This window comes from Phyllostomus hastatus, unplaced genomic scaffold (assembly GCF_019186645.2).
Source record: "Phyllostomus hastatus isolate PE091 unplaced genomic scaffold, TTU_PhHast_1.1 phas_contig_159, whole genome shotgun sequence".
Taxonomy (NCBI): Eukaryota; Metazoa; Chordata; class Mammalia; order Chiroptera; family Phyllostomidae; genus Phyllostomus; species Phyllostomus hastatus.
The window spans coordinates 2,488,228-2,626,472 of NW_025333640.1; the positions used below are offsets into that span (position 1 = coordinate 2,488,228).

The window sequence follows — 138,245 nt, forward strand, 5'->3', positions numbered from 1 at the left end:
TTGCACAACAATGTGAATGCGCTTAATGCCACTGAATTGTACCTTTAAAATGACTTAAAATGGCCCTGGCTGGTGTAGCTAGGTGGACTGAGCACGGGCTGCAAACCAAAGGGTCTCTAGTTCGATTCCCAGTCAGGGCACATGCCTGGGTTGCAGGCCATGTCCTTAGTACTGAGCGTGCAAGAGCCAACGACACATTGAGATTTCTCTCCCTCTTTCTCCTTCTCTTCTCCTGTCTCTAAAAATGAATAAATAAAAATCTTTTAAAACTTATTTAAAATGGTTAATTTTATGTTACGTATTTTATCACAAAAAATGTTTTAAAAACACCTGCCACAAATGAATGGGATTAATTATGATTTGGTGGGCGTTGTGTGTATGTGCCCATAATTGGCCCAAAAAGACTTCGGTTGACTCTGGGTCTCCCACAACTTGTGGACATTTTCGTGTGCTCCTGTAGTCCTGACCCGACACCCACAAGGACGTGAGAGGGTCGGACCTCTACCCTACTCACCTGCTCGAGCTCTTCGCCCGCCACCGCTGCCTTTTAACCTTGCCTTCACCTGTGGTCCTCCGCCCCGCCCAGGCGCACGCGCACAGGGCGGTGGGAGGCTAGCGAGCTCGCACTTTCCCGGCACCGCCTCGGTAGGTCTCCTCCCCTTTTCCCCTCGGGGAGGCGGCCTCGCGCAAGTACTGCTGAGCCGGGGCGAAGGACGGGGCGGGCCCTGTGTGGCGCCTGGCCTCGGCTCTCGCGAGAAGGCGGTCCGCGATCTCATCGCTCCCGTTCCCCACGGTCCGCCTCCCGGGCTCCGCTGCAGCGTCAGCCTCGGTCGGGCCTCGGCGCCGGCTGCGGCTCGTGGGCCTCAGCCCCAGCGCCGCTTGGTGCCCGTGGGCCCTCGTCTGCAACGCCTCGGCCCTCGCTTCCTCGACGCCGGCCTAGCCCACGGCTTCAGCTCCCGGATCCTGTCGGCGCCGCCCGCTCCCGGCCCGCCCCCTATGGGCCCCGGCTAGAGGCGCCGCTGCCGCCGGCTCGCGGAGCCCCGATGCTGGCCCGGAGGAAGCCGGTGCTGCCGGCGCTCACCATCAACCCCGCCATCGCCGAGGGCCCGTCCCCCACCAGCGAGGGCGCCTCCGAGTGAGTGAGCCAGGGCGGGTGAGGACGGGCGGGGGGGGCGGATCCCCTTTGGTTGTGAGGTGGGGTAGAGAGGGTCCGCGAGAAGAGAGGATGGGGTGGGTGGGAGGGGTGGAGTCCTTGAGTGATGAAGTCCGTGGGGAGGGAGTCTTGGAAGTGAGGTCGCAGTGAGGGGAGGTTCCTGAGGGGAAAAGTGGGGGCGAAGGGCCCTAAATAGTGAAATTTTGGTAAGGGGGTCCCTAGTAGTGAATGGGGGTGAAATGAGGTCCCTGCAGGAAAAAAGATGGGGTGTGGGGCCTCTGAGCAGTGAGAATGGAGTTGCGTGTCCCTGAATAGTGAATTCGGGGTAAGCGGCTGGGAGAAGGTGGGTCAGGCGGTCCCTAGTAGTGAAATCAAAGGCCGGGAGTCCCTGAACGGTGAGGTGGAGGGAGGGGGTCCTTGCTTTCTCAGGGCAGGGTAAGTGAGGTCCCTGGGGGTGAGGAAGTCCATACTAGATGAAGGGAAAGGTTTGCCTGAGAGACGAGGATGTGGGAGGGATCCCTGAGGGGTGGGGTGGGGGAGCTCTTTGAAGGAATTTGGGGGGAAGGAAGCCTGAGAAGATCCTGCTAGTTGGGGGCGGGGGAGAAGCCCCTGAAGCTGGGGAGAGTGGTGAGGAGGCCAGGAGGCCTGGGGAAGCAGGGAGTGAGGAAAATTTGGGGGATAGGGATGTAAAGGGAAATAGGAGGCACAGAGGAAAGAAATGGGGGGCCTGCTGGGATCCCGGACAGCAGATAAGCAGAGATTCTGGATTGAATAATTCAGCAAAGCTTCCAGGGGCTGGAGCAGTGCAAGAGATTTGAGGGTCCGAGGCATTTGAGGGAGACTGGAGGATCTGTGGGGAAAGGGGCGGAGAAAGGAGCATCTCAGGGTGGTGAGGTTACAGGACAACAGAATCTCACTGTGTCAGGGAAAGCGAGGTCATGCCAGGGTGACTGCCTGGCCCCAGAAATCCCTAGAGCCTCCCCAGTCCTGTCCTGCATGGTGGAGCAGAGCAGGACAGTCCCAGAGGCCCCTGGCCGGGGTCCCTCTGCCGTATTTGTGGTGTGACCACCAGGAGAACTGGCTGGGAAGGGTGAATGGTGTGTGTTTAGTGCCTCCCTTGGGACTTGGCCCTTCACAGCCTGGGTAAGGGTTAGGAGGTGAGCCTTGATGTGCGTATTGACGTCTTTCTCTGTCTCCAAGCACGTAACTCAATGTGGGGACATGTTCCTTATGTTCAAAAGTCTGCTCTTCCTCTTACGAGGTAGCTCTTTCTTCATATTCTCTTCTATCTGGTGTGTGATTTCCATCCCTTTAAGAATTTCTGTAGTGGAGGAAGCCAGCCGTTGGGATTCCAGGGTTTTTTATAACCACAGTTGACTTGCCATTAAATTTAAAATGGATTAATCAGCTGACTTCAGAATGCATTTTAGATGTCATAGGGCAGATCTTCCAGAGTCTGGCCTCAAAAGTTGCCTTTCAACCCTCCAGTGAACGGAGCTGTCACATCCATTCATTCTTCGCCTTCCCTCTTCCATCCATCAGTGTCCTCATTCCTTTTTCATCAAGGTCTCAGTTCAGGCATCAGGGAATACCTACTAGGTCCTCGAACTTGGCTCAGGGGGACACTGTGAGGAGCAGGGGCTATGAGCACATGCTGTGCAATCAGGGAGGATACAGGTTTGATTCCAGGCACTGCCACTTCCTTGTACTGTGACCCTCGGGCTAGTTACTTAACCTCTCTGAGCCTATTCCCATATATGTGGTCTGGGTCTACAAGAGATCCACCTCCTAGGAGGATCCTGAGAATTAAACAAGATGGTGTGATGGTATTTACAAAGCTCTGGTACTCACTCAGGAAATGACACCCACCCACCGCCTCTCAGCCACCTCTTTGCAGTACCAGCTCAGGTGACATTGCCCAGTGACAGGTCATCTCGTTCCTGGCCTGTGTGCCCCTTTCCTTGAACCTCTTTAAATTGTAGGCAAGTTACAGTCACGTTAGGATTGGAAAGTTCCTGAGAGAACACCCAGGCTCCCCCTTCAATCTCTTGCTCAGGTCCCCTGTATGAGATCTTCCCTGGGTGGGCAGTCAACCTTAGCTTAGACACCCTCAGGAGTTGGTGGCCGAGGACTGTCCCAGGTGGCCCATTTTCCTGTAGAGACTTTTCTCAGAGCTGTACTCCCTCTCCAGCACAGTAGCCACTAAAATGTGGCTTGTCCAAATTCAAGGCAGCTATAAGTATAACATACATCCTGAATTTCAAAGACCTGATATGAAAAAAAGTAGTAAATATATGTCATTTGTTTATATTTATTGCATATGGAAAATTATTATTATATTTTTGATGGGTTAAATCAAATGTATTAAAATAATTTCACTTGATGTATATTTTTTTAACGTGGCTGTAAATTTTAAATTGCACACATAGCATACATTCTAGCTTTTGGACAGCACTGGATTAGTTCTTATGTTCATTGAGCAGAAGTCTACCTGCTTGTTTCAGGGAGCTGCTTTTTACTCCAGGATTTGGCTCAAACTCAAGACACTAGTGAAAATAGCTGATTGTTGAAATTTCCTTTCAGAATTCCTTGAATCACTCAGTAAAGTGCCCAGTGTACATGTGGGTTTTTAAATAACTAGGCCCAGGAATGCGTGTGTGTGAATGCCTGATGTTTACAGCAGTGCTCAGGGTATAATAAGAGTGTGCTGGTTGCGTATAATGCTCTGGAACTGTCTACACTGTTTAAATCAGGCCCCTCTTTTTCCCCTCTAGAGTCCATGTGTAATTCATGTAAATTACAACTTCTACCTTCTGCCCATTGGTTCTTGCTCTTTGCTCTGAGACCACTGAAAATGAGGTTGCTTTTCCTGAGGGGGGGGGCAAAGGGAGGAAAATTGGGGCAACTGTAATAGCACAAACAATAATATACAATTTTTTAAAAATGAGTTTGCCCTCTTATCCTCATGAAGACAGGTGTCCTGGCCTGGGCCTTCACTTACCTGATGCCCATTCGTTTTTCCCCGGTTCCATGTCTCCTTCCAGTGTGGTCGGGAGCCTTGCATCAGGAAGGAAGGCTCCTCAGTCTGGTACCAGTGCCATTGAACCAGAGCTGGTCCTCCAGGATCTAAGGTTTCCTAACCTTTGCGAGCAGGGAGAGAGGTGGTATCCTCAGTTCTTGGGGAGTCAGCCTTCTCCTCTGGGCAGCTGTGTGCCTGCAGGTGGTCTTTCTTTTCTGCTAGATCATCAGCCCCTCAAGCCCAAGAATCAAGTTTGATTCATCTCTGCATCCTCCTGGCTGCAAACCCAGGGAGGGCTTGGCACTCAGTGATCACATGGTAGCCTCAGCTCAGGTTGAGTCATTTCAATAACTCATACACTCTTCACTAACCCTTGTCCTTGGGGTCTCTGCAGAGCAAACTTGGTGGACCTCCAGAAGAAGCTAGAGGAGCTAGAGCTTGATGAGCAGCAGAAGAAGCGGCTAGAAGCCTTCCTCACCCAGAAGGCCAAGGTTGGGGAGCTCAAGGATGATGACTTCGAAAGGATCTCAGAGCTGGGAGCCGGGAATGGCGGGGTTGTCACCAAGGTCCAGCACAGACCTTCAGGCCTCATCATGGCAAGAAAGGTGAGAGGTGGCCAGTGGCAAAGCAGGCATTCTGTCCCCATGCTCTGTGGGCGGCATGTGGTGGGGGCAGGTCCCCCTAGAAACGGGAGAGCAGTTTGAAAGGTACCAGCCTCTGCCTTCTGACTGGCTCCTGGGCTCAGAAGCCCTCCCATCAGCGGTGGGTTCTCGTTCCGGAAAATGAGCTTGGCTTCCAGTTAGAATGTGGCAATGCCGGCTTGCCCAAGCAGCTCTTCCCTTCCATCACTGACTTCTGTCTTTGGGGACGGCTTAAATTCAGATTCCCAGAAAGTGAGTGGAGTTTTCGGAAAGAAGGGAGGACATTCAAGTCCCCTTAGAACTGGTGTCACCCTGAATTCACAACCAGGAGAAAGGACTGCAGGCCCAGGACAGGGCCTTCGCTGCGATGGTCCCTGGGCAGTGGGGTAACTAAACCACCTGTACGAGTCAGAGTTCTGCAGATAAGCAGGACCACAAGGGTGTGGAGATGGGGTGGGGGGAGGCATTTTAAGGGACTGGCTTGTTTGATCATGGCAAGTGTGAAATGTGCAGGGCAGGTCAGCAGGCTGGAGACCCAGGAAAGAGCTGTTGTTGCAGCTCAAGTCTGAAGGCCACTGGAGGCAGAATGACCTCTGTCTTTGAGCCTTGGACTGATTGGATGAGGCTGCCCACTTATAGGAGAGTCACCTGCTTTTCTTGGATCCTTAGGATTTCCACATTAAAATACATCTAAAAAAAATACCTTCCCAGTGACATCTAGACTTGTGTTTGACCAGACAGCTGGATACTGGGGACACATTAAGTTAACCATCAACCTACTCTTTAGTACAAACCTTGGCTCTGAGAAGTCCCAAGCCTCCCTCATCTGGGTGCCCAATGCAATGTCCCACTAAACATGCGGGAATAACTCCTGGGAGATGTAGGGAGTGAGAAGAGGAGGGTGTGACCTTCTGGGGACATAGACTCCTAAACACATAACTGAGGGAACTTCGTGTTGATAAATTGCTTAGTTCGTACAGTCATGTTCTTTTAGACTTAGAAAGCCACCTCTTCCTGGAAGCCCACTGTCCCATCATTTCCCAATTGTATTCTCAGAAACCTGACCACCCTAGGCCCAGTGGATCAGCACAGGTTCCGCCTTTCCTGGGAATGATGTGCTTGGTTTCCATTGAGATTTAACTCTGTAGCTATTTCTCCTGCCTCTAGAGTACTGCCCTCCCTCCCGAAACCTATTTCTGTCCCCTTAGTGCAGGCAGCCTTTTCAAAACCAGAGCAGCCCCAGAAGTCTCTGGTCTGCCACTGCCTGAAGCACCAGGAATAAAAGGCAGATGTGAGGTTCTGACTGTGGTGGGAAGGGGGGACTTGAGAAGAGTTCTGGTCAGAGTTTATATTAGGGACCCAGGGGTTCTGTTGGCCCAGCTGAGGTGTATCAGGCATCCCAGTGTGCCTTGTATAAATGTGAGCCCAGCAGTCTGTCTACAGCTTTATGACAGCCTGCAAAGTAAGACTTGGGAGTTTAAAATGGAGACAGACGAGTTCTGCAGTTGAGGGAGCAGTGCTGTCCCAATGCCAGCTTCTGGTATGGCCCTTTAGTCTCGGAAGATGTCGCTGTTGGGGGGAGCTGAGTGAAGAGCACATGAGACTGCTGTTTTTGCAATTTTCCTGTGCTGCTTTAATTCTTTCAAAATAAACTTCTTTTTAAGGGTCCAAAAAATGGGGGTCAGGACCTCAGGTTTTGTTCCCAATAGACTTTAACCTCCTCCTCCCAGCACAGGGTCAGAGCAGTGTGGGTTGTTGCAGGCGTTTGGCGAATACATTGAACAAGAAGGCTGTCTCGACGATTGGTGGTTCTGGGCTGTAACTCCCTGTGGCCCACGAGCCCTGGACTGGTCTCTCGGGGTCAGAGGCTCCTTTTAACCCATCTGGAGTGCCAGTCCACTTGGGAGGTCTGTTGCTTTTATTCAGCTGAGGGTACATGGCAAAACTGATGAGACAAAATGGTTTTTTTAGAAACAGTGACCTCAGTCTTTTCTCTGCTATCCTGGTTGGAATTACGAATTTCCCAGGAAGACTGGGATGAATTCCACGCATTATGAGTGTGTAGGATTATCAGATCTCCAAAGGTGGCCTGCCCACAGGTGTGAGGGTGAAGGCTGGGTGGAGCTCCTGGACGCCCATACCACTCCTGCTCTGTGGGCCAGCGTCCCTCCAGTCCCTGCAATTGGCAAAGGATCATCCTAACCAGTAGGGCGGGCTGGGGAAGCAGCAAGACCAGTTCGGTAAGGCCCTAAGAAAACCGGCCTATTTCTACAGTCAGGCTTGTTCATGAATGTTTTCTGTACTCAGCACAGCTCTCCTACTCGTGCGTCCTTCCGAGGGCCCTAGGAACAAAACCTCTGTGTGATGACTTGGGCCAGGGGAGATCTTCAAAGAGTTTCACATGTTTGTTACACATGCATGGCTCCCTTGACGACCCCGCCCTCTACTTAGAGCAGAGGAATGTGCACTTGCTTCTATAATGAAGGTCATGTGACCCACCCAAGGCCACATAATAATACTAGCTACCATCTTTCAAGTGATTGCTCTGTGTCAAAGCCAGCTCTAGAACCTTGACACGTGTTCTCATGTAAATGGAGCAACCAAATAAATAAGTGGAGCAACCGCTTCATTTTACAGGTGAGAAAACTAAAGTTGGGTTGGGTCTTACCTGAATTGGGTTTGAACCTTTGTGGCTGACCCTGACCCTGTGGAAGCTGTCAGGGCTTTGCCTCCAGAATCACTGTCTCTCTTGATGGGGGGCTAGTTTGTACCCCCCATCCCTGATCCTAGCTCAGATCTCCTATCCTGCTGTAGAAACTGCCTTAAACTCCTAGACAAGCTTGGTGTTTGGTTTGAATTCCCAGCACCATTCTGATCCTGGAACGGTGCGGTGAAAGGGCATAGGCTCTGGCCATCTGTGAACTCAGGCCCAATCCTGACCTGACTGCTCACCAGCTGTGTGTCCCTGGGAACGAAATTCAATGTCTCAGAACCTGAACTTGCTCATCAGTGCAGGGAGGGCAGTTACTACCCCCACCCCTCACCCCCGGGGTTATCATCAGGGCAGATTGTAAGCACATGTGCTCAGAAACATGCCCCTATCTTCCCATTCCTACTCCTAGGGGTGGCTCCTGTTCGATCCAGAAGCTTTGCTTTACAAGCCCCACATATGATGGACCCAGTGAAATAGATCACATAGCAACAGCCCCTATGTTCCCTCTTTACCACATCTTTCCCAAAAGCCTCTAACTTCCTGGGGTCTTGTTTCACATTCGCCCAACTCCAGGCTTCCAGGACCTCTGGGATCCCATCCAGTTATGCCTGGTTTCATCCACCCCTTCCTCTTCTCCTTTAAAAGCCTGGTGGATTCTCGCTCCCCTGCTACTGATTCATCTCTGGCTCCTTTCAAGTTCTTGGTCGAGAACGGTTACTGAGCCCCTGAAATGCAGTTTCATTTGAATCAAGGCATGCTATATGTGTGCCAAAAAAACCCACAACTCATTAATATTTTTATGTTGATTGCAGATCATTATTTTTTTGATATGTTGCATTGAGTTAAAAGACTTGAAAACTTCATTTCACCTGTTTCTTTTTACTTTATTAATATGGCAACTAAAGGATTTTAAAATTACATATGTGGCTCATGGTGTATTTCTGTCGGACAGCACAGGTCTCCATCACCCTGCATTGCCCATCCATCAGCCTCCCACCTTCCACGCAAAACATCAAAGCTTCATTTTCAGATCCAGCATCTCATCTTTTCAAAGCATGTGTGCATACACATGTCAGGCATCTCGCAGGTGCAGTCTCACTGAAGGAGAGAGCGTGCTGGAGTTCTCGTGTGATTGCTGCCCTGGGGGTGGCCATGGGGAGTGTGCAGTGTCCCAGGGAGTATAGCCAGGGCTGGGCTCTGCGGACTGGATTGGGTCGAGAAGCAAGTGCCTGAGGGGCCCTGAGAGCTGGAGGGCCCCAGTTAAGAAGTCACTGCCTGGGTGTGGCCGGGCCACCAGATACCCTACTTCTAGGACCTGCCATAGTTCTCAAGGTTGCAAGGGTCATTGGCATGGATCTATGAGCAGGTGCACCTCTCCACACACACCCTGTGCTGCCCCTGCCCCCGAACTCAATACACACCCCTTTATGCCCTCAAACAGCCAACTCTTTGTCCCTCTTTCTGGAGTGCTGGCCCCTGAGTCATCTGAGTCCTGGGCTATCTCTCCATGATTCTGCCATTGGGGCACCTCCACCATAACTGGTCTTGTGTCATCTGCTTCTCCTACTTCCTACTGACATGTCTCTGAACAGGGTCATCTCTGTCATCTGTCTCCTCATCGCTGACCCTTGTAACCAACTCTATGTAAATGTCTGTTGAGTTGATGGCAGTCATTTTCAGATACCTGTGATGGGCTCTGCCTCTCTGATTAAAGGGTATAAATCACCCCTTTTTCTCATCACAATGGCCAATACATCGAGGATTCGAAGAAGCCAGGACCTGGACCCACAGCCTTCACTCTGTTTTGCTGGGCAGTGGATCTTGGCTTGCTTAGGGTTTGCAGTTAAGTGCTACTCTTGGCATTTTGTCCACTGCCTTTTCTGAGTGTCTCCAGATGGTCCTTTGATTTCTCACCTTTTGAGATGTAATGAATTTGGTGACAGTCGTGGCTGGGAGCTTGAACTCAAGTGGAAGGGCAGCTAGGAACCTCGGGAAGTGCCCAGAGTCTCTCTCTGCTTCTGTCTCTAGCCTGGAGGTGGGAAGGGCTCCAGAGAAACCCACCCTTGAATGAGGGGCTGAGCAGAGGTGAAGTAGTCCCCTGCCATTCCATTCCCTGGGCTGGGTCCTAGGAAAGGCTAGCCCTTCAAAAGATTTGGTGGGAAGAAAGCTCCTCGGAACAGAGCTTCCCCTGGACCAGCTGAAAAATGTTTGCTCTGTTGATGGTTTGTTTGTTGTTTGCTTTTAATAGTTTTATTGAGATATAATTCACTTACTAGAACATTTACCCTTTTAGAGTATATAATTCAGTGTTTTTAGTATATTCACAGCATTGCACATCCATCACCAGGACCAATTTTAGAACATTTCTATCACCCCCAGAGAAGCCCCAGCCCCTGGCAACTGTAAATCCACTTCCTGTCCCTGTATCTGCCTGTTCTGGACAATTCATATAAGTGGAATTATGCTCTGTGGTCTTCTGTGTCTGGCTTCTCTCACTGAGCATGTTTTCAGGGTCCATCCACATTGTAGCAAGTGTCCATGCTTCTCCTTTTCAGGGTTGAGTAATATTCCATTGCCTAGATGGACCACATTTCATTTGTTCATTCACCAGTTGGTGGACACTTGTATTGCTTCCATATATTAGCAATTGTGAATCACTGCTATGAACACATACAAGTGTGTGCATGGATGTGTGCTTTCAGTTCTCCTGGGTAGATAGATACCTGTAAGTGGATTGGTGATTGATCTTTAATGCTGTTACGAGCACCTCAAGGGCAGAGAGCCGAAGTGCCCCCTCTCCCTCCCTAGTGCCCCTCAGCAGCCTGCTCCTGAACCTGCTCCTCATTTCCTTGCAGCTGATTCACTTGGAGATCAAGCCGGCCATCCGGAACCAGATCATCCGTGAGCTGCAGGTGCTGCACGAGTGTAACTCCCCGTACATCGTGGGCTTCTACGGGGCCTTCTACAGTGACGGGGAGATTAGCATCTGCATGGAGCACATGGTGAGTGCAACGGGGCACCCTGCACCAGGGCCCAGCCACTGTCCCTAGAGCCACCTGGGCTTACAGCCAGGGAGATACGACAGGATAAAGGGTTCACATAGAATGAGAAGGTGGCCTGTGAAAGGAGGTCTCCTGCCTGTGTTTGACAGGGTCCTGTCCTTAGAGACCACAGTGCACCTCTTTCCAGGGCAGTCCTCCTGGAGCTAGTCAGTGGTGCGTTAACATATAGGTATAGATTTCCTTCGTTTTTAAACACCAGACGCCCTCCTCCCAATTTCCTCCTTCTCTGGGTACAAGGTACAAATCCTTTCCTGTCGGCGTATGGGGAGCTGGCTGGCTCTTTTTTGCCACTGTCCAGTGTTCTGGCACCCGCATATTCCTGTAAGGGAATTTATTAAACTCTTCTATTTGTGGACACTGAAGTCACTGCCCCATTTAGAATGATGGTGCCTCAAATGTTCTTGCACAGAAGCAAATATCCCTGAGGGATAAAGTGGTACCAGTCAAACTGTAGGGCCCAAGGGTGCGTGTGATTGAAATTTTGATCAATGTCTCCAAAGTGCCTTCTAAAGAGAGTATGTGTACAACCATTTAGGAGCTGGGGGTATTTCATTTTGTGTTTAGAGAAGGGAGAGAGACACAGAGGCAGACATTGATTTGTCGTTCCACTTACTTAGGCATTCTTTGGTTGCTTCTTGTATGTGACCTGCCTGGCCATCAAACCCGTGACCGTGGTATATCAGGACAACACTCTAACCAACTGAGATACCCAGCCAGGGCCAAGGAGCTGTTTTAAAGATAAAGCCTGGGTTTGCACCTAGCTCAGATCTGTGGAATTAAAAGCTCTGGGGTGGAGTGTAGGCACCCATCTTTTTTTAAAACCACCAGAGTGAAGTCAGCTGCACCCCCTGGTTAAGAAACTCTGGTCTTGAAGCTCAAAAATGGGTGGGATTGGGTGTAACAAAAGCAGAAGTGGTCAGGGCTGAAGGCCTTGAGGGGAAATGCCTCCGACCCTCTGCAGAGCCCAGTTGATGGGTCCCAGACTGCCTGCTCCCTGGCTGGATGACAGGCTCCAGCCTGGCAGAGCCCTTGCAAAACCAGGATGCAGCATGGCTTTAGGGACCACAGCTTCAGTGACAGCTTCGGTTATGTCTTGCAAATGTGCTACCCGTGACAGTTTTGTAATGAAGGCAGGAAACAAATTTGAGCAAGTGCCTGCACAAATGCATTGTGAGCGGGCTTCATGGGGTAACGGCTGACAGCTGGGAGGGAGTGCCCGCTAGAAGGCACTGCCCATGTGCTTTGCCCGTACCCAGCCTGAGATCCCCACCAGGCCTGCAGGAGCCCCATTCCTCACCTGGGAGAGGGAGATCCTATCTGCCTGCCTGTAGGGCAAAGTCATTGTGTAGACAAGAATCAAGTAGGGGAAAGGACGGAAGTCACTCTGTGGTCTGAGGGGAGCCTCTGTACTGCAGCCCCTCCTCCTTCCTCCCCTCCCTGCTCTCCCTTCTCCCCCTCCTCTCCTCCCTCCTTTTTCCCTCCTCTCCTGTGCTCTTGGCCACCCCTACCTATTCTCCCTGAACATCATGAGAATTTGAGCCCTGGCTGGTGTGGTTCAGTGGACTGAGCACCAGCCTGTGAACTGAAAGGTCGCTGGTTCAATTCCCAGTCTGGGCACATGCCTGGGTTGCAGGCCAGGTCTCTGGTTGGGGGCCCTGTGAGAGGCAACCTATATCTCTCACACACTGATGTTTTCTCCCTCTCTTCCTCCTTTCCCGTCTCTAAAAGTAAACAAATAAAATATTTTTTAAAAAGAGAGAGAGAATTTGAAGGCACCTCCTTCCCTTGCATAAAAGGAGGAGTGGCATAGTCTGGCACCTCTCTGCTCCCCGTTCTGTTCTTGGTGAATGTAAAACATCAATTTCCAGTACTAGGTGTCTGCACCTCAGCAGCACGCAGTCCAAGCTACCAGGAGGCAGAGGGCGAGTACTAGCCATTGTGTTTATTTATCGTGCTCATCCTTTAAAAGTTCCTAGTTGGATTTTTTGGTTCACTTTTGTACCAAGCATACCAGGATAGAACAACTATATAATGCCTCAGTCAAAAGACAAGCTAAGTCGAGGCCTGCGCTCTCCCCTGCTTTCTCCTGATTGGAGTTATGCTGCACGAAACTAGGAGGCCACTGGTTTTCAGGATTGAGATGAGCTTAAAGAGGGGGGCTTGGTGAGGAGTGTAGGAAGAGAGCAAATGACTCCAGATCAATGAAGGGGCTTTGCTGTCACCACTTCTTGTAGTATTTTCACATCAAATAAACCCCTCCAGAGTTGATCCGTATGTGCGTAGGTTTTCCCTGTTGGTGGGACATTTCTTCTTTGTGTGTTCCTGTGCCGCATTGTGGGGCACTCCACATGGCGGTGGAGACAGCACCCTGGGGTCAGGCCTGAGCCCCACTGCCCACCTCTCAGCACGTGGCTCTGGATGGGATTCTCACCCCTTCTTGCCCATCAAGCCAAAGGTGGAGGTAGTGCCTTCCCCTGGCCCTGCTCACACTAGATGTTGAGTAAATATCACCATCATCACTGGGGTCAGTTTTCCATATTTCTCTGTCACTTTCATTTCTCTTTTTTCACCATGGTGACATCCCACCTGATCAGTATCCCACATTGTGGAACTGTTCCCAGGTGGAGGGCAAGGCTCCATGTCTGCACAGGGCCATGTGGGAGTTGGCTCTTATTTATCCTCGGGAAGGTTCCGGCTGCAGCTTTTGAGAAAAGATCCCTCATTGATAATAAAGCCCAGATTCAGCAGAGAACGTTATGCCTCATCTAGCCAGAGTGCATTGGCCTTTGGAGCTTGGGGACAGCAGGGCTAGCAGTTTCCGGGTGGCCTGAGACTGTTATGGGAGAAACTCAGGCATGGACCCAGGGGACAGCAGGTACCTCAGGGCAGAGTAGCTGGGGAGCTGCTTACTGACCACTGAGAGGCTCTAGTCAAATCCACTGAAGAATGTGCCCCCACTTCTGTAAGAATGAAAAATCAAACCCATCGTCAGTAGGGGACGGGGGGGGGGGGGAATGCCACTGGGCTGCTCTGCAGTAGAAACAAAGTCCGCCCATGTGAACCAAATTAGAAAATCCCCAGCGGGGAAAAGATGCATGATATGAACCCACTTGCGTATGTATTTAAAACTCTCTTTCTCTGTGCATATGGATGTGTATGCAAATGTGCAGAAGGATCTGGAACACTGTTAGTCACACTTGGAGGGGGGCAAGTGGAATCACTGGGGGATCAGAGTGTTACTTAGTTACACTTAAACTTTTATAAAAATACATGTTCATGTACTACCTGCTTGATAAAAGTAAGATTTTAAGAACATTTAAAACACATGCACACAAAATGAAACTGTATGGTCACGAATAAAGATAGATTTGGGGTCAAAAAGACCTAGTTGTGACATCTCCTGCACCACATCCTGTGCATGTGACTTGAGTGAATGAGTTACCTTCTTAGGTGTAGACCAGGGAGCCTGGGGACATTGTCACAACTAAGGAGATGCTGGTGGAGGTCCGGGATGCTGTTCGACACTCCACAGAATCCAGGGCAACCCCTACAGATAATGGCCTGGCCCAGGGTTCCCAGTGCCAAGGGGGACACCCTGTAGAGTAAGCAGTAGTGTCCTTCACAGAGATGCTTTGCGTTAACTCCTGAGACCCTGGCCTGACTCCTGGCCCACCATAGCCTCCCTGGAGGTGTCCCCTGCAAGTCCTTACTCAGTGAGTGTCACGCACCTCTGTGAAAATTCGGAATGAAAGGACCTGTGTTAAGGAACAGGGATTACAGTTTAAAAATTTTTTTTAATTCTTTTAAGGTTGATTGATAAAACAAGAAATGAGAAGAATAGAAGGAATTTCCATCTCGCCCTGCAGGTAGAGCGGAGTGGGCTGGGCACCCTGGTCAGAGGAGGCTCACCTTCCTGGGTCCCTCCTCGGCCACACCCACCCTCTACAAATTTGGGTCCCTTACTTGTTGACAGAGTCACACACATTCTTAAGGCTTCAGAGTGCATTGGGTTTTCTGGATCTCTCCATCACGAGCACAGCTGTAGTGCCAGAGAGGGGAGACCTGGGCATCTCAGAGGCTTCTCCTCACCCCCAAGGGAAGCAGATGGTACCCCAAAGAAGTGGCACCTGTGGGGCTCCTAGAGCAGTGCAGTAGAGGGGACGCAGGCTCTGGGGCCACCTGTCCGCCAGTTCAAATTCTGGCCTCGCTTAACCTCTGAGCCTAGGCTCCACTCTCCTCTCTGGAGCGCAGAGGAGAATACGGCAGGCTCTGGCCCGTGGTTGGAATTTGGCCACGTCCACCTAAAGTCCTAGGGGGCCTGGCAGGCGTATCCTCAGAGCCCCACCTCTGAGGAGGCATCCAGCCAGCGCTAGCAACACCCTGAGTTTTGGTCTCCAGATTTGTTGCCAGGCAGCCTTGCACAAGACTGTTATTTCTGTTATTTCCTCATTGTCAGGTGGATTAGGGGCTACGCCCAGGGTGCGGTAGGGAGGATCAACTGGGATGACCTGTGTCAGGTCCTTTACAGGACAATCCCCTGCATGAGGGTGGCAAGTACAGAACAAGACCTAAGGAAAGGGGCAGAGCTATCATCCCCAGGTGTTCTCTGTGCCCCTGAGACAGCAGGTCCCTTCCTAACTAAGTGGGGGGTGTGGCAGGGGAAAGGCCAGTCTGCTTAGCTGCTTTTCTCCTATGGTGGGCACTTGTGGGCATCACCTTTGCTTTTAGTCCCTGTCCCACTGGGGCTGTGACAAGAACCCAGAAGTAAATAGGTCTATCTCATACGCCCTTGAGGTGGTTTCAGTTGCAGGCCTGGTGGCTGGGCCTGCTGCTGTCGTGGCAACCTCAGGATGGCTGAGTCACAAGGAACACGCAGGTACTCTTTCCACTTCTGCACTAGATGTGCCGTCCTGAGGCCAAGGGGTGCCTTTAGTTGTGGTCTGGCCCCTGTTTCCCATGGAGAAAGTCAGGCATCAGCTCTCCGGGCACCAGGGAAATGCTGCGTCTCTATACCTGTCACTTGAGTGTCCCTCTGGGATTCGTCTCTGCAGCAGCCCCACCCGGCCACCTGCTCAAAGCACTTGCTTTCTCTCTCCTGTGCTGCCCCCAGGACGGTGGCTCTCTGGACCAGGTATTGAAAGAAGCCAAGAGAATTCCAGAAGAGATCCTGGGGAAGGTCAGCATTGCGGTGAGTGTGCAGGCACCACTCCCCTGGCCAGCACAGCACTGGGAGTGGGCATACGCTCCTAGCCCCATGCTAGGCTGCTTTATTCTTGTTCCTGCCCTCTCCACGAGGCTGGTGGTATGTGTCACCTCACCTCCTGCAAAGAGAGAGAGTGCTGACGCCAGTCTCCACCAGCTGTGGTACTGAACAGGGGCATCCCTTTGCCCATAAAATAGGAACAATGCTTTCCTGCCCCATATAGGTGCCAGGACCCTGGTGGTGTGGTACCAGGCACCTGGCATCCCCCAGAGCAATATCTTGAGTGTTTCCTCTCTGACTTGGTGACAGGGCCGCCACACCCTTTACCCAGTCAGTCTGGGGAAGGTCCTCAGCACAGCCTTGGCACCACAGCACTCGACAGATGACGCGTATTGGGTGGGTCCAGCTTGTGAGGCAGGGTGGCTAGCCGGACACGCACAGCCTAACTAATAGTGTGTCAGGCCTTGTCTCAGCTTCTGTGGGCCTCAGCCCTCCCTGGAGACGGAGGAGATGGCAGTGGCTGCCACATGGGTGGATGAGTAGGTGGGTGGCCGTGTGAGAATCAGTGAAGTCGGCATCTATACCCACCAGTGCGGGTGGCACTGCCATCACTTTGCTTCTTCTCTTGCTTGTCTGTCTGAAAATGAGTTTCCTGAGCTGGTCCACGCTCTGTTGCCGCTCAGATCTGGCCCATAGGCCTGTCCAAGGAGGCTTCCCCACATGGTGCTTGCCCTGCTGACCTCCTACCCTGTGGCTCCCTGGCAGGTTCTCCGGGGCCTGGCATATCTCCGGGAAAAGCACCAAATTATGCACCGAGGTAAGATGCACAGGAACCCCTCCCGCACCGCTGGAGCCAGTGGGTGGGGCCTGAGCCACACCTCACCCACTGGCTCTGCCCTCAGATGTGAAACCATCTAACATCCTCGTCAACTCCCGAGGAGAGATCAAGCTGTGTGATTTTGGGGTGAGCGGGCAGCTCATCGACTCCATGGCTAACTCCTTCGTGGGAACGCGATCCTACATGTCTGTAAGTCCTCCAAGAGGCATTTTAACACTGCCCGCCATGTCTTTCTCCCTCTCCCATTGACTCTTCCCCATTTTCCAGAAGCTTTTCCAAAAGCCTGTGTGTCTTCATGATATACTTTCTTCTTTCTTTGCTGGATTTCTTCTTTGCAAAATTCTAATTTCCACCGTATTCTCCCTCAGGTTTGTCTCTGGGAATGCCTGCCTGGGTCCTTCCCACTGGTCATAGAAATCCAGTCAAGGAGAGTAGTCAGTTAATTTCTGAGCCGAGAAATTAGCCCTCGGGTATTTTAGGACACATCTGGGTGACTGTTGGAGCAAATTCTGAGAATTTTGTCTTGGAATTTTTTTTAAAAAGACTCTAGTCTTGAAATTTCTGTCTTTCTTGGGCCAGTCATCCTTTTCCAAAAGTGCCAAGGGTTTGTGTGGGGTTTAAAGGGCTGCTTCCAGTCCTGGATGGAAGCTTCTGTCTCCCAAGGTGGGTGGAGGGGGAAACAGAATTGCTCTGGTCTCTGGAGGGGTGGCAGCGGTCAGGATGGGGTTGTGAGGGAGCAGTAGAGAGACACTCAGATGCAACCCCGGCCCAGTGAGCCACCTCAGGTTGCAGTGTTCACCTGTCTCCCTCTGGACCTTTCTTTCCTCTGTCTTACCCGACAGCCGGAGCGGTTGCAAGGCACTCACTACTCGGTGCAGTCGGACATCTGGAGCATGGGCCTGTCCCTGGTAGAGTTGTCCATCGGAAGGTACCCCATCCCCCCGCCGGATACCAAGGAGCTGGAGGCCATATTTGGCCGGCCCATGGTTGATGGGGCAGAAGGAGAGCCTCACAGCATCTCACCGCGCCCAAGACCCCCCGGACGCCCCATCAGTGGTACGGCCTAAGTCTGGCCCTTCCAGTTTGGATGGGCAGTGACCTGTGCAGGGAATGCCATGTTGGAAGATGGCAGCTGCCTCTCCTCTGGCCCCTCTTGGCACCACCTGTCCCCTGGGTCATGCTAACTGTGGTCAGCAGTCCTCAGATGGTCCCGAGGCTTCTAGGGACGTGCTGGAAGCAGCGCCCCTGACCTGTGCCATCCGGGACAGCTGCACCTGTTGTCACCAGCTGGTGGGATCTAGAAACCAACCCCTCAGCCAAGCCACTGGTTGGGTTGGTTTTTTTCAACATTTTATCACAAAAATATCCAAGCATACAGAAAGGCCAAAAGGCCGGTGGATGTCTGTATGCCCACTGCCCAGCCGCTGCCCCGAACGTTCTGCTGTGTTTGGGCCAGGCCTTCCTGGAAGACCCAAAATTGAAGGGAACCTGACTCAGAATTTCCTTGGATGGTTTGTTGGACACACAGGCAGCACAGCAAGGGAAGGGACAGGAGGCTGGGGGGCCACTGGGCTCCCAAACAGTTCTTGGTGGTTACCTAGGAGGCAGTGGGCTAAGGGGTGCAGGCTGATGCTTCCATCACTTTGAAGGAGGGACAAGGGGGTGGGACACAGATAAGGTGGTAACCTGGGAACAGCACTTGACAGGAAGGGAGTCGAGTTCAATGAGAGTCCAAAAGCACATGCAATGGACTGTGCTCAGTTGGTTTCATAACAGTTTTATTGAGATAGAATTCAGTAGCATATGATTCCCTCTTTTCAAGCATATAGTTATATAACTCAGTGGATTTTGATATCTTCATTAGTTATCCAACCATCACCTCTATCTAATTCCAGAACATTCCATCACCCCAAAAGGAAACCCCATTTCTACCCCCACTCCAGCCCTGGCACCCACAAGTCTACTTACTGTCTCTGAGTGTGTTCCAGACGTCTCACATAAGTGGAGTCATGCAGTGTATGAGCCTTTATGTTTGGCTTTTTTCACTGGGCATTGTATTTTCATTCTTTCGTTTTTAAGATTTTACTTATTTATTTTTAGAGAAAGGGGAAGAAAGAGAGGAAGAGACATTGATCAGATGCCTCTTGTCCTGACCAGGAATTGAACCAGCGACCTTTCAGTTTTGCAGACCAATGCTCAATCCACTCAGCCACATTGCCGGGGCGAGTGTCTTGTTTTCAGGGTTCATCCATGTTGTAGCAAGTGTCAGTGCTTTATTCCTTTTAAAAATACATATATATTTTTTAAAGATTTTATTTATTATTTTTAGAGGGGAAGGGAGGGAGAAAGAGAGGGAGATAAACGTCAGTGTGGTTGCCTCTCATGCAGCCCCCACTGGAGACCTGGCCTACAACCCAGGCATGTGCCCTGACTGGGAATCAAACTGGTGACCCATTGGTTCGCAGGCTGGTGTTCAATCCACTGAGCCACACCAGCCAAGACAGTGCTTCCCTCCTTTTCATGGCCAAATAAGATTCCTTTGTATGGATGGACCATGTTTTGTGTCCGTTCACCATTAAGGGACGGACACTGTCAGATGATGATGTTCACAGTATTTTCAGATCCCGACTTTCCCCTTTACTGGGGCCACAGTCAGACTGCCAGGGTGTTTTGATTTCCTCTACAGGAGAATCTTGCCCCCATCGGTGTCCTCAGGCTTTGCCTCTGTGCCTCCCAGTCCAACTCCCTAATGGCCTCCTTGGTGTTCTTCTCCAGCCCCTTCCCAGCTGAGAGAAGTGGGTCACGCTCAGCCTCCTTGGCCTGCCAGCACCTCCTCCAGCCCTTGTGCTCATTTCAGGACAGGACAGAAGGCAAAAGTCCAAATGCCAAACCCAGACCTCGCCAGCTGAGTCTAGGACAGGTCAGCTACCCCCAGCCCACCACTCATCCTGGGGTGTGTCTGAGGCTATTGGCTGTCTACACCTGAAGCTCCATATGAGGCCACACGACTTACAGTCAGCAAGCCACCACCACCGCACCCTGCACCTTTGTGCCGCTGAGCACAAGGTTGTGACGTTGGCACCACCTGGACACAGCGCCATGCCAAATGTCTGACTGCTCAGGCAATGCTCCTGTTCATTTTGGTGCTTTATTTTGTTTTTTAATTCATTAGGAGTGAAGTTACTTTCCTAGAAAGTAAACTTAGTAGCCAGGCCAGGGGAGCCTTCCCCAGTTCAGGCCAGTGTGGGCAGAAGAGTACCTGGCTTATTCCACATGCTCAGACCTTAATGCCCAGCGGAAAGACACTGGCCACTTGCCCATCTCACCCCCATTTCTGTTTCTCCCCTGCGCAGGTCATGGGATGGACAGCCGGCCAGCTATGGCTATCTTCGAACTGCTGGACTATATTGTGAATGAGGTGGGTACTATAAAGCATGTCTTCATGCTGACAGAATGACGCTGTTCCTACGGGAATGCATTCCCAAAAAGAGGAGGACATATAGACTAGATTTTGTTGGGGAAGGGTCCGTGGAGAGAGTCAGAGACCGTTTTCTTTCTTTCTTTCTTTTTTTTTTTTTTTTTTTTAACAAGATTTTATTTATTTTTAGAGAGGGGAAGGGAGGTAGAAACATCAATGTGTGGTTGCCTCTTGTGTGCCCCGAGCTGGGCACCTGGCCTGCAACCCAGGCATGTGCCCAGACTGGGAATCGAATCTGCTACCCTTTGGTTCGTAAGCCAGGACTCAGTCCACTGAGCCACACCAGCCAGAGTGGAGACGTTCTTTTTCAATAGAAGGTTATCAGGTGTAAAAATGCATGGCCTTACTTCTGGCCATACTGCAGAGATCCATCCCTCCCCGAGGGACATGTTTTTGTGTTCATAGAGATGAAGCTCGAATTCCCACTGCAGCCCCCTCCAAGGCCAGTACCAAGGGTTTGGGCCAAGGAGCTGGGCTGCTCCCAGATCGCTGTCACCCAGCATCTCTTTCTCTGAGCCCCTTGGAGTCTGGGTATAAAGAGTCCCACTTCCTTGGGGAAAGTCAGGGTGTCCCCTCCTCTCTGGGAAGGAGGCACAGAACACCTAGAAAGGTGGTGTGAATAGTCCCATTGTACTGACAAGTAAACCAAGGCCTAAAGATGGAAGCAGCCCCCTTAGAGGTCTGCACCTGGGAAGGGGTAGCTCAGGGCCTGACCCTGAAGCCTCCCTCTTGGCGAGGTCTGGTCATCTCCCTCGGGCTGCTGGGCTGACCTGTGTTTTCAGTGGCCCTCTGAGCCAGGGCAGAGAAATAGGGCGGCCAGGCTGCCTGTGGTGGGGGGCTTGGCCTAGGGCTGAGTGTCAAGGCAAGCCTTCAGTGGAGACAGAACAGGGCGGGGTAACTGGCGACACAGCTCTGCCTGTACCTGACAGTGCCATCCAGTGAGCACCTCCCACCCTGAGTGGGACAGCTGGGTCCTGGGACTGAGGAGGAGGCCCTGTGGGTTTCACTCGGATGGTCTCTGCCCACCGCCTCTCGGACAGGGGCCTGACCCTGCCCATGACTGTCCCCACCCTGGGACGTGTGTGGCAGGCCAGGCTCCTTAGGCTTCCCCAGCTTTCAGGCCCAAAACCCTGTAACTAGCTGTCCTCTTGGTTCAGACCCACATCTCATTCAAGACACCCACAGACCATGGCTGGTGCAGCTCACTTAGCTGTAGAGTCATCTTGTAGACCAAATGTCACGGGTTCAATTCCTAGTGAGGGCACATGCCCAAGCTGAGGGTTTGACTCCCTGGTCAGGGGCCTACAGGAAGGCAACCAATAGGTGTTTCTCTTTTACATCAGTGTGTCTCTGTCTCTCTCTCTCTGCCCCCCCCCCACCTCCCCTGCTATCTCTCCATACCTTCCTTTCCCCTTTCTCTAGAAGAATAAAAAATAATTTTCTTGGGTGAGAATTAAAAAAAAAAAAAAGACACCCACAGAGGTGGGCGGCTCAGACAGTGTAAGAGCACTCTCATCTGTAAAATGAGGGGGGCCCTTCTCTCCTTCGCTGTGGAACCAGTGTGACCCCCAAATGAGAGCTTTCCAAAGAAAACCCTGGGAGAGTCCAATCTGGCTGCCAGAGCTGGTATCCTGCCGGGAAGCTGCTGGCAGAGGAGATGGGTGCCCCCTCCACCTCTAGCAGGGTGAAGGGGCAGTGCTGGGAGAGGTGTGTCCTGAGGGTCCCTGAGTGCCATGCTGCCCTCACGCACAGCGCTGGGAAGTCCACTCTGCAACCCTAGGGTCATCGTGGGCATCTGACTCCCGCCTGTCTGTTCTCTCCCACAGCCTCCTCCTAAGCTGCCCAGTGGTGTCTTCACCCAAGACTTCCAGGAGTTTGTGAATAAATGGTGAGGTGCCACAGCCTCCAGTGCAGTCTTGGGTGGGCAGGGCTGGGTGCCAGGCCCTCAAGTTCACCTGCCTCCTGGAATGGGCAGGCCACCAACACTCCCAGCCATCAACCTAGATGTGCCCTTCCTTACCGGCCCCCACCCAGGCCCCTCTTCCAAGCCTACTACTCAGGACTGCTGGGTGGATGGCAGCATCCGGTGGGACACCTGTGGTCACCTGAGAGCCCAGATTCCCTTTCCAAGGCTGCTAAGTCACTGTGTTCAGCTGCCATCCCCACCTCATCCCTCCTCCTGGAGTGAACCGGCATCACGGGCACTTTGGAAGTAAAGCTGTTCTCACCTTCTTCGAGCACACTCCCCTAGACCCTCAAGTCCTGCTGCCCACCAGCTTCTAAACAAGCCTTTCTAGCCAGATTCTGGGAAGTGGTCATCTGTTCTGGGTGATCCCACCCTCTGAAAAGGGCCTTGGGCCAGAGACCAGGAGGGAGGGGCCAGGGTCACCCCACTTACCTTTAGAGCCATCCAGCCTGCCAGGGCTGGCTGCCATCTGGGGACTGCATAACTCGCAGCTGCAAACCTACCAGGGGGTGAAGGTGCTACTGGCCTTTGGTATGACCTCTGGCCAATGCCGTGTGGGCCAGATCCAGTTATCCTTTATCCTTGTGAACATTGTTATATCCATGCAAGGTTTTCTCTGTGTTTGAAGAACTACCATTCACCACAAGCTGCTTTGAGCAGCTGTGTTTAGGCAGTTCTGCTTTTCTGGAGGAAAAAGTTCCATTTTGATGATCGGACTCCCAGGCTTGGGGGTTTTACTGGAAACGGAGCTGTGGCTGCTGCTGGGCCTCTGACTTAGCAGCAGCTGGGGGTTTCCCCACCTTCGTCCCCTTTCCGTCTTGTCCTGGCTTCAGACCCCTGCCCTTCCCTGCCCAAGGCGTCCTGCCCTTACACCACAGGGCAGTGCTGGAGCCCTCGCCCCTGGCGACTAGGCAGCAGAGTGACAGCAAGTCCCATGGCCAAAAAATAACTGCTCTGTCTTGTCTCCCCATGCTCCATCTTGTCCCACCTCATGGAACGCCCAGCCTCATTAAGAACCCAGCCGAGCGAGCAGATCTGAAGATGCTCATGGTGAGTGATGCAGATTTTGGGATCACTGGGGGCGCAGGCTGCCACCCAGGGCTCCCAGGAAAGGAAAACCCTGGCCAGGCCTCCTGACCTAGCTTTTGTCTTGGGGTGCTGGAGGACCCCTGTGAGCTCCTTGTCCACAGTGGGAATGATCCAGAGCGGTCTCTGCCCTCTCAGCCCTTAGGGGAACATAAGGACTTGAGCCATGCCTGGGTGGGATTGTTTCTGGAAAATGATGGGCTCTAAGTCCCCTGGGCCACTGTGGGCTTGTCAAGTCTCCCGCAGGTCAGGGAGGTCATAGAGTTGGTGCCTTCCTTTCATGTCCCATGCCATTCAATGTCCTTGAAAACCAAGGTGGCCACTGAAACTCACCTTCCCCTCTCAAGACCTTTGCACAGGATTCTGCTTCTCCCTAGGGGATGCTTCCTGTCCCTCTTCAGGCTTGCCTGCAGCACCTCCTCTGAGAAGGCCTGGCACCTCGTCTAATCCCACTGTGCTATTAGTTGTGGCGACAGACGATGTCCCGGTTGTAGTCACTGTTTGCCATGGTCAGGATAGGAAGCCTAACCAGGAGCACTGTATGGGAAGGGTGTGCGTGATACAGGAAACCCACGGCCACTCTAAAAGATGCAAACACGAAATAGAGAAACACGTTTATCTTTAAATCCCTGCTAGTGCTTAGTGCTTCTCCCTCCCCAGCTTTCCCATTCGCACTGTGCAGGGCAGCCTTCCAGGTCTTTCTGTGCCTGAGGAAGACTCGTGGCTGTTGGGGGCTAACTTTGCACCACTGCTCCTGTTGCTCTAGAGACCACAGGAGTTCTGTTCCCTTGTTTGGCTTTTCACCCAAACCTGGACCAACCTTCAGGAAGACGAGGGTGGTCTTGCCTGCCCCCAGCTTACATAAGACGCGGGCAGCAGTTGGGGCCCTGGCAAGGTGCCTCAGCTGATTGGAGCATCATCCCATACACCAAAAGGTTATGGGTTTGATTCCCAGTCTGGGCACATAACTAGGTTATAGGTTCTGTATCCAGTCAACTGAATGGGAGGCAACTGATCAGTCTTTCTCTCTTTCTCTCTTTCTCTCTGCCTATCTCTCTAAAAAGTATATCCTCGGGTGAGGATTTTTTATTTATTTTGTAAAGATTTTATTTATGTATTTTTAGACAGGGGAAGAGTGGAAGAAAGAGAGGGAGAGAAACATCGATCAATGTGTGGTTGCGTCTCATGTGTCCCCTAGTGGAGACCTGGCCCACAACCCAGGCATGTGCCCTGACTGGGAATCAAACCAGTGACCGTATGGTTTGCAGGCCGATGTTTAACCCACTGAGCCACACCAGCCAGAGCAGGATTTATTTTATTTATTCATTCATTCATTCATTCATTCATTTTTAGAGGGAATTTTTTTTTAACATTTACTGTGCATTCACAGTGTCTTTTTTTTTTTTTTTTAAGACTTTTTATTTATTTATTTTTAGAGAGGGAAGGGAAGGAGAAAGAGAAACATCAATGTGCGGTTGCTGGGGGCCATGGACTGCAACCCAACATGTGCCGTGACTGGGAATGGAACCTGCGACACTTTGGTTCGCAGCCCGCGCTCAATCCACTGAGCTATGCCAGCCAGGGGGATTTTTAAAAAATAAATTAAAAAATACAGGTAGCAGTCGGGGTCTTGATGTCACATGGGAAGACTAGACCCCTCCATGGACTCCAGGGCCCTGCCCTCCTGCCCTGGGCTGCCCCTCAGGTTCACCCTGGTCAGAGAAGCCTCCATTCACCCTACCCAGCCCAGAACCAGAAAGGTCTAGTGTTCTGCTGTTCCTGCTGGGACCCCCAGCCATGGGTGGCTATCTAAATTAAATTACTTAAAACAAATGGATGCACAAACCTGTCTTTCAGCCTCACCAGCCATATTGAAAGGTCCCAGGAGCCTTTTGTGGCTGGGGGCAGCCATACTGGATGGGACTTGCAAGAACTTGTGTCCTCACAGGCAGTTCCGTTCCAGATCATATGGTCTCATCTGGAGCGACTCTGCCTGCAGGGGGTACTAGGTCATGTCTGTTGACATCTGTGGTCATCACGACTAGGGATACTCCTGTCATTGAGTGGGTGGGGGCCAGACATGCTGGTTGCCATTTCAAAGTACCCAGGGCAGCCCCCCACAGGGACTCACCCGGCCCCAGTGTCAGTAGTACTGAGGCAGAGACACGGGTTCCAGGGGGCTTGTGGCAGCCTCCTTTTCCCCAGAGACCCTGTGCTACATCCGGGTGGCTTCGGGCACGGCACCTCCCTGCTCTGGGTTTGCTTTCTCTCCCAGTCCCGAGTGTGTCCCCCTGCGCTGGAGGACTTTTCTCTTTTGGTTTTGGGGTTTTAGTCGGGTGGCCTGCCAGGTCTGAGCAGAAGCCTGGTCTCTTCCCCCTCCCTGCAGACACCCGGCTGTTCACAACACCTCTTCTTCCCTTTCAGAACCATGGCTTCATCAAACGGTCCGAGGTGGAAGAAGTGGATTTTGCTGGCTGGTTGTGTAAAACGCTGCGTCTGAACCAGCCCAGCACGCCTACGCGTACTGCTGTGTGATGGGTCCAGCAGGCGACCTGTCCGAGTCCCGTCTACTTGCCCTTCCCGCCCAGGACAGACTGGCTCCTCCCCTCCCTCTCCTGCCGAGCCTGGAGGAGACGACATGCACAGGCACAGGCGGCACATTCACTTCCTCTTCCACCTGTCCCGGCCGAGGGCCCTCTGCTCTCTGGGGAAGGGTGACACTGCCCATGTTGTCTCTCAGAACCTGCTTACCTAGGTTTAAAAACACAAAACAAAACAGGGAAAGAAAAAGCAAACCAAGCCCATTGTACTTGTTCCATTTGTTCTTTGGGTGTCAGCCTCCGGTCCCACCCCAGGAAGAGCAGCATCCCTTGAAGCAGCCCTCGCCTCCAGCCAACCAGGCCACAGAGAAATTGGGGTCGGGTGGCGTCAGGAACTGGCTTTGCCCTTTTTGCAAAGGGATGAAGCCTCAGAGGGAACCCCAGGACATTGGCATGTTTCAACAAAACAGGAAGCACTGCCTTGCATTTCTGTGTGTCATCCCCTTGCCTGACACCTGCCCCCTGAAAGGTGCTCCTCGGCAGCCCCAAAGAACGGCCAGCCGGTTGGTTGTCATGAGGTCCACTTTCCCCCGGCCACTGCCGCCTCCTGTCATGCAGCCTGGAACAGGCAACCCTGCCTGTTGTCAGCAGAGTGGCCTGCCCCAAAGGGGTCCTGGTCCTCTCCTGTGCCTTAGGAGCAGTCAGTTCAAGCCTTCACAGTGGCAGCCGAGCTGCCACTCGACTCAGTGGAAAGGAAGTGTTGGGTTTCCAAGCTGTTGGTGTGGTTGAAACCCCCAGCCGATCCAGTAGATAAGGCCTGTGCTCCCCTCGCCTGCAGATGTGGGCGGGTGGCACCCTCAGTCAACTCTGCTCGCCTGGAGTGAACCAAGAGTGACCACCCAGGGCACGTCACTCTTCTGGGCCCTTGAACTGTTCTTTCGTAGCTGGCTGTAAATAAAACAGTGGCAGGAGGTTGTCCCAGTTCCCATGTCTGGTGGGGTGGCCAGCCTCTGTCTTCAGGGCTTAGACAGTAGGAAGTGGGGGAGGCCAGGCTCCCCTCCTCCAAACTGAAGATGTTAAAGCTGTCAGCCGCCCCCTCAATACTTCCTGATGGCGTGAAACAAGCTGATACTTATCTGGCGGATCTCAGGGGAAGGGCCCTCTGAGCGGGCCCTGGCCTGGTGCGATCCAAGCTGTTCCCGGCTTTCTGGAGAAGGTGCCACAGAGGGCAGGGGCTTGTGGCCCCATGGGAACTGCTAGACCCTTCTTTAGGGAGACCTGCCTAGTCACCCATGTTTTTTTCCTGTGGTCACCAAAGATAAGACTAGTTGGTTCTTTCAACCAGTTTTCCAGGGTTCCGCCACTTCATGGTTTTCCCCCCCGAGTCTCACCTGACTTAGAAAAGAAGAAAAAGGTCACCAAAAGTTAACAAAGGTGTTGCTCTGTGAGTATCCCAGCTCCCTCAGGGCTGTCCCCAGAAGGGGGAAAGGGGCCCTGACGTGGGACCTGCAGTTCAGTCTTGGCCCGAGGCTGCCTGGTGCTGGTCACAGACAGTCACATCTTTGGGCCTGCCCTGTACACCTCAGGCCCCCGTTGGTGTGGAACCAGCTGCCATTTACAAGAAGTAATAGACCACATTGATGGGGGATGGAAGGGAGCTAGGAGTGGGGTTCAGGGAGTGGAGGGGGATGGTTTGAAAGTGGGTCCCTCCATGGGCATTGACAGGTCTAGGTGCTGCCTGCAAGGCCCCCGACCTGCAACGACACAGGCCTCTCTGCACTCTATGCTGTACTGTTACTTTTGCCAGGATCCCTTGGTGCTTCTGTGAAGGTCTAGAGAGAAACAAGCTTTCTCTTCCTGCTCTGCATTAGAACCAGGCTCCTAGAAAGTGGGGATCACACCAGAGTGTGTCTAGGCCGCTGCCAGCTGGGTTTCTGGGTGTCTTGCCCCCTTTTCCCTGGGAACAACCCCAGACTTGGGCACCCTCTGATTCAACACCACAGCCACTGCAGTTCCAGCCCAGGCCTGACTGTTCCCAACTGCCTGGCCGCAGGTGGCCGAAGACCTGGGGCCTGCACCCCATCCCAACAATGTAGTCATTAAGTTCTCTGTTGCAGGAGGGCGAGCTCTTTCATAGAACTCATGACTGCCCTTGGTTTTGGGGCCTCCTGATATGTAGGGGTCCGGGCAGAAGTCATCAGGACTCTGCCCTGGTTCTCAGGAGTGAACAAGTGTTTTGTATGCCTGTGTTGAGATTCCTCATGGCTGTTCTTTAAAAACCCGGGACAGCCCTGGCTAGTGTGGATTAGTGGATTGAGTGCTAGCCTGCAAACCAAAGGGTCATTGGTTCAATTCCCAGTCAGGGCACATGCCTGGGTTGCAGGCCAGCTCCCCAGTGTGGGGCACACAAGAGGTAACCACACACTGATGTTTCCCTTTCTCTTTCCCTTCCCCTCTCTATAAATAAGTAAAATAAAAAATAAATAAAACCCTGGGACAGCCAAGTACGAGAGATGACACAACCACCGTGTTAGGGAAGGTGTGTGGACGTGGCAACACCTGTGACCCTCAGCACCCCTCTGTGTGACCTCTGTCCAAAAGTAAAAAATCGGGAAACAAATGGTGAGCTTTAGAATCTTGCATAATGGGTGTTCTTTTGTTTATTTAGTTCTACATGGGGGTTTTGGTGCTTGGTTTGCAAGAAGAAAATCTCAAGTGCGTTGTCGATGCAGGAGTGCAGCTCAGCAGCACTTTACATGGCTATTTACACTATAGCACTTTACATGTACTATCCCCTGGGTCCCCCACATGGTCCCTTTCTGTGGTGCTTGTGCCTTGCAGCCATGAGTAGTCACTGCAACAGCCCAGGGGTGATCCACGGAATGACACATCCCTCGGCTCCATTAGATGTGACAGGCTCGATCTATCCAAATAGTTGATTTATTAAGTGACGCCCCCACCACCACCACCACCTTCAGCCTGTCGAATTCTCAGACTCATTCAGCCCAGCCCCTGGATGGGTTGCATTTTCTTCTGTGAGCATCACAAATGTTACAGAGTAGGGCAGAGTGGGGCAAATCATGAGAAAAAAAGCGCTACAGAACCTGTAGGCCGATTCCAGGCTGGGGTCTCAGCAATTTCAATTTTCTAGCAATTGCAACAGGAAAAGAAACATGAAGGTAATTTGATGGTGTGCTTTATTTAACCCAACAGAGCCAAGATATAACCACTTTCACCCTGAAATCCATATGAAAACTACTATGGTATTTTATTTGTTTTTAAGAATAAGTTCTCACCTTTTTAATAAAGATTTTATTTATTTATTTATTTATTTATTTATGTATTTATTTTTAGAGAAGAGAAAGGAGGGAGAAAGAGAAGGAGAGAAACATCAATGTGTGGTTGCCTCTCCTGTTCCCCCTACTTGGGACCTGGCCTGCCACCCAGGCATGTGCCCTGACTGGGAATAGAACCAGCAACCTCTTGGCTCAGAGGCCAGCACTCAATCCACTGAGCCACACCAGCCAGGGCTGTTTTGTTTTTCTTTTTTACAAAGTTTATAATAGAGGTTTTGCCCTCACAGCACATCTCAGTTTGGACCCACCACATCTCTAGTGACATACGTTGCCGCATGTGCATCCTTTCTGCACTCTGTCTTCTCCCAGCTGTCGTTAGCCCGCAGGGTCTCAATGGGAGTAAGTCCTACCCCCTCCACCCAGGGACACTGGGTGGTATCTGGGGACATCTGTGGCTGTCACGACTTGGGGTGCTCCTGGCATCAGGTGGGTGGGGCCAGGGATGTTGCTCAACACCCCACAGTGCCGGGGATAGCTCTATATAGAAAATGGCCCGGCCCAATGTCCACAGTGCTCAGGAGAGAATGCCTGGTTTAGCCCAAAAGCCTTTTCAAATGTGATGCTGTAGGAGGACACGGTCACCCAGTGGCAGAAGTCAGCCCCTGGCTTGTGTGTGTCTGGGTCAGCCCTGCTAGAAACCACTGGGCTTTCTGTGTCTAGAGCCTAGGACACCGTGTGGCAGGAGGTTGTGGGCAGGGACAGCCCAGAACCTTCTCCAAGCTGGGCAGTTGGGAGACTGCGTTCAGCTGGCCGTGGGGGAGGAGGTGAGTGCTGAGCAGGACAGGAAGTCTTAGGTCGGGGAGACAGAACTGGGCCTCCCTCTCCGGCTCTGCACTCGCAGGTTAACAGGGTTCAGAGGAAGCTGTGACAGAGTTTCCCAGAAAGCTGGGTCTGAGGTGGAGTGGGTGTGAGGAAGGGGAACAGAGTCCAAAGCCAGTGGGGCCTTCAGCCCCCCACCCTGCACCTCTGGGCTGATAGCTGACCAGGTGTATGAGCTGGGCCCAGGCAGGCCACCTGAGGCTGGAGGCCAAACCTTGAACCACAGGCCAGGTAGGTGGAGGACCTGCTTGTTCTGCAGTCCCCATGGAAACAACAGGGAGGCTCTGGAGGAGGAAGGAGGTTGGAAGGGAGAGGCCTGGGCCTCATGGCAGCCTGAACGGAGGCCTGAGTTTCAGGTTTCTGCCTGGGCTTCCCAAGGGACAGAGGGAGGCCCAGAGAGAAGCACCTGAAGAGCCAGAGAGAGGCCTCAGGTGAGAGAGGGACTCAGCCAAAAGCCCCATCTCCTCCCCCATGTTACCCACCCCAGGCAGCAGGAGCTGGGAGCTAGGCTGCCTGGACTAGCATCACAGTCACCCCCTGGCTCTGCAGCTTCAGGGAAGTCACACCCCTGTGGGCATCAGCTCCCTGCTCTGCCAAAGAGGTTATCACAGACTAAAGGGGAAGGCTGGCGTTTGCCGTCCTCCCAGTAGTGGCCTCCCCCATTACTCAGATCTCCTCCCCTCTTCTGTGGGGACCCAGGGTGGGGTAGGGGCTGCCCAGGGGTCCTTGGGGAGAAGGAGAGGGAGGGGGAGGGACAAGTCTTTCACTTACTATTGCCTTCCTGTCTTTGCACCTGCTATTCCCAGTTGTAGAAGGTACTCTCTTGCATTCTACTGCAATTCCTGTTCAAAACTCAGGCTCAGGACAAACGTTCTCCCCTTCGAAATGCCAAGGTAAGCCCTCATCACAGCTACTGCTCTAACTTTCCCCCATAGTCTTAGTGTCATGGCCTTAAACTTGGTGGTGGCTCTTCAACATGATACAGAGGCGTAAGCAGCAAATGAGAAAAACGGTGAACTTGGACTTAGTCAAAATTTAAAACTTGGGTGTGCCCTGACTGGTGTGGCTCAGTGGATTGAGTGCCAGTCACCAAACTGAAAGGTCACCAGTTCAATTCCCAGTCTGGGCACATACCTGGGTTGTGGGCCAGGTCCCCAGCTGGGGGCATGGGAGAGGCAACTGGTGGATGTATCTCTCACACATCAATGTTTCTCTCCCTCTTTCTCCCTCCCTTCCCCTATCTCTAAAAATAAATAAATAAAGTCTTTTAAAAAATCCTTGGGTGCAACAAGAGAGTGAAAAGACACCCCACAAAGTGAGAGAAAATACTTGCAAATCCTCTTTGGGAGGACCTAGCGACCAAGAGACAATCACCCCAATTAAAAAGTGGGTAGGGGACGTGAAAGGGCATCTCCCTAAACGCAACACACAAAAGGCCAGTGAGCACAGGAGGAGAAGCTGATTTAGTCTCCTGCAGGGACTGCACAGGCCCCTGGAGTTGAGCTGGGGGAGAGGGCGGGCTATTGGGATCAGAATTCTTGGGGTCTGGCTGGCCCGCAAAAGGGTGGGGACTACACCGGGATGCTCAGAGCCCCGGGGCAAGGAGATGAGTTAGCAAGGATGTGGCCTGAGGTCCCGAGGGGGGGCGGGGTGGGGTAAAGCTCCGTGGGGGCGGGGCTGGGGCGGCCCCACCTCCCACGGGCGGGAGGGATGCCTAAACCCCGAGGTGCGAGGTGCACTGTCTCCTGTCTTCACCCTCACATTAAAGAGCAGGAAGTGACTCTGGGGTGACAGCATCGGATCCTGTGAGACTCCCCTTTCTCCTCCCCTGCCCAGGGGGCTCCCCGCCCAAGGGGAGGCGGGAGGCACAGGTGCGGGAAGGCCGCCTGCCCACCTGGGATTTGGAGGCGCCTCTCCCCCGCCCTCCTTCCCCTCCCAGTCTCTCCTCTCCCTTCCCCAATTTTCTCATCTGTTCCCTCCCTTTCCTTCTCCTCCCCTCTTCTCCCTTTGGCCTGCCCACCCCTAGCCCAGCGATCCTCCTCTTTAAAGGAGTGGGGCCATTTTCCCAAGCCGTGTTCCCAGCCCTACTGGTCCTTCTGTGGAGCTTCTGGAAGCCCTCTCAGTCTTGTGTTTGGAATTCCCAGGTTCACAATGGGACCAACCTGGTTGGAAGTGGGATAGGGTTTTCCCAGAGCCCAGCAGAGACTCTGAGAGTCTGGTGCCATGCTGCCTCTGCTGGGTCTGGTGTCATGCTCCTCTTGCCCCTGGAAAACACCGTACATTGTTTTGTGAGTGGATGTGCATTGATCAACACCTGGTTTTGTTACCTTAAAGCCTGCCCTCACAGCAGCATGATTCACAGTAGCCAAAACTGGAAACAACCCAAGTGTCCATCAACGGATGAATGAATTAACAAAATATCCACACGCTGGTGTATCACTCAGCCATGAAAAGAAGTGGAGCTGACACTCGCTACAACATGGATGGACCTTGGACACATAACGCTCGGTGACAGACGCCAGACACAAAAGGCCACATAGTGTGTGACTCCATCCATGTGACATGTCCAGGACAGGCAAATCCATGGAGACAGGAAATGGATTCCAGGTTGCCAGGAGCTGTGGAGGGGGGACTGGGAGTGACTGCTGATGGGATAGGGCTTCTTTGGGGGCGATGAGAATGTTCTGGAATTAGACAGTGGTGATGGTTACACAATGCTGTGAATGTGCTAAAAAGCACTGAATTGCAAACTTTGAGTGTGTGAACTTTCTAGTATGGGAATGATATCTCAAGAAGGGTATTAGTTAAAAATAACAACAACAAAAAAAAACCCACCCTCTCATGTAGGTACACACACTCACTGTCCCCCAGGGGCTGTGATTGACATCCTCAGGGTGACTCTCCAGGGTGTCTGGCTAGCCCTCAATCAGGTCCTGAGCCGGGTGCTGCGGAGAGACATGAGTGGGCCTGGTTCCTGCCCTGAAGCGGCTCTCAGGCAGGCTTAGACAGCAGTGGATCTGTCCACCAGGCTGTGGACCCTGTCCTGTAGGGCCTGGGTGAGTGTAGGGCAGGGGAGCAAGGCCACACCCATTACACAGGTGAAAACACAGAGATGAGCAGGTGTGCTGGAAAGCTGGCAGAGCAGTTGGGCTTCCAGCCCGGGTCTGCCAGATCGCAGAGCCCCGAGCCACAGCAGGCATCCTCAGGGTGCACTGTCACTGGAACCCAGGCCCTAGACTCAGCCCACATGCAGCTCCTTCCTGGTGGTTTCTAGGCCAAGGGTCCCTCGCTGGGTAAACGCAGCTGACATCCTGTTCTGCCTTGGACCTTGCTCCGCCCCCTTCCACTGGGGACATTGTGGGACTGTTCTTGACATTCTCTGGCCCTGGTCAGCAAGACTTTGATCTTCCCAGCACCTCTACATGATTCTCAGCTCCACTTTTATGAGGGGCATGGAGCACAGGAAAAGGAGCCCAAAGCCAAGAGATTATTTGCCCCGACCTAGGGCATGCAGAGCGAACTTGACCTTGACTCCATGAATGCCCAGGCCAGAGGAAGGTCAGGAAAGGAAGTAAGTGGCCCTGACAGGACTGGGGTGGATGGAGGCTGCACCTGACACAGCCTGCCCCCCCCCCCCTTTTTTCTTTCTCTCCTGGGCCTGAAAGTGAAACCGGTGACACCAAAGTGAAACTGAAGCTACTGCCTGGCAGCAGCCCGCCTGCAGAGGGGGAAAGAGAAGGAGAGAGCGTGGACTCCTCTGGCCAGCCCACGTGGCAGGCAGTGGGATGGAGGGAGGGAAGGAGGAGTTGCTTTTTAAATTTCAGTGGTTTAAGAACAAAGAAAGGACCAAGGGTGCGGGGGGGCGGGCGGACCAGAAATGCTTCCACATTCCCCCATCCACTTCTCCCACTGCCTTTCCTGGTTGTGGGTCCCCACCATTCTGAGTGTCACCAGGATATGCCATCTTATGAATAGCAATGGGATGATCCTGGCCTTGTTCATTTGGGGTCTCTCTGGGCGAAGGCAACCAGGGGCCATCTCTACTGGTTACCCAGCGTCAGGCTGTAAGGGCTCACTGCACAGATGGCAAGCCAGGGCCCCTCTAGAGTGGAGACAGGCCACTGGGGTGGAGGGGGGGTGGTAAGGCAGCCCAATGGCTCCAGTGCTGGGCTGTGCAGAGGCCCCCAAGCAGCAGCTTTCTTTCTCTGCGGAGCACAGAGAGGGAGGAAGCAAGCAGGCATGGTTTGCAGCAGGCAGGATTGAAGCTAGACTCATGCCAGAGTTCTTTGGACGCTTGGGGCTGGATCACTCTCTGGGGTGGGGCCATCCTGGGCACTGTGAGGTGCTGAGCAGCATCCCTGGCCTCCATCCACTTGATGCCAGGAGCACCCCCAGTCCTGACAACCCACTGCCCTCAGCAAATTCCTGTAGTGTGGGGTCAGGTCACAGAGATTGTAGTGGGGGACAGAGCTTTGAGCCAGGTCCCAAAGGTAGGCAGGCTGGCCCCCCTACCTTTGGAGCACTCCTGAGGTTCTGAGAGTCCCCTGAGAACCACTGTCTTTCCTGGAAGTTGCGGGGCGGGGGCGGGGGGTCCCAGATTACAGTGCAAAAATGGAGAAAGGGGCCAGAACTAGATGGGAACTGCCAGCTTCAGGCTGGAAGAGCCCACTGCACGGGTGGGAATTCTGAGCTGTTGTTGCAGTCAGGGACGGCCGCGGCACCAGAATAGCTCTGCCTTCTTCCACCCTCTGGACAAGTCTGAGTGGCCTCTGAAGTGAGGTGTGCCAGCCCCCAGGAAGACTTGGCATCCACCCAACCACTGCGAGTTCAGAGGCTGCAGAAAGTGTCTGCTTCTCAGGGAATATTTCTCCTGGGATGCTCAGAGGGTGTCCCAGGGTAGGGCTCAGGGTGGCACTCAGATGCTCCGTACAGCTGAGATTTGCCAAGGAGCTCTGAAGGATTTCAATACTTGCACACCTGGTTTGGCCACCCCAGGGTGTGCTGGCTCTGCCTGAGAGCACATTTTGGAAAGAGCCCCAGGACCTGGGAGGGGCCTGAATGGGAGGAGGTATCTACCAAAAGGAAAATCAGAGGGGCTTCCGGCAACTCACCTGGCCTGCTTTATACCTGTGCACAAATTCCAGGTTTATTGGACATCTACCACCTGCAGAGTTCCTGCCCACAAAACCAGCGATTCACCTGTAAGTGGTCACAGCAGGATTTGAAGGGTCTGACGCCAGAGGCTGAGCGGGCAGCCACTTGCCTCTGCAGCTGTGGGTGGTAGGCCGTCTGTGTGTGCCTTTCTTCCTGGCGCCTTCACTTGCCAAGTAAAAAACACCAACCTGATGCAGTTTCTTTTTTCTTTTCTTTTAGTCTTAAAAAAAATTAGAACCCCAATTTTTTGTTGTGGTAAATCACACATAAAATTCACCATCTTAACCACTTTTAAAATATTTTATTTATTTACTTTTTTTTTTTTTAGGAGAGAGGTAAAAAGAGAGGAGAGATGTGTGAGAGGATCATTGGTCAGCTGCCTCTCGCACACGCTCCGACTGCACACCGGCCCCACAGCCCAGGCGTGTGCCCCGACCAAGAGTCAAACCAGAGACCTTTCCCTTTGGGGCACAACGCCCGACCAGCTAAGCTGCACCAGTCAGGGCTTATCCATTGTTATGTGCACCACTCACTGGCATCAAGTCCCCTCACACTGTCGTGCAGCCGTCCCCACCATCCATCTCCAGAACTTTCTCATCTTCCCAAACTGACTCTCTGCCCCCATGAAACACGAAATACCATCCCCTCTCCCCGCCCCTGGCTCCACCACCTACTTCCTATCTCTGGGGATGTGACTCCTCTAGGGACCCCTTGTGAGTAGAATCATACGGTATTGTCATTCTGTGACTGGCTCATTTCACAGAGTGTAAGGTCCTCAAGGTTCATCCACGTCGTGTCAGCGAGTTCATCCTTTTCAAGGCTGACTCCATGACACTTCTTAGAAAGTCCAAAGCACTTACCAGGCCTGCAGCTGCACGTGCACTGCCCTGTGAGTCCCCTGCTGCAGCCACACTGGCCTCTGACTGATTTGCCGTCACTAAGCTCAGTCCCACTCCAGGCCTTTACCCTCCTGCTTCCTCATAGCTGGGAACCTGTCCCCAGGTTCTTGTGCAGGTCTCTGCTCAAATATCAGCTCCTTGAAGAATTGTCCCTGGTGACCATTTTTTTTTAAAAAAGAGAACTAGCCCCTTGACAAAACTAGATGTCTGATTCTGTGGGGTCTCTGAGACATTTTTCAGTTGTGTAACTGAAAATGGTGACAATGGCCATCATTCCTGCCCACAGAAATACAGATGAAATGTGCATGGTCACATTTTGCTTCTGTTTGTAAATTCATTCCAGCATTTCTTATTTGCTTATATATGTTCTTAGAATCTTCCTTTGAACCTTTTGTAGCATCTTATTGGTCCCCTCATTAATAAATAAATATTGAGTGAGATAAAATCTTTTGATACATGTTCATTAAAAAAATTAAAATTAAAATTAAAAAAACAGTCTCCAAGCCCTGCTCACTGTCTGTTCAATTCCTCTGTTTAACTGCCTTCATTACACTCACTGATAATTGTCTGAAATTATTTTATTTGTCTCTTTGTTTATTATCTTTATCCTCCACTAGAATGTAAGCTGAAGATCAGGGACCTAGCCTGTAGGAGGTGCACAAGGCTGGCTATGTGGTCTCCTAGCCAGACCAACTGCTGAACAGAATGTTCTAGAATGATCATGGGGTCCACATCAAGCTCAGTGATCTCTGGGTTCTAGAACCTGCCTGTGTCCCTCCCTTTTTCAAAACTGGAACACTCATCCCCCAGCTCCCTTTCTCTGAACTTCCTGCAGGAATGCCAATGAACTAGGATTCCCCCAGGCCCTTGTACCAACGCCTTTAACACCTTGCCCAGTGAGTCCCTTGGACCTTTAGCCCCAAATTTAGCCACAGTGGCAGAAAAGGCCCCTTCCCCCCTCTCCTCTCCAGTCATGGTTGAGAGAACTGTCAATACCCATTGAAAACCCTAAAGACATGGGGGTCCAAGTGCTCAAGGACACTTTGCCCTTGTTCTGTGGCTGCTCTGTAAGCATGAGAAGGGGATGTGGCACCAGCCACTGAGGGCTGGACCCAGAGAGGAACCTGGGCGGTAGGATCAGAACAAAAGAACTGGTTTTAAGAAACACCAGCATGTATGGGAGCATTGAAAGTTCTTAGACTGTGGGGGTGCTGAAGTCTGGGAAGGAAAATAGCAGGGTCCCCCTTGCAAGCTCAGCTAGGAGCCCCAGGTCTGGAGCAATGTGAACTCTCTCCTGCCCAGAGACCACTGAAAGTTCCTCCCAGGTGATCCCCCCATGAGGGAGGGACTCTCGGGAAATCAACCTGGATCATCCAAGAAGTTTGAAAACTTTCTTTTTTTAAAGCAATCTTTTTAAAAATTTTATTTATTTATTTTTAGAGAGAGGGGAAGGGAGGGATAAAGGGAGGGAGAATAACATCAGTGTGTGGTTGCCTCTCATGTGGCCCTCATAGGGAACCTGGTATACAACCCAGGCATGTGCCCAGACTGGGAATCAAACCGGTGACCCTTTGGTTCCCAGCCTGTGCTCAATTCACTGAGCTACATCAGCCAGGGCTGAAACCTTTAAAAACTACCCCCATCTTCAGGGTTTTGATGGGGGGTGAAATGACAAAAGCAGGACTGTGTGTGTGCAGCAAATACACCCACCTCAGGAGACCTGGGTTTCAGACCTACCTTCAGCGTCAGCATCTGTGCGATCTTCTGTAGTAACTTAGATGCATTCTCTTAAAATAGCTTAGGCATTTTGAAAATTAAATGAGACAGTGAAGATATGAGTGTTGTAAGCTGCAAAATGTTCCTCAGTCAAAAAGTAGTAATGTTTTATATAATTTTTAATTGAGATATAATTCGTATGCTGTACAATCCACCATTTTAAAGTGTCTAATTCAGTGGTTTGTAGTGTATTCACAATGTTGTGTGCAACCATCACTGCCATCTAACATCAGAACATTGTTATCACCCCAAAAGTAAACTTCATGATCAATAGCAGTCACCCCATTTCCCCTCCCAACACCTTTCAGCTTCCTAGCAACCACTGACCCACGCCATGTCTCTGTGGATGTGCCTGTTCTGGACATTCCACATGAATGGAATCACATGCTGTGTGGCTTTTGTGTCTGGCTTCTCTCACTGAGCATGATGTTTTCAAGGTCCACCCATGTTGTAGTGAGTGTCGGCGCCTCATTCCTTTTCATGGCTGAGTAATATTCCACTGTGTGGATGGGCCACATTCTGTTTATATATTCATTTGTTGATGAACAGACATTGGACTGTTTCTAATTTTTGTCTATTGTGAATAGTACTGTTATGGATAGTCATGTAGAAAGTTCTTTTTCTTTCTTTCTTCTTCTTTTTATTGTTCAGTTACAGTTGTCCCCATTTCCCCCCATTACTCTCCACTGCCCTACCCACCCCTTCCCATTGTCTTTGTTCATGAGTCCTTTATACATGTTCCCTATGCATGTTTTGTGCAGACAGATGTTTTCATTTCTCTCGAGTTAGTGGATACCTAGGAGTGGAATTGCTGGGTCAGATGATCTTTCCAGGTTTCACCTTTTGAGGAACCGCCAGATCGTTTTCCACAGCACCTGCATATTTTTCCATTCCCACTAGCTGTGTGCAAGGGCTCCAGCTCCTCCCTGTCTTCACCAACACTTGTTAGTGTCTATCTTTTTTATTCCAGCTGCCTTAGTAGGGTGGAAGTGGTGTCTCCTCCTGGTTTGATTTGCATTTCCCTAGTGACTGAGGATGTTGGGCAACTTTTTATGAGCTTTACTGGCTACTTGCATTTTTGGGGAAAAAAGTCTACTCAAATCCTTTGCCCATTTAAAAAATTTTGGTTGTGCCTTAGCTGGTGTAGCTCAGTGGACTGAACGTGGGCCTCTGAAGCAAAGGGTCTTGGGTTCAATTCCTACTCAGGACGCATGCCTGGGTTGTGGGCCAGGTCCCCAGTAGGGGGCATGCAAAGGGCAACCACACATTGATGTTTCTTTCCCTCTCTTTCTCCTTCCCTTCCCCTTTCTTTAAAAATAAATAAAAGCTTAAAAAATGTTTTGGTTGTGTTTTTATTGTCAAGTCCAAGGTTTCTTTTTTTAATTTTATTTTTTCAATTATGGTTTACAGTCTATATTATTTTGAATTAGTTTCAGGTATATAGCATAGGGGTTAGGCAACAAGATTTCTTTATATATTCTAAATAGTATACCCTTATTAGATCTATGATTTTCAAATATTTTCTCTTATTCCGTGGGGTTTTCTTTCATTTTCTTGATGGTGACCTTTGAAGCACATAAGTTAAGGAATGCTACTTTAAAGATATTTTCCATTTTATCATAAGTAATGCATGCATGATACAAAATTCAAAGCTCTCTCACGCTGCTCCCTATACCCTCTATTTCACTACTCCAGAAGCAACCCCTGTTTATGGTGACAAGAATAAACAGGGGTTGTCTGTTTAAAATATTATATATGTCCTGGCTGATGTGGCTTAGTGGACTGGGTGCTGGCCTGTGAACTGAAAGGTTGCTGGTTCAATTCCCAGTCAGGGCACATGCATGGGTTGTGGGCCAGGCCCCTAGTTGGGGGCCAGATACCTAGTTGGGGGTGTGCAAGGGGTAACACACCAAATGATTCATCTCTCTTGCACATTGATTTATCTCCCTCTTTCTCCCTCCCCTCTCTAAAAAATAAATAAAATCTTTATAAAATAAAGTAATAAAATACTATATAATACTATAAAATACTATATATGCGATGTAGCCAACATAACTCAAATTCAAGTTCTTCTACTGGCATGCTGTGTTTCTTTGGTTACTTATTCTCTTTGAGCCTCTGTGTCTTCATCAGCACATCAGGGATGATAACCCGTGCTACACAAATGGACTAAAGTAACGCACAGAAGTGGAACTCAGCAAATGAGAACTGGAGTTACTACTCACCCTGGAATAAATCTGTTTCGAGACAAATGTCAAGTGGTTGTCAACTTTTATATTGCTTTGTTGCGAAGATGGAGCTGGTCCTGACACATGCCAGGAACCTTTAGCCAAGCATCTTATAGGGTCTGCTGATGAGGTCAAAATGCCTTGGGTGTGTGTGAATTTTTTACCTTAGGAAATGTTGTTTTCATTGTTGTCTCTGCTCAGACAACAATAGTAATAATAACAATGACAACATAATCATATCTATTATGTATTGAGGATTTCCCTCCTGTATGTACTGTGCTATTTAACTATGTTATATGTACCATCTTGTTTCTCCCTTGTCACAACCCTGGGAAGTCTCTACCGTTACTCTCCAAAAGATTGAGAATCAGAGAGGCTAAATAACCTTCCCTAGGTCACACAGTAAATCAATCTTTTATACTTTACTAGGTTTTAAAATAGTATCCACTTGATTTTGTGGGGGTGGGGCGGGGAGTAGGGATTGAGGTGTGGGTGTCAGGACAAATCTTTGCCTCCCTCCTTCATTTTGTTTTAATTGCCGGGGCAGGAGTGGGCATGAAGTAGAGGTATGCCATCCCGGCCTTTCCTGAAGGACTCATCCCCAAGCCCCTCTGACAGGGTCCAGAGCCAGGTCAATTCAGGTTTCAACATCCTTGCTCATGGTCCCTCTCTGGGCCTCAGTTTCCTCAAATGTAAGGTAGAAATCATAGGACTCCTGCTTTTTCCCCAGAGCGTAATCAGGATTCAGTGCCATTTTTACCCAGGAGTTCCCTCCCCTTTCTGAGTCAGGTTATCAAATGTGGAAAACCAATGCAAGACACCTGAGGTTGGGTGGTGGTCCCGGGGAAACTGACCCACTCCTAAAAGCTTGTAGCAGGGGAGTAAGACCATTTGGGACTAAGACCTGAGCTTGGGTTATCTGCTGGAGACCAAGCACAATCCTGAGACCTGCAAATAGTGTTTCTACTTGGCCCTTTTAGTCCCAAGGGTGATAGCAGGGTGGTTTAAGGAAGGAAGCAGGACTTACATGCCAGGCAGGGTCGTTAGAGCAAAGTCCTTCAGTTCCACCCGCTCCCTGTATCCGCCGGCCCCTCCCTCAGTTCCTTCCCACCTAATTGGGGTGAGTTTAAGGGTTCCAGTCGCGGGGCTATTACTTCTCCTCTGGGGGCCTCATAGGAGTCCCCTTGAAGCCAAATTATTACAAAAGCCATTTCAACCTGTTTGGGAGTTTAAAGGCGCTTTTAACATGTTGTGTGAAGAGGCAATAAAGTGCTGGGTGGGGTGGGGGGGGGAGCTTTGAAGTCAGAGAAAGTAAGACTGGGTCCATTGCACCTATGGTAGTGGAAGTTTCCTGCCTGTAAGGTAATGGTGGTAATAATGCTAATAACTAATAAAAATAACTAATGATAATGATAATGCGATTAGATGTTAGAATGGATGTAAAGGAATCCCGGACAGAGCTAGCCACTTGAGAAGCGCTCAGTAAACGTCAGCTATAAAGCAGGTGCTAACCCGCTCAGTCCAAGAGAACGAGGAAAGGGAAACTGAGGCCTGAAGCCCCCCAAGCTGCTGATCACAACAGCCAGCCCTTCCTCAGGCGCCTACTGTGTGTATTGGGCAGCGGCGAGGCCGGGTCAGACTGTTCTCACCGCTGTCCCCTCCTACCCCTACCCCTCCCCCGCCAGACCTCTCCCACGACCGGGGAGGAAGTGGGAGAAATAGGGGAAAAAAAAGTTGGCTGAGCCAACGCCTCCCCACTCCCCACCTCCGCCCCTCCGGAGCGACGCAGACCCTTTCGAGAGCGGCACGCAGGACCCAGGCGTCCGGTGCCGGGTCCCTGTCCCGCCCAGCAGCCCGCAGTTGGGTGGGGGAACTCGGAAAGCCTGGAAAACAACCGTCCAACCCGCCCCTCGCCAACCCTTTCCCCCGCTACGCCTCTGGCGCAGCGGGCGGAGGCGACTCCTTTATATAATCGCGGGCGGGCAGGTTGACTATTTCATTTAGGGACCTGGGAGCCCGGCGGACACGAGCTGTCACCCCAAAGCCCGCCCCGGGTACCTTCTACGGTTGGACAAAACGAGGCCCGGGGAGGGCCAGGGGCCGGCCCAGAATCCCCACCCTGGCGCCCCCCACTCCACCCCAGCTGCCCGGGCAGCCGCGACCCACGCCCGTGTCCGTCCTAGCAGTGCGCACAGCCCTCCCCACCCCCGCTGCCAGCCTGCCACGCCCCAGGCGTCGGGGGCAAAGCCCGCGCCCCCCCCCCGCACCCTCCCCTGCGCAGAGGCTGGGGGCCTGTTTATCTGGAGGCCCCCACCCCCTCCACCCCGGGGGGCCCGCTCCCCCCGCGCCCCGGGGAGCTCTGGGGCCAGATAAGCTGGCAAGCTGGCACGGCGCCGCGCAGTGGGGCGGAGAGGTCAGAGGAGGGGGGGGCGCGCTAGGGGCGGGCTGGACCCCCCCCAACTTGACAAAACCTAATAACAACCCGGTCTCCCCGGCGCAGCGGGCGAAACCCCACGGGAGGGCAGAGACGTGGCAAGAGGGGACCTGCCGAGCCTGTTCTGGCCTCCGAAGCCGGGGGGGTGGTGCGGGCTGGGCGGGGGGGGGGGCCGGCGGCTGCGGCACCTTTAAGACAAGGGAGGACCCCTCTTGCCCTCGGAGAAACCAGGAAGGGAGTCGCGAGCATCATACGGGGCTTTGGCTGTACTGTACAGTTACTGTAGGGGCAGTGACGCCGCCGCCGCCGGAGCGAGGGAGAGACGAGGGGAGGGCGAGCGAGGGAGAGAGCGAGACGCGGACCCCGGAGGCGAGCGGCTGAAGAGCGTAGTCCGAACTCCGGGCCCCGGCCCCGTGCGCCCCGGCCCGGCCCGGCCCCGGCCCGGCCCCGCGAGGTAAGTCAGCGCCAGGCGCGGCCCCTAGCACAGGGTACAGGGTGGGGACAAGCCGGGGGCTCTGCGCCCACCCCTGCCCTCTCGGGAAGGGGAGATCCGAGGACCCAGGGACGTTCCGCAAGTTTAAGAGGAGGGGGTGGTTGGCAGCTGCTTGGAGGCTCCAGGCGCCCGGGATCCCGAGCCCGGGGAGGGGGCGCCACCGGGATGGGAAATTGGGGGCGAAGTGCATGGGCTTGTGCGCCAACCGCCTCCCCCCACAATCCCGGGTGCATGGCTTTTCGGGGCTCCCAGGCGCGCGGAGAGCGGGGGAGGGGAAGCGGGGCTGCATTGAGGGTGGGGGGAGCCGGCGTGGGGAGAAGGGGGGCGCGTCGCGTGCTAAGTTTGTTGCTGAGTACTGGGGGCGCTCTCCTCGGCCCAGGGGCCTATTCCGTGCTGCGTCTATACGTTGGAGTTGGCCAGGATTGAGCTCCATGGGGTACGGGGGGGAGGGGGCTGAAAAACAGGGAGGGGGGCTTTGCTGAGGAGGGGGGAGGGGTGGGGTGTCCGGGTGGGCGGGCATGCCCGCAGGGTCTTCTGGGCGTCGTAGTCTTCCTGCCACTTGCGGTAGGTAGACGGCAGGCGGCTCATACTACAAGTCCCAGGATGCGTGGCGGCGGCGGCCGTCCGCGGCCCGCGAGTAGGGGCGGTGCGGAGGAGGGGCGGTGAGCGGCGGGCCGGCGAGCCAATGGACGCTGGTGGATCGCGCGGTGCGGTGCTGGGGCAGACCCAGCAGGCTCCGGGGCGGGGCCTGAAGCCAGGCTCCCCTCGCCGGGGGCCGGTGGCTGTCCCCGGCTTCCGGCTGCGCGGCCCGCGGGCCGGCCCCCTTCCCGCCCCGGGGCCCCTCCCTGCCTGGTTGTGTAACCGTCCCCAGCCCCCCCCTCGGCCCCCTGCCCCGGTGAGGGGGGGGTCACCCACTCGGTGTTCCCCGGGGAGGGCGGCGGCCGTGGCGGCCGCGCGGCGCAGGCGAGCCCGGGGATGCGCGGCCTACTGCAGGCCGGGCCCGGGCGTGGGGGAGGCGGGCGGGCGGACCCAGATCCGGGGTAATTTGCATCACCCTCCCCCCAGTCCGGGTGGGGATTGGCCGCCGGCGGCGGGGGGTGGCGCGGGGCCAGGCTCACTGCCGTCTCCTGGCCCCTCGGAGGAAGCCTGCCCAGCCGCCGCCACCGCCGCCGCCGGGGCCGGGCCCCCTCGCCGCTGACCTGGGAAGGAGGTAGGAACCCCCCGCTCGGGCGGTGCGGCGGGGGCCCGCAGGCCGGGGCGGGGGCCGCGCGCTGCGGCCGGCGCGGGGGAGGGGGCCGCTTCCTGCTCCTGCCCGGGCCTGACTCATCCCTGGGTGGGGGGACCGGCTTGGCCCCTCGGCCTGCCCGCGCGGCTGCACTGCCCCGGCCCTGGGAAAGGGGGCAGAAAGCACGCCTATGCACTGCCCGCGCCCCCAAAGCGCGTGACCCTGTCTCCTCTGGCCCGGACCCCCCTCCTTTCCCTTGACGCCACCACCACGTGCGAACCCTGAGCCCGGGCAGAGGAGGGGTGACCTGGTGGGATCTAGCTCCCTCTCTCACTCTACCTCCCTCCCCAGCGAGGGGCCTGGGAACCAGGCAGGGGCCTGAGCCAAGTGCTAGAGCTGGGTGTCCTCCCACCCCCCGCATCCCTGGGCTCAGGCCTTTGCGGGTTCTGGGAGGCACTGCCCGCGCTTGCTGGGGAGCCTGGTGGACCGCAGCAAGAGAATACTGTCACCCAGGCCGGGACACCCAGTGGGCACCTACTAAATGTTTGGGGAATGCAGCCAGCAGTTGGGAGATCGGCAAGGGGGAGGCAGGCAACTCCTCTTTCCCCCTAGCCAGGTGGCGGAAGTGAGAGAGCTGTTGGCGCCCCTTCCCCGGGTGTGCCCACCTGGCTCACCCATGGGTGGCAGGCCTGGTTTGCTTCCCCTTTCCCTGCCAGCTGCCTCCATGTGCAGGTTGGCCTAAGAGAGGGAGAGGACGTCTAGGATTCCATAACCCCCCCCCCCCCAACAGGGCCAGGGCGTAACCCAGAGTGTGCCGCTCCCACACTGGGGTGGGGGCCTCCCCAGGACCAGCCAGTTACTTCCTATTGGCAGAGCTGGTCTTGGGAGAGGTCCTGATAGTCCAGGCTGGGCCCTGCTGCTCCAGGCCAGGGCGGGGGTGGGGGAGGACTTTGCCCCCCAGGACCACCCTGGGTGGGGCCCCTAGGCCATGCCCCCTAGAGCTTGCCAGGCACTTATCAGCTGGGTTCGGGTCTCTGTTTACCGCCAGCCATCGCTGTGGAGACCAGAGCCTGGGGGATAAGAGCGGGGGGGGGGGGGGGGGGTGCGGCAGGAGCCGATGGCTAGAAGAGCGAAGCCCTGGGATCCGCATGCCTAATGAAGAAAGAAGAGCCATCGGGGACACTGAAATTTTAATTCGTGGGCCACTTTGGGGGGGTATTTATTGTTCAATTCTGATTGGCTGCCTAGTGGCCAGTCAGCACCCAGGCTGTGCCAGGAGCCACACAACTCTCAGCAGAGGCCCTGGGAGAAGCTGCCTGGGTGGCTGCAGGGAGTTGATGCATCCCTTTCTCTGTGTGGGAGATTGAGGCCCAGCAGAGCTCAGCCTTTGTCCAGTGGGGAAGGTTCCAGGGCAGCAGCAAATCCTGTGTTTGCTTTTTTACTTCCCTTCTTTCCTGGGGCCCTCTGACCCACAGCCGGGTCAGGCTGGTGGTAGTCCCCATCAACATTTGAGGAAACTGAGGCCTAGAGGGGAGACTGAACATGAGTGCTGGAACTCAAGGACTTAAGGCAAACCTCAGAGTGGATGCCTTGTTTGGCAGGGGAGACTGAGGCCTGGGGGAAGCAGAGAGCAGCCCAAGGTCGCCCAGCTAAAGCTGTGCCTGACCCCTGTGGTCTGCCTTCCCCTGTGGCCTTGTTCAAAGTCCTCCCTGTGTCCTACCCAAGGGACACCTGCCCACCTGTCTTCCACAGGGCGAGGAGGTTGACAGCAGGTGCCTGTTGGCCAAATAGAGCCTCCCTGGGACTTATTAAACTCTTTACCCAAAGAGAATAGTGGGGCTCAGAGAGGGCCTGAGGTACCCAAGGTCACACAGCATGAGCCACAGCTCTGTTTTCCAGCCTTCCCTGGTAGGCACCTTTAAGGCCTTTGACGCCCTTTCTTGCTCCCCCGCCCCCAAGCCACAGCCCTGCACCTTGGCACCTTGGCCACCAGAGATGGGCAGGGCTCTGGGTTTTATGACCCATTACACCTGAGGAGGTCACCTCACAAGAAGGTAGGACTCAGGGCCAGCCCCTCTGAAGCTGAGCCAGTCCTAGGAGGGTAGCTGCTGGGCTTTCCAGCACCAGCGCACTTGCTTCGTGACCTTGGATATGCCTTCTGGCTTCTTGAAGCCCAAGTGTTGTCTCCTGCTTCCTCTGGAACATGGGCTTGTTGTAGGGTCCCTCTGGGTGGTGCCTGCAGATCTGCCTGTTTTCTCCTTTCTTTTCGTGGAGGAAACACCTAGGTCTGCTCGGAGTGCAGCAGGGACTATGCTGGAGTGTGTGCTGGCTGGGTACCTGAGAGACCGTGAACTGCTCTGCAATAGCCCTAGGCAGTGGGGGACCAGAGGAACAAGCTTGGGTGGGGGCCACTGTGGTTCAGTCCCAGCCCGGCCCTTGTCTCCACCTGAGGTCCGCTGAGGGAGGTCACTTTGCCCTGCCACCTTGAATTTTCCCATCAGCACAATGGGGAGATTACCTTCAGCCTAGAAATGTCATTGTGAGGATTTCTTCAGTGAATCCTCAGGAATGTTTGTTGAGCCACTGCAGTGCAGTGTCAGGGTCTGTGGGAGCCCCTCCTGCACTCCTGTGCTGGTGCCCCTTGGGGTCAGGGCCCCTCCCCTGAATTCAGAGGTGTTGGCTGGACTCCAGCCCTGCCCTGGGTGCCCTGGGTGACCTCTGGCAAGCCTCCCTTTTTTAGGCCATCATAAGGCAGCTCTGAGGGGGTGTGGGAATAAGCTGTCCTCAGCCACAAGGCCCCCAGGGTGGGGGATTTAGTCACCTGCTGGTACCTGGGAGCAGTGTGTGGGGGAAGGGGAAGGCGCCCTGGGAGGACTAGTTAGGCAGGACGGAGCCAGGTGGCCTGTGTTCAAATCTGGCTCTGCTGTGTAAACCTGGGCGAGTCACTTTCCTTTAGTTTTCTGACCTGTAAAATGGGGCCTCAATTACAGACCCTGCCTCCCAGAGCTGTGAGAACAGATGTGGAGATGATCGAGATCAGACCTCTGTTGCCCTTAGGGCCCGAGGCCCAAGCTTGGAGCACCAAAGTGCAGGTGCCACCTGGAGAATCTGGCACTCCTTAGGAGCGTGGCCAAAGGACCAGCCCCTCCATCTGTCCTCCCAGCAGGCTGTGGACGGCCACTGAGTAGAAGCATCCCCACCCACATCTTTCTGGTTTAACTGGAAAACAAGGCCTGGTCCCATCTCCCATTGGGATATGTTCGATAGGAGGGAACGGGCCAGATTTATGGGCACAGGACACTGGGGCCCCAGTGGGCCCCTACCTACTCAGGCAAGAGGCTGAGTACCCCTTTGCAGTTTCCAGGCAGAGCCCTCCACCTACTCAGGCTGGGGGTGGAGGTGGGGGTTGTGCCAGCGCTCCAGGTGACAAGCAGGCCTCAGGGGAGGGAGGGAGAGGTCTGGAGGCAGAGAGAAGCAGGACTCCTAGAGGTCGCCCAGACCTCCCATGGGCATCTGGGAGAAGTAGGGTAAGCAGGTGCAGCCTGAGCAAGGGCAGGGTAGACAGTGATGGGATTCTTCGAATCCTGGCTTTGCTTACTTCAGTGACGAGAAGCTCATTCCTTCCACCTCACCCTGAATGGCTCTCTTCCCGGGGCTTCCTCATGGAACCCAGTCTTGGGCTGTACTTCCTGGCGCATGACAGCACTCACAGCGTGGGAACAGGGTGAGCCCGAGCCCCACCCATGAGTTGGGGGTCAGCAGGATCCCCATGACCTCATCCCCTCACCCTCACCCCCCGCAACACACACACTTCCCACTGGGCTTGCAGTCTTCCTGCCTCTGGCCCTTTAAGGCTGGGGCAGGAAGCCCCTCCCCATTTAGGGCAATAAATGGACACATAAAATGGCCGAGGGCCTGTTTGCTGATTTCTGGCCAGAGGGAGGCCTGTGAGGACAGGGGGAGGGCTGGCGATGGGCAGCCAGCAGTCACCCTGAGCCTTTGGTGCCCACCCCCTCAATCGGGACACTGAATTCCTGTCCCATTAAACCCTTGTCCAGAGATTGGGCCAGGCGGGGATTGGCACCAAGTCAGGGTAGGGTAACCCGTCAGGACCAACCTTGCAACACAGGCTGTGTGCCTGGGAGGTGACGGGGGCAGCCGGGCGTGGGCCTGGCAGCTGAACCTGGATACCAGACTTGCTGTGTGACCTTGGGCCAGCTGCCCACCCTCTCTGGGCCTGGTTTCACTCCCCTGGCTTCTTCCTTGTACACCACAACCCACTTCCTTGGCACAGTAGGTGGTGAAGTTCAAAAAATCCCTCATCCACAAGGGGAGAGGTGAACAGCCTTGTTGGGGACACACTAGCACACAGTAGGTCCCCAGGCAACATTTGCTGAATGGGTAAGAGTAGGACTCTGGACTTAGAGAACCCCCAGCCCCCTTGCCACTGTCATGACCCCTGAGGAAACAGGCACAGAGAGGCGCTCCCTCTTGCCCAAGGTCACCCAGCTCAGAAGTGGAGGAGCTGGGGTTTGGATCTGGGCTGCCCATGTGTGACACATAGTTGGTATTTAATGTCTCTTTGGTTTCTTTTCATATTCTTTGTGGGTACAGGGGCCTTGACCCCTTGTGGAGCTGTCCCTGTCTTAGACATTCCTCCAGAACGACTTTGGGTGGCAATTACCTGAGTAGTGTGGGTGGGAGGAGGAGGCCCAGTCCCAACCCTCACCTTGTGCCTGACTTTGGAAAGTCTACTCCTTCCTTGGGTCCCTTCTCCTAGGTACCTGCCTTCAGGCCTTTGCCTCTACTGTTCCAATGCCCAGCATACCCTTCCTGTGATCTCAGGGTCCTTCCTGGGTGACACCTGCTGCTTCTGGGACCAGGTCAAGGCATTCTTGACCTCACCCTGGTGGCCTAGCAGTTGAGTGGCATCAGCTCAGGCTGCTTCAGGTCAGAGAGTCTGAATCCCCACCAGCTGGTCTGGCCATCTCTCCAAGCCTCTCATCTGTAAGGCCAGAGTTTTATAGTGGAGAGGATGAAATGAAGGTGCCTGGTTAGCTTCTGAAAATTCCCAGGTACAGAGGAGGCCCCCATGGAGGACTGAAAGCCAGCCTGGGTCCTGCCTCCTTGGAAAGAAGCTCCAGCAAGTGATCCTAGGTTAGATGGGAGGTGGGACCAGCACTGTCCCATGGTCCTGTGTGTGTCGGCTAGCAGTGGGTGGGGCTGGGTGTGGGTTCTCAACAGCTGTAGCTTTCATCTGGTTGAATGCTGTGTTCCTACTATGCGCCACCCAAGGGAGGGCCCAGCAGAAGGGCCTATGAGTGGCCCATAGGGAGGAGGGCACCCCACCTCTCGCTCAGGAGGAGCCTACCAAGGCCCGCCCCTAGGCCTGCCAAATCAACTCAGAGGCCCCAGGGCAGGTGATCTGGGGGATGGAGTTGTGATGAACACAGGTGGGTGTGGGCCTGAGCTCAGGGGATCCTAGCACTGGCTGTTGAGGGGAAGGGGCTTCCTGGAAGAGTTTTGTTGGCTTGCCACTACCAAGGAAACTGCTACTTATGGGGTACTTGCTAGGTGTCTGGTGCCAGGGCACACAGTGGGTGTTTTACTTCCAGGCCCCACCTGACCCACCAAGAGGGCTCAGCCCTATTCCTTTTCCCACCTAATAGGCTTAGGTGGTGCCCACCTTCTTATTAGAGAGAGAGCCTTGAGAGGCCCAGGTGGGGGTGCTGGGCCTGGGCCTGGCAGGCAGGAGGGATGTGTTCCTGGGGAGAATGTGGGTTAGGTGTCTGCAGAGCCAGTTTAGTTTCCAGGGCAAGGGTGGGTGGGGAGCCAGCCTCTCACCTCTTATCAGCTCTTGGACCCCAGAACCCATGGATCAACCTTGATAGTACCCTTGGGTGGGATTCCATAAGTCTCTTAGCCTTGGTTTTCTCATCTGTAAAATGGGGGATCCTGCTTCTCTCATGAGGACTTTTCTCAGCTGGCACATCCCTAGACCTTGCCCTTTGAGGAAGGAGTCTGATGGTTATCTGGAGAAATAGAGTCTCCTTCTGGGAGGGGACAGGGACATGGACACTCAGGTCCTTTGCACGTGGCCCACTATACCCAGCTGGTGGAGACCAGTGCCCCATGTCAGGCTTAGAGCCCAAGCTTGCTCCTTTCCAGCTGGTTGGCTTCCGGCAAAGTGGAGGCCTGGGCATCTTAACACTTGAAGTAGGGCTGTGCCAGCCCCCTGGCCTGGTGCTCTCAGTTGCTCATGGGAGGGTGGTCATGGGTGGGGGTGAGTCACCTGAACTATTTCAGGTCCCAACCTTGAGGCAGCTGGAGACAGCTCAAGGTCCAAGGGGAACTTAGAGGCACCTGGGGGACAATGGCAAGCAGGGCCAGGGTAGCCATCTTGTTGCATTAGTGGCCTGGATGGGGAGGGGCAGATGAGGAGGGGCCAAGGCCCGTCTGATCCAGAGCCCCATCTGCCCACTTACTCCATAGAGCCAGGGGCCAGACGGCAGATGGTAGCAGGGGGTGGAAGCTGCCACAGGGAGCTCTTCGATGGCCGAGCCTCAGATGGGAGCCTCAGATGGGGTCGACCTCCATCCTCCTGCTCCCAGCAGCCACAGCTGAGCTGACCCCCGACTCCTTGCATGTGCGTTCGTGCGCCCCCCCGCCCACTGAGGGCTGACGGAACAGGGGTGAGCCGCCGCCGGGAGTGGAGCAGCTGGTGCAGTCTTTGGGAAAGAGGGCAGGCCTTAGAGAGACATCCTGGGAAGTGTAGTGCCTGCCTACCTGCCCTGCTGCACACAGGCCTCTGTGTCAGCCCAAAGACCTGGACCCCACTCCCAGGGTGGCCCTGGGTCAGCACAGTCCCGTCCTGGCCTTGTGCTGGGCTGCACCAACCCCGGGCTCACTTGCCAGGCTGACCACCTGAATCCCACTCTTGGCTGGGCGGCCTTGGATCTGCACAGTCCTGTCCTGGCCTTGTGCTGGGCTGGGCCACTTGGCTGGGAGGGGGTGGGGGGTATGTCCTGGGGTCCTTGGGAGGCTAAGGAAGGCCCAACTTGGCTTGTTGTCTGCCTTCCAGGAGCTCTGGCCCAAGAGCTGACTGGTTGGGCCTGGAGGAATGTGGGTTGTGTTGGGTGGCTTGGGACAGCCGGGGGCTCCCCAGAGAGGGTGGAGGGGTGGGGACAGGAGCCAGAGGGTTGCACAAGCGCCCAGTGGGTGGATGAGTCACAGCCCAGGAGAAGGCGGAAAAAAGGAGGGGTGGGGAGAGGGGTGGGACAGACAGTTCTCAGTGGCCTGGCTCTTCCAACGGCCTCTGCCCATTTGACAGATGGGGAGATTGAGGCCTGGAAATTGACAGGGCCTTGTCCTGGCTGCACAGTGGAGACAGGTGCTGAAAATTGGAGAGGGCTGGGCAGGCAGGAGGCTTCTCCTTGACAGAGTTGGCCGGGGTGGCAGGGGAAAGGAGTGTCAGGTGGTAGCCTGGTTTCCCCCGTTACTCCCTCGCAGGGCCATGCTGAGTCCTGGGGGCTCCAGTGGGACAGAAAGGGGTTTGTCCTTCAGAGTCATTGCCATACTGTGCCAAGGCAAACCCATAGTCCCAGTGACACCAGCTGGATTTCTGTATCTCTGCCTTGCCCCTGCCTACTGTCTCAAGAGCACCCCAAGAGAACTAGATCTCGCCCTGAGGCTGCACTATGTGTCAGAGAGGCCTGGTGGGGATAGACGGCCAGGCTAGCTGCGTACTAGCCCTCAGGTCAGACGCCCTGGATTTAGCTGGGGTACTGCTATGGGGCCTTGGGCACACGGGTTGCTCTCCCTGAGCCTTGTCTTCTCATTTCTGCAGTAGAGACGGTGCTGCCTGTGGGAATGCAGGGGGCTAGGCATGACAGCACACCGTAGGAGCCTTGGGAAGATCACCACCGTGGCCTCCTAGGGAGGGTGTGGGTAGAAGGCTGAGCTAAGAGTCACTAAGAAACAGCCTGTGTCGGGGCTTTTTTCGAGCACCTACTATATGTTCCTTCATCACCACAAATTGCCCTTTGGATGGGCACTTCTGTGAGCCCTCTGGCGGAGGGGTGGGTGCCAACCTTCATCTCTTAAGCACCCACAGTGGGTTTTGCCAGCACAATCTCACATTCTGCAGTCCAATGCAGAACCAGATATGGACTGCCCTGGTGCACACCTGGGGAAACTGAGGCTGGGAGGGCAAGGTGGGGCACTACTCCGTGGGTCTCAAACCCTGGTGGTGTCCCCCCATACTCAACCACCCCTTCTTCCTTGGTGCTACAGGTCTCGGCGCAGAAGATGGCTGGCGGCGTGGACGGCCCCATTGGGATTCCGTTCCCCGACCACAGCAGTGACATTCTGAGTGGGCTCAACGAGCAGCGGACGCAAGGCCTGCTGTGTGACGTGGTGATCCTGGTGGAGGGCCGAGAGTTTCCCACACACCGCTCAGTGCTGGCAGCCTGTAGCCAGTACTTCAAGAAGCTGTTCACGTCGGGCGCTGTGGTAGACCAGCAGAACGTGTACGAGATCGACTTTGTCAGTGCCGAGGCGCTCACGGCCCTCATGGACTTTGCCTATACGGCCACGCTGACTGTCAGCACAGCCAACGTGGGTGACATCCTCAGTGCCGCCCGACTGTTGGAGATCCCTGCTGTGAGCCACGTCTGCGCTGATCTCCTGGACAGGCAGATCCTGGCAGCTGATGTGGGCACCGACACCGGGCAGCTGGACATGGTAGATCAAATTGATCAGCGAAATCTCCTCCGCGCCAAGGAGTACCTCGAGTTCTTCCAGAGTAACCCCATGAACAGTCTGCCCCCCTCTGCAGCTGCCGCCGCCGCAAACTTCCCATGGTCTGCCTTTGGCCCATCCGATGATGACCTGGATGCCACCAAGGAGGCCATGGCCGCCGCTGTGGCTGCTGTGGCTGCCGGTGACTGCAATGGCTTGGACTTCTATGGGCCTGGCCCCCCGGCTGAACGGCCTCCAGCTGGGGATGGAGACGAGGGCGACAGCAACCCGGGCCTGTGGCCAGAGCGGGATGAGGACAACCCAACCGGGGGCCTCTTTCCACCCCCCGTGGCCCCAACGGCTGCTGCCACGCAGAACGGTCACTATGGCCGGGGTGGGGAGGAGGAGGTAGCCTCACTGTCAGAGGCAGCCCCGGAGCCAGGAGACTCTCCCGGCTTCCTGTCGGGAACAGCTGAGGGTGAGGACGGCGAAGGGACTGATGCAGACGGGCTTGCGGCCAGCACCCTGCTACAGCAGATGATGTCGTCGGTGGGCCGGGCGGGGTCGGCAGCAGCGGGGGACAGTGATGAGGAATCAAGGGCAGACGACAAGGGGGTCGTGGACTACTACCTGAAGTACTTCAGCAGTACCCATGAGAGTGACGTCTACCCAGCGTGGTCGCAGAAGGTGGAGAAGAAGATCCGGGCCAAGGCCTTCCAGAAGTGCCCCATCTGTGAGAAGGTCATCCAGGGCGCTGGCAAGCTGCCGCGGCATATCCGGACGCACACCGGTGAGAAGCCTTACGAGTGCAACATCTGCAAGGTCCGGTTCACCAGGTGAGCCTGCGCCACTGTGGCAGGGGGCTGAGGGTGGTGGTGGGCTTCCTGGGTTCTTTGCCCAAACTGTAGCCACGTGTGAACTCCCTCGTGTACACACACACACACACACACACACACACACAGCCTCTGTGGACAAAGGCAGTGCTGCCCTGCCCTGGAATGACACCTTCATTTCAGGACACCCCCCCACGTGCCCCTTGAGAGAGTCCTTTGGGTGGGGAGAGTGCAGGCACTAAACCAGATGACCACACAGAATCTAAAACGTGCCAGGTGGTGCTGTGGGAGGCTGGAAGGAAGAACACCAGCATTTGCTCTTCTTTTTCCCATGTCTAGTTCTTCAGGGGGCGAATTTTTGCTTTGGGAAAGGCCCACAGCCCAGTAGGAAGCCGAGAGCTCTGGTTGTTTGAGTCACTTTATGTCTCCTGTGAGCCTGGGAACTAACTTCATTCAGCCAACATTTTTGTACCTGCTGGGTGCCAGGCCCTGATCTAGGTGCTGTGGATGCAAAAATAGACAGCCCGAAAATCCCCATGGGGGCGACGGAGCATGTGTGAGATAGAACCGCAGAATTGATAACACTAGCTGGTGGAACACGCTAGGGAGGAGAAGAGCGAGAACAAGGGGATGGCCGTGGGTGCTGCTGTGAGCAGAGCTGAGACCTGAAGGAGGAGGGGAGGGAGGGAGTTGTGGGGAAAGGGAAGGGCAGAAGAGCAGCCAGTGCAAAGGTTCTGAGACCAGTTCAGCTTGGAGAATCACCCAGGGGAGGGAAATTGGCACAAGAGCCACAGGGCTTGGTCCTGGGGCGGGAGTTTGGGGCTGGGCTAGGCTGGGGAAAATTTGTGATTCGGCCTTAGAAGCCTAGAGGTAGCCGGCTGGGCCTTGCTGGCCAGCCTAGTGGGGGTAGGGGCTGACGTGCAGGGGCCTGGCCAGGCTGGGTGACTCAGCACCACCCCCTACCCCCACCCACCCCGGGGTTCCCCCAGCCACACCTACCCATACTGAAGAAAGAAGCCATTGTCCCAGCTTCCCAGCTCTGCCTCATGGGGACAGGGCCGGGGGGGCTGACCCCTAGCCCCTTCCCCAGCAGGCCAGGAGAGGAGGGTGTGGCCTGGATTTCAGGGATCTAGAGTGCCAGGCAGGGGCAAAGGACACACCAGGAAGGCGGGCAGTGTAGTTGGTGGCCTGGCCCACCTCTTTGGTGAGATTGTGGTTCTGGTAGTTTTAGGGGCTCCCTGCTTCTCCAGATGCGGGTATGGAGTTGACTGTGGGCCTTGCCCTCAGGGGTCTCTGGCCTGTGAGGAACAGCCTGGTGAGGGCATAGCAAGCCAGGGTCTGGAGAGGGGAGCAGGCTGACCTGTGACCCCCACCACGGACCTCAGGCTGTTTCATCCCGACCTGGAGTTCTTTTGGCCACCCCACTCCTAACCCAGGGCTGATCCCATTTGCAAGTCAGGGAAACTGAGGCACAGAGAGGCACCAGGCCAGGTCTCTCTTCTCCCACGAGCCCACCTGGCTTCTTTCTGTCCCTGACCTAGGTCCCCAGCCCCCACCCCTTCCTCCAGGCCCAGGGGCCCCTCTGAGTCACACTAAAGAGTTGAGTAAGCGGGGCCTGTGGTGGCAGGGGCTATAATTACCCAGGCCGGGGCTTGGGGTGACGAAACTGGAGCTGACTCCACCTCCACCCCAACTTGGCACAGCCCCTGACCCACTGTGCAGCTCAGTGCAAGTCACTTGCTTCTCTGAGCCTCAACCGGGACATCTCTGTGTAGTGCTCGCACTGTCAGAGTCCCTGCTGTCCCCTTTGTGACCCGGCCCCATGCAGTGGTCTGGGCAGGGCACCCAGGAGACTTGGCAGAGCCCCAGACAGGAGGCCTGTTATCTTCCTTCTGTTGATAGGATGAGGAATTCAGAGAGGTTTAGCCTTTTGTCCAAGGCCACACAGCATGCAGGGTCCAAGGCACTTTTCAGACCGTTTCAAGGGAAGAGAGGGCCTCTTTGTACCCCCTTGTACCATTTTGCCCAGGACTGCCCCTAGCCACAGCCTGCCTTTCTAAAAGGGTCACAGTTTCAACCTCAAGGCCAGCAGGGGTCAAGGGGTTGTCTCGGGAGGGGGCACGACCCAGCGCCCGCTGACCCTCACCCCATCCACAGGCAGGACAAGCTCAAGGTGCACATGAGGAAGCACACAGGTGAGAAGCCATACCTGTGCCAGCAGTGCGGGGCGGCCTTCGCCCACAACTACGACCTGAAAAACCACATGCGTGTGCACACGGGCCTGCGGCCCTACCAGTGCGACAGCTGCTGCAAGACCTTCGTCCGCTCCGACCACCTGCACAGACACCTCAAGAAGGACGGCTGCAATGGTGTTCCTTCACGCCGTGGCCGCAAGCCCCGTGTCCGGAGCGGGGGGCTGGGGGGACCTGACCCCAGCCCTGGGGCCACTGCGCCGCCCAGCGCCCCCGCCCCACCTGGCTCCCCTGAGGCCCGGCGCAATGGCCAGGAGAAGCACTTTAAGGACGAGGACGAGGACGAGGAGGAGGCCAGCCCTGATGGCCTGGGCAGGTTGAATGTAGCAGGCGCTGGCAGAGGGGGTGGCGATGGGGCCACTGGGAGCCCTGCCGATGGCAGCTTTGCGGCTGGACTCGCCTGAAAACCAAAAAGAGAAAACAGAAACCCAAGAGACAGAGAAAGAGCGAGAAATCACCCACCACCCGTAAAAAACCATACAAAAAGAAAATCTATCTATATACAGATATCTATATCGAGATATATATATATACAGATATATATATATATATATATATATGAAGCGTCACAGAATCTAGGATAGTGCTTTTCTCAGATTTTTCTCTTTCATGATGTTCTCTCCCTCCATGGGGACTCTTGCCCTCCACCCCCAGCTCCCCTTCCCCCCATCCCATCAGTGGGTTTTGGGGCTGGTTTGGAGTTTGTGGGACACAAGGGTTCTGAGTTCCCTCCTCCCCCCAGGTGCCCCCAGCATGGGGTCTGGGGTCCCATTTGAGACCTGGGCAGGGCCCCAGGCCCCAGGCAGGGATGTGGGCTGCTGTAGGGGGTGGGGAGGGTAGGACTGGGATGGGCTTTAGTTTTTTCCCCTTGCTGGTTTCTATGAGTCTTTCAGATAAGACCTTAAATGATTTCTGTCTGCTGTGAGTGGACGTTAAATTGGTCCCTGTCCCTCCCCCCCACCCTCCTTCCTCAGGGCACTTAATAAGTGGGGGTCTCCCCCTTGATCTCCCCTATGGTCTCGTCGCCTCCCATCCTTGCCTGTGGTCCCCTCTGTCTCCTGGCCACTGAGACACAAATGTATTTATTTCCAGGTGTGGAGAAAGGGGGGAAGACAGGAAGAGGGGGTACCAGGTGGCTCCCAGGGGCTCCTGCTACCTTCCTTCGTGGCACTTAAAACTGGTGGGGCACCTGGAGGCCGCAGCTTAGAGTGCCCCGACCATCTCCATCTGTGTCCCCTGACCAGGCCGCCTAGACCCCCATGCAAAGTTTGGAGATTTAAAACTTGTCTTTACCCTCTCCTCACCTCTCCCTTGAACCTTCTCCCAATTTTTTAAAGCACTTTTTAGATTGTTTTTCCCTCTTTTCCTCCTTAAAAACAAAATTTATATATATAGAGAGATATATATATATTAAAAATATATACTTTTTCTCAGAGGAGCAGGCAACTGTGGGGTGAGGCAGCCAAGGGCAGAGGGAACCCAGGGTCTTATGGTGGCAGGGATGAGGGGAGAGAAGAGTCCAGAAGTTCCAGTGTCACAAAAGCAATAAAAAGATTTTACAAAATGAAAGGAAAAAAAAAACAACCAACCAACCAACCACAAATAGAAGTCTCGGCACTTTGTAACAGAACGGGTACTATATCTTAATTTAAAAACATGTTTACAAGTTGCAACCAACTTCTATGAAAAGTTGAAAAGACAAAAAAAAATAAAAGAGAGCGAGAGAGAGAGAGAGAGAGAGCGCAAAAAGAAATTCCTAAAAGCTGATTTATTTTTGTACAAAATAATAAAAAAAACCCCACCACCAGATGTAGAATCCACTTCTGTTCCCCGAGCTGAGAAGGGGGTCAGGAAGGCCGTGGGTGAGGGCGAGGTCTTCTGAGGGAGTCTGTCCTTCGCCGTGGGTCTCTGCCTGGCAGGCAGGACTGCGGGGTGTTTGTGTTTCTGCCATGTCCCCCGTTCCCTCCCATTCTGCCCCCTTTTTCTGATTTAGAGATGTCTTGTTACCCACTAGCCATACAATGGCCACCCGTGTCTGTGGGGACCCTCCTTACTGACTCCCTAGCTCAGGGATGGGCCCAGGAAAGGGCTGGCCTTCCAACCAGCCAGAGCAACCCAATCTCCCCCCAACCCCTGCACCTGCCCCTCAACCTCGCTGTCCTCCCACCCTCGCTGCTTCCTGGCTTTCCACCTTCCAACATGGCCACCTTTCCTTGTGGCCACTGAGGAGCTGCCATCTTGGGTATGCCATCCCTGTCGAGGTGGGTGACAGGGGGCCCCTCCTCCAGGGCTTTACATGCCCCCAGGCACCCCTCTTTTTACTCAAAGGCACTGACTGTCATCTGGGGGCTGGCACCTGCCTCCCCCAGCCTCTGGCTCCCCAGAGGCCCGGTGTTCACCGAGCCACAGGCCACGGACTGGGGCCAGGGCAGGGGAGACCACGCTGCCAGAGGCCAGGGCTCCTTCACCCCCTTCTGCATATGCAACGCCTAGTCTGGGACCCTGTATATAGGCACACCCTGCTGAGCTGAGATCTTCCTCGTCAAAGCCCGAGGTGGGGAGGGTGCCCCTGCTCCCCCCTCTAGTTGCTGGCCTGTCTCCCGTTACCCCTTTGCTCTGTGACAAACCCCATCTTCTCATCTATTTCATTTTCTTTTTTTAAAGGGAAGCTTTTTAAGAAGGCAACATTCATCATTGTTTCTACAGGATAGTTTTCGTCTACTCCCGGCCTCCCCCAGCCCTTCAGCCCCACAAAAATGTCTCAGGAACCCCCCCTCCTGAGGGGGGTGGCAGGGGAGCCCAGGGCCGCGTGGCCTCGGTCACACCCCGGCATCACGGGGAGAGCTCTCTTCAGAGGACCGTCTGTGGAGGTCAAGCACAGAGCTCGAGCACCCAGGCCAGGGGTCCCCCCCACCCTACCCCGGCTCCCAGAGAGGTTCCCTGAGGGGATAGCCCTCTCCCCCTACCCACACACCTCCTTGCAATAAAACCAACTGAAAAACTACAGCTGTCGTCCTGGCCAGTGGGGGTGACTGGACTTGGGGGAATCGAGGCCTCTGGGACTACGGTGGGGGCATGGGCTGAACCCCGCCGAGCACACTTTAACACAAAGCTCCTTGGGAATTGCACTAAACCCCAGCTTCCGCAGCCCTGCCCACCCACTCCGCCTTAACCCCTCTTCTGCTGCCCGCCAGCCTGTCCCGGGGGCCACAGCATCTGCATGGGCCCAGAGCCGGGACCCCTACCCGCCCAGCCCAGCCTCCAACTCCGCGCAATCACATACTGTATATAGATGTGGATCGATTTTATTTTTATTCTTTAAATTAAGGTTGTGATAAAGTGTTGCCAAAGATACTGCTGAATTCTCGTGTTTCAGGAAACAAAATATTTGAGGGGGAACGTGCTGACTGGTCGGAAAGGACACAGCAAACAGTTTTTTTGTTTGGTTGTTTGGGGTTTTTTTGTGTTTTCTTTTTTTGGGGTGTTTTTTTTAACTGCCTGGTACAAAAAAGAAAAAAGACAAAGTGAAATTGTTATTTCCATCATCTTGGTGAAGTTGTGTGGATGTGTGTGCGCGCATGTGTGTGAGAATGAGGTCCAGGCTGGGGACTTCAGGTGGAGGCTCCGGGGCAAGCTCTGCGGCAGGGGTGGCGGGTGTGGTGGGACTGGGGGCCTAGAGCCTCCACCTGGTGTGGTCTCCAGCCTGCAGGACCTGGAGAGGAAGGTAAATATCCTTGCTGCTGCTCCCTGCGTAGCCCCCCTACCCTGACCCTGACCCCGCCTTTTGAGATTAAAAGAAAAAAAAAGGCCAAAAAAAAAAATAATTTAAAAACCAGTGAATGTAAAGTGCCGGACCAGGCCCAGCCGGGCACGGGTGCGGGCCTGCGCCCAGCCAGGCTCCAACAGGCCATACCAAAGTCTGCCCTTCGGGCGGCCTGCCCGGGAACCCCGTGTGGCCATCTCGTCTTGTCACCCTGTTTCTACAGGGCTGTCCCTCTGCTTCCTTCTGAGGGGGGTCTCAGGTGGGAAGGGAGGGTCCTCTAACCCCATCCAGGGTCTTCTGGGGAGTCTGCACTACTGAGACCTGTTGTTTGTGTCACACGTGGGGGACCAAGGCAGGGGCGAGGGCCCTCTGGGACCGAGGCCATCCAGGCGGCCAGGATTGTAGGAGGCAAGACAGAGAGTGAAAGGAAAAAAAAATTAAAAACCAACAAAAAAAGCAAAAATCCTATTTTTTGAGAAAGAAAGATATTTATATTTGCAGTTTTATTTTAAAAAGTTATTTAAGCTGAGGAAGCAGCCTTCCTGGAGTGGCGGTGTCGGCCAGCACAGGGCGGGTCAGGACCTGGGGGCCCGGGCGCCTAGGAGTCATAACCTCAGAGTTAAGACTAGCTCGCACTAAATATATAAATTTTCATAGTGGGGTGGGGGGCAGGACCAGGAGGTGAGGGGGCTGGGGAGACCTGCACCCCACGGCCCGGGCTGCCTGGAGGCCACGGCCAGGGGTCCTGATGCCCAGGTACCCTCCAGCCCCACCCAGGCCCAGACACAAGGTGCCTTGGACTTTGGGGGACCAGGCCTGGTGAATGGGGGGACGGGGGCACAGAGCACAGACATTCCATAGACTGTATTTGAGAGTCTTTATAAAATGTGGGAGATTTAAAAAAATGATAAAAATGCACTTTTGGGGGGTGGGGGGAGAAGCTTTAAAGGTAATAAAAACAAAAACAAAAAGACAAAAGATGATGAAAAACCGGACATAAAAATCATTTTTCTTGTACATAAAAAAACCACTAAACGCAGCCTGTTACGACCGCTGCTGCCTCATTTGCCTGATTTTGATGTTCTTCTGTGTTTCGTTGGAGGGAACCTGGGGAGTGGGGAGGGTTTTAGGGGCCCCTTCCATGTGGGTTGGACACCTGGTTTACATCACTTGGGGGCCCCTGACTTGGGTTTCGGAGGACCCAGTGCTCACCAGCTTCACCCTTCCTGCCAAGCCTGGGGGAGGAGTGGGGAAGGGAGGGGCCTGGACACAGTGACTGAGCCTCTGGGCTCCAGGGTGGGGTAGGTGTAGGGCAGTGCTGGGGCCTGCACCCCTACGGAGGCGAAACCCCCAGACGAGGGTAGGTGGCTCCAGGAAGGGGCCGAGGGACAGTAGGGGCAGACAGGAAAAACTTGCTGGGTGGGTTCCTTGGTCACCTCCAACTATAAGGTTGCTGGAGGCCCTGAGGAGGGTGACCTTCACTGGGGAACCCCAAGTCTGCCAGAGACCTCCAAGGTACAGTCCCACATTGGGCCTCAGTGACCTGATCATGAAACTAAGCAGGCTGCTCCTGTACATACCCAGGGAGGAAGTCAGGTTGGAGTCCACACACTGGGGAGGAAAGTCGTGGGCTGCAGCCCCCCATCTCTGGGTTGGGGTCACCAACATGGCCATTTCCAGAGCCCTAAGAAGAGGGCCCTCGTCCCTCTTATTGCCCAGTTGAGCTCAGGTCAGCAAGCCCCTGAAGTTGGGACGGGTGGCAGAAGGGCACAAAAGCACACAGATGGCCATTGGTAATGGCCTGGGAGAGGACAAGCAGGACTCCGGGAAGTGGGCTCTTCCATAGTAGCCACAGGGAGGGTGTAGGCCATGCCTCGTCCCAGGCAGGGCACACTGCCGAGTGCAGGGTTTGGGAAGGGTTTGGTACAGGCCCCAGGTGTCCTCCTTCAGTGGCAAGGTCTGCCCTTACAAGATCACATGACAGACACGGGAACCCAGGACTCCAATTCAGGCTGGGTGGGGGTGGGGGCCAGTGGTTCCACAGCCAGGCACCACGGGGACCTGAGCAGCCACAGGGGGAATGGAGGCCTCTGATCAGGGCAGCGATGGACGAAGGTCCAGCAGCCACTGCATTCACGAGGCCTCTTCAGTCACACTCCCGCATGCCCTCCCCTGAGGGAGAGGCCTTAGTGTCTGAGTTATCCTGCACAATACAGTTCACCCTGTAAAACCAGAGGCGGTAGCACACTGAAGGGTTGTGCAGCCATCATCACTGTCTAGTTTCAGAACACTCCGTCACCGCCAAAACAAGCCCCGTCCCCATTGGCAGTCCCTCTCCACCCACCTCCCCCAGCCCCTGACACTCACCGACCCACTTCCTGCCTCTGTGGATTCGCCTGTTCACATGTCACATACATGGGGACACACACTGTGTGGCCATTTGTGTCTGGCTCCTCTCACTGACCATCGTTTCCAAGGTCCACCCACAATGTAGTGAGTGTCAGTGCTTTGCTCCTTTTTATGGCCAAATAATAGTCCAGTGTGTAGATGGGCCACATTTTATCTTTTTAACTGATAGGACACTGGGCTTGTTCCCACCTTTTAGCTATCATAAAGCTGCTAGGAAGATTCCTGCACTTTTCATGAGAAGATAGGTTTTCACATTTTCCCTGGGTGGAACTGCTGGGTTGGATGGCAACTCCACGTTTTGAGATTTTGGAATTGCCTGTTACCACAGCAGCCGCACCATCCTGTGGTCCCAGGTCCTCCTTGTCCTCGCCAGCACTGGTCATTCACTGTCCTTGATTCTAGCTCTCCTAGTGGTTGTGATTTGCATTTCTCTGGTGACATGATACTGAGCATTTTTTTAGGCGCTGAATGCGTCGCCAGGTCCAGCAGATGGACACTGGGCCAGGCAGTTCGGAGTGCTGTCTCCCTCATTTGACTAAACGTGGCGCCTGTTGAGCCCTAAACACACAGCACAAGGGAAAGAGAACTGCGGACGGGAGGTGTTTTGGTCCTTTGGTCCCCTCATCCCCAGCTGACACCTCAGACGCACAGAGAAGTGGATGCCTTGGTGGCTTCACCTTGACCATTTTATTTTTGTTTTTAAAAAACAATTAAATTAGAATACAAATATTAGAAAACAGCGGCCCTCAGCTGCCAGTGCTGATGGAGAGGGGCTGGACTGCGCAACTGAGTTTATACAGTAAAATTGAATTTGCCCTCAACCAGATTTATGTCCCTTTTGTCTTTAGACCTGAAATGATATTGCTTCCTGACTAGTAGAGTTCTGTTTACACAAAGGAAAATTATTCAAGGGCTGAGGGGAGAGAGGGGAAGGGCAGGGAAGAAAAAAAGCAGAAGAGAAGGGCAGGCAGAGGTGGTCTGGGGAAGCGTGGCCTCCGAGGGGGCAAGGATGTTGGGTGGTAGGGCAAGCACCCAGCCATGAGTCCCTGGAGGCATCTGGGGTGGGCTACGGAAGCCCCGTGGTTGCTGGACCCCCGAGGCCAATCAGGCTGCTGAAGGGTGGCCCTCAGCCCAGTCCTGTTGGAAGACGAGTATGAGGCTCCGGGGGCAGGGAGGGGTGGGGGTGCAGGGCAGGCCTCGTACCCGTCGGAAAACCCAAGAGCAAGAAGAGGGGAAGGAACCACCCCAAAATCAAGAGGACGGGGCAGGAGTTCCTGCTGCCCCTTGGAGGTGGCCACCTTCCCGGCGGCGGCACCTGTGGACATCTGAGCTGTTCCGTAGGGAAGTTAACCTGAATCGGAGATACAGAGGTAGCTGGCTAAAAAACTGAGACCCCCCACGCCACACGGTGCCACACCCTGAAGCCCCCACCTTGAAGGGGGTCCTGGCCACATGCTGGGTCTTCAAAATACCAAGTTATTGCACTTTCAAAAATACAACACATCTGTGGCTAAACCCTCCCTAGCCCACCCGAGACCCCACCCACCAGCCCATGCCCCCCACTGCCCCTCTCCCCGCCCCAACCCACTCCATGGCTTCTTGGCTAAAAAGCTCACTGCTCAGAGGCCCATTCCAGGGTCTCTGGGCGAGAGGACAGTTCGCAGAGAGAAGAAAAGCAAAGAAAGAGATGAAATGTCCAAGTTGTGGCTGCCGCCTCAGTCCTCCCTGCTGCCCCACCAACCCCAGGTCCCTCTGCACCAGCTGGAATGGTCATTGGAAAGGCGGGGCACCCAAGAGGGTGCAGTGTCCTGCCCACCCCTTTTATGGGCTCTGACTCCAGCTGGGGAAGCAGCTGTATGGGTGCCTTACCTTGTTTGTAAGAGTTTGTGGTGGTGGGGGGGGGTTGTTTAATTTTTCTTTTTTTTCTACATTTTTTTTTGATTTTACTTTTTAATCCTCCAATAGGAGAGTCCAGAGGTACAGGTGCCAGGGTCCAGGGAAAGGGGTGGAAAACCATATGAACAACAATAAAAAGAAAAAAAATCACTCCTCCCTCTGCACCCCAAGGCCCGCCTGTGCCCCTCTGTGTGGTAAGCACCAGGAAAGTTAAGTATCCAGCCAGGTGGTGGCGGTGAGCGGTCAGCAGGCCGACACCAGGCCCTTGGGGAAAGGGCAGCGGCGCTTGGGCCGGGGGCCATCCTCGTCCTCATCCTCCTCATCTTCCTCCTCATCCTCCTCTTCCTCTGAGGACGAGGAGCTATCCAGCGTGAGGTCTACCACGTCAGCTCCTGGTTTCCCATTCTCAGCGCTGCCCGCCGTGCTGCCTCCACCTCCGGAGCCCCCGAGCGTGCCGCCGCTGCCACCGTTGACGCTGGGGCTGGACAGGAGCCCATTGGCATCTGAGGTGCCTGAGGGAGACAGGGACAGATGCTCAGGACAACTGCTGACCCCGGAATGGGGAAACTCGGTGGCAAGGGGCAGGGTCTCATGGGATGCCACCATTGCCCTATGTGGAGACCCCAACTTCGGGGAGCGCCCTGTAGAGGAGCCGGCACGCAGCAGGTGTGCAGCGAGCTGCCTGCAGTGCACAGTTCTAAGCCCTGGCCTGTTACACTCTGGGGGTCAACTCCACCAGGCCAGCTGGTTTTTTTTCCCCCCTTTTATTTTTATTTATTTATTTATTTTAAACTACTGGGTTTGTTTTTACTTTATTTACTGATTTTAGAGGAAGAGAGAGGGAACAGGAGAAAGAAAGGAAAACCTCGATTTGCTGTTCCATCTAGGCATTCATTGGCTGCCTCCTGTATGTGCCCCAACCAGGATCAAACCCGCAGCCTTGGTGTATCTGGACAATGATCCAGCCAACCGAACTACCAGGCCAGGGTGATTTACTTTTCCTTTTTGGTTTCCTTTTTTCTTTGTCTTTCTTCATTTGGGGTGGCTGTTATTCTATTTATTTATTTACTTATAAAAAAACTTCATATAGTTATTTTTTGAGAGGGGGAAGGGAGGGAGGAAGAGAGGGAAAGAAACATCAGTGTGCAAGAGGAACATTGACTAGCTGTGTCTTGCATACCCCCAACTGGGGACCTGGCTCAAAACCCGGGCACGTGCCCTGGCTGGGAATAGAACCAGCGACCCTTTCGCTTGTGGGACGGCACTCAATCCACTGAGCCACGCCAGTAAGGGCTGGGGTGACGGTGTTTTAGATGAAAATGCCACATGGCAGGGCACAAGTCAAATTCAGAAATTGCCAAAGCCCCAGAACAGGGATTGTGGCAAACAACGGGGCAGCTGGGGGCCTGGGCCGGGGACTCACCGAGCACGAGGATGGGGCACTGGGGGCTGCAGCTGCGCTCCTTCTCGGCTCGGATCGGGCACCAGGAGCCGTCCACCAGGTACTCGATCTCGTCCGCATCCTCGCACTCACTCAAGATCTTGGAGAGAAGCCTGGGCAGGTGCAAGGGGAGACAAAGCGGGGCTGGCTGATTCCTAGGCTGGCGGAGCCACACCCTGCTCCCCTGGATTCTGGCGGGATGCTTGCTAAGCCACTTCCGGCTCTGCCAAAGTGGCTTCAGGAAAGCGCCAGGCAGGGCCCAGTTCCCTGAGGTCCTAGGGAGGGGGGCCACCCAGCCTCTCAGCTACATGGGCCCTCCGGGAGGATTTGCCAGAGTGCTTGAGGGCTTTCAGGGGCTCACTCATGGCACGGGTACAGCACTCCCTCCAATTCCTTAAGAGCACGGGGCTGGGGCTGCTGGCAGCAGCAGGGTCTTGCCCATTCAGCTCTCTAACCGAGTGATCCCCACCCTCACACCCCGATTCTGTGCTGCCCCCATTTTTACAGATAAGGAAAATGAGGTCCGGAAGGCAGTACATGCTGCTTGAAGCCCCCAGGAGAGGCTGAGGGCAGAGCAGGGGCAGAAGTGGGGCCTCCTCATTCCCACAGACAACAGCGTCTCCCAGAGCATGCCCGTGGTGAGCCAGGCCTGGCAAGGTGTGATAATGGCCCCGGGTACTGGCTGCTAAGGTACTGACAGCCAGGCCAATTTTATAGATTGAGAACTGGGGAAAGGCAAGTGAGCTCCCTGAGGCCACAAGACCAGGTGGCAACAGTCCTGGGTCCCAGTCCTGCTCCTTGCCACTTCCTGGCTACAGGTCCTCAGTCTCCCCTCCCCACCCCCCAGGCAGGATGAGGTAGGCACAGCACCCACCACCACCAGCAGCTGGGAGGACCTGAGGAACAGCCAATGCCCAGGCCAGGCCTGGTGCAGGGAATGCACAGGCTGCAGTGGCAATGGGCTGCCATGACCCCCAGCATTCGTTCAGTGTCAAAGATGCACCTGCTTCCAAGGGAATTTGACCACCTAGGTCACAGTTACACAGGAGGGAGGCTATCCTGCTCCAGGACACCCTCTGGGGCTGATGGGGTCCTTGCCACCCCTACCCTGAGGCCTCCTCTCCATCGCCATGCTTACAGACGCACCACCCCAGGGTCACCGGGTCACCTGCAATACACTGCCCTACCTGGAAACTCCTACTCACCCCCCAAAGCCCTACTCTACAGCTCCTCTTCCTCCTCCAGGCAGAGCATCAACAACAGAATGTAGGTGTCTGGTTCAGTTCCTCCCATCCCCCACGCTCAGGTAGAAGTTCCCCGATGACAGGGATGAGATGATGTCTTTTTGGGGCCACCAGATCACCTAGTTCAGGTCCAGGGAGGGACAGGGAGCAGTCTAAAAGAATGATTACATGAATCAAAACCCTCCAGCAAGCCTCTCCAGCTACACCAGGCCCCATGGGCTTGCTGGGATCACGGTCTGTTTGGGGCAGAGCTGCTGTCCCTAGCCCTGCCAGAGCTGCCACCACCCGAGCCTAAGTGACCCACTCTAGGCCTGTTGGGGGAGGGAAGGCAAGTGCTGGGCGGCACAGCTGCCAGGCTGAAAACAGAGCTGCTATTCAGGCCCAGTCCTCATGCCGAGCCCCAAGGGCCTCCTCATTCCACTGAGGATGGAACATAGGAGGCTGTGGCTTGGCCCTCTGGGGATGGGACCCAGGCTTAGAGTTGGCGGGACCTGGGTTGGAGTCCTTGCCTGGCTACCTATAGATTCCCAGGCAGCAGCTGCGCCCCCTCACTGAGCCTCAGTTTCTCTACCTGTAAGGTGGGGATGATCAAGGCCCATCTCCTGGGACAGTTGGGAGGGCTGGCAAGACCCTGAGCATGGTGACCAGAGAAGAGTGCTTAAATGTGGGGACAAATTTGTGCCCAGCCCTTGTAGGCTGAGGGGTATCATTCCCATCCCTACTGTATGCCCCACCCCCCAAGCTGCGTGTCTCAACCTTCAAGGACTGGTGGGTCCAAAGGTGGGTGCCAGCACACCAGCTCCTATCTAGGCTGCCGCCTCTCCCTACCCCCGCCGGACTCTGGGGACGGATGGGTGTGGCCAGGGCCTGGCAGGAGCTGCTCAGTCAGGTGCTGGGCTCGGTTTCTGGAAACTTAAGACCTAAGCGAAGTTTCCCTTTTGGGGAGAATGGCCTTTTGCCCCTTGTCCCCTTGTGGCATGGGGAGTGCTTGCTTGTTAGGCTGGGGGACAGCCTGGCCACACACCAGTGACACCTAGAAAGGGAACAAGTGGGATGTAACCAGATTTGGGGGAAGACACGTGTCCTTTTCACCTTTCTACAGAGGACATGACCAAGGTTGCACTGAACAAAGTTCAAGAAGCAACCCCCTGAATCGTGCATCAGCCTGGAGGTGAGGGTTCTCAAACCCCTGTGTTATGTGGGGAAAACAGCCTCCAAGAAGGGAAGAGTGGACCTTCTGGATCCAGAGCCCCATGTCTGAACCCTAAGCTACACTGCTGCTACCCACACAGCAAAAGCCCTGAAAGTCCTACCTTTCTTTGTAACCTGGGACTTTGGAAGTTGCCAAAAGGCACAGAGGCCTCTAAATTGCATGGCTCCGCTGCTCGTTATCCAGAGGCCCAGAGCTGCAAGGGGCAGAACCCAGTGCAGCCCAGCAGGCAGTGTGGTTCTCCTGTGCCTCACCAACTCACCCATCTATGATGAGCTGGTCGTAGGGGGCCGGCTTGTCACACACAGGGCACATCCAGGTAGGCTTCTTCTCATTCATTTGGAGGTAGAAGACGGCGTCGAAGCACTGCAGGTGGGCGCAGGTCTCCGCCCGGCAGGGCACAGACAGCCGCATCTTCACCAGCTGGGGCAAGGGGAAGGGGGTGTGAGCGGGCCACCTAGCTAGGTACCGCCCACCCCAGGCAGCCCCCACATAATGCACAGCAAGGGAAGGGGGACCAACACACTGACTCACAGGGCAGATGAGGGAGACCCGCACACCAGTGGTGGCAATCTCGCTGTCAGGGTCCAGGCGAAGCTTCTCTTTGACTGTGAAGGAGGGACAGCCAGTGTTAGTAAGGGAAGAGGTAGAGGCACCTGTGGGGCAAAGTGGGGAGGCAACCTGGGCAAAAGCCACAGTTATTCCTGATACAACAACCTGGGCATATCCCTGAGACACCAACTCCCCAATAAGCCAACCCTGCTGGGGCTTTTTACAACCCACAGGAAAGATCTTTTCTGGAAAGATCCAGGCAACACACAGCCACCAACAGGGCTGCCCGCTGTGCCTCTGTTAATTCCAATGAAAAACACCCCTAAGGCCTAGGTGGGGAGGCAGGGCCCCTGTACTGAGACAGTGCCCACTAAGGAGCACCAACAACCCGGGCCAAGAGCGCCCACCATGAGCCCTGCAAGTGGAAGAGCAACAGACAGCTTCCCCTGCACAATCAAATGTTACTTCTCTTATAAAGGAAATGACTGAGATGCTACCACAAAGCCACACACAACATGGAAACATGCTCACGACAGCACCCAAAACCCCCTTCATAACGGTGAATGTGATGCTGGAAAAAAGACTGGAAGGAAATGCACCCCGCGCAGGCCTGGGACCAGCCTGCAGGGGGTGCTCAGTCTCTCTCCTTTCCTTTTCCTGCATGTTTTGCTTTCAAAGGCAGGGAGACAGGTGCACAAACCTCAGGGGTACCTGCAGTTAGATTCTGTCCCCAGATGGCTCTGGGCAAATAGACCCTGAGTCCCGCAGAGCGGAAGCTGCCCTGCTTGAACCCAGAACTTCCCCACACACAATGACTCCTTCGCCCCTTCCTCTAGGAGGCCTCCTCTCCCCTGCCACAGGGGGCTGGGGCTAAGGGTGAGCCTGTAGCCAATCACATCTGTTTGACTTCCCCCACAACATTCCCCTCTCTGGTTAACAAGTACTAATGGTGGACTCAGAGGCCTCAGCTCATCAAAAAGATCCTGGGCAACTAAAATAGATGCAGTGTGCACTGGGTTTTGAAGTAAGGCTTGGCTGCTCCCGACAGAGAGAAGGTATGTGCATCAAGAAGAGGTCAAATGAGATTAAAAAAACCACCACCACAACAAAAAAAACCCAGGACTTGCCAATTGCGACCAGAAGACCCACTGTGATGGTGCCCAGCTTGGGGCTGGCCATGGAAGGGAAGCCAGGGGCTTCCCTTCAGAGAGAAAACCTGACCGCATCCGCCCCTTCGGCCCACAGTGCTGCAAGGCTCCAGACTCCTCAAGGAGGAGCCAAGCCAGGCCTCTAAGGGCCTCGCCCCCACCCTGTGGGTTGCTGGAGCAAGATGAGCCCTGCCCAGTCCCCACACCCAGCCCTGCCCCTGGCCCACAAGCGCTCTGGTCAAGTTGGCCATTGTCTCCACATGGAGACAGCAAGTGGGTCTGGGGGTTGAAGGGCGGGCCCTTTGAGGGAAGAGAAAGGCGCCGGAGCAGGGTGCACAGACTGAGGCCTTGGAGTCACAGAGCCCTGACTCTGTTCCTCAGTGTCCCCACTAGTCAGATGGCGTCAGAGGTCATCCCAGTAACCAGAGAGCCGGTGACTTGCCTGACACCACAAAGCTTCTGAGTGGAGGAAATCCTGAGCACAAGCCATGGGCTGGGCAGCCCTGGGTACAGGGACACGGGAAGAGACAGAGCTAATTCTGGGTTGTGTTTGCCGGTTTTGATGGTGGTTTTATTTAATGCTATATGTCTGCCCCCAAAAACATTAAAAAGAAAAGATTTTATTTATTTACATTTAGAGAGGATGGGAGCGAGAAAAAGAGAAACATGTGAGATAAATCGTCGGTCACCTCTCACACACGCCCCCAACCGGGGAGCTGGCGTCTCAACCCAGGCGTGTGCCTTGACCCGGAATCAAACCAGTGACCTTTTGATTTGCAGGCTGGCACTCAAGCCACTGAGCCACACTAGCCAGGTCGACATTTTTTGATGTTGAAAGTGCAAAAAAGGAAAAACAAATGGTCTCATCATTCCTGGTCAGACCTGTCACCCCCATGCACCTCCTACCATGAATCCACCCTTTGCTCCCCCTCTCCATGCTCCTGCCCCGCACACCCCATTCCCTGCACAGTAGCCAGAAGCCTCTGCCTGGAACACCCATCACCTAGGGTCTTCCTCTCCACAAAGCCCCCATGAGGCTCCAAACAAGCACCACCTGCTCAGCCCACCCAGACCCCTGGCTCACTCAGGTCCATGAGCACATCTCGCCCATCCTCACCTCTGGCCTCTGCACTGACAGCCCGGCATCTTCCAAAGACCTCCAGAGCTCCCTGACCCCCAGAGCAACGGATGGACACTGGAAGGTCCAGGTTTCCCCATCGGCACCCCCCTCCCCCTACAAACAACAAACTTCTCAAGTCCAGCCAGCAAAGGGAGAGCCGGCAGTGAAAGAGCCCAGACCACCCTCAGTCACCAAGGGGAAGATGCCCCCGTTCTCACCCAGCGCCTTGCACAGCTCCGGATGCTTGACCCCGATGGTTTTCAACCTCTGCAGCAGCTCTGAGGAGGTCAGTTGCCGCACCAAATATAAGGCCACCGAGTAACTCTGAGAGTAGAGTGGGAGAGGCGTGAGGGTTGCGTGGGGACAGGCAGAATGAGCAGAGGCTGGGTAGGGGTGCCAGGGCTGAGGGGGTGAGCAAGTGGGCAGCCCCTGCCCCACTCACCTTGCCGTAGTTCCCCCAGGTGACGGTGATTCGGTTGGTGGCTGAGGACAGGTACATGAGGTGGGTGAGGTTGATGGGGCGGCAGGGCCTTTTGGGTTCCACTCCAGGCTTATTCGAGGGGTAGTAGCCCTGGGAGCAGATGGAGGCTCAGCCACCACAGATGGTCTGTGTCCCTGCCCCTCCCTCCATGCTCGCCACCCCCCACAGCAGATCTGGAACTGCCTGGGGAACCTGCTCACCGGGACTGAGCAGTAGCTGTGGTTGACCTTCACAGCAATGTTGGGTGGGTACTGGTCCTCCTGAGGGCTGCTGGTGTCTGAGTAACAGATTCTGCAATGACAATGGGGACCATGGGGGCCGAGGACAGGGAAAGGGCCCCTGGGAGAGGTGGGGATGACAGACTGGAGCCGTATCTGGCCTGAGGGGGTAGATCACAATGCTGGGCTGTACATGTGGGGGTCTCAGGGCCCTGTGTCTGGCCTGAGTGGGAAAAAATGGTGGTATGTCCACAGCCTTGCACAGCCAGCAAGAAGGGAAAAAGAGACTCCACTGCTAGCCAGCAGTCTCAGAAGGACTGTCATGAGGGAGGGGGGCCTGGCTGAGACGCACTTGGGGTGGGACATGGCAGGGCTATAGCCATCGAGCGGGGGAGGAAGTGGCCAAGGGTTCCCTTGGAGGCTGGCACAGCTGCGCTTACCTTAGGACGACCTGCACGGCCTTGACCCCAGGCTGCAGTTCTCTGTGCCCCAAGGAAACCATGGGGAAGGAGAGGAAAGGAGGGGTCAGTGAGGTGGGAGTGAGTCTAGCACACCACGCCAACCTTTTAGCCAGGTGACCTCTGGCCTCTCTTGGCCTAGCCAGGCAGCCTAACCTGCTACCTAGGCAACATAATCTGCTATCTCCCTTGACAACTGAAGGCCAATAGGTGCCACCTAGATTGTTCTCTCCTGCCATTTACTCACTGGTAACTTGGGGCATTGACTTCCTCTCTCTGGACAAGGTGGGGTATGGTGTAGATATTAAGCAGATTGATGAATATGGGCCTGGCATGAGCCGAGTGCCCTGATGAGCAGCTGCTCCGACGGTGAGTGCTGTCTCAGCTGGAGATGGAGAGCCTCAGAGAGAGGAATTGGAGACCTGGGGACAGCCCAGTGTCCTTACCTGTGTGACTGCCCCAGGGGACACTGGCCATATCTGAGGACATCTGTGGTCATCATGACTGGGGGTGCTCCTGACACCAAAGAAGTGGGGGCCAGGGATATTGCTTAGCACCCTGCAATGCTCAGGACGGTCCCCGTCAGAGACTGACCTGGTCCTGATGTCAGCAGTGCTGAAGGGGTCCGACCTTATTAAAAGGGACACTGGCCCACCTCTTGGGACTGCAAGTCAAAAGTGGTGAGTGTGCTGACTGTGCACAGGGACCCAGAGTGGGGCAGGGGTGGGAACCCAGGGTCTGGCTAAATGCTCTCGTAGGCCACCTGAGACCACCTGAGACCACACCCACCCACTATCTAGCCCTGGAGGTCAGCAGAGGGTGGGGCCCAGAGCACCTGGAGTTCCTGATCAGCTCCACCTGTCTGGGCGTCAATGCGAAGATGCACGGGCTCTCTTGAAGCTTCTCATTGTTCTGTGGAACTGAAGACAAACACAGGGTCAGGGGCATGTCTGGTCCCTGCTGAGGGCGCCACCACAGACATTGTCCTTTCTACTGCCAAGCCCTCTTCAGGCTGAGAAGCAGGAAATGGGAGGCTGAGTCCCAACCAGGCAGAGCCACTAGGGGTGAGGATGAGAGGGGACCTGTCCCTGTTTTGGCAGCCTATGGTTCAGGGAACACTTACCACTCACCCCTCCGTGTCCTCCACTAAGGGCCACTCTCAGAGAAGTGGCCTTCTCATTCCTGTGGGGCCCAGGGGTCTATTAAGGAAACCTGAGAAGTGCTCTACTAGGGCAGAAGAGCTGTGCTGGGCCAGGAGGGTACCACACAGGACACATGGCCTTGGACTAGCCTGTTCTCTTAAGGTCTGTAAGACACCGGCAAGAAACAACTCTGCCTCCACCTCGAACGGCTGTTCTGGCACATCCAGTGAGCATGTGCCTATCAGTGTGGACACGCTCAAATCCACCAGGTAACGAATGCTCACAGTCATACATTACTCAGAATGGTTCTATCAGCAGAAGGCTGTTAACCACCTAAATGCCTGCCAACGTGGTCTGGTTAGGATATGCTTGGTGGTGGTGGTGGTGGTGGTGGGGGTCTCGTATAAAGGAATACTATGCAACTGTAAAAACATACAACAAAGGATTATCACTCTGTATTGTGATAAGGAGTAACCTCAAAGGTGTTTTGGTAATGTGAAAACAGCAGGTGTAGAACCATGTGTTTATCACGCTGCTACTTGTGCAACCAAACAGAGGTGGGGGGGGTCTGTGCAAGTGCACACTGGCTTATCTGTGCAAGAGACATCTCTGAAGGAGGGGGTGTGAGAACTGGCCACAATTGCAGCCTCAGAATGGTTGGGAAAGGTAAGAAGGAGTTTTTAAAATTTATACAGCAAATCCTTTAGAACAGGAGTGGGCAGACAGTTCTATAAAGAGCTGGAGTATAAATATTTTTGGCTCTTTTGAGCCACAAGTTAATCTGCCTCGATGTCTCCACTCTGCTTCGTACCACGGAAGCTGCCAGAGGCCGGAAATGTACAAACAAACATGGGCTGGGCACCAATACAACTAGGTTTCAGAAAAAAGGCAGTTGGTGGGGTTGGCTCCCACCCTAGGTGGCCAACTCCTGCCTCAGAACCTTCTGAATTCTAAACCACACCAGACAAACCATTTAAGCAAATGTGATTCAAATTTAAAACAAGTTCCAGTTTAGAAGCCAGACCACCTGGGTTTGCACCTCACCTGCGAGGGTCCATGCACCCCCCCCCCATCCCAGCCCAAGCCGGGGTGCTCTCCATGCACCAGGCCCACTTCTCAAGGTGCACAGCCAAGTCTGTGGCTGGTACTCAGTAAGAGGCGGCTGCTGCAGCTGCCACACTGCAGCCATTTGTGCTCATCTGTTGTGGGCTCTTGTTGGGGCCCTGAGGAGGGCCCTCTAATTGGGTATGGGGATGCTGGCAGGCCACCTGCAGACACCTCAGACCTGTCCAAAGTGCCCAGGGGCAGTTATTTATGGGGGATGGCTCACAATATCTGAGCTAGACTGCCAAGGCTAGGTAGAAAAGGCAGTGATACCAGACACCACCTTACAGTGTCCCCCAGGAAGGAAGAGAAAAGGACCCCAGCAAACTTCCTGGGAGCCACCCACTGGCCAGGGAGCTCTGCAAGTAAGGCAAGCAAGCTGGTGGTGGAAAGACCAGAACCCAGGGTCCCTTTCCTGGAAGGCCTTGTTTCTAGGTGAGGCAGCTGTGAGGACTCTGCACGCTGATTGTCAGCTGTGTCATTAGCCTGGGGGTGGCTGACTGCTTCCCCAGGAAGCCAGGAGCTGCCACCTCATCTGGGGTAAGGTACATCCCACACCATTGGGAGGGGGCTGAGGGCCCCCCAAACCTGGGTCTTCACCAGCTTCACTTTCCGCCGCTCAGGGCTGAGATGTTCCACGACTCCTGTCACGTCCCCACACCCACCAACTGCTCAGCCGGTCCTGTCGGCACCTAGTGCTCTCCCTCTCCCACCTCCACTGCCCAGTCTCCTTTTTTTAACCCTCCTCACCCAAGGACATGCTTATTGCTCTTAAGAGACAGAGAAAGGTGGAGGGGGAAAGAGAGAGAGACATCAACTGGTTGCCTCCCATACGCACTCCCACCAGGGACTGGACCCAAAACCTGGGTATGTGCCCTGACCAGGAATCGAATCCGCAGCCTTCTGGAGCATGGAACATTCCAACAGGCTGAGCCACCAGCCAGGGCTGCCCACTGTGGTCAGCATGAATACCCCTCACTGTCTCCAGGCTCCAGGGCTCACCATCTGCTGCACAGGGCCTCAGGAGAGTGTTCTGCCCACCTCTGAGGCCTTGATTCCACAGCAGCTACCATGACCTCCTCCTTATTGTCCCCACCTGCCAAGTACATCCCAACCTGGGGTCTCTGCACGCACCATCCCCTCTTCCAGATCATCCCTTCCTTAATGATTTCCACCTTCTTGGTGTTTGCACAAATGCCACCCCACACCCAACCCTTGAAATTCTGGTGCTTCCCACTTCCTTCCCTGCTCCATTTTTCTCCAAAACCTTTACCTCATAAGAATCAACACAATGTCCAGTTATCTTTGGTACATTATGGACACCAACTGAACCTAGAAATGCTCACCTACACTGCGGCAAGCTGGGTAGCTGTGGATGCACATCCTCTCCCAGGCCCACAAGCCTCTGCACTGCCTGCCCCCTCCCCACAACCCCGACCAAAGGGAGGGAATCCCCTGCTCCAAGTACTCTGGGAACCAGCCCCTGGGCTGGACCCGAGACATGGACCAACCAAGTCCATGCACATCCACCCCCACCCCGGGCTGCCAGGCAGCCTTGCAAGCTGCATCAGCAAAAAATCCTTTAGGACTCGAGCAGAGGCCCACAATGTACTGGGGTGAGGAGTGCAGTAAGACAAGAGCAGGATGCAGTCACGTCTTCACAGGATCGCGCTGTAGAGAAAAGGGGGTGGCAAGCCAAGACCACCAGCAGGGATGCTCCAGTGGGCACAGCCACAGTGGGTGTCTCTGCTGTTACCCCATGTTTTCTACGGTGAACATATAATTTTACAAAAGTTTGAATAAAAAGAAAAGTTTGCCCTGCTGTATAGCTCAGCTGGTTAGAGCACCATCTCAATACACCAAGTTCAAGATTCAGTTCCTGGTCAGGGCACATACAAGAATCAACCCATGAGTGCATAAATAAATGGAGCAACAAATAAATGTTTCTCTGTCTTTCCCTTCCTCTCTGCCTCTAAACAATCAATAAATAAAAATGTTTTAAAACGAAGAAAGAAAGAAAAAGAGGTCTGAAGAAGTCAATTGATAGGACTGGTCTTCCGTGTCACTGGCAGGAGGCCTATGTGCAGGAAGCCTGGAACCGGGGACATGCCCTGTGACTGTCTCAGCTCCTACGTAATGGGATGGGCCTGAGTATGTCCCACACCCACACCTGGCTGTGGGATGGCAGGCGGGCCTTGCACCTTCAGGGATCATACCTGCCTTAGAAAGGACTAGAGAAAATAAGACTCAGAAAAACCTTGTGGGACCTTCAGCAACTCCAAAGCCCTCAGGATGGTCCCCACACTTCCCCCGGCCCACCCTCCTCATGTTTTTTGGCCTCTGTTTTCCCTCCCTCCTCCTCTGCCACATTATTCTCTAGTCACAATGGCCTCCATTCATGAGCCTTCTCTCACCACTGGGCCTCTGGCTGGAACATACTCCCCCGCTCCCTCCTTTGTCCAGTTTATTGCTACTCACCCCTCAGGTATGGACAGAAATGCCACCTCCTCCAGGAAGCCTTCCTGACAGCAACCTCCCCACAAATGCATGGTAAAGGACTCCTGGTACTGACCAGGAGACCCCTAAAGACCCTGTATTCCCCAATCAGAGCATTCCTCACCCAGCACCATTTAATCAACCCTAATGCAGCTTCCTTGCAAAATGTGCCAGGCCAGAGATCTCATTACTCTTTTGTTGTTTAGGCAATGCTGGCCAAAGGGCTCAGGCTGGATGAAGGACATCTGTGTGCCCTAAACCAGAGGTCCCTGACCTCTGGGCCACGAACTGGTACTAGTCTCAGTCTGTTAGGGACTAGGACACCCAGCAGGAGGTGAGCTTCAATGTAATGTGCTTGAATCATCCTGAAACCACCCCCGCCACGCTGGACCATGGAAAAATTGTCTTCCATGAACCTGGTCCCTGGTGCCAAAAAGGTTGGAGACCACTGCCCTAAACAATGGGGTGGGTACCAGACCAGCAGCTCTCAGCCACCTGGGTGCTGATCACCTCTAGGGGGCACCTGCAGTTGTCAGGACACCAGGTAGCAGTGGGGGCAAGCTGAGTGGCCCACACAATGAGACCTCAGGATGCTGGGGAGCCTCCCTTCTGCCCAAAAGTCTTATGATGGCCTCCCTGCAGCCCCCAACCCTCATGGGGAGGTCTGGGCCTTCCCAGTCAGACTCTGGTCAGACACCCTAAATAGCTGGGCTGGGGAGACCATCAGGCCAGAAGATGCCTAATGAATCCCAAGCTGAAACAGCATGACTTGGAACCATGTTCCTGGTCTTTATGAACTCTGCTGCAGTCTGAGAACAAGCGACCCTGCCCTGGGAGCCTGGCCACTGGTCTGTCCAGCTGGGAAAGGGAAGACAAATGGGCTCCTCATGCAGACAGGAGGCCTGAGGTCCTGAACCTTTGTGTGGTTCAGAACAGGTGCCTCCTTGCAGAAATGCAGGCACTGATGGTGCAGAGAAGGGTGAGACGTAGGAAGATGGTTGAGTACACAGCCCCAGAGCCCCTTCCTAGCAATGCTGTTATGACCTTGGACCAGTCTCCTGACCTTTCTCACACCAGTCCCTGCCTCCACTGGAGTGGATCATCTGTCTCTTCAGATCCTCCCAGCTCCGGGTCTGTGGCTCTATTCTTACCCTCCTACCACACATCCTGAACACTGCACTCCCTGGGATTTGTATCTACTGTCCTCCTGACACAGGCTCCATTTAGGAGCCATCCGGCAGCTCTTCTGGGGGAACAGACCAGAATATGTGGGCCTTGTTGTGGTTGGCAGGTCGTGGCCAGGGATAAAAGGAAGCTGGAGGAGCCACAGCCCCTAAAGTGGTTTTTGGGCAAGGCCCGTGCGGCAGAATTCACAAGGGGAGGCACCCAGGGTATAAGGAGTGGCCTACTGCTGGCCTGGGGACCAAGTGGACCAGAGTGCTTCAGGGCCAGGGCCTGTGCTCCATGAGGCCTCTCCCTAGGACCCTGAGCAGCCCCTAAGGGTCCCTGAGAAAATGGTACTCCCAAGGAACAGGTACACCCTGGGACAGGGGCAGGTGAGTGGGTAGAAGCAGAAGCAGGGCGGGGTCAGCCTCTTTGTTCTGAGCCACCAGCAGAGTAATTTCTGATGTAGACAGGGGAGCAGACTCTCCTGGAGATCAGGTGACCGAGGTCCCAGGGGGCTCAGGGCAAAGCAGTGCATTGTGGGGTGGGAGTGACTGCAGGCTTGCAGTACAGGAAGGAAGCTCATGGTCCAGGCAGGGGATGAGAGGCTGCCAGCCAGCCTGAGTTCAAAGTCACCTCCAGTCCCATCCCCCACCCAGCACCAAGCCTGCCCTGCAGCTGCCCAGTGAAAACCCAGCCTCCCCATTATGAAGATCATTCTAGAGTCTGAAATGTCAGCTCAACCTTCAGGATCAGCTAGCCAGCCAGTTTTCAGGACCCCAAAACCTTCCAGAAAACCCATTAGTGTGGTGGGGGGTAGGCTCCAGCATCTAGAAAGCAGTTGAAGAGCAGAAACAGGGGAAGTTGTTCTGGGGGAACTCGGGAAGGGGCCTTAGGTCTCCAGCACTACTGCATCAACCTATCATGATAGGTTGCACCTATTGTGATAGGTGCTGCTGGGCCAACCTGATCCCCATCTGGGAGCCTAGCAAGAAACACCTCATGTCAACGAGAAAGCGGTGGAAGGCCTCAGACTCTAGGGCTGGGACCCCCAGCAACTCCCTTCCCCCACCTCCTGCAGCCTCACTTAGAACCACAGACCCTCTGGCCCAACTTCAAAAAGCCCAAGGCCTGTAAGTAGGAGGGAGGCAGCTTCACCCTCTTCCCCTTTCCCCACACCTAAGCCAGGACAGAGGAGGCTGGCTAGCACAGGGCTGAAGCTGAAGTTTGCATGCAAAGAGGTGCCCCCTGGCTGAGCAAGGGAGGATGCTAGGTCAGCAGGATAGAGGGGAGTGAACCAAGCAGCCAGGGGCATGAGGGGCAGAGGTTTGAAGGGATCACAACCTCTGCCACAGCACCCAGGGACCAACTCACGACCAGCGCCTGCTCACCTGCTACTGGCATGCAGCAGGGGCCGAGTAAAGATGTACGGGTAGAACAGGATCAGGTACAGGGGGTGACAGCACCTACAGTGGTGGCACAGGCTGGGGCACCCTGACAAGAGAACCTCTACAGGGCAGGGAGGCTTTGTCTGCTCTGCATTATGTTTTTGGAGGCGGGAGCCCAAATATATACTGTGTGAGTGAGCAAGTGAATGAATGAGTGAATGAATGGGAGGGGTCTCAAGGAACACTCAGAGACAATCTGAGTGTTAACCAGAGGCTGAGGGCATTCCACTTGGAGCCCTGGAGGCTTAGGAAGCTGTGGCTGGCCAGCCTTTTCCAGCCTGAGCTCAGACAGCACCTGAGGCTGACACCCACCCCCAGCCCTGGCTAACACCTTATGAGGGGCCAGGAGTCAGAAACACCCAGCTAGGCCGTTCCAGAGTTCTGACCCTTAGAAACTGGGACCCTCGGTTGTTTTAAGCTGTTGGTATCTGGGAAATTTGCACATGGCACTAGATCACTCATCTAAAGACCCAAAGGTGGCACCTGTGGTTCCTAGGAGGGACAAGACTTCTGCTGCCCTTTGGCCCTTGCTGCTTCTTAGAAAATACTCCAGGTTGGTCACGTGGCTGGCCACAGGCAACAGGAGAACTTGGAAGGCAGGACCCCCAAGGGAGGTGATAGACTCACCCAGTTCGGTGGGCTTCAGCAATTCATCTAGCATGTTAAAGAAGGGCAGCTTTACCAGGCGCACTTCTGGCTTGAGGGTCTTGGCAGGCAACCGTCCGAGTCCATTTAAGTACTTCCCATAGAGCACAGGGTAGTCAATGTTGGGGCCTGTGAGGGGAGTCCTGGGCACTGTGCTGGCCCGGTCATAGGTCGAGTGCATGGTCAGGGGGTCCAGGGGCCGGTGGGGCTGGGAGACGGGCTCTGAGCTCTTCTTGGCATAGCGTGTCTCATAGAGCTCCTTGATCTTCTTGAAGAGCTCGGGGCTACAGTCAAACTGGACCAGCTGAAGGGCCCGGGTGACAAGTTCGTGTTTAAGTCCACTCTTACTCCTGCCGACGAAGCCCAGGAGCATCTGAAGGTCGGAGACTCGGAAGCTCATCACCATGTTCTGTGAAGAGCAACCACAGATACACATACTCAGAGGCAAAGGCCACCAGAGTCAGGGGCCACCACCGAGCTTCCCTGAAGCTGCCCAGGCCCAGAGTGGGGGATTACAGTCTGAGACCCTGACAAGATCCCACCCTTCCTCTGCCCCCTTCTTTTTGGCTGGTAGGGGTGGGAACTGAGGAGGAGGCAGCTTTGCCATCAGCCTCATTGGCCTGGGCTCAGACCTGCCTCCACTACCAGGTCACCTTTCACATGATGCCTCCTCCCAGCTCAGCCCTGCTGCCCTCCTCCTCCTCCTCCAACCTCCTTCAGCACCGCCAACACAGCAAAGTTCCTGACTGGCCCACCACCTTCTATTTTAGGTTCTCTTTTCACATCTTCAGGCCTAAAAGCATCCTCAGGGCAGGAACTGGGAATTTTGCTTTACCCGTAAACAGCTCAACAGTGTCCCGAACAGAGAACACAAGGCCTTTCTGACCCTCAGTCTCTTCTCTGGGGGGGATGACAGGATCCACTTCATCAGGATATGGGAAGGACCTGATGAGTTAACTCACATAAAGTGGAATAAACATACAACCAATGTCCACCAGACACGTTTTCTCTTTGGTCTAGAGGATGAGAGTCACAGCTCAATACCAATCACTTGGGGGAGGGACTAAGCTGGACATGTCATTATATACTTTGACCCTTAAAACACCCCTGCCAGGTTGGTAAGAGCTTCACGTTACTGCCAACATTCAAACTCGGGCCCGACTCTGATGCCAGGGGCTGTTCCTCTTCTATACTGCCCCTGCAATGACCCACAGCTGAGCACCTTAGCTGATCATTCTGGCATGCTTTCTCTGCCTGAGCAATGTGGACACAGAAGCTGGAATGTTCCTGTGGGGGTGTCCTGGGCATTGTGGGGTGTTAAGCAGCATCCCTGGCCCCCACCCACTTGATGCCAGGAGCACCCCCAAAACCCAGTCATGATGATCATAAACATCCCCCAGATATCTTGCAGTATTCCCTGGGGGCAGGATCAGGGCTGAGTAAGAACCATTGGTCAGCCCTGGCCAGGTAGCTCAGTTGGTTAGAGTGTTGTCCCCATATGCCAAGGCTGTGGGTGAGATCTCTGGTGAGAGCACATATGAGAAGCAACCAATGAACGCATAAGTGGAACAATAAATCGATGTTTCTCTCTCTCTAAATAATCAATGAAAGCAAACAAACCCCCCCAAAAACCATGGGTCTGAGAAGGCGGCTCTGGGAATCCAGCAGCTGGAGCAGCTTTTAACTGAGCTGTGGCAAAGTGATGAACGAGGTCTGGCAGGGTCCCAGCTAAATCAAACCGAACACGAGAGCTCAGCTGATCCCCATGTTCTCTTCAGGGCTGCCTGGAGGTGGCATTCCTCTGTGAGAATCTGGGACACCAATGAAGGTTCCCCAATATGCTTCATAAGCAAAGTGTCCCCAAGGGATAGGCCAACAGGGTTTCAGACCACCCACGCTGAGCCCTGAAGCTGGCCTGTGATGAATGAAATGTAGTGGGAAAAAGACACTTCCAGGGGGCAAGGGAAAAAACAGTAGGAGTGACAAGAGTGGATATGGAAAGCTGGCGAGCATGCGGCAGGACAGCACCCAAAGAAACCAATAAATCTGTCATACTCAATTTGAGAAATTCTGACTGTCAGAGGTGGGTGGGAACCCTGCTGAGGTTTAGGCAGCAGCCTCGATGCCAGGAGGCTCTGGTGTTTCCCACATTCTGGCTATTTAAGGGTGAGATGTGGAGTCTGACTCAGGAGCCCTGGGTACAAATCCAGATTCCACACTAGGTCCCAGGCGACCCGGGGCCTGCTGTCAGGCCTTTCTGCACTTTGGGCTCCCATCTGCCATCTCTAAGATTCCTTCCAGCGGTACAATACCAGGCTCCTGCTTATGGCAGATGTGGCTGTCTAGTCCTGCTTGCAAAACCTCAGGGGGAGCATCTTCCTGCTGTAGGGTCTTCCTCCTATTCCTGCACTATAGTCGTGGAATGTCTACCATGTGCCAAGTACCACGAGGGCCTTTCTCAGTCACTTATTTCACAGGGACCTGTGAACATTATGCAGGTGAGAAAACTGAGGTTCTCACTGGGAAGTGGCTGGCCCAAGGCCTCTCTGTGTGGCAATGACAGGGCTGGCATTTGGACCGTCCACTCACACCCAGCTGTGTGGAGGCCTAGGAGGACCCTCAATCCCTAGCACAATCCCACCTAGGGACCTAAGCAGCCTGCTAGCCCTCAGAGTGTCTGGAATGCTTTGAAACATAGAGGCTTCACCTTCCTCGGCCTGACGTCCTACCTTGAGCAGAGAAAAAAGGCTTGCAAAGATGTTTCTTCTGGAAGAGGCCCAAGGCCTGCGAGGGGAGAGGCGCTGTCATGTGGAAGCTGACGGCCTGCCATGGAGCCACAGGCAGGTGGGCTAGGCCTTTCCGAGTCCGACCACACCACATCTCCTGACGCCATCCTGCCCCTGGAAGCCCCCCCAACCCCGTGCCCACCACCACCACAAGGCCTAGCCCCTTTCATCAGATTGGACATCTGGAGTTGTGGCATCACCACTCTGGAACACACCCCTCAAGCTGCCACTAGGATTTCTCAGCAGCTGCCACCACCGAGGAACCTGCCCTTGACATTTGGGGATGAGGGGGCTTGCAAGAAGGGTATAAGCACTCAGGAAGAAGCCCCAAGCACTTGGCAGATGACTTCCTCAGATTTGTTTATAAACAGCACCAGGCCACAAGGGCTGCCAGAGTCACAACTAGCTGCATGGAGAGACATCAGCCTAGACAGAGAATCTGAGGTTAGCGTAACCCCTCTCAAACATGAGCACAGGAAGAAAGTTAAGACCCCTCTCTCCAGGAAATGGAAGATGGGTACAAAATGCTACATGGTATCTCCAGGAGTTAACAGGCGGTCCCCAACTCCTCACCTGTCTTCACCTGTCTCAGGGACCTTGAGTTAAGAGTCTCCGATTTCCAAGTTTATCAATATGCGCCCCCCACATTTTCCCCTTGGACCAGCCTGCTTTGCACCCCAAAAGACAAAATCTCCAGCTCTTAATATGAAAGGTTAGGAAAGCGCCTACAAGGGGCGGGGGTGTGTGTGCATTTCAATTGCATGGAAGGTGCTCCACAGTGACAGCAAGAGATGGAAAAGACAGAAAACTCCCTAGGGTGGAGCAAGTGGTGTTGCAGTCTCAAGCCCTCCCTCCCCCCACCCCCAGAGGCTAGTGTTTTAGAGAACTTGGAAAAAGAATCCACTTAATTTAATTGACTATTTAAGGGTGGGGGGCCCCCAGCCACCCGAGGGTCAAGTAGAGTTCATCAGATCATATTTCAAGGCCCTGGATGGTATAAAAAAGACTTCAGACCCTACCCTCTGGCTGGAGAGAGGGGAGTGGGACAGAGTCACAGTGATGGCCCCTCGAGGTTACATTCTGGGGCTCCAGAGAAGTTCAGGCCTGCAGGCTGCCACCTTGGACTTGCAGCGTTTAGACCTCCACATCTCCAGGACAAGTATCAATTTCTCCAAACCCCAGAGAAGGGCAGAGGTGTGCGTGGTGTAGGTATGCGGGCACTCTGGAGTGAAGGAAGGGTAATACCCTATTATCACAGAACCTAGAGGACTGTATTTCAGATTCCAGAAGGAAGGGAAGGGAGATGTCAGGAGAGGGAGGAGTGAGAGAAAAACACTTACAGGTCAGGACCCTGGGTAGGGGAGACCAGAAAGGGACAGGGGGCAGTGCCTCTGACCTGTGAAGAACTCCCCTGGGATCACTGCCCTTGACTTCTCAGGGAAGAATCAGAAAACCCTAATCTAGTTGGGACAAGGGTTCTGAAGCCTGACGTAGGGGAGGCACCTGAGAGAAGACACATGCCTGGGGTTGGGATGACCCCAGCTCAGTTCCAAGAGAGTTAAAAGGGATCCCAAGCTAAAAGAAAGGATAGTATCTGTGGGATGTGAAACCTGGACCCTAAATTGGAGTATGGGGCGAGGCACCAGGAGCTATCCTCCAGAAAGAGACCTGCCTACTCTGGAACCAGCCAGGACCCTCCAAAAATCAATACAAGAATCCAGCAAAAAGAAGAGAAGGGCTCAGAAGCCAGAGCTGGGTGCATAAAAGAATCTAAAGCAGAGGTTCTGGAGGCAGTGTGGGGAGGGCGCCTCATCCGAGAAGTAGACTCACTAGGGAACAGAGCATACGAAAGCATCCAAGATTTGAAAACGGGGTCTGATGCTGCATGAGATTTAGTTTCCTCAGGACAGAGCCCAAAACCTCAGAGATGGTGTCCTGAGGGGAAAGAGGGAGGAAGAAGACAGAGCTGGGTACCCAAGACGAAGAGATAGTAGTTAGGAAGACTCTGAACCAAGAACAGGGATAAGGACTCCATCCCAGGGGGCAGGGCAAGCTCAGTTAACACCGCGTTCACTCCCGGGGCAAGAACAGAGGTATCAAGAGGGGGCGGGGCTCTGGGACACACTTGGGATCCTAACACAGGCCCTAAACTCCAGCCTGGGGTAGAGACCCGAAGAGGACACTTTGTGTTTGGGGGTGGTTCAGGACCCTGGGCCATCACCCCAGATGGTGGGAGCGGTGGTAAAAGGGTCAGGACACCCTTCTGAGCAGGGAATAGCCAACCTCAGCTTGGCCTGCAAGATCGGGAAACTGAGACCCAGATGCCAGCCCTCTGTACCAAGAGGGGTGGGGAGGCGAAGACACTCCCCCAGGCCAAAGAGCAAGGACCCCAGCTCTGGGAGAGGAGGGGACAAGCAGCCCAACCCATCATGCTGTCCCGGGAGATTGTGCCTCAAGCTGGGAGGCGCGGCCCAATGCTCGTGTTTAGAGAGACCCAGACCCTAAGCGCTCAAGCTGGAGTGGGAAGAACCCCGCCTCAAGCCGGGGCCGATCCCGGGCGCAAAGACTGGGGTGAGGTTTGGGGGCCCCGCCCCCGGCCTCCCCGCCCCCCTCCCACACCCGGAGCCCCGGGGCCGGGGGCGAAAGAGGGGGCTGGGCGCCGAGCTGCGGGCGGGCCGCGCCGTGGGATCCCAAGCGGAACGCGCAAACCTCAGCCCGCCGCTCGGCCCCCGTCCCCTCGTCCGTTCGCCCAGACCGGCACCGCTACCGCTCACTCACTTTGGCCTCCACCAGCTCCGCCGCCATCTTGGCCACCAGCGTCCCCCGCGCCGGGAGCCCCCAGCCGTCGCGTCACGTGACCGCCCGCCACTCGCAGGCGGGGCCGTCGCCCCGGCCAATTAGCACCCGCACACCCTTCTCCCCCGCCTCGACAGTGCGCGCTGCTGAGTACTGCGCAGGCGCCTAGCCGCCGCCCGGGCCTTGGGCCAATCTGGGCGGCCCGACAGTGCCCCCTTTCGCTAGCGGCCACCACGCCCACCCCTGGTCTCGTCTAGCTTCTTAAAGAGGTATGAGCCTAGAACTAGTGGGGACGAGTGCTGGGTTTTGTATAGGGTGGGAGGGAAGGAGCGGGGCGGCGACCACAAAGCATCCGAGCGCCGCGGCCCCTTAGGTGAGGCACTCGCCAAATGCGTTCCAGGATGCCCGGCGGGCAGCGTAGGGGGCGGAGCCGGTTAACCCAGCACGGCGGCCGCCAGTGAGTGCAGTGTGGCGCCTTGCAGCGAGGCGCGGTGCTGCTTTGGCGGGCCGTGAGCCCCGCGCACTGCACATCCGGGTCCTGACGCGGCAGAGAGCTCGAGCTTTGCACCCACTGGCTGGCCCCATGCAGAGAAATGTGGGACCCCCGGAGCTCCTGCATCCCTCAACCCTGCGTGCGACGCCCTCCACCCCGCCGCTGTCTGTCTCCTCAGCCGCAGTAACCCTTTGGAATCTTCAGTAACGGGAACCTAGTCCTGCTCAAGAGCTCTCTGTGGCTCCCCACTGCCCACAGGCAGCGGAGCTCAGATTTTCTACCTGTTCCAGGTGATAAGCTTTTCTTTTTTTAAATGACAAAGATATGTAGAAAATATTTAAAGGAGCTGGTGAAGAAAATGGCTGGGTTGATTGCCTTTTAGAAAAAGGATGTCAACTTTTAACCCACCAATTCCACTTCCCAAGGAAATAACAGTAAGAGTGATGATGATAATAATACTAGCTAATAAGTGTCATGCCCTGTTTTAAGCACTTAACATGTTATCATTTCACTCTCGCGCCAGCGAACCCCCCAAAATAGGTACTATTCTTGGTTCCAATTTATATGTGAGAAAACAGGTCTTGGGTGGTTAAGTGACTTGCCAAGTTTACTAGAACAAGTGCATAAAAAGACAAGCACCTGCATATGCAGACCCAGGGAACAGCTGAAGGTGCAGTTCAAGTCTGAAGGCCATCTGCTAGCAGAGTTTCATCTTGCTGGAAGAAGTCAGTCTTTTTGATTTATTGAGGCCTTCAACTGATTAGATGAGGCCCACCCACATTAGGGAGGGCAATCTATTTTACTTAACTGTCCACCAATTTAAATCTCCAAAACACCTTTATTCCTTTTTTAAAAATTTAATCTTTATTGTATTTTCCGTTATATTTAGTCCCCTTACACCTCCCTGCCCCCACCTCATTGCTTTTGGAGAAAGAGGAAAGGAGAGAGAAAAACATCGATGTGAGAAACATCAATTGGTTGCCTCCAGTACTCACCCGAACCAGGGATCGAACCTGCAACCTAGATATGTGCCCTGACTGGGAATGGAACTTGCAACCTTTCGGTTATGGGACAATACTCCAAACAACTGAGCCACACTGGCAAGGGCAAGAGGTTTGTTTTTTGTGTGTGTGTGTTTTTAAAAGATTTTAAAAAACATTTTATTTATTTTTAGAGAGAGGACAGGGAAGGAGAAAGAGAGGGAGAGAAACATTAATGTGTGGTTGCCTCTCACGCGTCCCCCATTGGGGACCTGGCCTGCAACCCAGGCACATGCCCTGACTGGGAATCAAACCAGCGATCCTTTGGTTCGCAGCCCGAGCTCAATCCACTGAGCTACACCAGCCAGGCTAAAAGATTTTACCTATTTATTTTTAGAGAGAGGGGAAGAGAAGGAGAGAAATATCAATGTGTGGTTGCCCCTCAAGCACTCCTTAACCTGGCCCTCAACCCAGGCATGTGCCCTGACTGAGAATCGAACTGGTAACTGCCGGGTCTGCAGCCTGCGCTCAGTCCACTGAGCCGCACCAGCCAGGGCCAAGAGGTTTGTTTTAATTTAATATTCACGTAAAGAATTTTGATAGACCACATTTGAATTTTTTAAACATTTTATGTTTTTATTTTATTTTTTATTTTATTTTATGTATTTATTTTTAGAGAGAGAGGAAAGGAGAGAGAAAGATAGGGTGAGAAACATGTGAGAGAGGAAATCAGTTGGTTGCTTCTTGGGCATGCCTTGCTCAGGAAAGAACCCACAACCCAGGCATAATCCCTGACTGGGAATCAAACCTGCAGCCTTTCACTTTGTGGGACAACGTCCAAGCAACTGAGCCACACTGGTCAGGGCATTACATTCTAATTTTAATCACCCTAAAAGGAAACACCATCCCCCTTAGCAGTAACTCTCTAACCTCCTCCCCAGCTCCTGGCAACCACAAATCCACTGTCTCTAAGGATTTGCCTGTTCTGCACATTTCATGTAAATAGACTCCTGCAACATGTGTTCCACCTCCTGCAATCCTAACATGACTGAGAAATCTATCCCTGCAGCACCTGGCCTCCCTGACAGCTCTGGATTCCGTGTCTAGCTGCCCTTGCATCTGCATGTGGGCTCTTCACCCTGTCTCACACTCTTCATGCTAATGCTGAGCGTTTTTTCCATCTTCCCTACCAAACCTGCTCCTTTCGCCATCTCAGCTGATGGAAGCTCCATCCTTCACCTTCTTTGGGCCAAAATCTTGAAGTCGGCTTAGACTTCTCCTCTCATCTCTCACATCCAACACATCAGCCAAACCCGTCTGTTCCATGGTCCAAAATCTGTTGTAAATCAGCCCACTTCTTACCTGCTCCATGAGGGCCACCTGGGTTCAGCTCCCATTATCTCCCACATGGACCAGCACAGTCCCCTCTGTACTTGCCCCAAGACTGTCTTAGAAACAGCCACCAGAGGGTGCCTGGGAGCACCTTAGGTCCTGCCTGCCCCTCCTCTAACCACAGCCCTACAGGTCTCACCTCCCTGGGGTAAAAGCCAAAGTCTTCCCAAAGCCCGCAGTTTCTACAACACATGCCGTGTCCCTTTCTGCCCTTGCTTACTCTGCCGCTCCCACTCTGCAACTTCAGGGGCATCCTTCCTATTTCTCCAACTCTCCAGGCATGGTCCTGCCTCTAGCAGGATAGAGAAGCTTGTCCTGTGTCTCTAGCACCTCAGTCAATGTGTGGCAGCAGACAGGAGGTGCACATTAAATGTGTTGGATGAATGAATACTATCCACACTGTCAAAATTTTGAGCATATTATTTTATTTATTTTTATTTTTAAAAATATTTATTTGTTTCTAGAGAGAAGGGAAGGGAGGGAGAAAGAGAAAGAGAGATAGAAAAACATTGATATGTGAGAGAAACATAGACCGATTGCCTCTCACATTCCCTTAGCTGGGAACTTGGCCTGCAACCCAGGCATGTGCCCAACTGGAAGTCAAACTGGTGACCTCTTGGTTTGCAGGCTGATGTTCCATCCACCGAACCATACCCTCCAACATGAGCATATTATTTAAAAAAAAAACAAAAACCAAAAAACACATATGGGTTTTTTCTCAACTTCAGCACCATGGACATTCAGGGCAGGATGATTCTCTGTGAGGGGTGGGCGGCCCAGGCACCGTAGGGTGTTGAGGAGCATCTCTGATTTCCATGCACTCCGTAACAGGAGTACTCCCTCTGTGACAACCACAGATTTCCCCAGACACCACCCAGTGTGTACTGGGGGCAGAGGCACTCCCGGGTGAGATCCATTGATGTAGGGCAAGGCTTACAGCAGGACGCATCAGGGGTTCTTTTTATTGGGATCTCCACTCGTATGCTCTCATATGCAGAGAGGAAAGTATTATTCAGTATTTTTGTTAAAAAGTAGAATTCAACTAAGTAAATTTGAAGTCCAAATTGGCTCTATTAAGTGATTCATGAATCAGGTAGCACCCCATTTAGCAAGTAAAAGGGTGCTTTGGGGTTTATGTACAAAATGGAAGGTTTTGCCTTGGCCAGGTAACTCAATTGGTTAGAGCATTGTCCAGATACACCAAGATTGTGAAGTTAATCTCTGGCCAGGACCCCTAGAAGAATCAACCAATAAATGTATGAAATAATCGGAACAAGAAATTAATCTCTCTCTCCCCCCTCCCTTCCTTTCTCTCTAAAACAAATAAATAGAAAAATTTTTAAATGGAAAGTTTTATAGGAAGAAGGATGGAGCAAGGGATATTGACAAAAGAAAACGAAGGATTATTTTGGGCTGGGACATTTTTTGGAGGGGGAAGAAAAGGGGAAGCGCTTTTACCATGCAGACTGCCTCTTCTTTCTATGTGGGGTGGAGAGGGCTCATGAAAGATTACCTTACAGTGCTTGACCAGGAAATTCCAGGCTGGTTGATTAAAATTATATTTCTGGGAAAGGCTGAAACTCAATTAGATCAGGTATTAAATCTAGATTTGGCATCATGGGCTTTTAGCATGACTGACACCATTTTGGGCTTGTGGTTTTCTCTTGAATATTTTAAACGCAGAATCTGAGGCTATAAAGGTTATGTAACTTGCCCAAGGTCACACAGCCAGTGAGGGAAGAGCTAGAATTTAAACTCAGGTAGTCTGGTTTGGGTCAACCAAGTTAGAAATACATGTAGGAACTAGCAATGAGTCAGAGTTACTCCCTGATTAAACCATGCCCTTTTTATTCTGGTAAAATATATTTAACATAGAAGTTTTCATTTTAACCATTTTAAGTTTACACTTTTAGTGTATTAAGTACATTCAAATTTTTGTGCAACTGTCTCCACTTTCTCATCTTCCAGAACTCACTCATCTTCCCAAACTGAAACTGTCCCCATTAAAGATTAACTGCGCATTCCTCCTCCTCCAGCCTCTGGCACGCACCATCTACTTTCTGTCTCCTGAATTTGACTCCTCTAGGGACCACTTATAAGTTGAATCACACAGTATTTGTCCTTCTGTGACTGGCTTATTTCATTGGGCATTACGTCAAGGTTCACCCATGTTGTAGCATGTCAGAATTTCTCTTTTTCAATGCTGAATAAATTCCACTGTACATATTACCTCTAAACCATGCCTTTTTGAGTCACTGGTTTCTGGATCTTCTTAGCTGGGTAGCCTTGAGAAAATCACATAACTTCCCTGGGCCCCAGTTTTCTCCTGCATAAATAAGCCCACCCAAAGCCCACGGTGTAGGGAGGCTTAAGTAAATTAATTGATTGAAAGGGTGGTGGTCGCATCTAATCCAAGAGGCTGCAGTGACTGAAGCTGGTCAGTAGGGGCCACTGTAGCAGCTTCTGAGCCCTCCCTGCGCTGCAGGAAGCACATGCGCAACGGAGCCTCCCTGCAGAGGTCAGTTTTCTGCTGGGTTCTTCCCCGCCCTTCTCATCACCGCACCCCGTCACCCCGCCTGTATTCATTATTGCAGACCCTGAACCAGGCTGTGGCTGCTTTTGCACTCCGCTGAAGTACCACGCCTTCCCCAGGCTTCTGCCAAATGTAGGTCTAGGGATGGCGGTGAGGAGAGGTCCTCAGCCAACATCTGGCTGCTTCCCTGTGGCAGTGGGCCTGAACACCTCTCCGTGAAGGGTAATTGTGTGTGGTGGGGCGAAACTTAAATTTCCCTATTCCCCCTAAAATTCCGCCGGCTTCTGCAACTTACACTAAAATGTTCTCAGTAGGTAATCTATTTATTTGAGAGGAAATTCAACCTCCTCTCAATGGAAACCTCTTTTCTTGTTTCTCCCCTCCCCTCCCCTCCCTTCCCTTCCCTTCCCCCTTCCCTTCCCCTCCCCTCCCTTTCCCTCCCTTCCCCCCCTCTTCCCCTCCCTTCCCCTCCCCTCCCCTCCCCTCCCCTCCCCCTCCTCCCTCCCCCTCCCCTCGCCTTTGCTGCGAAGTGCCTAATACGGAATCCAGCACACACAGTAGGTGCTCAGTGCATTTAAAGATTGAAAATAATTTTAAGATGAAAGAAATTTATTAAGAGTGGGAAACTGGATACCTATTGCTGAAAACTGATCAAATGGCGCATGTGCTTACCTTGTAAAATTAACACAAAAAAAATTTTTAGGAACACAGGTGTAGGTGTTTAAAGACCCCAGATTGTGGTCGTGGCCGGTAGTTCAGTTGGTTAGAGCGTCTTCCCCATTCGCCAAGGATGCGGGTGGATACCAGGTCAGGCCACATTCAATCAATGAATGCATAAGTGTAACAACAAATCAACCTCTCTCTTTCTCTCAAAATCAGTCAATAGAAATAAATAAAGACCGCAGATCGTGTCCGTGGAATTGACATCTGCTGCCACTCCTTGTGCCACTCAGCCTAAAAAAAAACCCAAAAAACCAACCCTCATTGAGAAGCTCCTGAAATGGTTTCCTCTATTAAATGCAGGATGAAGACAGCAATCTTTTTTTAAAAAAGATTTTATTTATTTTTAGAGAGAGGGGAAGAGAGGGAGAAACAGAGGGAGAGAAACATCGATGTGAGAAACACCGATCTGTTGCCTCTCCTATGAGGCAGACATGTGCCCTGACCCGGAATGGAACTGGCGACCTTTTGCTTTGCCGGAGGATGCTCAACCAACTGAATTACAGGGATCAGGGTACAATCTTTAATTAAAGGAAATCAGGGCTGGGACATCACTTTAGAAAGCAAAATGTGCAAAGCATTTTCGAGGGCGGAGGAGTGGGAGGAATGCAGAAGTTTATTATAGTGTCCACACCCGAATTTGCATCTTTTTTTTTCTTTTTTCTTTTGCTGACGCACGTCTCCCCCTTTTTGCCGCTAAGGAAAAGCACTGCAGTCCCTCTCCTTTGGACAGAGTGAATTTAGGGGAAGGTTCACCCATAGAGGTTTACTTGAGCTGATGAGAATATCATTTATTGATGTAAGTATTTACTGAGCATCTACTGAGTGAGTACCAGGCATTGAGCTGCGCTCTTTACAAAGAATAAAGATAACGGAATGGAATGCGATTCGTTCCCTCCAGCCAAAGATCTAAAATACAATCGTTTCTCAGGGTCAGATCGGGATACAAATGCAAAACAGTCTTCTTGCGCCTCCCCCTGGAGAGGAAGTGAAATGGACAGAGAAGTTGCGCTGCCCGAAAGAAAGTGCTTCCTGTGCCTGAGTTTTGGTAAACCAGTCCCTGAAGTAAATGTCTTATCAATAGCAATAGTAGCTAATTAAAATATCTGACGTGTATTAAGAACTGAGTCAGGCATGGCGCTCATCTCTTTACCTGCATTTAGCTCATTTTACTCTCCCCAAACAGTTAAGTAGTATTGCTCACTGTACTCCCATTGTGCAGATGATGAAACTGAGGCACAGAGAAATCCGAATAACTAGTGTAAGAACATGTAAAGTGGTGGAACTAGAAAGATATTTTGTTCACCGATATATTTACCTCTAGCATAGGTATATATGCACCTATTTCAATGCTTGGTTCTTAGTGGGCACTCAAGCTCTTTGTGGAAATGAGTAATGAGCAGCTGCTTTTTAAAAATATTATTTAAAGTAATTATAGACAGGTAGTTTCAAAAATACTACGGAGGGGTCTCGAGTACTTTTTCCCCAGCTTCTCCCAGTGGTATCATCTTATATAATATCAAAGCCAGAAAATTAGTTCCGATAATCTACATTGTAATGTGCTTTTTAATGTGCTTGGCATTTTGCAAACTGGTGTAGTTGTTATGATTAATATTCTCAGCTAAAACGGCGCTCCTCGTTTTGTGAACCTGAGTATTGCATGTCAGAGTCGTGCACCCAGATAGCGGGCCGACCCCTGACCCGCGGAAATCCAGGTGCAGAACGCCTATTCTGTCTATAACCCCGAGCAGCTCCGCCGGCACCTAAAGAGTTAACTGGGAGAGCAAGCCCAAGCGCCTGCGCGCGGTGACGCTTCGCCCCGCCCCTGCTGCGCGATCATATGATCCGCCCAACCGGCGTCGGTCTATAAAATGTCGGGTGTTGACGTCAGCGTCCTCTTCCGCCCTTGTCGCCGCATCCTGGGCTTGAATCCCTTCACTCGGATCTCCCTGGGAGAATCCATCGCCATCCGCCACCATGGTAAGCAGCACCGTTACGCTGGTGGCCTGGGACGGTGGCGGGGTCTCTGCGGGGCTGGCGCTGACAGGCCTGGAGTGCTGGAGCCTCTTCGACAAGAACGAGACTTGGCGGTGGCCGGGCTGGCGGGCCTGTGGCTGGGAAAGCGGCGGCCGCCATGTCTGCGCCATGGTGTTCGCTGAGCTCTTTCTCCGCTTCCGGGGGCGCTGCCGCCTTGCGGCCCCCCGGACCCCGCTGGAGCTGGGAAGGAGGCGGGGTTGGGGGGTATGATGATGTGGCAGACGGTATAACAGTGGGTGCCGCCATAGCAGTGGGGAGAGGGGGAGCTGCCTTACGTAACCCACTGGCCCGGAGTTTGGATTTGATTTTCTGTCAGGGGCCATGGCGATAGGGAAGTGGCAAAACGAGGAAAGCCCAATCCACAAGCACTTTTTCTAAGGGTGGTTTGGCTTGTTTATCGTATCTCCCAATTTCGAAAAGCTGGCCCTTGGAGCCACGACGTGGTCGTTTGCAGCACGCAGGCTTCCCACCAGCCCGGATGACATATTTAGGACTTTCAAGGGTTGGGTGGCCTTGTCTTCCTGCCAGGTGGAGGGGTGACCTTGGGTTTTAAAGGGGCTGTTTGGTTGGGCAAAGCATGCGATATCCTAGTTGCAACAGGGAGGGGGGTTGGAGGGAGTTTCGTGCCTTCCGTGTTGTTAAGCTGAGTGCTCACGTTTCTCGTCTACAGGAAATGGGTTGTCACTTCTGAATGACAACTAAAAGTATGGGTTTTGAGAGGTGGGGCAAGTGGCTTTTTTAAAGAGGTCTCAGCAGAAAGATGGGGAGCTGCCCCAGGATCAGCCCAGTCCAGGCGGTGGTGCTGGCAGTTGAAGTCACAGTGCCAAACCGGTTCCTGGAGGCCTGGTCCCTCCTGAACCTCAACCCCCCCTCTCCCACCCAGGTGAACTTCACAGTAGATCAGATCCGGGCCATCATGGACAAGAAAGCCAACATCCGGAACATGTCAGTCATCGCCCACGTGGACCATGGCAAGTCCACACTGACTGACTCCCTGGTGTGTAAGGCTGGTATCATTGCCTCTGCCCGGGCTGGCGAGACCCGCTTCACTGACACTCGGAAGGACGAGCAGGAACGTTGCATCACCATCAAATCAACGTGAGCAAGCCCTAGTGCTCTTTGAACTAGTAGGGGGAGGTGCTCCCTGGAGTCTGGCATAGAGATGGACTGCAGACTCAACTTTCATGAGGGGATTCTGGAGAGGAGTCTCTGTTTTTGAGCCCTGAGAGGATGTGGCTCCATCTAGTGAGATAGGAAGCTCTGCAGGTATTGGGAGATGCATGGTGATGGAGGCTTAACCTAGAGATAACCCATTCCAGGGTGGAAATGGCTTTTGGCAATGTCTGGGAGGGTGCTCTTAACATGCACAGGGTGCTCTTCCAATGACAGTTTCCTGGCTTCCAGTTGTCAATGGGGGTAAGAACCTAAAGCGAAGTGATCGGAAGTTGCTGTTTGTTTTCAGTTGGGAATTTGTCAGCTTCTTGCTCATCTGCTCTGAGACTCATTTCAGCTGGTGAGGGCGGGGAAGGTAGTTCTCTGACTTCTGGTCATATAGTTGCTATTTGAAATCAGGTGTATTGAGCTTGGGTGGATCCAGGTGGGGGACTGGACAGGTAGGCCTTTACAGCTGGTAGGTGGAAGGTGGAGAGAGGCTTCTGGGTGGGATGGCCCTTGGATGGGTAGTCTGAAGTCTGTCTCTAGGGATGAGCAATGCAGGGAGAGAAAACAGTGCAGTGTCCAATCTGGGCTGTGGGTCTTTTTACCACATCATCACCCCCTTGCTTAGGAGTTACAGGCATCTATCCTGATTTCCTTTGGGCAGGAATCCCAGGAGGACACAGCAGACTAGGAGACTAGGACAGGTGTGTCTTTCATTCAGCCAACCTGTACTAATCTTTTTAGGGCCATCTCCCTTTTCTACGAGCTCTCAGAGAATGACTTGAACTTCATCAAGCAGAGCAAGGATGGTTCTGGTTTCCTTATCAATCTCATTGATTCCCCTGGGCACGTGGACTTTTCTTCAGAGGTGACAGCTGCTCTCCGTGTCACTGATGGTGCCTTGGTGGTAGTGGACTGTGTATCTGGTAAGCAGCAGGTTTCCTTACTCCTGGTTTGGAACCTGGGGGTGTCCTCCCTCCAGCTGATGAAAGTCCTCTGTTTACCCCAGGCGTGTGTGTGCAGACAGAGACAGTGCTGAGGCAGGCTATTGCGGAGCGCATCAAGCCTGTGCTGATGATGAACAAGATGGACCGGGCTCTGCTTGAACTGCAGCTGGAGCCTGAGGAGCTCTATCAGACCTTCCAGCGCATTGTGGAGAACGTCAACGTCATCATTTCCACCTACGGAGAGGGCGAGAGTGGCCCCATGGGGAACATCATGGTATGTTGCCCGGCAGCTGTAGTCGGGGTCCCTTGATAGCTCCTGTCTACTCTACTGCATCCCTCTATTCTGCCTCTGGGTGGGCTGTGTTCTTCCCACAGACTGGAAAGTCTGTGACCTCCTGTGGGGGCTGCCCTGAGGGACCACACATTGGGTCCCCTGGGGCTTCTTGGACCACTTGAAAGTAGGTTTTACAGGAATGTTGAGGTGACGAGGGGGCTGGAATGTCTTTGGGACCAACTTTATCTAGTTCTTTTTAGGGGGCTATGGGGTAGGGAGTACTCTGCCTGCTGAAACAGGCTGGGGGTGGGGTCAATGTTCTCTGGATTATTGCTTATTCTTCCTGCCTTGCTCCTGAAGGGGATGGAGGCAGAATTGGGCATCCTGTACATGATGACTAAAATTTCTTCACTTTGACCTGAAAGCAGTTGAAGAAATCTGATGTCTGAGGCCCACAGCACCCAGAGACTTGGAAGCTGCACTTTTTGCCTGTCCCCATTGATAAGTTTTCTTTTGTTCTCAGATTGACCCTGTCCTTGGGACTGTTGGCTTTGGGTCTGGTCTCCATGGTTGGGCCTTCACCCTGAAGCAGTTTGCAGAGATGTATGTGGCCAAATTTACTGCCAAGGGCGAGGGCCAGCTGGGGCCTGCTGAGCGGGCCAAGAAAGTAGAGGACATGATGAAGAAGCTGTGGGGTGACCGGTGAGTCCTGCAGGGTGGGAGCAGGACCTCCTGCAACAAACCTGCAATGTGGGTAGGGACTTGGAGTTGATGATGTGGCTTGGGACTACCAAGTGTCTGTGGGGTCAGTCTGCCTAGGCATGTTACTGTGGCCTACCCAGGTCACTGTGGTTCTCCATAACCTGGTTGGGTTGGGTCTTTACCAGGTACTTTGATCCAGCCAATGGTAAATTCAGCAAGTCTGCCACCAGCCCTGATGGCAAGAAGCTGCCACGGACATTCTGCCAACTTATCCTGGACCCTATCTTCAAGGTGAGCTGCATGTACCTGTTGGATGTGTGTCCTCTGGGAAGACCTACAGCCTGACCTGGTGTCATTTGTGGTAAGATACAGTGGGGCTGGGCATGGCCAGGTTCAAGGAGACTGCTGCGAGGAGGATGAGACAGCACAACAGTGAGGGTGAGGTCCTTAGGGCTTCACCTTTACAACTGACAAGATAAGCAGGGCTATACAGTAGGGGGGATCAGCATCCCAGGCTGAGGTGGGTTAGGCGAGCTGAGTCAGGAAGGTGAAGTATTGCATTGTCTGTTTTTGAGTTAAGTGACTGTGTTACAACTTGTTTGTGGTCAATAAGTCAAAATAGGCTTTTTTCAATTTTAGTGGGAGGTATCTCCAAGATTTTCATTTGGGGTCAAGTCTTTTGTGGTAAGGTGGGGATTTTTGTGGCCTTCTGGCTCTCTGCTCTGCATGGCCTTAGGCTTCCCATCATGTTCCTAAACCCATTCTGCCGTCCCCCTGCCCCCACGTTAGGTGTTTGATGCTATCATGACTTTCAACAAAGAGGAGACAGCAAAACTGATTGAAAAACTGGACATCAAGTTGGACAGTGAAGATAAGGACAAAGAAGGCAAACCACTTCTGAAGGTGAGTACAGGGGGTCTTCCCAAGAGTCCCCTTCAGGGCTCCCTGCCCTGGGAGTATGTGGTGGGCCTGGCTCTGCTGTTGAAAGTATCCCTGGCTGTTGCACAGTTGCCAGTAGGGGTGGACAGGAGACTTCAGGTGTTTGCACGGCCTTTCTAGAGGACCAGACATCTGAGCCACCTTGATGAGCATGCGATGCTGAGGGTCAAGGGTTTCCCCAGGCTGCCCTCTCCTGATTTTTGTGTCCCCTCCTGTAGGCTGTGATGCGCCGCTGGTTGCCTGCTGGCGATGCCCTGCTGCAGATGATCACCATCCACCTGCCCTCCCCCGTGACAGCCCAGAAGTACCGCTGTGAGCTTTTGTATGAGGGGCCCCCCGACGACGAGGCAGCCATGGGTATGTCAGGTTCACCTGAACCCCAGAGAGAGGGCCCTGAGCAGTGACCATATGGCTGGAATGCTCATTGCCAAGACTAGGGTTTCGGGATTCTGGAAGGCTGAACCCCCAAAGGAATCATCCTTTCTCCTCTGATAGGTTCTTTTCTTACTTTCCAGGCATTAAAAGCTGCGACCCCAAAGGGCCACTTATGATGTACATTTCCAAAATGGTGCCGACCTCTGACAAAGGCCGGTTCTACGCCTTTGGCCGTGTCTTCTCAGGGCTGGTGTCCACTGGCCTGAAGGTCAGAATCATGGGGCCCAACTACACACCCGGAAAGAAGGAGGACCTATACCTGAAGCCAATCCAGAGGTGAAGTGCTTGGCAGCTTACCTGTGACCCAAGGCTGGTCCCAGCCCTCTCCTGCTCCAAGTTGCAGGAGGAGTAAGAATTGAGAGTGTTGTGTGAAGTGCTACCAGGACGTGGTGCTGAGCTCCCCGACCACCTCCTTTTGTCCTCACAACCCAGGGAGGCTTGTCTGGATGAGGCACACCAGGAAACAGGGCACTGTTCCTCTTTCTCCCCCAACTAAGACTTGGAGTAGAGCCCTAGATCTGAGTTGGATGCAGACGTTTCTGAACTCCCGGCAGTGGCAGCAGAGTTTGTTGTAACACAGCAGGGTTTGATCCCAGAAAAATCAGCTGTATATCAGTCCCTACCCCAACCCTAATCTGGGGAAGACAACTTGCATCGTCTCCAGCTCCTCAGGGCCCTGACTATGCAGGAACTGGTGGTTGCTCACACCATACTGCTTTTTCTTAGCTGTGTGTCAGGTGTGTGGAGTCTTGCATTAGGGATGTGTAGGAATGGCAGGTGGCATTCTGTCTTGGGTATACAGGAGCTAGGATTCTTACTGAGACAGTCTGCTGGGTTACAGTGTAGAGCCAAGGCCTGACACCCTGGGGGTTGGCACCATCACTCAATGCAGGAGGGATGGTCACAGACTCTAGAAGGAAGGGAGCTTGTCTTGCAGGCAGTCAGGGACTTGGCATCACAGCCATGCATTTTGTGTCTCCCCCAGAACGATCTTGATGATGGGCCGTTACGTGGAGCCCATCGAGGACGTGCCTTGCGGTAACATTGTGGGATTGGTGGGTGTGGACCAGTTCCTGGTGAAAACAGGCACCATCACCACCTTTGAGCACGCCCACAACATGCGAGTGATGAAGTTCAGCGTGAGCCCTGTCGTCAGGGTTGCTGTGGAGGCCAAAAACCCGGCTGACCTGCCCAAGCTGGTGGAGGGTTTAAAGCGACTGGCCAAGTCAGACCCCATGGTGCAGGTGGGCAGCACCCTGGCAGGAGACACCACCACCACCTGCAGGATTGATTTGTTGGTGGCTGAGCTGGGAAGATGGGGTGGCTACTCGTAAAAGGGACTTCCCACTGGAACTGTTTGTAAAGTCAGGTGTGTTAGATGCATACTTCCCTTACAATGTTGCTGCCCTTTTAAATGGCAGTTTAGTATCCAAGAATGCTGGTCTTGGATTTCTATAGGCTGGCTATAGACTATGGGTCTTTTTTTTAGGTTGTTAATGCTGAGAACCAGCAAAAAGCTTCCCAGGACCCCTTTCTTTCTCCCATGGGCCCTGACAACTTCCCCAAAAACCTCCAGCTAGAAGGGATGCTTGGAACCTTCTGCTCTCCCCCTCCCAATTCCCTGGGTTCCCCAAGCGGTTCTATGAGTTCAACGCCCAGGGGCTAATGTGCGGCCCCTTTCAGTGCATCATTGAGGAGTCAGGGGAGCACATCATTGCTGGAGCTGGTGAGCTGCACCTGGAGATCTGCCTGAAGGACCTGGAGGAGGACCACGCCTGCATTCCTATCAAGGTGAGGCATGTCCCCATTACTAAGGGTAGGGGGACATGTAGAGATGGCAGGGCCCCATGTCCTGGCTGGCCTAAGAAGTCCCTCCATCTCCACTCATGCCTGCCAGGTGAGGTGGCTTCCCTATGAAACCAGCCGTTCACACACATCCTTAACAGTGTTGAGGTTGGAGTGTGAGGAATTTGCTTTCCAAATACTCTAAACACAGAAGCAGGCATTTAGTGGTCTTAGGCCCAGCTGCTGGCACTCTGGTTTTCATTCTCCGCCTTTTCACAGAGCTTGAGTTTCTTTTTTTGGCCTTCATTATGTGTGTTTGCTCCTTGTTAAGCCTCCTAAACTTTTCATTTCTCTCATAGAAGTCTGTTCTCAGTTAATGGCTTTTTCATGTTTCCTGTGTAACAAAGTTACATAAATGTGACAAAATTGAATTAGGTTAGTGTCTGCTATTAGCATGTTGTTTTTTTCTAGTTAATACTGCATAGAATTTCACAAGATAAATGATTTTTTTAGTCCTACTGGCAGTGGGTAACCCCCTTCAAGGGAAGGGCTGCACACCTTGTGTTTATGCCTAAGTTAGACATACATGGCTTTGTGCCACCAAATCAAGCCAGTGGTTGTGATGTTTACACCCACTGCCAGTGGTTTATCAAGTCTCTTTGGGAGACCCCTTTCCTGGGTGATCACCTCTTCCTGCAGGCAGGTCTGACCCTCATGCTCCTTTTGCAGAAATCCGACCCAGTTGTCTCCTATCGCGAGACGGTCAGTGAGGAGTCGAACGTGCTATGCCTGTCCAAGTCCCCCAATAAGCACAACCGTCTGTACATGAAGGCGCGGCCTTTCCCTGATGGCCTGGCTGAGGACATTGACAAGGGTGAAGTGTCAGCCCGCCAGGAGCTCAAGCAGCGGGCCCGATACCTGGCTGAAAAGTATGAATGGGATGTGGCTGAGGCCCGCAAGATTTGGTGCTTTGGGCCCGATGGCACTGGGCCCAATATCCTCACCGACATCACCAAGGGTGTACAGTACCTCAACGAGATCAAGGACAGTGTAGTGGCTGGCTTCCAGTGGGCCACAAAGGAGGTGAGGGGTCACTTGGCTGTCCAGATGATAAATCATTAGCCTCAGAGTTTGTCAGTGGGGTCCTAGCACAGGCCTGGGCAACACTGCAGGCTTGTGGGGGGATCCTCAGGGTCACCTGTCTCCATTTCTGTGTTAGCAAAGTGAGGCCAATGGTTCGCTCTCCCGGGGAAAGATACCCTGGGAATGCTGAGCAAGGCAACATGCTAGGTCCCTGTGGTCAGAGATTTGGTTCCTGGAATAGGCAGGGCTGTGTGACTGATGTGTTGCCGCTCTTGGAGGGCTGCAGTACAGGCAGGAGCTTGATGGTGGTTTTGGCCCACTTCCTGTGCAGGGGGCACTGTGTGAGGAGAACATGCGGGGTGTACGCTTTGATGTCCACGATGTGACACTGCATGCTGACGCTATCCACCGTGGAGGTGGCCAGATCATCCCCACAGCCCGGCGCTGCCTGTATGCGAGTGTGCTGACAGCCCAGCCCCGGCTCATGGAGCCCATCTACCTTGTGGAAATCCAGGTAGGTTTGGTAGGCCTGGCCATCCTGGTGCGACTGAGCCCTGTATTGCCTAGCAGCTGCTGATAATCTTTCATTGCCTGACAGTGTCCAGAGCAAGTGGTTGGTGGTATCTATGGCGTTCTGAACAGAAAGCGGGGCCATGTCTTTGAGGAGTCCCAGGTGGCTGGCACCCCTATGTTTGTGGTAAAGGCCTACTTGCCCGTTAACGAGTCTTTTGGTAAGTAACCCTAAGTCCCCTAAGTAGCTCTCAGTTGCCTGCTGCCTGCTGGCACTGCAGCCAGCCTGGTCCAGTTCTTGCCCCCTCGTGCGAGGCCCAAAGTGAGTCTTATGGGAGCTGTGGATATTACCTGCAAACTGCTTCCCTTCCGAAATGCCTGTACCTTTGGCTCATTTCCCGTGGACCTCTGAATTGCTGAATTTTGGGGGGAAGTAGGATCTCAGGGTGTGACTCAATGAGATCTTGAAGATTGAGGCTGGCAGAGAAATAAGTAGGTTAGGCTCATCCTGAGAGTGAGCAGGTGGGGACTTAGCTGGGGCAGCATTGCTTCACTTGTTAAGGCTGGGGTGAGGAGCAGGGTTGGTGGTTTAACATCTGATCTGACTTGGGTTGTCTGGACTATTTCTGGTGTATGTTTGAGTGACCCCACCTTCAGGGATTGGCCAAGGCACCAAGCCAGGCTGCCCAGTGAGCCCTGTACCTGCTTCTCCTCACAGGCTTCACCGCTGACCTGAGATCCAACACAGGCGGCCAGGCCTTCCCACAGTGTGTGTTTGACCACTGGCAGATCCTGCCCGGGGACCCCTTTGACAACACTAGCCGCCCCAGCCAGGTGGTGGCCGAGACACGCAAGCGCAAAGGCCTGAAGGAAGGCATCCCGGCCCTGGACAACTTCCTGGACAAATTGTAGGTTGCCCTCCCTGCAGCCTGCCACCCAGGTGCCGCCCCCCACACTGGCTCACGATCAACCACAGCAGCCCTCATTCTCCAGCACCTCAAGACTGTCCAGACACAGGGCTGCTCGCCTGGCAGGTTCTGGGGCCACTTCATGCCATCACTCAACATGAACACTTGATGCTGTTTCGTTCAATATTTATTTCAAGATTTCAGAAGCAACAGAAATGCCCTGGCCACAGGGACTTATTTGGCTCATGGGGGAGGTGGGATGGTACACTCAACACTTTTATTTTTTTCCATTTCTGCGGGAAACTCAAATGTCCAAAAAAAGAACTAAACGCATTAAGAGGTTTGTTTGGGTAAATGGCCCGTAGTGGATTTTCCCCCAGAATGGGGGAAGGAGCAAGCAGGTAGACATTTCTGTTTGGACAGAAGCTAGAAGGCAGGAAATCTTGTGCAATGTCACCATGAGCACCTCCAGCTGTATTAGTGCCATTGGAATAATAAATTTGATTATGGTGGTGACTGTGTGTGTCCATGTGACTTCCTTTTCAATTTACTCGGGTGGGGTGGGTGTGACACACAGCCAAAGGTAACCATGATGCAAAAAATTAATGCAGCCCTGGTTGTATAGCTAAGTTGCTTAGAGTGCTATCCTGATAACACCAATATTGTGGGTTCAATCCTCTGTTGGGCTGCATGCAGGAAGTAACCAGTGAATGCAGAATTGGAACCAAAAATTGATGTTTCTTTTCCTCTCCCCTCTATCTAAAATCAGTGAGTAAAAGTTTCTTAAAGTTTAACCTTAGCTCTGGCTGGTAAGGCTTAGTGGATTGAGCACTGGCCTGTAAACTGAAAGGTTGCTGGTTCAATTCTGGTCAGGGCACATGTCTGGGCTGCCAGCCAGGTACCCAGTAGGGAACATTCGAGAGGCAATTAGTTAATGTTTTCCTTGCATGTCAATGTTTCTCTCCCTTACCCTCTTTCTAAAAATAAGTAAAATCTTTTAAAAAAACTAACTGAAGTGTCAGTTCAAATGTCAGACCACCTAGGGCCATCTAATGGAACTTAACTGCTGTGATGGTGGGCCAGTCTCACCTGTCCACTCTGCAGAGGGGTGAGCCACTGGCCCCATGAGGCTAGAGAGCACCTGAAATGGGACCAGTAGAGTCAAGGAACTGAAATATAAAAAAATTTTGTTCGTTGATTTTTGAGAAATAGATGTGCTTTTCCACCTTTTATTTTTAAGATTTTATCTTTAGATAGGGGAAGGGAGGGAGGAAGAAAGAGGGAAACATCGGTTGCCTCCTGCACATGCTCCAGCCGAGGGCCAAAACCCATAACCCAAGGCTTGTGCCCTGACCTGGAATCAAACCAGTGACCCCTTGCTTTGTTGGATGATGCCCACTCAACTGAGCCACATTGGACAGGGCTGTTCTACTTACGCATTCATTGGTTGATCATTGTATGTTCCCTGACCAGGGATCAAACTCTCAACCTTAGTGTGTTGTACCATGTTAACCAACAAGAACTGAATTCTTAGTTTTGCTTTACATTTCCATAGTCTGATGGTGCTGGGGCTGCTATACTGATTAGTGCAGGCTTGGAGAACTTAAATTGTACCTGTTTTCATGGAGGTCATGGTCCAATGAGAAAAGCTACAAATAACCACACACTTAACCACTCAAGTTCTGTTTGTTTTTGTTATAACAAAACCTGATAGGTACTTGATAGATTTTTATTTTAACTTTAAAACATTTAATTCCAGACCAAGATCTAATTAGAATTTCTAAGTCTTTGGGTAAGCAATACCCCAAGTGTATTGTTAAGACAGTCTAAAACAGTGATGGTGCCCCTTGGTGGGCATTCTGAGTTGTCAAAAGCGACAGGAGGCCATCAGCATTTACAAGGCAGGAGCCAGGTGTCTTGGATGTCGAGAAGGTATGAAACAGCCCTCCCAGCCCTAGAGTTGTGCAGCCTCTGGACCCCTAGCATCCTTAAAAAGTTCCACCAGATCATTGGTGTTGGTGAGAATTTCTTGCCATTATCTCAACCATTGCTTAACACTATAAAATACACTTGAATAATTTTGTACTTACAGGAAAGTTGCAAAGATGTTAGATAAGATCTTTACCTAACCACTGTATTTGTCAGACCTCACAAACATTGGTACCTTACTATTAAATGACAGTTATTTGTTTTTTCCACTATTGTCCTTTTCTGTTTCAGGATCCAATCCAGGATACCACGTTGCATTTTATTTTGCACATTTTGAGTAGTCATTTTGCCAGGGATGTGACTAATTTGAGAGAGGTTTGAACTGCATTTGGGTTAGAATTTTTAACCAGTTCTAAATTAACTGGTGACAGTGCCATTTAAATGTGGATCATTAGTACAGCCTCTTTATGTTGAAGGGTTTTTATAGACATCACATTTGTGGTGATTTCTATTCATAGGAGCTGACACCTGACATCATGTCTTGTGTAACGACACCCAAGCATTGTTCTGTTACGTGTGTGTATTGCTTTCTACCTATATTTGTTGCATTTTATTTACTGACTCTAATTGTGTTATTTTGTGGCTGCTCTAGGTCAGCAATTCTCAGCTTTCTTGGTGTCAGGATCACTATACTCAAAACACTGGGGACCCCAAAGAGCTTTTGTTCAAGTGGGTATATCTACTGATATTTACCATACTTGGAAATTAAAATTGAGAAACTTAAAAACAGTAATTGTCTTAAATATGATAAACTCATTACATGTTAACACTTTTAGGGGAGAAAACCTGTTTTTCAAACAAAATGCAGTGAGAGTAACATTGTTCTACATTTTTGCAAGTCTGAAATGTGTGGCTTAGAAGGTAGCTGGAGTCTCATCTGCTTCTGTATTAAATCTGCTCCAGTGTGATTTGGTTGAATTATAAGGAGAGAACCTACCCTCAGCTATCCCATACGTGAAAAGGCAGAAATGTTTCAATATTTGTTTTCAAACTATTGTGAATACTCTTTGATACAACACCAAAACTCAACAAGTGATAGTTTATTTTTTCTTTCTTAAAGATTTATTTTTAGAGGGTAAGAGAGGGAGAAATGGGAGAAACATAAGTGTGCACCCATAACCAGGGACCTCGCCCACAACCCAGGCATGTGCCCTGTCTGGGAATTGAACCAGCAACCCTTTGGTTTGCAGGTCAGCACTCAGTCCACTGGGCCACATCAGTGAGGGCAATAAGTGGTAGTTTCTTAAAGATTAATTATGATGTGATATCTGAAACCATATTAATGAGCTTTCATATTACTAAAAATCCACTGGTTTGTCTTGCACTCTGAGTGGATCTTTTCCCCATGCACAATTTTGTAACATCAAGTGTTGACTATTTGGAAACATTGGTTAACCAAGTTTGCAGCTGCTTGAGATGTCTGACACATTTCATTAGGAACTATTGAAAAGTCATATTTGTTAGTAACAGTTCAATCAGAAAAGTGTTGAAGTATCAGGAAGCTTAAGCAGGTTTTGAAAAAAAAACACTTTTTTACATTTTATTTTTAGAGAAGGAGAAAGAGTGAGGGAAACATCAATGTACTAGAGAATTGTGGATCTGTTGCCTTTCACACACCTCCAACTGGGGACCTGGCCTGCAACCCAGGCATGTGCCCTGACTGGAAATCGAACCAGTGATCTCTTGGCTCCACAGCTGGCACTCAATCCACTGAGCTGCACCAGCCAGGGCAGGTTTTGAAATTTTTAATATTTTGCTTGAAAGCTCAAATTTTGCCCTTGCCAAACAGTACTGTCAGTTGTTATCCTTGAAGTGACAGGCTCAATTTGTTTATTTTTTTAAAAGCAGCTTTTGTTTTTTAACCCCTCACCCAAGAATATGTTTCACTGATTTTTTTTCCCTTTTTTTGAGAGTGAGAGGGAGGGACAAGAGTGAGAAACATCAACTGGTCTCTCCCACATGCACCCCGACTGAGGATGGAACCTGCCACCTAGATATGTGCCCTGACTGAGAATCAAACCCACAACCTTTCAAGGTACAAGACTATGCTTCAACCAACTGAGCCACCCAGCCAAGGCTCAGTTGGTTCATTTTTAAGAAAATCCCTGCCCTGGCTGGCATAGCTCAGTGGATTGAGCGCGGGCTGCGAACCAAAGTGTTGCAGGTTCGATTTCCAGTCAGGGCACGTACCTGGGTTGCAGGCCACGGCCCCCAACAACTGCACATTGATGTTTCTCTCTCTCTTTCTCTCTCCCTTCCCTCTCTAAAGAATAAATAAATAAAATCTTTTTTTTAAATAAAATCCCTGCCAAATACACAAGTCTGCATTACCACAATTTGTTAGTTTTTTTCAAGTAAAAGTGATGTTCCTTATCCATATTAAGTGTGGGCTATGCATGAGTAACTCTTCCAAAGAAAACTGTGGAAGGGGAGGGGGAATAAAGTAACTTCATAGTGCAGAAATCTGACAAAGACATCTAGAGCCTGGTGACCAAGTTCAACATCAACAGTGATAAGTCAATTTAACAGTATGGACCCTGGATGTGATGTGATGAAAATGGTACTTTGCCTGTGGTCTTTTAAAGACCCATCACTCCAGTCTAATGAGAAAAACATCAGACATCCCAATTGAGGAGAAACTTACAAAACACCTGACCAGTCTTCAAAACTGTCAAAGTCATCAAAAACGGAAATGAGAAAACTGTCAGCCAAGAGGAACCTAAGGACATGTGACAACTAATGTCATGTGGGATCCTGGGACAGAAATAGGGCAGGAAAAACCAGGAATCTGAATAAACATGGACTTTGCTTAATAAAAATGTGTCAATACTGGTTCATTACTTGTAAGAAATGTACTGTATGAATGGAAGATGTAATAATAGAGGGAAACTGGGTATGGGAGAAGGTGCTGCTTTAGCTGTGTGCCGAAGTGTGCAGGGGAGTTAGACGAGTGGAGGAAGGTGATCTCCAGGCATAAGAAACAGCTCATGCCAAGACCTGGGGTAGGAATGAAATGTTTGAGGTCAGAAGGCAAATAGAGTTGGAGTGGAGTGGACAAGGGAGAATGGCAAAATGTTAGGGCAGTAAGCCAAGGTCAAAAAACACAAAACCTTGTGTCTGATGGTTTCTGAGGTGGTTCAGCATTGGCTTTGGGTCTATCTGGGAAGAAACGTCAGCTCTTCCATTTACTGCCTATGTGATTTTGGGTGGGTTGCTTCTCTGGGTATCAGTTTTCCCATCTGTAGGACGGGAAATTTTAATATATTTTATCAGGTTGTTGATTGGTACATACTAAGGCTCACAGTAAATGCTAGGTATTTTTATCATGTATTTTGAGACAAACAGGAGTTACAGAAGGATTCTCAAGCATAAAAGGCAGCACTTGACTGACCTCATATATGTTTTATTGATGTATTTGGAACATGGGTAACATTTTACTGCTGCTCAGGAACTAAAGCAGCCCGATGGTCCTGGTCCACCCTAGTAGCTGCCATTACCGGAGCTAGGGCCTTGGATTCGTGTATTTTGCGACTGAGAAAGGCAGGAAGCAGGATGCAGGACTTCAGCATCCCGCCTTCCAGCTTCAGGGTCCCGGTCAGAAGAAAGAGTAAGTTTCACTGGCGTCCATTGTAGCCAATCACCTGCAGCATGAGGGTGAGCCTGTAGGCCAATGGCGAAGCGGCAGCGGATGCGGAAGGCCGAACGCCATAGGGTCTAGGCCTGGAAGGCCTCAGAGGGCGGGGCATCACGAGCGGCAGGTGCGCTGGCCAATGGGCTGTAGACTCCTCCTTCCACGGGAGGGAACTGTCGGACGCGGTGACGTCATCGCAGGTCATCCTGGCAGAGGGACATCCGTGGTGCGGGACTGTGGGTGGTGAAGAGCGTGTTCTGTTCGAGGTCGGCGGCTGTGTGTGTGTGTGAGTGGCGGGTGGGGGTGCTTGGGGGAATCGGGGAGGAAGTTTGGGGACCCTTGGCATGACCGAGCAGGAGAAGGGTCTGGACCCTGGCCTGCGAGGGGCGTGGCGGGCACCGGGACGCCTAAGCGGAGACTTTACGGGGTGGGTGGTCTACGAAGGGGCCTGTTGGGAGTCTGCCTTGGAGGTTGTGCGAAGGTTGGGGACGAAGGACAATGTAGGAAACAGATTGGCCCTTTACGGAGACCTGTTTGGGATGAGGGAGACGGGTGGGGAGCCTTTGAGAGGAGGAAAGAAGTTAGTCTTTCCAGGACGGTGAAAGTCAGGGGTAGGTAAGAATAAGTAAAGGGCTTGCAAGAGCTTGAAAGCCATTGTCCAGTCCTTGGGAACTTCAAGACTGGAGGGAGTACAACTCTGAGGAGGGTCTTAAGAGACTGGTTCAGGTGTGAGGGGAATGGGTAAAGATGAAGAGGGGTTGAAGAGGGGTTGAGCTTGCCGATGGGCAGGGAGTCGGGAGTGTGTTGAGGCTAGAACTAGGAAGTTGGGCAGAGAATGAGGGAGTTTGGGGTGTGAAGTATGTGGGGGAATTTTCAGGAATGTGGGGGGTTCTGGGAGAAGCCTAGGAGGGAAAGGCAGAGAAAAGCTGGGGCAGTGTGTGAGGCCCCAGATGTGTGGGGGCTGGTGGGGGTTATGGGGGCAAGGTAGCATAGTAGGGCTAACTCCGACCTTTGGGTTGTTTGGTGTATAAATGAAATGAGATGTGAAAGTACCGGGACTGCTGAATGCAAGTGCCCTTCCCAGGGACCATGGAACTTCTGCTTGGAGTGATGTGAAACCTATTTTTGGTGAGCAGGTTGCATTGTTTACTAGGAATAATGGCTATCATCTCACTCTTTCTTCCCTATTACCCTGTCTCCTCCAGGGTGACTGGAAGAGGACTTCCTGAGGTCCTGTCCCCAGGCTGCAGTCACTGGGCTTTCACTGGAGCAGAAGGTGCCGGAAGGCAGACGGCCACCATGTCCACATTCAGGCAGGAAGATGTGGAAGACCACTATGAGATGGGGGAGGAGTTGGGCAGGTGAGCAAGACCCTATGACAAGGCTCCAGGGTGGAAGCAAGCCAATTCAAGGTTTTTGGGACAGTGTCTCCTCCCCCCACCCCCGTTCTTTATCGTACTGTCCAAGAAGGAGTGAGTCAGAGTATGTGGTGGCAGAATGAGTTTGGGTTTTGGAATGAGACATCCCAGCGGAGAATTCATGCTGTGACATCCTTTGTGCATTTCCTTTGGGAAGAAATATAGTTGAGCACATAATGGTACCTAACACAGTGTCTGGCATTTATAGGTATTAGCCAGTTTTGTTGGTACAGGTCTGCTGTCTTTTATCCTCTCTTATGAGAGGCACTTGAATCTCCCCATCTTTTGACATTTCCAGGGAAGGTCTCCTGTCTGGGCCCACATTCCTGCCAATTGTGTAGCATTCTTATGGGAGAGAGGGGAGGTTTCCCTTGCCAGCCAGACAGCTTATTTCCTGCCTGGCTGGGCCTTGGACCCTCCCCTGAGTTTGTTCTCCTTCCCTCCCTAGACCAGGCCAACCAGGCACCATCTTTCTTTCTTTCTTTTCTTTCTTTCCTTTCTTTCTTTTCTTCCTTTCTTTTCTTTCTTTTTTCCCTTTCTTTCCTTTCGTTCTTTTCTTTTTTACGAAGACTGAAACCTTATTTGGTGAGTTTGCTGCTGGCTAGGCCCCATGATGTCACCAGAATGGAATGTAAATAACTGAGCCCTGCATCAGGCCTTTGCTGAGAGAGTGTTTTATGCTCCTTTGGGATTCTGCAGTCTCTCCTTTAGGAATTTCCTGTTTAGAGTGGTAGTGAATGCAGTCTCCCCCGCCCCCCCCCCACCAATCCCCCAAATCTCAAACTTTATCATTGAAAATATGAGGATCTCTTGCTGAGGGTAGTTTGGCAAAAATCAGCAAAATGTCTTATGTATATTACCTTTAACTTGCCAATTCCCCTGTTAGGAATTAATTCACTGGGAATACATACACACATGGACCAATGACTTAGGAGCAGGGATGTGGACGTTTGCAATAAAGAGTTTATATGAGTGGTTCTGGCTGGGTAGTTCAGTTAGAGCTTCTTCCCAACATGCCAAGCAAGATTGCATGTTCGATCTTTAGTCAGGGCACATACAAGTAGCAGCTAATGAATGTGTAAATAAGTGGAAAAACGAATTGATGTTTCTCTCTCTCAAAAAAAATCAATCAATTAAAAAAATAGCTGTGGCTCGTGTGGCTCAGTGGGTTGAGTGTGGGCCTGCGAACCGAAAGGTCTCCAGTTCGATTCCTGCTCAAGGCACATGCCTGGGTTTCAGGCCAGGTCCCCAGTGGGGAGCGTGTAAGAGACAACAGATCCATGATTCTCTTGTGCATGATATTTCTCTCCCTCTCTCCCTCCCTTCCCTTCTATCCAAAAAAAAAATCTTTTAAGAAAGTGATCAGGAAAAAAAAGTTAAACATTTTTTACAAGATTTTATTTATTTATTTATTTATTTATTTAAAAGACTTTATTTATTTATTTTTAGAGAGAGGGGAAGGGAGGGAGAAAGAAAGGGAGGGAAACATCAATGTGTGGTTGCCTCTCATGCATCCCCTACTGGGGACCTGGCTGGCAACCCAGGCATGTGTCCTTTCTGGGAATCAAACTGGTGACCCTTTGGTTTACAGGCCCTTGCTCAATCCACTGAGCCACACCAGCCAGGAGTTTAAAAAAAAAAAATTTTAAGCAAAAGATGGGAAGCCTCTTCAGTGGTCATTACAGCAACCTGCATCTATGGGTAGAATATGCAGCTGTTAAAACTGCCAGGCAGCCAGGCAACTTGTATAATGTTAGCCACATAGGCGATTTATTGAAATTTAATTGAAAATTTTAAAGCTGTGTCAATTTTAATAATTTTAATAATATATTTTATTTAACCTTGTAGATAAACTATTATCATTTTGTTTGTAATCACTATAAAATTATTAGTGAAATATTTTATCACTTTTTTTATATGAAGTCTTTGAAATCTGGTATGTACTGTGTCCTCACAGCACATCTCAGTGTAGGCATGCTTGACAGCTGTCATATGTTCAGGAACTACCTTGGACAGCACCGCTCTGTATGGTCTGGAACATTCTCAGAGACACATGAAATGAGGGATTAACGTTACAGAACACTGTGCGTACTGTGTTGTAATTTGTATAAATTATAGATGTCCTTTGGACGTCTGTGTCCTATAGTTTTTTTTTTTCTTAAATTTTTAAAAAGATTTTACTTATTTATTTTTAGACAGAGGGGAATGGAGGGAGAAAGAGAAACATCAATGTATGGGTCACCTCTCCTGCGCCCCCTTACTGAGGACCTATCCTGCAACCAAGACATATGCCCTGACTGGGAATCGAACTGGTGACCCTTTGTTTTGCAGGACAGTGTTCAATCCACTGAGCCACACTAGCCAGGGGTAGAGTATCTTTATATTACTTCCATTTATCTACTAAAGCACCTGCAAGTCAGGTGCCATTACTATCCCCATTTTAGATAAAGAAACGGAGGCAGAGAAGGGAAGCAGTTTGCTCAAGGCCACACAGACTATGTTTATTATTTTAGAGAGAGAGGAAGGGAGAGAGAGACACATCGATTGCTTGCCTCTCATAGGCACCCTGATCGAACCTGCAACCTAGGTATGTGCCCTTAGGTATCTGCCCTTAGGTATCTGCAACCAGGAATTGAACCCCAAACTTTTGGTGTACAGGACAATGCTCCCACCAACTGAGCCACATGTGCCAGGGCTGCCACACAGACGGTAAATGGCCAAGCAGGATTCAGGTCTTGAGACCAAGCCTCACTGGCTCCAGAGCCCAGGTATGCTGGAACTAGAGGTGGGCATCTGGCTTTCACCCATCCGGCAGCCACCTCCACCCGAGGTCCTGGTAATGGACCCATCAGATGTCCAGATGAAGACAGACCCTGTGTGTTGGGAAGTGAATGTGTCCTTATGCCCCAAACACCGGCCTCTGCAGGTGTTCATTTCCCGACTGCAGTTGGCCACCATAATAAGCTCTCTGCTTCAGAGGCAGGAATGGCACTGGAATAGTTCTAAGCAGATCTGTCTTTCCTGAGTCTAGTTATTGACTATCTTCGGGGAATTAGCTGTAGGAATCACTGCGGTGAGAGGGACTGTGAGTAAAGCAGGCCCACATTTTCCTGTCCCAGGAGTCATGGGGCTTAATGAACGAGGAGGGAGTTTCTTGAGTGTGAGGGGGTTCTTTCTTCCTAATTGAAGTTCACATCAAATCATTTCTGGTAATAAATTAATGTGTGCGTTGATGAGTGTGTAGACTTCTACCCTGGCATCCAGGTCATGCAGTGGCTTGTGCATCTGTGTTAGCCAGCTCAGGCTGCCATGCGAAGTGCCACAGACTGGGTGGCTGAAATAACAGAGATTTATCGTCCCCCAGTTCTGGAGGCTGGACGTCCGAGATCAAGGTATCATCAGGGTTGGTTCTCTTTGAGGTCTGTCCTCTTATCTTACAGAGGGCTATCTTTTCCCTATGTGTGTCTGTTTCCTAATCTCTTCTTCTTTTTTAAAAAACATTTTATTTATTATTTTTAGAGAAAGGGGAAGGGAAGGAACAAGAGGGGGAGAGAAACATCAGTGTGTGATTGCCTCTCATGCACCCCCTACTTGGGACCTGGCCTGCAACCCAGGCATGTGCCCTGACTGGGAATTGAACTGCCAACCCTTTCACAGGCTGGCACTCAATCCACTGAGGCACACCAGCCAGGGCTGTTTTTTTTTTTGTTTTGTTTTTTTTTAAAGATGCAATAGCAGCTTCTTTTTACCTGTTCCTATGAGCTGTCTTTGTTGTCTTTATTGTTAGTTCAGCTTGGAATAAAGCTAAAAGAAAAAACCTCTGTATTTGAAAGTTAGGCCACATGTCCAGGGCTTGGCCCAGCATCCCCAGTATGTGGTGAATATTTGGCATTCGCTGTCATTGTCATCAGCGTATCATTGTGGGGTGGAATGTGGGCCTGGAAGAATGAGCTTGGATGTTGGTAGTGGGGAGGGTGAAGGCATTTCAGACGGGAGGCAGGAGTATCAGTAGTTAGGGAACTGTTGTGGTAGATTCGGGGGGCAGGGCATGACCTAATCAGTGACTCTTTACCTGTCTCATCTGACCTGTGCCCTTGGCTTTTGGGTTAGCATTTGAGCTTCCTGTTGCTGCTATAACAAATTACTACAATTTAGTGGCCTAGATGAATACTTGTTAATTATCTTAAAGGTTTGGTAATCAGGTGTGGAAATGGATCTGCAGGGCTGGTTCCTGTGGGGGCTGCCGGGAGAATTGTTTCCGGCCTTTTCCAGCTTCTGATGGCTCTGTATCCCTGGCTCGTGGCCCCTTTCTCCATCCTCCTAGCCATCAGTGCTGCCTTCTCCATCCCGCTGACTCTGACCCTCCTGCCTCCTCTTATGAGGACCCTTCGAGGACACTGGGCCCCCGGTAATCAGGATCATCCCCATTTTAGGGGCATTACGTCCACCTGCAAAGTACCTTTTGCCACATGACACATTCACAGGTTCTGTGGATTAGGACATGGACATCTACGGAGGGGTCCCCATCTGCCCACCTTGAACTTCATCCACCTTCTGACCACCTGATGATGTGCAGAGCATGTGTGTGATGGCCCACTGTGGGCACCTTAGTTCCTTGACACTGGTGAGGACGGTGGCTTAGATGTTTGCCAGCTGCAGGTAGTCCTCGCACCATAGGTAGGTCCACCTACTTGGAAAACCCAGTTGGTCCTCCCCACTGCCTCAGCTTTTCTGAAAGCCCGGCTGGGTTGGCAGAGATGTCCCTCACTCATATGTTTCTCACTGTGCTGCCCATTCTCTGCTGCCACCAACTTCAGAGATCTTTCCTGTCCCCAAGGCCCATCTCCGGCTACGTGGTCTTGCTGTATTTCCCTGAGATACCTGTTTTTCCTTGACTTCTGGTGGGCCCTTGTTCAAGTTTCATGCCTGGAACTTGTGCTTTCTGTCTTGGACTTGAGCTCTCCATTTAGGTGCACAACCACATAACCTCTTGAAGTGGGCTCAGCAAACTACGCCCTGTGGGCCACACCTGTCCCAAGCTCAGTGTAGTGTAGCCTGTCCATGAGCCTGCATTGCTTTTTTAATTTTAAAAAAATATTTTATTTATTTACTTTTACAGAGAGGGGAAGGGAAGAAGAAAGAGAGGGAGAGGAAGATCAATGTATGAGACAAACATCTGTTGCCTCTGACATGCCCCCAACTGGGGACCAGGCCTGCAACCCAGGCATGTGCCCTGACTGGGAATCAAACCAGTGACCCTTTGGTTCACAGGCTGGTACTCAATCCACTGAGCTATACCAGCCAGGGCAGAGCTTCACTTCTGCTTATGATCACGTAATGTTCCCCTGTATGGAGGGACCACGTTCATTCCTGTGTTGATGGATGGACATTTGGGTTGTTTCCACCTTTGGGCTGTCGGGAATCATGCTGTGTTGAACATTTGTGTGCAGGTTTCTGTGTGGACACATGTTTTCATTTCTCTTAGATACGTACTGGGAGGGGCAGTGCTGCATTAGATGATAATTTTGTGTTAAACATCGGAGCAACCACCAGACTTTTCCCATTTTTGTTCCCACCAGCCGAGTGTGAAGGTTTTTCTCTCTTATTTTGAAAATGTGTGCATTTCTTTTACTCTGCCTATTGAATAAGGAGCTCTTTTTTTTAAACCCTTACCCAAGGACATTATTGATTTTAGAGAAACATTGATGTGAGAGAGAAACATCAATTGGTTGCCTCTCATATGCACCCTTGACTAGGGATTAAACCCACAACCTAGATATGTGCTGAGACCAGGAATTAAACCTACAACCTTTTTGTTTTTAAGATTTTATTTATTTTTAGAGGGGAAGAGAAGGAGAAAGAGAGGGAAGAGAAACATCACTGTGTGGTTGCCTCTTGAGCGCCCCCTACTGGGGACCTGGCCTGCAACCCAGGCATGTGCCCTGACTAGGAATCAAACTGGTGACCCTTTGGTTTGCAGCCCGTGCTCAATCCACTGAGCTCCACCAGTCAGGGCCTGAACCCACAACCTTTTGGTGTATGGCTTGACACTTAATCAACTGAGCCACCCAAAAAGCTCTTTTGAAGTTAGTGCTTTCTTTCTTTTTTCTTAGATTAAAAAAAATGATGAAATACACTATAAAAAGTTGAATTAGTATAGAATTGTATCAAATAAATAAGAACCCCTCTTTGCTGCCCCTATTTCCTCAACCCCACTCCTCAGAGAGGGACACTGTTATAGCTTGGTGTATGTCCTTCAGGCCTTTTTTCCTACATATATGTGCATAAGTTTATCTATTTATGGACACAGTATATACCTTTTGTAAACAAAAAGCTATCATATGTGTCATTCTGCAGCTTGCTTTTTCACTGGGCTTAGAGAGTTGCCTTCATTCATTTTCATGATCGTGTAAAATTCCCCTGGATTTATTTCTATGATGGATACCAGTTCCCTCTTGGTAAACACTGAGCTGTTTTTGCTTGTTTACTGTTGCAAAAATGCCGGGCAGCCATTGTGTCAGCGCCGCTCCGCACTCACATAGCAGCACACCCACTGGGTGCATCTCGGATGCAGTGGGGGTGGTACATCTGCGTGGCGCTGGGAGCTGGGGGAGTGATGGTGGCTGGCCTAGGCCCCTCTCAGTGCTGTGATCACCTTCCACCCCCTCTGCCCCTGCAGTGGCCAGTTTGCGATTGTGCGGAAGTGCCGGCAGAAGGGCACTGGGAAGGAATACGCGGCCAAGTTCATCAAGAAGCGCCGCCTGTCATCCAGCCGGCGGGGGGTCAGCCGGGAGGAGATCGAGCGGGAGGTGAACATCCTGCGGGAGATCAGGCACCCCAACATCATCACCCTGCATGACATCTTTGAGAACAAGACTGACGTGGTGCTCATCCTGGAGCTGGTCTCTGGCGGGGAGCTCTTTGATTTCCTGGCTGAGAAGGAGTCACTGACAGAGGATGAGGCCACGCAGTTCCTTAAGCAGATCTTGGATGGAGTCCACTACCTGCACTCCAAGCGCATCGCCCACTTTGACCTCAAGGTGAGCCCCACTGGGAACCTTGGGATGGAGCCGGGGACCAGCCAGGCAGGCTGGTGCAGGTGAGGATGGCGGCCCAAGAGAGGCTTCTGCTTTTGTGGGCACAGAATGCACATCCCCTGGATGCATTGATGATCTGGGAGTTGAGGAACAGACTTGTTCAGGCCTGGACCCCCTGAGATGGCATCAGCCTGCCCACACCCCACAGTTTGGGGGTGGGGGCTGCCTAGGGAATTCCAGATGCTGTTCCCGGAGCCACCAGGCCAGCAGAAACAGCAGATGCCCCTCACACCGCCCTGCTCTCCCCCGCTCCAGCCGGAAAACATCATGCTCCTGGACAAGAATGTGCCCAACCCACGGATCAAGCTCATTGACTTTGGCATTGCTCATAAGATTGAGGCTGGGAACGAGTTCAAGAACATCTTTGGCACCCCAGAGTTTGTAGGTAAGGCCCTGTTTGGTGTGTCAGGGACTGGGGTTTGGGTAGGGGGCATTCATGGGTTTCTAGAAGTATAGGGTGAGTCAGGCCAGCCCCTGGATGCCTGACTCACTACCCTCAGCTGTGTGGGCATCGGGCAAGGGAAAGCTCAAGACCTGGGCTTGGTGCTATCACCATCCCAGCCTTTCTGCCCCAGAGCTGGCCTTGCCTGTGTTGCGGGTGTTTGTCCGAGTAACCACAGTTATCTTCTGGGGTCAGGGGCCGGCAGGTGCTGTGCTGCTGCTCCTGGCTAAGTCCCCAGTGTGGCTTTAGATGCAACCAGCTTCTGACCCTGCGCCTCCTGTCTCCCTCTCTCCGCAGCTCCTGAGATTGTCAACTATGAACCCCTGGGACTGGAGGCAGACATGTGGTGAGTCGGGGGTAGCCGGACTGCCCAGTTTTGAATCCAGCGTACGTACCTGCTTCTCAGGAAACCCATCCCCTGGTCATCTCTAGGACTTGTGGGCTTGAGCATAGCCCATCCCGTGGTGATGTCCTGTGGGGCATGGGCAGGACAGCAAATTGCAGCCCACTGGCCAGAGCAGACCTAGGAGTTGGGAGTGGTGGCCTTGTTTTTTCTAAGAGGTGTTCAAAGCAAAACACACAAATACACGACAGACCGTGAGTGGCCCATAAAGCCTGAAATAATTGCTGTCTGACCCTGTGTGAAAAGAGTTTGCCAGCCCCGCAGGCCCCGTAGCAGATCCCAGACTGCATGGTATGTGAGGCCATAGTGCCGTCTGCCCTGACCCCACTCTGGCTCCTTTGAGCTTGATGGGAGGGTGTGGCCAGAGGTGTTGGGGTTTTTTTTTAAGATTTTATTTATTTATTTTTAGAGAGGCGGGGAGTGGAGAGAAAGAGAGGGAGAGAAACATTGATGTGTGAGAGAAACACTTATTGGTTGCCTCTCCCATGCCCCTCAACCAACTGGGGACCTGGCCTGCAACCAGGTGTGTGTCCTGACTGGGAACTGAACCAGCGACCTTTCGGTTTACAGAATGATGCCCAAACACATTGAGCCACACCAGACAGGGCAAGAGGTGTTTAAATGCCCAGATTTGAGACCCCCAGGACAAGAGTAGGGGAGCGGGTTGACACGCCTGCTGCCCTCCTGGCCCGAGAGCCTTGGGTGTGTAGCTTCCTGATGTGGGCTCAGGACCCCCGCTCTGTGGAGGAGGCAGGGTGCCGTACCGGTGGCTGAGCTGACTTTCCTCTTGTGCTCTCTTCCAGGAGCATTGGCGTCATCACCTATATTCTGTGAGTACCCAGTCAGCTCTTCCTTTCACCCCGCCCAGGCCCCTGCCTAGTCAGGAACGTGGGCAGGGAGGGAGGCATTCATGCAGAACAGTGACTGAGAGTGTGGGACCCCCAGCACTCCGACCTGTCAAGGTGCCCAGCGAGCTCTGGGTGGATGCATGAGTGAGTGAGTGAGTGAATTTATATAGGAGAGACAGTGTGGTGCCTGCCTCCGACTTCTGGATAGTTCAGAAGGCATGGCACCCTCCTAGAGGTCACATGGGACCCCGTGCCGGGACAGGATGTGTGTTCCCGCTTAGTCCACCGGCCTGCAGCTGACCCCTTTCTTTGAGAAAAGAGGACTTGACCTTGATTTGGACTGTGCCCCGTCTGTTCCTGCGTCAGCTGTGTTCCCTCCTTTCTTCACTGCCTTGCCTGCCGAATGGGTAGCGATCCGAGACCTGAAGGTTTGGGGAGGTGGGATTTTAATAGCTTTAGGGTTTTTTTTATATTTTGAAGTAAATTTAGACTCTCAGAAGAGTGGCAGAAACAGCATAGAGCTCTGTGGCCCTGTAACATGATGTACAAACAGCATTTGTCAACACTGAGAAATTAACTTACAACATGAGCAAGCACAGTGAGTCCCCAGGTTGTTCTGACGCCACCAGTCTTTCCGCCATGTTGTCTCTCTGGACCAGGGCCCCAGCCAGCGTCGCTCGTTGCACCCATCCTCCTCCTGGCCAGGGCGTCCCTTTGCCTTTCCTCGTCTGTCACAACCTGGATGCTCTTTTTAATTTTTAAATTTAAAAGAATTTTAAATTTAAAAAATTTTTAATTTACAGTTGATATACAATGTCGTGTTAGTTTCAGATATACAGACCTGTCATTAGACATTTATATAACTTGCAAAGTGATCATCCCAATAAACGTAGTACCCATCTGACACCATACACAGTTTTTACAGTATCATTGACTGTATTCCCTTTGCTGCACTTTACATCCCCGTGACTGTTCTGTAACTGCCAGTCTGTACTTCTTAATCCCCTCCCCTGTTTCGCCTGTCCTCCCATCTGGAAACCGCCAGAATGTTCTCTTTCTCTGTGAGTCTGTGTCTGCTCTGCTTGTTTGTTTGTTTTGTTTTTTAGATTCCACACATAAGTGAAATCATATGGCATCTCTCTTTTTCTGTCTGACTTACTTTACTCTGCACAATACCCTCTAGGTCTCACCATGTTGCAGATGGCAAGGTTTTATTCTTTTTTATGGTTGAATCCTATTCCATTGTATATATGCGCCACTTCCTTATCTATTTATCTATCTATTGGTGGACACTTAGGTTGCTTCCGTAGCTGGCTACTGTAAATAATGCTGCAATAACCATGGATGTATATGTCTTTTTGATTTAGTGGTTTTGGTTTCTTCAGAAAAATACCCAGAAGTGGAATTGCTGGATCCTTCTTTGTCTTTTGTTGCAGCCGGAGTTTTAAGGTCTGTTTTGTCTGGTGAAAGTATTGCTGCCCAGCCTTTTGTTTGTTTTCATTTCCATGAAATACCTGTTTCCGTTCCTTTACTTTCAGGCTGTGTGTGTCTTTCAGTACGAAGTTAGTCTCTTGTAGACACCATATGTGAGGGTCAGCCACCATATGTCTTTTGATTGGAGCATTTAATTCATTTGTATTTAAAGTAATTGTTGATATGTATTTATTACCATTTTATGATTTCTTTTTTTTAATTAAATTTTTTTAAATATTTTATTTATTTATTTTTAGGGAGGGAAGGGAGGGAGTGGGAGAGAGAAAGAGAGAGAGACAGAGAGAAAGAGAGAGAGATCAATGTGCAGTTGCTGGGGGTTATGGCCTGCAACCCAGGAATGTACCCTGGCTGGGAATCGAACCTGGGACACTTTGGTTCCCAGCCCGCGCTCAATCCACTGAGCTATGCCAGCCAGGGCTTGAATTAAAATTTTTAAAAATTTATTGATTTTTGGAGGGAGAGAAATCAATTGGTTGTTCTACTTATTTATGCATTCATTGGTTGATTCTTTTTTTTTTAAATATATTTTATTGATTATACTATTACAGTTGTCCCATTTTCCCCCCTTCACTCCCCTCCACTCTGCACACCCTCTCCCACCCAAATCCCCCCCTTTAGTTCATGTCCATGTGTCATACTTAGAAGTTCTTTAGCTTCTACATTTCCCATACTACCTCCCCCTGTCTATTCTTACCCTCCCCCTGTCTATTTTCTACCTACCATCTATGCTACTTATTCTCTGTACATTTTCCCCCTCTCCTCCTCCCAATCCCCTGTTGCTAACCCTCCATATGATCTCTATTTCTGTGGTTCTCTTTCTGTTCTAGTTGTTTGCTTAGTTTGTTTTTGTTTTTTTAAGTGTGGTTGTTAATAATTGTGAGTTTGCTGTACTTTTACTGTACATGTTTTTTATCTTCTTTTTCTTAGATAAGTCCCTTGAACATTTCATATAATAAGGGCTTGGTGATGATGAACTCCTTTAACTTGACCTTATCTGAGAAGCACTTTATCTGCCCTTCCATTCTACATGAAAGCTTTGCTGGATAGAGCAATCTTGGATGTAGGTCCCTGCCTTTTATTACTTGGAATACTTCTTTCCAGCCCCTTCTTGCCTGCAAGGTCTCTTTTGAGAAATCAGCTGACAGTCTGATGGGAACTCCTTTGTAGGTTAGTGTCTCCTTATCTCTTACCATTTTTAGGATTCTATCCTTATCTTTAATCTTGGCTAATGTAATTATGATGTGCCTTAGTATGTTCCTCCTTGGGTCCACCTTCTTTGGTACTCTCTGAGCTTCCTGGATTTCCTGGAAGTCTATTTCCTTTGCCAGATTGAGGGAGTTCTCCTTCATTATTTGTTCAAATAACTTTTCCACTTGTTGCTCTTCCTCTTCTCTTTCTGGTATCTCTATAATTTGGATGTTGGAATGTTTAAAGATGTCCTGGAGGTTCCTAAGCTCTCCTCATTTTTTTGAATTATTGTTTCTTTATTCTTTTCTGTTTGTTTCTTTCTTCCTTCTGGTCCATTCCATTGATTTGAGTCCCAGTTTCCTTCCTATCACTATTGGTTCCCTGTACATTTTCCTTTATTTCACCTAGCATAGCCTTCATTTTTTCATCTAATCTGCAACCAAATTCAACCAATTCTTTGAGCATCCTGATTACCAGTGCTTTGAACTATGCATCTGATAGGTTGGCTGTCTCTTCATCGCTTAGTTGTATTTTTTTCTGGAGCTTTGATCTGTTCTTTCATTTGGGCCATTTTTTTTTTTTTGTCTTAACGCTCCTGTTACATGGTGAGGGGCAGAGCCTTGGGTGTTCACCAGGGTGGGGCAACCCATGTTGCTGGGTTGTGATGCTATTTGTGGGGCAGGGGTCCGAGAGGGAACAGTGGGGCTTGCTGCACTCCCTGCCGGATTTCAGTCACTTCTCCCACTTCCCCGAAGCAAATTGGGCCCTTCTGGTGCTGATTCCCAGGTGGGTGGGCCTGTGTACATTCTAGGACCCTGTGGGTCTCTCCAACAAACTCTCCTCTGAGGCTGGGAGTTACTCCCAGCACCTCAACCTCCACCAGTGTTTTCAATCGGTGTATTGGGGCTTTATTTCCGAGTGCTGGAGCCTTGGGTTTTGAGGTCTGTCTCGCTCCCCAATTTCGCCTGGTTTATCTGCACATGAATGTGGGACTGTCGGGTTCTGCAAGCCACCTTGCATGCCAAGCCCCTCCACAATCTGCCCCCCTCGCTGGGTCCTCCTGCTGCCGCCTTGTGCCACCACCTGTGTGCCTGGGGTCTGCTAGCTGCTGCTTTTCATGCCCTGTCTGCCAGCCGCCACTTTTTTTTTTTTTTTTTGCTGTGACCCCTCCCCTGTCACCTCCCGACTCTGCCCCTCCTGCCTGTCTGGATGAATGTGTCTACTTTAACTCCTTGGTCGCAGGACTTCCATACAGTCCAATTTTCTGTCAGTACTAGCTGTTATTTTGTTTCTAAATTGTTGTTGTCCTTATTTAGGTTATGTGAGGAAGCACAGTATGTCTACCTACGCCTCCATCTTGGCCACAAATCCTCGTTGATTGGTTCTTATGTGTGCCTAGACCAGGGATCAAACTCACAACATTGGCATATCAGGATGACACTCAAATCTACTGAGCTATCTGGCCAGGGCCTTACTATTCATATTTTTAATCTTTTCTTCTTTATCTTCTTAGAAGATGCTTTAACATTTCTTATAATACTGGTTTCGTGGTGATGAACTTCCTTAGCTTTTTCTTGTCTGGGAAGCTCTTCACCTGTTCTTTGATTCTAAGCCATAGTTTTGCTGGGTAGAGCAATCTTGGTTGTAGGTTCTTGCTTTTCATCACTTTGAATATTTCATGCCAATCCCTCTGGCTGGCAAAGTTTCTGTTGGGAATCAGCTGGAAGACTCATGTGTGCTCCCATGCAGGTAACTAACTGGTTTTCTCTTGCTGCCTTTAAGATTCTCTTTTTGTCTTTAACCTTTGGCATTTTAATTATGATGTGTCTTGGTGTGGGCCTCTTTGGGCTCATCTTGTTTGGGACTCTCTGCTCTTCCTGGACATGCATGTCTATTTCCTTCACCAGATTAGGGAAGTGTTTCGTCATTTTTTCAAATAGGTTTTCAATTTCTTGCTCTCTCTCGTCTCCTAATGGCACCTCCATGATGTGAATGTTGGTACACTTGAAGTTGAAAGTAGATGTTCTTGAAGAGTGTGGGTCAGGGATGTTTTAGAACATCCCTCGTTACAGGTCCGAGCTTTGCTCATGATTGGATGGGCTGTGCCTTTCTGCCCTGGGGAGAGAAACGTAGTTCCTTTTCTCTGCTGTGCTCCTCTCAATGCTTCTGCGCCTGCCGGCCACCAGTGTGTGCAGGTTTCTCCCCATGCCAAGCAATTGTCTGTGGCACCAGCAGGGTGTCCTGCACTGAAGATGTCGTCAGATCCCGCAGGTGAAGTGCTCAGACCCATGAGACTGTCCTGTGTTCAGATGTCGGTTGCAAGTCCAGCTTGGCGTCTATCCTTCTGACCCACTGACTATCAGTTGGAGTTTTCCCGCAACCCCCACCTTGGGTGTGATAATTCGGTAGAACTCAGGAAGCGCTGACTTAGGTTTACCAGCTTATCACAAAGGAGGTAATAAAGGATGCAGATGAACAGCAGGTGAAGGGTCTGTGAGGCAAGGGCTGGGAAGGAGCTGGGTGCCGGGGGTTGTGTCCCTGTGGAGTTCGGGAGCACTCTCCTCTTCGCTTGTGGATGCGCTCACCCACGTGGAAGCTCTTCAGACCCCCTACTTTAGGGACTTTTATGGAAATTCCATCAGGTAGGCATGATTGATTAAACCTTTGATCATCAGTAATTAACTCAACCTCTGGCCCCTCTCCCCTCCCTGGAGATCAGGGGTGAGGGTAAAGGTTCCAACCCCCCAGTTCTACTGCTGGCTCCCTAGGCAGCCAGCCCCCTATCCTTAGGTGCTTGCCAAAAGTCACCTCATTAGCATGAACTCTGAGGTCAGAAGGGGCTTGTTATGAGTTATAAAGGATGCTTCTTTTATCTTCTTTGGAGCCATTTCAAGAACTGAGGAGAAGAATATTACAACAAAAGATGCTCTCACCTTTTTAGCTCTTGTTTTAGGAAATTCCAAGGGTTTTGGGAACCATGTGCCCAAGGACTGGGTTGAAAACCAAATAAATATTCCCCACTATAAGTCACAGTGTCAAGTGCTCAGAGCCCCACAGGGGTGGTGGTGTGGCCCACTCAGTGCAGAGTATCAGGGCGGCAGGCGACGTGGGTGTCATCACCAGTGATGTGCATCTCGACTGTGTGCTGGGTGTTATCAGCCAGGATTCCCCCAGAAAGTGACCGGTGTTTCCTCCAGAATCACCAAATGTTCTGGGGGAGATGCTTTGAGACTGTGCGTCTCCGTAGACATTTTGAGTTTTCACGAGGATTTTTCCCACTGGTTTTAGTGCTTATCTAGCTGAGCGATGACGGCTTATTGCCTTCTGGCTGGGAGCCAGTGGGTGGCTGGTCGGAGGCTCCAGGGGAATGCTTGCGTCACGTGGCTGGGCCCAGAGTCCACCCGCCTCAGCGTGTGGCCCCTTCATGGGCTCCGCAGAGTTCGGTGGTGGCCCAGGCGGCAGCCTGGTGAGGGAGCCAGTGCAGGGGATACTGAACCCCACATTGGTCTTTCAGTTTGAGTGGCGCATCCCCATTCCTGGGGGAGACCAAGCAGGAGACCCTGACTAACATCTCCGCCGTGAACTACGACTTCGATGAAGAGTACTTCAGCAATACCAGCGAGCTGGCCAAGGACTTTATCCGCCGGCTGCTCGTCAAGGACCCCAAGTAAGTAAGCATAGGCCATCCAGAAGGGGCAGAGGGCAAGCCTGCAGGGAAAGCTGAATGAGTCTCCCTGGAATGGGCGGTGTGGCTGAGAAGACAGCCCTCCAAGCCACCACCTCCCCATAACTGGCTTCTGGTTTGGGCCGGAGACAGTAATGAATGGCTTAAGTTGGCCCACACTGTGTCTTAAGAAACTTTTAATTTGTTGCCAACTTTTTTTAAAATTGATTTTAGAGAGAGAGAGGAAGGAAGAGAGCGAGAAAACAATGATTTATTGCTCCACTCATTTATGTATTCATTGGTTGATTCTTGCGTGTGCCCTGACTGGGGATTGAACCTGCAACCTTGGTGTGTCTGGATGACACGCTGATCAACTGAGCTAGTCGGCCAGGGCTGTTGCCAACTTTAAATATTGGGATTTTATATTATTCCACATTGCTGCCTTTTTGGAAAAAAATTTCTCAGAGTCCTAGCATCACAGAGCCTCTGTGCATGGGAGGTGCCCTCTGGGCCACAGCCCTCTCCCCCAAGTCTGTGCTGCCCATTTTTTTAAAAAGATTTTATTTATTTATTTTTAGAGAGAGGGGAAGGGAGGGACAAAGAGGGAGAGAAACATTAACTCAGGAGAGAAACTTTGATTCGTTACCTCTCCTAAGCACCCCAGCTGGGGACCAAACTTGCAACCCAGGCATGTGCCCTGACTGGGAATGGAACCAGTGACCTTGCGTGCGGTGGGACAGCATTCTAACCAACTGAGCCACACTGGTGTTGCCCGCCTGTGGGTGCCTGAGTTGTTTGACCCTAGCATTAGATCTCGACCCTGTTAACAAAACCTGTCAGGGAACACGGAAACCCCAGAGCCTGTGCCCCCAAAGGTGCCTTGTGGTTGTCTGAGCAGAGTGGATGCTCTGAATCGTGTGTGTGTCATTTCAGGGACTTGCTTCCAGGCTGGAGGGTGGCTTTAGAGGCTGGGGGTCCTCAGGGGCAGGTATCTGAGTGAACTGCTGGTGGGGTGTTGAGAGTGGAACTGTGGTGGGGATAGCCTGGAAAACCCCTTCCCCGCCCTCTGCTCCATTTTGGGGCGGGTGTTGCAGGTGGTGCACGTGTGACTAACCGGGGCTTGCCGGGGGCGGGGGCTCTTCCAGGAGGAGGATGACTATCTCCCAGAGCCTGGAGCACTCCTGGATCAAGGTGAGGCAGGGGCTGCTCCCACTGAGGGATGGCAGGCGTGACAAGCCCTCAGCATTCAGGGAGGGTCCCCAGAGCTGTGGGCCTGGGTGGTGGGGGTGGGGTGCTCCCTGAGGTGGTGTCGGAGCCCTCTGACTGAGGCGTCCCTGGAGCCTTCCGTCCCTCTGCGCATGCAGAAGGGCTCCCTCTCACAGGAACTTTCAGAAGGGTCACCTCTAGGCCAGAGTTGGCAGCCTTCTTTACTGGTTTTTTATTTGTGTTTATTTATTATTATTTTTTAAAGATTTTATTTATTTATTTTTAGAGAGAGGGGAACGGAGGGAGAAAGAGTGGGAGAGAAACACCAGTGTGTGGTTGCGTCTCAAGTGCTCCCTACTGGGGACCTGGCCCTCAACCCAGGCGTGTGCACTGACAGAATCGGACCAGTGACATTTTGTTTCACAGAACATTTCCTAACCCACTGAGCCATACCGGTCATGGGGGCAGCCTTCTTTAAAGGGCCAGTCAGACAATATTCTTGGCTCTATGGTCCCTGGCATCAATACTCAGCTCTGCCCTTGTAGCAGCAACACATCAGGACTGTCATATGCAAATGGGCACATCTATGCTAATAAAACTTTATTTACAAAAGCAAATGAATGGCCAGATATGGCTCTCAGTGGTCTACCACCTGCCCGCTGTTCCAGGCTGTGTCCTCTCTCCTGCAGGCGATCCGGCGGCGGAATGTGCGGCGGGAAGACAGCAGCCGCAAGCCGGAGCGGCGGCGCCTGAAGACAGCTCGTCTCAAGGAGTACACCATCAAGTCTCACTCGAGCATGCCCCCCAACAATACCTACATCAACTTCGAGCGTTTCTCCAAGGTGCTGGAGGAGGTGGCAGCGGCTGAGGAGGGCCTGCGCGGACTGGAGCACAGCCGGCGGCAGTTCCACGAGGACATTGAGGCGCTGACAGCTATCTATGAGGAGAAGGAGGCCTGGTACAGGGAGGAGAATGAGAGCATTGGCCAAGACCTCCGACGGCTGCGGCAGGAGCTGCACAAGACCGAGGCGCTCCAGCGGCAGGCTCAGGAGGAGGCCAAGGGCGCCCTGCTGGGGGCCAGTGGGCTCAAGCGCCGCTTCAGCCGCCTGGAGAACCGCTATGAGGCCCTGGCTAAGCAGGTGGCCTCTGAGATGCGGTTTGTGCAGGATCTAGTCCGTGCCCTGGAGCAGGAGAAGCTTCAGGGGGTGGAATGTGGCCTCCGCTAGGGCTGCCCAGGGTGGGTTGGCCCAGAAGGTTCTGGTAGTGGGTGTCCCCTCCACAGCCCTGGGGCCAGGCCCCTCTGTCACCCGTACCTGGCCCTAGAGAGTTCCTGGGCTGGGGCTGAGGTGGGAAGAGGCTGGACTGGGACGTGCTCCCTGGGGCCCGGGGATTCCCTGCTGAGGGGAGGGGCTTGGCAGGACCTGGGCCTCCGCCGCACAGCCCGTCTTCCCTCTGGCTCAGCCTCTCTCATTCTCTCAACAGTGGTGACTGGTGGGGGGTGGGGGGTGCTTCTGGGCTAGTGTTACCTCCAGAACTCTGTGAGCTCTCTGCAAGGGGTTGGTACCTCCGTGATGGAACTGGCCATGGCGGACACAGATGCTTTACGCCTGGCCCAGTGGCAGGGCGGCAGCCTTCATGTCCTGGGTCAGGGGCTGAAGGGCAGTCGGAGAACTCGGAGCAGGACCTGGGCAGCACTCTCAGGCCCTCCCTGCCCGTCCAAGCACACGCAGCCTCCGGGAGGGTTTCTGAGGGCTCCTGCTTGCCCCAGGGCTTGGAATTGGAAGGGCCTCTGCTGGACACTGGCCCCTCCTCTTCTAGAGATGGTGGTAGTTCCTGCAGGGTCAGTGGTGGAGGGGGCCCCTGAGCCCTGCTCTTCCCAGTTCCTTGCTAGGGCACCCCAGGCCCTGAACTGGGCACCACGGCCAGAGGCGAGGAGATGATCCAGCCCTCAAGGAGGCGTCGGTCTGGAGGCAGCGTGGGGGTGGGGGGGCCTGTGGCTAAGTATGTTGCCAGGACACAGTAAAGGAAACATCTGCAAAAGCTGAGTTTCTCTCTCTTCCCTAAGGCCCAGAAGTCCCCTGGGCACTGAGCAAAACAGGACTGCAGGGGGCTGGCGACAGGAGGAAAGAGCCACTGTCCACCCGCGCAGCCCTCCCCATTGGAGCAGGCTGTGGAATCATCCCCTTTCTTCTCCCTCATGACGCCAGGTGCGGGCATCTCGTGACACATAGTCCCTGAAGTGCTGAGGCCACCAGTGGGGTCCCGCCCTGCCTCGGTATCTGGCCCTGCCCCTCCAGCCCCTGCCTTGCTCCTTCTCCATTGCTGCCTTTTGAAGTGCTGGGGCTCCAGCATCCCTTGGTGGGGACTACATGGAGTAGTCACAAAAGGCTCATGGGCCAAGCATCCTTCTCAGAGAGCCCCCCAGACTCCAGGCTACCCTGTGCAGGGAGAAATCCATTTGACTGACTGCCTCTGCTGGTTCCCAAGTACATGTGACTAGAAACCCTGGATCAGTGTGGGGTCTGGAGGGGGTTGCAGTGGGCAGTGCTGCCGTGTGCCACTAGGGGCTGCCCTTGAGCAGGACCTTGTACCACCTGAGCAAAGTGCACTAAGTAGGGTTCAGGCTTCAACAAAATGTGGGTCCCTATCAGGCAGCCACACTGAGCTGGGAATTCTCTGCTGCAGGTTAGGTTAAGTGAGTGACACCTGTATAAAGCCTTCACCCCCAGCCTGCCCAAGTGCAGGAAGGTACCAGGCAGGTGAGACTTGTATTCCTGCTGAGGCTGCTGGCCAGGCCTCCCACTACCAGGACATTGCCAGGGCTGAGGCACTGGTGGAGGGGTCTTAACACTGTTTGCAGGTCTGTCTTCTGGGGCTGGGGTGGGACCCCCTGTACCTCTTTTGACAAGCTGTTGCATAGTGTATGCCATCTCTGCAAGTTTATGCCTGCCATGAGCCAAAGGAAATAAAGCCCCAATTCTGACATCCAGCTGTCGTCTGTGCTTGGGCCTGGTGGGGCAGCCAGCCTTGGGTCACCTGGTGCCGTGGCTTGTCTGGACTCTGTCTCCTCGGTCTGTTGCCTGCCCTGGCGCTCCTTGGGAGGAGGAGGGCAAACCTGGGGTGTGACATCAGAGGGTGCCCCAGTCTTGGGGCTCAGCTGGACTGTTCCTTTGTTGCAGTGAGATGGAAGTATGGACTCAGAGGGGTTTCCGTCCCTCACAGCTCCTGAGACGCTGCACTGCGAGGCCAGGTGTGGGCTCCCCTGCCGTGCTCCAGGCACTGGTGCACAGGCCCAGCTCAGAGGCCGCCCTGGCCCAGAAGGACGCACCCTTGCTGGTCCCGTTGCTGCTCTGCACAGTCTCCGGGTATGAAATGTGGTCCAAGGGAGGGGTCTTAGGACCTTTAAATTCTCCCCAGGAGCTGAGGTTCCAAGCCTTTGGCAGCCCTCAGTCCCCTTTCTGTTGATTCATTCATTATACCAAGGGCCACGTTTCTCCTTGTTTTTGTTTTTATACTTTATTTTTTAAAATAACTATGAAATTCTTCCTTTTTTATCTCTTTTTTGGTCAACAACTTACACTTTTTAAAGAGAGATTTTATTTGTTTATTAGAGGGGAAGGGAGGGAGGAAGTGGAGGGAACATCGATGTGAGAGCAGTCACCTCCTGCACACATCCTCACCGGGGACTCGGCCCACAACCCAGGCATGCGTCCTAACTGGAACCATGCCGGTGACCTTACTGTTCCCAGTCTGGTGCTCATCCTCGGAGCCAGGGCAACTTCTACTTTTAAAATTCCAATACATTGCAGCTCATCAAGTTCTCAGACTTAGGTTTCTCCAGTTGGTCCACGCCTGTCTTTTTAGCACTGGTTTGTCCAGCCCAGGACCCAGTGTGGCCTGCACATGGTACCTAGCTGTTAGGTCCCTTGGGGCTGCAAGACCAGGCTCTGAGCAGCAAATTCCCAGACTTCGCCAGGCAGTGCATGGTGGGAAAGGGACACCCGGGTGTGTATAATTTGTGGAAGATAAATAGGCCATAGTCTGCAGGTGTCACCTGCCTCCATGGAAACGTAGGAACTTCTGTGATAGTGCCAGAGGGTCTCCAGACCCCAAGGTGAGTAATTACCCAGGGACTGGAGTTCCTCAGGGGACTGGTAAGCGGCATTTATCCAGCCACAATTGGCTAAGTCCCACTGCATTCTAGGCAGTATGTCAGATGCTGGGAGACCATGTCTGTCTTGAGGGGGGAGGAGAGGTATTCACCCATCCAGCCTTTCTGATTAAGACTGGGTAGAAACCAAAATTCACTTGGACTCAGTATGCAGGGTCCACTGTGATGCAGTGCTCAATCTGCAGCGTCTTTCAGGGGCTGGCAGGCAGTACCTTGCTCTGGAGATGATTTCTGCATCACTCTCTTGACCTGGGTGGGTTATCTTCAGTGGCTCTGCTCAGTGCAGCCTCAGTTTACTCAGTCTGCCAGTGAAGGGCATGGGGAGCCACCGTGGGGTCATAAAGCACCTCACCAGAGTGTCTGGCCCATATAAGCACTTAGCAAATAGCACCGCCCACTGCAAAGCCTGCTGGGCTAGTACACTGTTATTCATCAGGACTGCAGCAGGCAGACTCTGAGATGTTCCCCAAGGACCCCTGCCTCCTGCTGTTTACTCCTTGAAAATGGCCTGGCCTAGTGGCAGGTTCTATGTTGGGAACCGCCCTGCCTGGTATCAGAAGCTGTAATCCCCACCAAGACTAAGGCTGAGGGAGCGACCTTGGACCGTAGCTTCTAAGGAGACAAAGCCTATCTCCCTGGCAGGAGCACCGCTTCTGCTCCTTTTACTTCATCCTGCCTGGCCCCCAATGCTTGGTCGGTTAGCCAATGACGGGTAAGATTCCCCAAGGGGGGAATGACCTAAGACAGGCACAATCACGTGGGAGGCCCCCAAGGAAGGACTTCGGGGGCTATAGCAAAAGGGGGTGATGGACCTCCCACCCCTCGGCTTTGACAAAGCCTGAGTCCTCATTGTCTGCGAGAAGTCTCCTAATCTCTTGGCTGCCTTACTTCCCTTGCTCCCTCTAAGCCTGAAACAATGACAGAGGGTGGTGCAGCCCTGTGCTGGAAAGGGCTGGTTCCCTGGGCGATCAGGCCTAAGAAAGAATATGTAAAATCCTGTGAAACCTGCTTTTTTAGAATGCTCTCAATGAAATGATAAGGGTCCAAGCAAGAAGTAAGTTTGTTCCTCAAAGTTTTACAGCTTTTAAGCTACATGACCCTGACTCAGAATAGGCCCTCCAAGTTCTTTGTTATCTACTGTTTGATCCTTACTTCCTGGCAATGATTAATGAGCTTTACCTGAATTCCTGTGTAAATGAACCCAATAAAAGCCTGCTTGGGCAGGAGAACGGGGCGCTCTCTACTGGAGTGGCCGTTTTGTCCCTATTTCTTCAAAGGACTCAGTTGTCTGTGTGTATGTTTTTCTCGTGTTTTGATGAGCCATCTGCAGCGTTCCGTGGTCATTGTCAGTCGGTGGCCAAGACAGTTCTAACCAACAGGATTCAGCCGAGGTAATAGAGGTCACTTCCGCGGTTAGGCTACCTCGATGGTGACTTCCGTTTTGCTGGCACACTCCTTTGCTGACTTAGATGAAGCCAGCTGCTGTGTTGGAGAGGCTCACCTGGCAAGGAACAGCCAGCAAGGACTGGAGCTCACCAACTGCAGGGGTGGTCTTAGGAGTGGATCCTTCCCTGCGGGGGGGGGGGGTGCTGTGGTTGCAGGCACCAGGTCCCAAGGCACAGCTGGGGGAAGGTGAGTGCCAGAGCTGGCAGTGGGGGAATCCCTGGTCCCAGCCCTTTGTGTGGAGACTGACAGAGATGTGATAATGGGTCATTATGTTTTCACCATCAAACCTCGAAGAATCTGGAACCAAAGTGCCATTCAGTGTTTGGAACACCAGTGTGTCAAGTTTAGGCAAGGCAGACTCCCACCGGCATCAGGTCCAGGCGTTCCTCCAGAACATCTTCCGCAGCGACGCAGTTGTCAACGTTAAAAACCCTCCTTGTTCCTCGTGTAAATTCTCACCCAATGGTGGCTACTTTATTGCTTCCCCTTCAGACCAGCCACCTCAAAATCTGTGAGTACCAGGGCTGACTCGCAGCTGAGGCCCTCCTGCAGGGCTCTGAGGGGAGGCCCTGTGCAACGGCAGTGACCGGTGGTCATCCACATTTGTGGGCAGCTCCTTGTCCTGCTGGGCGTTACCCACGTGGCAGCCGATGGTGAGCGGCTGCAGCGGGAGTGCCACCTTTTCCCTGGCGGCTGCCAGTGTGTAGTGGTGGGCTCAGCTGCCCACGTCCCAGAGCAGCCTCACCCTCCTGGTTTGGGGGTGTGTTGGAACAGTGAACCTGCGAGCCCCAGCCCACGGTCCCCTCTGGAGGACTAGTTCCTCCGCATCGTGGATCCCCACACCGGATGCTCACGTGGTGCACACACCTTCGGGGTGCTAAGGCGGTCCTGCCGCACGACCGAGGGCTGCGCCTGTGCAGAGGCATCCTGGCCCCCGTCAGTGTGGCCACAGACCGTCCACATCTTCAGGTGAAGGCACTTGTGTTGATCTGAGAACCGTTGACTGCTTCGACTGCGAGGACAGCCTCCTCACTGTGTCAGCTGTTTTCTCAGAGCTACAGTGGGACGGTCAGACAGGCGTGGCCGTTTTTTCAGGGACCCCTTCACCAACCCCCTGCAACATTGTCTGCTCGTGTACTTGTGCCGTTCGTTGTGCAGAGCAGGCCGGGGGCGCAGTGGCCAAGAGGCGCTTCTCCCAATACTTTGACCAACTGCAGCAGCTGTGTATGTGGAAAGTGCAGCTTCTGGATGAAAACCACCTGTTTTTCAAGTCCGCTAGTGAGAACTGTAGCAACCCTGAGGGGCACAGATCCATCACAGGCATCTTTTTTTTTTCTATTTAGTTTTTTAAAAAGATTTTATTTACTTACTTATTTTATTTACTAAAAGAGAGAAGGAAGGGAGAGAGAAAGAGAGGAAGAGAAACATCGACGTGAGAGAGAAACATTCATCAGTTGGCTTTCTTTTGCACCCTGACCAGGGACCAAACCTGCAGCCCACGCGTGTGCCCCAGCTGGGAATCCTTCTCTTTGCCCAAGGACCCCCAACCAACTTAGCCACACAGTCAGGGCTGTTTATTCACTTTTCAGTAAGTTTAAACCCTCGAGGGGCACAGCATCACACGGATTCCGTGTCTGACAGCCTTGGCTGGAAGGCTGCTTCAGATTTAGCACAAACCGGCCGGTTTCCATGAACACGAGTTACCCTTCCCCAGGTGACTCTGGTTTTGTTTGCTTTGCCACCAGGAGTCACTGTGTTGGTCTTTGCTTTGTACATAGAAGCACACCTCTCACCTAGACGGAATTTAATTTCATCTCGAGCATAAACACTTTCAGTTTGAAGAAGAGCTGCGTGCTCCCTCTGGTTCCAGAGACCCCCGCTTAGAGCCGACAAAAGTGGCCTTGGACCCTGCCTTCCAGACATGTTTGTCCTTGTAGAAGTCCTGTTCTCAGCAGGCCCCCAAAGTTCAGCAGCAGGAATCCCACTCACCTCCGTCACAGGCACCTTTGTTTGCGGTGTACAGTATGGTGACAACAGGGGTGATCGCTGTGTTTGAGAATACGCCAGCTGAGCTTTTGGAGCTCTTCAAGAACTTCTGTGATCCCTTCCGTGGTGCCGCCCTGCATGGTGAAGTCCAGTTCCCCTGCTCAGCTTCCAGCAACAGTTTTGCAAGGCAGACCCAGTGCTGGCTTGAAGACTCTATTGTAAATGCCAAGTACGGAGGGCGCACGGAGGCAGTATGCGGGCCACTGGGCCAGGGCTCCATCAGTGCCCAGCCTTACAGGAGTAGCCTCTACCTTGAAGTGTCTCTCTTCAGCTATGATGACAAGTGGTGTCAGTCATGGAGCAGCCCAGGACTTGTGGAGATTGCCGTTTCAGTTTTATACCCAGGACCCTGGTCTGCCCAACCTCAGGTCTATGCAGGCTCACTGGGCCTGCCAATCAACCACGTAGTATGATGCCTCGCTGCCTCCACCTTTCACTCTTATGAGCCCTTTGCAATTTCAGTGCAGAGGACTAACGCTGAGTATGTTGTCAACTTCTGTAGGCGACACCGCTGCATGTAGGTGCCTCACCCAAGCCAGTTTCCTGATCTTCTACGACTTTTCTTATCTCTAACGCAAAAGCCAAAGCTTCTGACTACCAGCTTGGTGGGGTCCAAATTGGTGTACTTCAGGTGGGGAGAGCAGGGGAGAGGAGTGAGGGTGGCTCAGTCTAATCCACTTTTAAAACCATATACAAAAACCTACTGATTGATTTAAAGTCCTCTCGATTTTTCCCTGTGGGAATGTCCAGCTCTAATTAAATTGTCTTACTTTTTGTTCTATTTTGCATTTTATTGCTATGAAGGTAAGAGCATTACACCTTTACCTCTCCATATCACTTCTCTGGCATTATGGTATGCTTCCGAAGCAGGTAAATCTTATTTACTCACGAAAACTGTGTACATCTTTTCTACTTAGCCAACAAGCAGGGTTATCTTTTAAAAATTTGTATTTATTTACTTTTAGAGAGAGGGAAAGGGAGGGAGAAAGAGAGGGAGAGAAACGTCAGTGTGTGGTTGCCTGTCATGTGGCCCCCACTGGGGACCTGGCCTGCAACCCAGGCATGTGCCCTGACTGGGAATTGAACCGGTGACCCTTTGGTTCTCAGCCCGAGCTCAATCCACTGAGCTACACCAGCCAGGGCAGGGCTATCTTTATAAGAAAACAAAATAAAGCCATGGTATTTTCTTACTGAAAAAAACAAAAGGAAATAGATCCTTCCCCATTTGAGCCTTTGGATGAAACCCAGCCCTGGCTGACACCTGGATTGCGGCCTCTGGAGAAATCTTGCAGAGGCCCCAGGGAAGCCGTGGCCAGATTCCTGGTCTGTAGAATCTGGGAGATACCGTGCCTGTTGTTTCAAGCCCCTGAGCACGTGGTGGTTTGCCCTGCAGCAGGAACTGACTAATACACTGATAAAGGTGCACAACTGCCACAACCACTTGCCAGTTTACCGAACCGTTTGATTTCCACTTGTTCCCTCTCTGGGAGCCACTTGTCTGTTTTCTGTGCCGTCATTCCCTTTTCTTGCTAGGATTGTGATTGGGGGGCACGTGTTAGTGCTGGGCCATCATCTTCCTTCTGCTCTGGGAAGAGTGCACCACTTGGCAAATCTGTGGAAAGAGGGCTCCCTGTCATATGCAAAATGGGCATGTCTTCTTGCCCGCTTTTTAAGATGGGCTGGAGGCAGGAACTGTGGGACACCTGAATTTTATCATTCCAGCTGGCAGGAGTCAGGTCAGACCTACCTGTGGGTTGGCTTAGGATTTGGCTGTGTGTGAAGCTCTTTGGAAGGTGATTATCTCAAAGCAAAGCTCACACGTAGCAGAGCGAGTGAAGAGGGCTTGGCTTCCGCTGCGGGCCCCGCCCCTAAATGTCAGCAGTTATCCTCTCCTGGCCTTCGTGTTCCCAGCTGCAAAATGGTAGTAATTTCTCCTTTCCCCGCCAGAGCCACCATGAGGACTAAGTGGGAACTGGTAGAGGGGTTTTATAACCATCAAGTGCTGCATAAATATTGGTAGTACAGCCAATCACATCAGTGTCTCAGAGCCGGACCACACTCAGAGAACACCGAGGCTGGCATTCCCGGGGAGGTCAAGTTCTCCAAACGGACATCAGCATACTCTGGCTGCAGAGCAAGACCTGGGCGGTAAGGGCAGGCACATGGATCCCAGTCATGGTTGTGAATGATCCTGCCGCTGGCAGAGATGTGGGACCTGCTACTTGTGCGTCAGCGGCCATGTGTCCCATCCCTCAGTCAGGAGGGCTTTGGGCAAGCAGACCTCCTCCGTGGGAGGTCCAGTGGGGAGGCCAGTGGGAGCCTCCTGCTTTTACCAGCACGTAAGGTGGGACCCTAATTTTAGGCCTTACGTCACAGCTTGGGTTTTTCACGCATCACCTGAGAAATGAGTCAGGCAGCCCTGGGTTCAAATGCAGACTCTGGGCTCCTGCTCTCGGCAAAGATGCCGCCTCTCGGGGTGCCCGTCTTGTGCTTCCTCCGGACAGTGGTCCCGTTTGCCTGCTCTGGTGACGGTGAGGGTGGAAGTGTTACTGGGGAGACCCCATTAGGGGGCTCCCTCTCCTCGGTTCTTGCCTTCCTCACAAGAGAATAATGAAAATGAGACAGCAATTTTTATTTATGAAATATAGAGGAAATAAGGTAGTAAGTTCATTAGTAAGTTTGTTCTATACACTTGGACCGAGGCTACCAGTGAGCACCTAGCTAATCTGAGTGCGCCAGCTGCTGGGGTTCAGGGGTTGTATACCTCAGTCAGTTTCTAGGTTCCTCCTCCTCCTCTCCCTCCGAGACCTGGGGTCAGTTACAAAGGCTTCCTTTCCCAGCTGGTGAAGACGACACACACAGAACTTCCTCCTCCTCCTGCGATATCATAGTTTTGCTCGTGATGTTGGAACACCTGGCAATCTTATCGGACCGGGCTCAGGACTGCTGAGTTAGTGGGAGAGATACGTCTCCCTCCTCCTCCTGGCTTTGGTTTACTGTCCATCCTACCTAACAGAAGGAAAGGGTGAATCAGGGCCCAGGACACACTGGCTGCCCCCCAAGCATGAGTCATGTTAGGTTTGGGGGCTGAGTTATAGGAGTCAGCACACCACACTGGGTCCGGTGGGGTGCTGCCAGTCTCTCAGAGGTCAGAGGGCTCAGTGGCCGAGAGCAGGTGCCAGCCACGCCCACAGCTGTTGTCCTCCTGACCATACTTGGGCAAGAATCTTCAGCTGCTATTAATAACCAGGGTGCACTGCCTGGATGGGGCTGGGGGTGGCTCCTATAAAGCCAGCCCTGCCAGCCCGAAGCGGCTCCTCCAGCCCCTGAGACCTTTAGCCCCCACTGTTGTGAGAGAAAAAGAAAAGTAAGTACCTCAACCATCTCCCCTCCCTCCACCCGACCCCACTCGGCGGCCTTGAAAGTGAGACACAGAACAGTGGTAAAACTACATACCCCGTGCAAAGGACGTCTGAGACACAGCCTTGGGGGCACTTAACTGTTCCAGGCGGTTTGGGGGCCCATCCCAGTGGGGAAGAGGGCAGTGAGGAGGAGGAGGAGGAAGTGCAGGAGGAGGGGGCCGGGCCTCATCCTCATCTATTCTCCAGTCCTAGAGGGAACAGAGCTAGTGACCCTGGGACAGGTGACTCCAGAATGCATGTCTGTTTTGCAGTGCTATGGCCACAGCGCTGGCTCCCCTTGGGGAGTGAAGGACAGGGATCAAGGTTGGCACTCCCTCATTCCCCTGCCCCTAACCCTGCCTGTCCCCCAACACCCTGGTGTCCCCCCAGCCCGTGGGGTTTTATATTTTGCAGGTCCCTTTACAAAGGGACTTACAAGCCCGTGCAGAAGGAGCCCTATTTGCATCACTGAATCCCTCCGCTCCGGGAGCTGTCCCACCGCCTGCTGCCCTCTCCCCTCCCTGAGATTCAATTATCTGGTGACCTTGTTGAATGCCAGAGAAGCCTCAAGCGAACAAAGGAGTGATGAGGTCATTCTTGGGTACCCCCAGACCACAAGATTATGCTAGGCAGATTTGGGGGTTCCTGGGTGGTGGTGGAGGGCGTGTGGTGGTGGAGGCTGTCAGCCACCCCTGCCTGTCTTTGTCAGCTGCTCCCAGGACCTGGCAGAGCCCCAGTTGTCCTCAAGGACACCCCCTCAGGGGCCTGGCAGCTGGAAGGGTGGGCAGTAGGGATGGCCTTCGGAGGTGACTGCTCTGGCTCTGTTGGGACATATGGGGGTGGGGGTGCCCTCAGAGTAACTGCTGATTAAGAGGGCTGGCTGAGTGATACTTGATGTGAGTGGCAAATGGTTGGGGTGGGGGGTTCCCAAAATAGAGTGAGAACGAGGAGGGTGGGGACATGGGCCCTGCAGCCTGGCTCCCCACCTCCCGGGGCCTCTGCTTCCATCTGTGCTGTGCATGTCAGTTTTTTCCCTTGCGGCTGTTAGGGTGTTTGGGGCAGGGCCCAGGGCAGTGCTGGTGGGATGAGCGTCGTGGGGCTGGGGTCGCCAGTGGGGGCCTTTGGAAGGTCGCCTGCGTGTCTGTGGTGGGCTGGGGAGGGGCTTCAGATCGGCTTTGTAACTCTGGGAGCCAGAGGGGCAGCTTCCAGTGAAGAGCCCAGTCGGTTCCTGTCCACCCAGCTCGGCCCTCAGCAACCCTGAGGCAGAGGCACCTCTCTGTGGGGTGGGGTCACTGGCACCCCGGGAGCCCTGCAGGGACCAAGGAGGGGGTGCCGTGGGCCCACCCAGGTTCCTTGGGGAGGAGAAGGGTTGGCCCAGGAGGGTGTCAGCCAGGGGACGGCAAGGCGTGTGCCTGGTGTGTCAGGGTCTGTCTCTGTCCTGGGTTCTCAGCCCCTTCCTGGGACCGTCTCTGCGTAG

General features: G+C 52.7%; 5 protein-coding genes, 1 non-coding gene and 1 pseudogene across 10 annotated transcripts; 6 read left to right on the forward strand and 1 right to left on the reverse strand.

The window, feature by feature from the left end:
* Positions 1-802: 802 nt before the first annotated feature.
* Positions 803-25,958, forward strand: MAP2K2 (mitogen-activated protein kinase kinase 2). Its single transcript, XM_045830754.1, has 11 exons — positions 803-1,135; positions 4,567-4,777; positions 10,382-10,528; positions 15,699-15,776; positions 16,557-16,608; positions 16,694-16,818; positions 17,472-17,685; positions 19,983-20,047; positions 21,934-21,995; positions 23,078-23,123; positions 25,584-25,958. The coding sequence occupies exons 1-11, from the start codon at positions 1,044-1,046 to the stop codon at positions 25,692-25,694; spliced, it is 1,203 nt and encodes a 400-aa protein (XP_045686710.1). The 5' UTR covers positions 803-1,043; the 3' UTR covers positions 25,695-25,958.
* Positions 25,959-42,551: 16,593 nt separating this feature from the next.
* Positions 42,552-60,722, forward strand: ZBTB7A (zinc finger and BTB domain containing 7A). Of its 2 annotated transcripts, none has more exons than XM_045830863.1 (3): positions 42,552-42,819; positions 52,376-53,658; positions 55,813-60,722. In XM_045830863.1, the coding sequence occupies exons 2-3, from the start codon at positions 52,391-52,393 to the stop codon at positions 56,309-56,311; spliced, it is 1,767 nt and encodes a 588-aa protein (XP_045686819.1). In that variant the 5' UTR covers positions 42,552-42,819; positions 52,376-52,390; the 3' UTR covers positions 56,312-60,722. The 2 variants fall into 2 exon arrangements, with proteins under 2 accessions (XP_045686819.1, XP_045686820.1); XM_045830864.1 differs by lacking the exon at positions 42,552-42,819 and adding an exon at positions 43,753-44,068.
* A 3,287-nt stretch (positions 60,723-64,009) lies between these two features.
* On the reverse strand, positions 64,010-85,548 carry PIAS4 (protein inhibitor of activated STAT 4). 2 transcript variants are annotated; one of them, XM_045831748.1, is made up of 12 exons: positions 85,411-85,436; positions 82,576-82,630; positions 79,829-80,255; positions 72,683-72,767; positions 71,830-71,871; positions 71,372-71,462; positions 71,133-71,261; positions 70,909-71,014; positions 68,405-68,478; positions 68,133-68,293; positions 65,399-65,529; positions 64,010-64,487 (listed from the first exon to the last, which is right to left on the reverse strand). In XM_045831748.1, the coding sequence occupies exons 3-12, from the start codon at positions 80,250-80,252 to the stop codon at positions 64,219-64,221; spliced, it is 1,512 nt and encodes a 503-aa protein (XP_045687704.1). In that variant the 5' UTR covers positions 80,253-80,255; positions 82,576-82,630; positions 85,411-85,436; the 3' UTR covers positions 64,010-64,218. The 2 variants fall into 2 exon arrangements, with proteins under 2 accessions (XP_045687704.1, XP_045687703.1); XM_045831747.1 differs by lacking the exon at positions 82,576-82,630 and having other exon boundaries at positions 85,411-85,548.
* Positions 85,549-93,375: 7,827 nt separating this feature from the next.
* Positions 93,376-102,840, forward strand: EEF2 (eukaryotic translation elongation factor 2). The gene is made up of 15 exons (XM_045830989.1): positions 93,376-93,526; positions 94,467-94,681; positions 95,486-95,667; positions 95,751-95,962; positions 96,486-96,664; positions 96,850-96,955; positions 97,454-97,567; positions 97,822-97,960; positions 98,119-98,314; positions 99,024-99,282; positions 99,722-99,829; positions 100,553-100,906; positions 101,238-101,420; positions 101,505-101,637; positions 102,135-102,840. The coding sequence occupies exons 1-15, from the start codon at positions 93,524-93,526 to the stop codon at positions 102,326-102,328; spliced, it is 2,577 nt and encodes an 858-aa protein (XP_045686945.1). The 5' UTR covers positions 93,376-93,523; the 3' UTR covers positions 102,329-102,840.
* Positions 96,349-96,413, forward strand: LOC123814254. The gene has a single exon (XR_006784875.1). It is a non-coding gene; the product is annotated as a small nucleolar RNA SNORD37 (small nucleolar RNA).
* A 5,283-nt stretch (positions 102,841-108,123) lies between the features above and the next one.
* On the forward strand, positions 108,124-128,689 carry DAPK3 (death associated protein kinase 3). 3 transcript variants are annotated; one of them, XM_045831592.1, is made up of 9 exons: positions 108,124-108,210; positions 109,150-109,305; positions 116,042-116,402; positions 116,715-116,844; positions 117,199-117,247; positions 118,108-118,134; positions 124,349-124,501; positions 125,644-125,689; positions 126,394-128,689. In XM_045831592.1, exons 2-9 carry the CDS (start codon positions 109,244-109,246, stop codon positions 126,928-126,930), a joined length of 1,365 nt encoding a protein of 454 aa, XP_045687548.1. In that variant the 5' UTR covers positions 108,124-108,210; positions 109,150-109,243; the 3' UTR covers positions 126,931-128,689. The 3 variants fall into 3 exon arrangements, with proteins under 3 accessions (XP_045687548.1, XP_045687549.1, XP_045687547.1); XM_045831593.1 differs by having other exon boundaries at positions 108,140-108,230; XM_045831591.1 differs by lacking the exon at positions 108,124-108,210 and adding an exon at positions 108,272-108,371.
* Positions 128,690-131,574: 2,885 nt separating this feature from the next.
* Positions 131,575-133,888, forward strand: LOC123813910 (annotated as a pseudogene).
* The last annotated feature ends 4,357 nt before the right edge of the window (positions 133,889-138,245 follow it).

Excerpts from the sequence above, each read along its gene's own strand:
- EEF2 (XM_045830989.1), top strand. Across the intron at positions 99,283-99,721 it reads AGTCAGACCCCATGGTGCAG|TGCATCATTGAGGAGTCAGG; the intron begins GTGGGCAGCACC and ends GGCCCCTTTCAG. Across the intron at positions 99,830-100,552 it reads ACGCCTGCATTCCTATCAAG|AAATCCGACCCAGTTGTCTC; the intron begins GTGAGGCATGTC and ends CTCCTTTTGCAG.
- DAPK3 (XM_045831591.1), top strand. The coding sequence starts at position 108,289 with ATGACCGAGCAGGAGAAGGGTCTGGACCCTGGCCTGCGAGGGGCGTGG. Across the intron at positions 117,248-118,107 it reads GGACTGGAGGCAGACATGTG|GAGCATTGGCGTCATCACCT; the intron begins GTGAGTCGGGGG and ends GCTCTCTTCCAG. Across the intron at positions 125,690-126,393 it reads TGGAGCACTCCTGGATCAAG|GCGATCCGGCGGCGGAATGT; the intron begins GTGAGGCAGGGG and ends TCTCTCCTGCAG.
- PIAS4 (XM_045831747.1), bottom strand. The coding sequence starts at position 85,437 with ATGGCGGCGGAGCTGGTGGAGGCCAAA. Across the intron at positions 71,015-71,132 it reads CCTGGGGGAACTACGGCAAG|AGTTACTCGGTGGCCTTATA; the intron begins GTGAGTGGGGCA and ends CTCTACTCTCAG. Across the intron at positions 64,488-65,398 it reads GTGCCCCATCCTCGTGCTCG|GCACCTCAGATGCCAATGGG; the intron begins GTGAGTCCCCGG and ends TGTCTCCCTCAG.
- MAP2K2 (XM_045830754.1), top strand. The coding sequence starts at position 1,044 with ATGCTGGCCCGGAGGAAGCCGGTGCTGCCGGCGCTCACCATCAACCCC. Across the intron at positions 16,609-16,693 it reads GCACCAAATTATGCACCGAG|ATGTGAAACCATCTAACATC; the intron begins GTAAGATGCACA and ends CTCTGCCCTCAG. Across the intron at positions 21,996-23,077 it reads CAGGAGTTTGTGAATAAATG|CCTCATTAAGAACCCAGCCG; the intron begins GTGAGGTGCCAC and ends TGGAACGCCCAG.
- ZBTB7A (XM_045830863.1), top strand. The coding sequence starts at position 52,391 with ATGGCTGGCGGCGTGGACGGCCCCATTGGGATTCCGTTCCCCGACCAC. Across the intron at positions 53,659-55,812 it reads TGCAAGGTCCGGTTCACCAG|GCAGGACAAGCTCAAGGTGC; the intron begins GTGAGCCTGCGC and ends CCCCATCCACAG.